Source organism: Rhea pennata, chromosome 1 (assembly GCF_028389875.1).
Source record: "Rhea pennata isolate bPtePen1 chromosome 1, bPtePen1.pri, whole genome shotgun sequence".
In the NCBI taxonomy this organism is placed as follows: Eukaryota; Metazoa; Chordata; class Aves; order Rheiformes; family Rheidae; genus Rhea; species Rhea pennata.
Genome location: NC_084663.1, coordinates 208,257,733 through 208,401,911, shown reverse-complemented (window position 1 = coordinate 208,401,911; position 144,179 = coordinate 208,257,733). Strand labels below are relative to the sequence as shown.

General features: G+C 42.6%; 2 protein-coding genes across 3 annotated transcripts; one reads left to right on the top strand and one right to left on the bottom strand.

The window, feature by feature from the left end:
* Positions 1-215: 215 nt before the first annotated feature.
* FAM181B (family with sequence similarity 181 member B) lies at positions 216-1,355 on the top strand. The gene has a single exon (XM_062578077.1). It carries the CDS (start codon positions 244-246, stop codon positions 1,333-1,335), a length of 1,092 nt encoding a protein of 363 aa, XP_062434061.1. The 5' UTR covers positions 216-243; the 3' UTR covers positions 1,336-1,355.
* A 22,531-nt stretch (positions 1,356-23,886) lies between these two features.
* ME3 (malic enzyme 3) lies at positions 23,887-123,135 on the bottom strand. 2 transcript variants are annotated; one of them, XM_062567357.1, is made up of 14 exons: positions 123,097-123,135; positions 81,190-81,323; positions 80,006-80,155; positions 62,811-62,886; positions 56,996-57,157; positions 54,195-54,298; positions 38,202-38,311; positions 29,187-29,284; positions 28,145-28,258; positions 27,368-27,473; positions 26,655-26,797; positions 25,557-25,730; positions 25,018-25,116; positions 23,887-24,157 (listed from the first exon to the last, which is right to left on the bottom strand). In XM_062567357.1, the coding sequence occupies exons 2-14, from the start codon at positions 81,318-81,320 to the stop codon at positions 23,996-23,998; spliced, it is 1,629 nt and encodes a 542-aa protein (XP_062423341.1). In that variant the 5' UTR covers positions 81,321-81,323; positions 123,097-123,135; the 3' UTR covers positions 23,887-23,995. The 2 variants fall into 2 exon arrangements, with proteins under 2 accessions (XP_062423341.1, XP_062423340.1); XM_062567356.1 differs by lacking the exon at positions 123,097-123,135 and adding an exon at positions 84,339-84,406.
* Between the last annotated feature and the right edge of the window lie 21,044 nt (positions 123,136-144,179).

Genomic DNA, 144,179 nt, shown 5'->3' with positions numbered 1-144,179 from the left:
TGCCCCCTCGCCCGCCCCCGGCCGGGCGCGGGGCAGCGGAGCGGCGGGGAGCGGAGGGCGTCACGCCACCCCCGATGCCCGGCGGGGAGGCGGAGAGGGCCGGGCCGGGCCGGGCCAGCCCCGCGCCTGAGCCCTCCTCCCTCCTCCTCCTCCTCCTCCTCCGCCCGCCGCCTTTTCCCCGCCGCCGCCGCGGCCCCGCGCAGCCCTGCGGAGCTCGGCGCGGGCGGCGCCGCGCCGCCGGCCATGGCCGCGCCAGCCGCGCTGCTGAGCCCCCACCACCTGCTCTCCCTCTGCTTCCCGGCCGGCGGCGGCCTCCTGGGCTACGCCGACCTGGAGAAGGGCTACGAGGGCGGCGGCGACGCGGCGGACTTGAAGGAGGCCGCCCGCGACCTCCTCAGCTTCATGGACTCGGCCTCCAGCAACATCAAGCTGGCGCTGGACAAGCCCGGGAAGTCCAAGCGGAAGGTGAACCACAGGAAGTACCTGCAGAAGCAGATCAAGCGCTGCACCGGCATCATCGCCGCGCCGCCCCCCGCCGCCGCCGCCGCCGCCGCCGCCGCCGCGGCGCCCGAGCCCGCCCGCGGCCGCCCGCCGCCCGCCGCGCCCTGCCCCGCCAAGGCGGCGGCGCGCCGGGAGGCCTCGCAGGCGGGCAGCAGCCTGCAGAGCCGCAGCCTCGCCGCGCTCTTCGACTCGCTGCACCAGGCGGGCGGCGGGGCGCGGCGGGGCGCGGCGGGCGGCGGCGCCGAGGGCGGCGGCGGCGGCGGGCGGAAGGTGCCGCTGCGGGACCGCAACCTGCCGCCCTCCTTCTTCACGGAGCCGGCGCTGCCCGCCGCCGCCCGCGCCCCGCCGCTGCCGCCGCCGCCGCCGCCGCCGGGCGCCAGGGAGGCGGAGAAGGGCGGCGGCGCCGAGGCGGCCGAGTTCCTGGAGCTGCTGGGCGCCGAGTACGGCGCGCTGCTGCCCGAGCACGGCGCCGCGCCCGACGCCGCCTTTGCCGGCCGTCTGCCCGCCGAGCTCGGCCTCGAGCCCGGCCTCTACGAGGCGGCGGCGGCGGCGCTGCCCGGCGCCCCGCAGGCGCTGCTCGGCGCGCTGCTCTACCCCGAGCCGCCCTGGAGCCCGCCCAAGAAGGCGCCGCCCGAGGCGCTGCGCCCGCTGCCCGCCGCCGCCGCGCCGCCGCTCTACGCGCCCGCCGAGCCGCCCCCCGCCGCCGCCGCCGCCGCCGAGGAGCCCGGCGGGCACCTGGCCGCCGCCTTCGGCCCCTTCTTCCCCGAGTGCCCGCTGCCGCCGCAGCTGCCCTACGACTACGGCTACCACCGCGCGGCCTACTCGGGCCTGTAGGGCCTGCGCGCGGCGGCGCCTCGGGCCGGGCCGGGCCGGGCCGGGCCCGCGCGGCTTCCCTGCCCGGCACCCGGCCGCGGGGGCAGCTCCCCGCCGCCCGCCGGAGGCGTCGAGGCAGCTGCTGCGGCGGCCCGCGGCGCCGGCGGGCTTCCAGCCGGGGACGCAAAACTGAGGGGAAAAAGGAAAAAAAATATGAAGTGGAGCAAAACTAAAAAAAAAAACCAACAAACACACACCCCGCTGCTACCAAATCCTGAAATTTAACAGTGTCTCGCAGGATGTTGCGAGCAGCAATTTACAGTGACAAATACGTTAATCGGCGGCGTTAAGTTCTGGACGAGGTGTGCTGTAGCAACTCCAGCAGTGCGATTCCTGCAGACTCTTGCTGGATTTCTTTCAGGAACGTGTCACAGCGTGGAAGGCGATGCGGCTCGGTGTCGTTGTGTACAGGAGATTATCTGATAATCATTTAAGTTATGTAAAAGAGTCTATGATAGGTCCTATAAAATAAAGCTACACAATAGATTCAAGCTCTGTGATGAGTGCTACTGTTGGACGGCAGTGTGCTAGCGTTTCCCCCCATGTCTTCATCCTCTGTAATCGTTTCTTGGCAGAAGTTAAGACAGGCCAGCGGTTATTGTCTTTTTGTTTTTTTCCCTAAATCTTTTCAGATGCTGTGTTTTACCCGTGATGGCCGGCTGTTCGTGTTTTCTTGCCTTCGTTTGTACTGGCTGTTTCTTTTACTTACTAGAAAGACGGGGCTGGTAATACGCTACAAAGGCAATGGATGAAAATGGTTACGTTTATGAAAACAGATCAAATTACTCCGAGGTTTCCTATTGAGACGCAAGGCTTAAAAGGCAATCCTGCACTCTGGCTTCCGGCCAATCCCAATTGGATTGTTTGTTTTTAAAACGGGATTCCCATATGGACAAGTGTTGAGCTTTTGCCTGTGGCGACAACAAATCCTTGTGCCTTCTATCGTTTAAAAGAAATGTAAGAAAGGAAACACTTTTTTTTTCCGTTGATGAACTCAGATTTAAGAAAGTTAGCGTCAAGAAATTGAGCTGTGTGGAGAGGGGATAAAAGGTATTTTGGAAATAAACCATGACATAATTCTTTCCGTGATTGGCTTAATTTTGCTCTTAGACAACAAAAGCTGTAGCTTACGCTGCATCTTTGCTCCCGAGGTTCCCCAGGCGCTCCACAAGCGGTACAGAAGGGAGCCACGACTGACAAACAGCCACAGTCGTCTAATAGCTGAACACTGCCGAGCTGTTATGTTGTTACGGAAATGCACTTTTGAAGTATAATTTTGCTGTCGTTTATTTAACTAAGCTTAAAGAGCTCATGTGTGAGGGACAATGGGCAGCGAGTCCAGCCAAGGTAGCTACAAATTAGGTTAATCCTGACCCACTGTTCATTTAGAGGACTGTACAATGTCCTACTTTGTGAACTCATTCCTGCGTTCCTCGCTTTGGCAAATCTCCCAGTGAATAGAGTGGGAGTTTTGCATTTGTAAGGAGTGTATTGCCAGGTCCAAGTGTAGTGTATGCCTAACTAAGTTTTAGATTATCTAGACAGGACGTGACTTCAGGATTATTTCAGTTGGTAAGTTTTTTTTCTTTTCTTTTGTCTAGTTACTGCTTCAAGCATGTGGATCTGCAGCACGTATTGACAGCTGCTCGGGGTATTTCAGATCGATGGTTTTGTGCTAAGGCATCTAGTGTAACGATACTTTATCACCCAGCTTTCTCACCTGAGCCATGCTCATGAAGGCTGCATGCTTTCAGCACTCTGAGCGACCAGGGTGGGGAGTTTATAATGCAAGAATAACGCAGGGGCAGGCTTTAATTTCTCAGTTAAGAGAAAAACAACCTGTTCTCACTGTTTTGCTGAGCAATTTGTTTCACAAGCTCAATATGCAATTTTATATTAACCTGGGATACAGTCTTGATTGCCGAGGTGACCTTGCTGTCGGTCAAGTGTCTCACTGACTTCAGTGTGATTTTGCCTGAAAAAAAGTCTAACAGGTCTCCAGGAAGAGACTCTGGAAAAGACTGTGTACCGTTAGCAACACTGAGCGGTTTGGTTCTGCACAGGCCAGACCCTTTTATTCAAAGCAGCTGTAATGTGCCACAAATCTGACCCAGTGCTGTTTTTCATTAGTGGGGTGCTCTGCTGCCTTGTAAAGGGTGATCCACCACCTTGTAAAGGTGTGCAGAAGCACAGAATGAGTCTTTTGGGACTGGAATTGCTCTCATATCGGTGGGAGAAGCAGTTTTGTGGAAGTCGGTGGAGTGGGGCTGGTATAAAAGCAGCATCACAGCTTGGTCCAGCCGCTGCCCAGGCTGGAAGGGGTCTTCTGCGGACATAACCAAAGCTGGGGCAGGCTCCTTGTGCCAGGAGTAAGGCTGAGTGAGGAAGGGCTGCAGATGTCTTGCTTCACCTCCAATTTAGTCTGTACTCTGGTGAAAGGTCCAAGGCCTTAAATGGGAATTTTTCATTTACAGGAGCTTACACAGAAAAAAAAGAAAAAAAACAAACCCATCAGTGTTCATTGAAGTACCACTATACTTCTGCGAGATGTATTTGAAGAGTACCTAGTAGGGACAGTCTGCTGACACTAGAGGCAAGCTCACAGAGGCTAGGTTCATCTAAACAGTTTTTCCCACAACGAGAGCCAACAAAGACCTTGTGTGCAACTTCTACAGAGTGCGGCGGGCCCTGCTGCACCCCCTGGGGAGGAGGCGATGGCTTCTTTTCCAGACCGAGGGATGCCACCTGCTGGAGCTGGAGCTTCCATGCTCTTCGTGTGCGGGGGGCTCTTTTTGTCGCTGGGGTTTTCCCCACTTTCATCATTTAGGCACATAAAATGTTGCGTAAAAGCCTCAGTCACAAATGTTCTTTGGAAAATCGCTTTCTCCAGTGCAACCCTGAAAGTGTCATCTTGAGCATCTGTAAGAATAAAAGATACTGTAACTGAACAGCATGTTTTGGTTTATCTGGTGCACTTTTATAAGGAGTTGGTCCATAAGAACTAAAGCTGAGCCTTTTAAACTTTTTTTTTTTTCCTTAAAAGAAGAAGTGAATGAAAGTGGGTTCTAGTTACTTCAATCAATGCCAGACTATCAAAATATTTAATTTAACAAAGTCTTCATCCAGTTCCCCAGATAAATTGTATTCCATTTTGTTGCTGGTGTATTTTACCCATATTATCTGATCTTATTGGAGTCTTTGGTGGAAAGACATATACAACTCTGTACAATATTTCATATGTAGTCAAAGATGATAAAGGACGTGTTGAAGAACAAGAAACCTTTGCTCTCTTTTCAGGTGAGGGAGTCTACCTTTCTTTAATGATGATGTACTGATGAGTAACAAAGGGTTCACAGCAAATAGCCACTACTACATTTCAGTATTCTGTGATTTAAACACTCTGGGCCTTTCCCAAAGCCTCTTCAGGGAAATAGAAAGATTCTCTCATTTTTTGGATGGGCTTTTGAAACTAACTTTTTAATGACCTGAGCTTGGGATTGCTCTAATAACAGTATCACCATCAGTGATAATGAGTCATCTTTGATGATCTGATGTAGTTGTACGAACAACATTAGTAAAAAGGATGCAGACATTCCTCACCTCTCCTTCTCTGAGATGGGGATCTCTATTAGATCTCCGTGACCCCTGAGAGGCAGCTGAAGCCACACTCTTTACTCTGCCCTCCCTCCATGTCCAACTCTCCCCTGACAGTGTTGGACCTGTGTGAAAATATGGATTGATTTGTGAAAAGAAAAGGAGAGTGAGATTCAAGCTTTATAGTACCATGCTCTGGTGCCCCTGCAAGTGCATGTTGTGTGTGTCAGGATGTCTCATACTGGTATTTTAAATGGTCATTCCCTGGTCTTAGTATGCAGCATTTAATTGCTACTCTGTTTTAGGGTTCTGATAAGTAATTTTGACAAATCCTGCTGAGGTAGATTAAGAGGTAACTGTCCCCGTTTGCCCGTTCTGCCTTAATTACTCCTGCCTGTGATCATAGCCCAAGTCCATCTTCAACTATAGTTTGGGGTGCACTACTACCAAACCAGTCTGTCCTAAGGCAATGAGATAACTAGCGTGCCATTTCTCATCCAGAAATTCGTATGGCTAGTCCACCTACTGCAACAAGTAACAGATCCCCTGCCTAAAACAGCACAGCAGTAGAAACTCTTACAAAAAATTATTCCCGTGACTCCCCACCAGGCTGGGGAGTGGTAATGGGAAGACTGACAGACTTTACCTCTCCCATTAGCAGTCAGGTAAACAACTTCTCTGCCATTTGCTCAGGGCATCCTGTAGGATACTGCACACCTTCAATTTGTGGCTGAGTGGGCATCTTCCACCAGTCACCTTCCTGAGCTGGCCCACCAGCACGCCACGCTGTTTGAACAAACGTGTTTATTTTAATGTGCTGCTGAGGAAGCCCTAGTATGAGGATGGGCAGTGTACAAAGACCTAGATATAAACAGTGAGTTAAACCTAGGATACTGGGTGACAACAATCTTTATGAGTTAGCCGCAGACAGGCAACACGGCTACTTTCTATTTCTTGAGTAGAAGCTCGGTGTAATCATTACTGATTCATTTTGTTCAGCTTTATAAAAGATACAGGCCCACTGCTCGAGCCCTCTATGTGCCTGCACAGTGGAGAAAACACAGTGAGTTATTTTTAATCTGATGTTGCCAAGACAGTCTTCAAATGTAAAGAATTCACATCTGAGACAGAAGTGTCTGGGCTCGAGTTAGCAGCACAGAAGAGACAGTGGCCAAGGCTTTGCCTCCTTCCTCATTTTCTTAACTGTCAAACATGAGATGGTCTCTGTTACACTATAAAATAAAGAAGGAATTTATGTGAACTGAATCCAATGCTGCCTACATCTGCTGGGTCAGCTCTTCTGCTGAGACCTTCCTAGGTAGAGCCAAAGCACAGGGATCTGTAGCAGACAGGGCATGAGTATGTTCAGGTGTCTACTCTGGGTTCAGGCTGAGACAACACTTCAGGGTGGCCTTGAGAGCTATCCTGAATCCTCTGTTACTGTGACATGCATAATAATATTTCCTTCTCTTCCTATGTCTCTTTGATCTGCTGAAACTATAAGTTATCTCTAGTGTTTCTTTAGGGATGCAGCTGCGTTAAGGCCTTCATGATAGTAGCTGTATGTAGTAAGATGTAGACTCAATTAAAACTGAGAGTGACATTTTCAAAAACTAGTGCCCACCTTGAAAAACACTCTTAAAAAAAAAAAAAAAAACAGTTAAAAGCAAGGTTCATACTGAACTAGTGAATTGCTTCTCAAGAGATTCCCAAAGCAAATCTATAGGGTTTACAGAAAATACAATTTACTCTTCTGATCACTGACTATATGATTTCGGGGTGACTCTGAGTTAAGATGGACTCAGGTAAATCTCTTTCTGAATGTTATCAGATAGTGTCTACAATTTTATAAATTTTTTTGTGGATAAAGTCCCTCCTGCTCCAGCAATCTCTTCCTTGTCAGTGGTTTGACAGCTGAATTCATTAGGTCCAAAGTAAACATGCCTATTGCTCTGAGTATACACAATGAAGGTATCAAATAGGTAAAACTGGGTGGAAATTCTAAACAAAAGGGAAATTCCATCTTCCTAACACCATTTTTTCATCAATGGATAACTAGTAAGTAATCGCTTTTTTGCATAGTTACATTTCACAGTGGAACTAGGCTTTAAAGATTAGCTGTAATTGCTTCTATGCACTCAAGTAATTGAATATAAATCAATTACTACATTTTAGGTATTTTAATGACCAAGCTGCTCTGTGAAGAAAATGAAAACCATTCCTTTCTGTTTAATAGCTAGACCTTTAGCTTCTTTTTTTATCCACCTATCTGGGACAAGTGATTCAAAGTCAGTCATTAGTTACTGATTTTACCAATATTTTCTTTTCAGGACTGAAAGGTCAAGCATATCCTTGAAGTGCTAGCAAAAGAAATGTCTCAGATTTGCACATTAAGTCAAGGCTTGTGACTAAGATGCCTCAGAAAATGGCTTAAAGGGTGGAGGTTTGATATGGGGTAGCTGTTTGCAAGAACATGCCCAGCAGGCACAAAGGTGATGGCTAGATAGCCTGAATCTCACCCAAAACTGTGCTTAATATGTCTTTTTGGCTAGATGGCTCTTAAGGTCTAGCATCAGCTGACAATAAACATGAGGCACAAGGGCTTAAGCAGAAGTTTGGGCAGATGAATATTGCCCTGACACATTTTTTACTGCTGTATTACTCAGAGACCCTGTGGTTATCAGATCCCCTTTGCTGAACGTCCAGTCTCGGTGAGTGTTGGCACTGCAAAGCTGGGGAACCGCTGGTGATGCAGCCCACTGTGGCGCAGGGTGCTCCAAACAAGACCCCAGCTTTGAGGTGAGATTGGCCTTCTCAAGCAAGGAAGACTGTGTTATCCTACGGGAAAAGCTCCTCTCCCTGACTAAATCCATACCAGCTGGAATTACAAATAAGATGCCATTTAGTTAAACAAGAGGAGAGGGATGACTAACTAAACACAAAGAAAAGTGAAGGTTTTTCCTATCAGTCAGTGCTAGGCTCAGTCTCCCATTAGGATGCCACAGTGATCCTTTCTGGGCTTGAAAGAGATATTAATATTGCCATATTAATATCTTTCCCTTGTATATTTATACTACTTTTATCACTAGTTTCAAATTGCCTCATGATTTTTTTAAAGGAAAGGATGAACTTAGGAGTAAAGGCCATTTTCTGTTCCAGAGGAAAAAAAATGGAGAGCAAAACAGAGAAATCCAATATCATCAGCTGTAGACATGAAGCTTATAAATACCCTCACTTCAAATTAGAACACAAAATACAAAATACACAGCAACTCAAAGTCCCACAATATTCAACTTGTGTTCTTCCTGAGATCTAATCTCTTTGACTTGTTAATGAGTCCCGTAGGGCAGCCACATAGCAATTTCAGATTTTGTTAAATTCTACACCTACAGGAGATTTTTCCTGTACAGGATTGAGCAATAAAAAATAATCCATGCCCTGTTTAAATCTCTGGCAAAATATGCTGTACCACTGACAGGACAGTCTTAGCCAGGCAAGTTCTACAGATGAAAGTCCTCTGGAGCCCTCAAGTGGTTCACTCTGAATCCTGCACACCGTCGGTTTACTGCAAATGTTCGAAATTTAGGTGGGAGCTCAGGTTTCTTTTGGGAAAAAGTGTGATTCAGTTGAGCGGCTTGCTTTCGTTATCTGGTAGTGAAAATCAAAATCTCATCCTTAACCTGCAATTTCTCTCTGTCCGTTGCAGTCCTCGCCAGAAACGATTTGCAACCTGTTACACCATGCAGGATGAATACTGTGATTTTTATGGTACTTGCTTCATATGATAAACAAACTAAGTCATACATGGACAAAAAGGCTCTGTTCTTGGACTGAAAAGCTGACAGGAACCACTGCACTAATCTATGAGACCACTTATGTAACACAAACCATTAGGTGCCTTGGTGGTGCTAATCACAAGCCTTGCATAAAATTTCCCAGTGATGAAGAATTTGCTGCAGCTCTTAGTCAGATGTTCCAAAGTTTATTTTTCTTTGCTGTTATAAAATGCACCTTGCTTCCATTTCCAAGCACTGATACCTTCTGTCCAGCAGATGTCAAGATTAGATTTTTGCTCTCCATACAAGTTTTTACGTACTGTAATTAATTAACTTTTCTGAAATTCACTGAAGGCATCGAATCAGAGGCTTCTGCATGTGCTGCTTCAGAGATCCTTGAACTGTTCACTTTAAGAGCAGTGCTGAGGCAAATTAGTTTATAATTACAAAATAAAACTTTTATTTTTCTGTGACTATTGCTTTATTAAGTAGATGGTAGGTATCTACTGTATAATTAGACCACCTGTTTTATCAGGTTGGAACTCTTTTGGGAAAGATAGTATACATGTATTTTTAAGGATGTGCTTAAATCCTGTTGATATATAAGCTTTCCTGCAGTACATGCTACTTAGCCTTTTGGAAGTGTGGACTAGATGAGTGGACGGTGAGGTGAGTTGAGAACTGGCTGAAAGGCAGACCTCAGAGGGTTGTGATCAGAGGTGCAGTCTAGTTGGAGGTCATGGCTTGAAGCTCCCTCCCCTGGACTCAGGCAACCTTGGTGTTCGGGGTCTGCCCTGGGGAGAGGGTTTGCCCATCCAGTTTGTGCTGCCTATGCTCTTTGCCTTCAATGAATTGCAAAAAGACTGCAAGAAAGGGAACTGCTGCCATTTCCGGCATGTGGGCTGTTCCACAAAGAGCATTTCTCAGAAGGAAGCTCCAAGGCCAGATCCATGCAAGCATGTGTCAGGGAGCAGATGTTGGCTGCAGAAGGCTGGAGTTGTTTTCTCCTTCTCTGTAACTGCAAAGGAACCTACTCACTGGTTCTGCAGAGAGCAGAGTTCAGGGTGTGGCAGCGGACTAGATTCCTCCCTCTCTTCTTTGGTGGGAGGCTCTGGATCTGGGTGCCTGAGCTTGGCCTAGGGAGGCTGGTGCTGCAACTGAGTGATAGGGCTCGGGCTTGTGGCATCCTCATGGGTCTGAGCACAGAGAAGAGATAAGAGGTAGTTCCTGCAGAGATGTGCCTTGTGCTACTGATGCAGCCAGCCAGGTGGTGAACGCAAGCCATGGGAGAAACTCCTCCTCTTGTGTGTTTGCAGGTTGTTGGCTCTGTGTGAGGGGATAGAGACCCCCTGCATAGGCAAGAACAGATTCAGAGATGGTGTAGCCTCCAAAACAGGGTCATGCTGGGGTTGATCCACAGAGAGCAAAGTCCTGGGTGCATCACAGCTCCAAATACTGTACAATGCAGAACTAAGACACAGGCCTGGCAGGGACCTGCAGATGCCCTCAAACATTGCCCTCCCCTTAGCTCCCCGCACACACAAAAAAAAAAAAAAAAAAAAAAAAAAAAAACCCACAAAAAACAGAGTGAACCCAAAGGAACTAGTTCAAGGAAGGTGCTGCATATGAGTGACACCACAGACTTGCTCAACAACAGGAAATATAGGAAATGTTGTGACTGGATGGTTTAAACTGCAGAGATAGTGTGTATGGGCATGATAGACTGGAGACCCACTGCGAGATGAAGTGAGGTAGTCCACAGGCTGTTAAAACAGGACAGATCACTGAAAGATGTGGACCCTGATCTGCAGCTTGCCTGTTGGATTGGCACCCCAGCTGGTGTTGGGGATGCCCTCACTCAAGGACTCCAGGGAAAACATGCTGGAAGGTGGCTCCATTGGGCAAAGGCGGTGAGTCACTCTCTGTGCCGAAATCTGCTATAACATTTGCTGTTCTAAGCTGAAGAGCCCTTTATAGCAATAAAGGAAGTTTGACTGTTCTGCAAGCTCATGTGTATGAATCCTCCTTCTGCTCAGGATCCAAAGAACTCATCTGACCCACCACAGGGAAGCTCCACAAAGAAGGGAGGAGAAGGGGAGCGCAAGCAGTCTTTGAAGGCCAGGCCCCAAACCGAACCCACAGTCTGTGAGGGTCCCAAGAGAGGAGAGGCTCAAGAAGGAAAGGGAGGAAGAGCCTATGTGGATGGAGTACCAGGCTTGGAGGGAAAGGAATGAGAGAGGGCGGGCCCAGGTAGGGCAAGCAGTTCGAAACAGCACAGACATTCAGCTTTACCTCACCCCAGGTGGGCTTCAGATGCACTGTGTTATCTTCACCAGAAATGCTCTCTGAGAGTTAAAGTTGCTCCATGTGCATCTCTTTTTGTACATGAAGAGGGAGGTCTTACCCTGCAAAGCCCAAAGCAGCAGAAGTATTCTTCCCCTTGGCTGCTGAGGCCATGGCCTGAAGCCCCCTTGAAGTGAAATACACTCGCCCAGGCTGTCTGGCCGTGGAGGAACAACAAACAGGGACAGTAGGCGGTGATGGTTGCTTATGAGCTGCACAGAGTGAGTGGTCGGGACATTTCTGTGTGGCCTGCTAAAAGCCAGCAGAGCATTTCCATTGAGAGCTCTTGCTGTGCACATGCTGGTCCCCTCCCTGGCTTGTGCTGCCAGCTGGGCTTGGGGTCTACTGTTGACTACAATGTTCTAGAATTTCTCTCATAAAATGATGAAGCTCCATTCCTGGTCAGTTTTGGTAACTTCCACTTTTGCTGCCCATCCCTGCTTCCATGTCTTGTATACCACCTTTTTTCCCGTGGAACTCTGCCAAGAATGACCTTTTTAACTAGCTGGACTCCAGAAACATTTGCTTGTCTTTCTTGGGTGCCAGGATGAATCATTCCTGTGCATGGAGGATGTTGTCCTTAAAGGAGCTGCCAGCCTCCTTAAACTCTTTGGGCCTTCAAAGCTGCTTCTTGTATGATCTCAGCTGTCTCTTCCCTGAACAAGCTGCTCTCTACTCACTTGAAATCCAGGGTCTGTGCTCCTTCCTCACTCCCTCAAGATCTTGAAGTCCATTATCTCATGGGCTGTACAGACAGGGGTGTCATTGATTATTGCATTCCCAACCAGTTCTTCATTGGTAGTGAACAGCAGATCCAGCTGTGTGTCACCCCTGATTGTCCAGTCCAGTACCTGACATACTCCAGAAATCTCCTTAACTGCTTCTGTCCCACAGTGTTTCTCTTTCAGCAGACATTGTGGAGGTTGAAGTCCCTGATGAAAAGGATAGCCTATGATTCAGAGACTTTCCTTAGTTGTTTAAAGATGTCCTTATCCACTACTAGTTGTGGTAAGAGCATGCCCGGGGAGTCCAGGCTCACTGTCCTGAAATCAGGCGCTTTGGTGAGGCAATGGTGCTGCTCTTCTGTGCATTCTCTTTTCTTGTTTTGGATTCACTTTTTTCCTCTGTTAGCTTGACCAGTAAGCTGCTCTCACAGCATAAAAGCTGCTTTTTGGAAGTCTCTTTTGTCTAACAGAAAAATGAGGGTTTACTCGCAAGCCAATGGCTGTGGAGGCATTCTTCCTGTTGGCTTCAAAGACTGAGAGCTGAAGCCCTTCCTGCTGACTTGCTTAGGAAAAAAAAAGACTGTTGGAAGGGGGGTCTGTCTTGAACATGACTAAACCCTGCTGTCATGCCTTCCATGCTCTTGAATGATAGCTCCTGTGTGAGAGCATCTCTATTGAAAGCACAAGCTGTGTTTTGCTTTGCCTGAAAAGCTGCAGCTACAGGTGATTATGCTGTCACCCTGATTCTTGCAGAAATGAAAAGTAAAACTGAGGAGAGCAGAGCAATTTCTGGAAGAGCCCTTTCGGAAAGAAAAAGCAACTTCATTGTCAAGGTTCAGTGGGTACCTTTCCAGAAGGCCATGGAACAGGCAGAGGAACCACAGCAATGGGGTGTCCTGCTCCTGCTCCGGATACCCGGGGATGTGAAACACACATTTCCAAGCTGTGTGTTTCTAGAGGGGCAGCAACTGGTGTTAGTCGGAAGCCATGGTTGGTTATGAGCTGTGGATGGGGTGAGTGGTTGGGACCCTTTGGTGTGACCTAGGTGGCACTTTGTAGAATCAGAGAATTCCATTAAGCTTTCCTGCTGTGCCCATGACAGTGCTTGTGCTGCCAGAAGTGATCTCAGAATGAGATGGATGGAATTTCAAGAAACAGAAATGCAATGAGCACATGCAATATGTGCATAGGATGTGTGTACGTGGCAGGCCCAAATAAGTCCTGAGACAGAGGAGCTGAGGGGCCTGTGCCTCCTGGTGTCCTCTGGGAGCAGCTTGGGCAACAGAACAGCTGGAGAGCATGCTGTCACCTCGTGGCCAGAGGAAGGCACTGCAAGGAGGGGGGGGCAGCTCCCCAAAACAGCTGGGGCAACCCCCAAAACAAGGATGCAGAGATTGACTGGGTTTGCGGCCCGGAAGGCTGCAGCCTCTCTTGTGACACATGGGAGCGGGTAACAGTGGGCTTGGCTGTGTCCTAGTGGCACCCCTGTTGCCTAGCCCCACTCCACTCACCTGCTCGTTCTTTGCTGCAAGGCCTTTGGGAACCATGTCATGGGGGCTGCCCTGGCAACTGCTTTGCTCTTGAGGAGCTACCTTGCAGGGAGGAGGCAGCAGCCTAAGAAGGGACAGCTGGTTAGTGAGAGGAGAGGAGGCTGTGAGCAAGATGGATGCCAAGAACGCTCCTCTCCTGTGGTCTGGCCGCCTCATGTTTCCAACACTTATGAACCTCACTGATGATGGTAAGGCCTTCAGGAGCTATCTGATGAGTGCTGTTAGATTACAGCCCTTAGCTATCACTGTCTTGGAGCCCAGAGCAGATGGTTGTGCAGTGGCTGAAATGAGGGAGCTGGCAGAGGGCACCTTATTGGCATGGGGATCAGCTTGGCAGCCAGGGCTCCTGTGTCCTGGTCACAGGATAGTGCAAGTTGGAAGGGACGCCAGTCCTAGACACTAGTCCAAAGTGCTGCTCAAAGCAGCTCAGCTGTGAGGCCACACCAGGGAGGCCAGGGCTTTATTCAGCTGGGGCTTGAAAACCTCTAATGACAAAAACTGCACAAACCCTCTGAGTAACCTGTTCTCCTAATCACTGCTCTCTTGGTGCTCAACATCTCAGCACAGATGTGAACTTGGAGGCACCTTCAACTGTGGAGTGTCAGATGGATGGATCCCTGTGTCCACACTACCTACAAGAGCTCTGTTTCAGTGCCCAACCTTCTCCAGGGTCACAGTGAGGCTTATGGTCTTATGTCAGTGGAAACCCCAGTTATGCAGCCTCTGCCAAGGATGTATTTATTCATGGGGGAGGGGTCTGGGGAGTGTTTGATGACCCTGGCACCTGCTATCTCACAGTTAGGAGTGTGCTGAACAGTTGTGAGTATGCTGACATGGAGTATGACCTACCTCTTCCTTGCTTTCCAGATGTTGAGAAAATCTGGGACAGTGTGTCTCATTACATCCTCCAGCAGTTTGCGTTGAACAAGGTGGGCCCAGCAGTCTCTTCATCCTCTCATCCTCTGGTGGTTTCAGTAGTTCTGGCCTCCCTCTCCATGCCACCGACTGCAGTGCATCTTCTCCTGTGCAGAAAAAAAACACCCCAGAAGTACCCAAGTGTCCTGGCCCTACTTCTCTGCAAATCTAGATGGCAAAGTTCAGCTCTAATACAAGATACTGATCAACAGTGTCTAGAGCTTGGGTGTCCCGCAGTGGAAGACTGGAAAGGCACACCTGACCCTTTTTCAGAGGGTGTCTCCCCTCTCTTGGAAACCCCTGGGATCTTGTCTAGCCAGGGGTCTTTGCTCTGCTTGTGCTTTGCCAACTCTGTTATAGAGGCAGAGGACGAAAAATCCTGGAACAGGAAAGCCTTCAGCAGAACTCTCCAAAGTGGATACCATCTGGACGCCTTTCCATCTGTAGTGGAAAGGTCACAAAGCTCCATCACTGACCTCTGCAGGTCCTGCTTGTGTGGGGCTTGTGTCCAGCTCTGCAATGCTTCTCCTTCTTCTTCTTTCTCTTGTGTTTTCAGGGTGTCAGAGTAATTGGACTGGGGATCTTTTGCCTTATTAAACATTATTTGCCTGGGAGAGGCTATGAACTCTTGCATGTCCTGAAGCCTGTTTTTCAAGTGTCTGAGAACTTTGCGCGGATTCATGGGTTCAGATACACTAAAGAAATTCTTCCTGGTAAGGAGCCTTGGCTTTCTCTTTGTACTGGTTTTGTGGCATTAGGGAATTGCTGGTCTGAGAGGACAATGGGAAGTGCACGGCTCCTTCCAAAGGTGCAGAGAACTGCTTAAGCTCATGGCTTAGAGATCTCCATATGCAGCAATTTTTGAGAAGATCATTTTGCAAGTATCTGGCCTGAATTAGACTTGCTCTCTCTGAGCTGGATGAATCCTCTTCACTGTTCTTCAGTGTTCTGGTGCCTACCATCTGATGGAAATTTAGTGGAGGTCTTTATTCAGCTTGGATTTGGTCACAGCTGAGATTCTCCTGCTGTGTTGCACCAGATCTCCTCAAAAGGAATGCCAGACATGAAGTCATGGTGACTCTGATAGCACCATTGTAGACCAAAGTGACATGCAATCAGCTGTAGGGAAACATTGCTACAGAGAGGGGAACTGGAGTTTAGACAAAAACAGACTCATGACCCCGCTGACTGGAGTCCCAAGTCAATGCTGCCATGGCTGTGGGTGTGGTAAATATCAGTGAGGCTGTGCTGTAGCATCAGTGATGCCTGTGGGGCACCAAGACCTTGGGGCTCTGTGTGTTGAAACATGCACTCCCTTCCAGTTAACCCCCTTGTGTCCTGGCCCTGATGCAAGGGGCTGCAGAATTGGCTGATGGATTTGAGGGGTGGTCAGAATAATGGTTATGGTGGCCTTGTGGTGGGATCTTGGCCATTTTCCCCTTGCATGCCCTGCAGCTCTCTCAATTTTCATCCTGTTTCTGGGCTGAGGTGTTTTTTCTCTTCCTATATAGAAGACATCCTTTGCTGTCTGCTTAGCAGACAATCAGCAGGGTGTTTTGACATGATGCCAGCAAAGACAGAAGCAAACATCTCCTGTGAACAGCTCCAGGGCATTCAGCTACACCTTGCCGGGCAGAGTCTTGCCTGAGGCTGTAGTGTTACTGAATCTGGACTGCCTAATTGACTTTGTGTCTCTATTTTTTTTCTAGGTGCTCCACCAATTGTCCTCCTGAACTATGTCCAGCTCTCACTGGACGCCAAGTTTCCTCGGGACACTGTGGAGGGCTGTGTACGAGAGAGCCTGCTTTTTTTATCTTGTACCATAGCCAGCAGGCATGATGTGGACTTTGTCTTCAAGGGCCTTGGCATTCTCGTTGTCCGAGGAAACAAAATCAAAATGCTGTTTTACAAGGACTTTCTGGAATCCCTGGATGGGACAGGACATCTGACAAAATCTCTCCTTCATGTGAGTTTTTCTTTCGTCCAGGGCTATCAAAGCCTTATGTGGAAATCTTCCCACCAAAAGACTGCTGAGCTGGCTTTGGTTGGTCTGCCAGGGCTGGGTTGGCCACTTGGGGTAGACATGCTCTACCTTCATGCAAGTGCTCTCTAGGTTGCTCCTTGAGAAGGGTCAGGGGTCTTGGTTCCATAGGAGAACAGAAGAGTAGCTGTCTGGTGTCAAAGCACAGTGCCCAGCATGGTGTCCCTGCACACTCAGGGAAAGGGTAGAAGGAGAAGTAGAGTGACAGTGGCGTTTCTGTTCTCTTACCTTTATGGCCTGACAGAACCCCATGGTTTAGTGATGCTTGATGTTTGGCCCTGTCAGTTCTTAGACAGCGTGCCAAGGGAAAACATGTTTCCTTGTTCCTGTATGCTTCAGATGCAGCTGGTTGAATATCAGGAAAGTCTTTGGGCACAAAACCCTAAGCATTATTTTTTCTCTGCTCATGAATGCACAGACAGAGAGACAAGTCCCAGTAGGCACAAAAGCTGGCTTCAGGAATGCCTTATTCCCTGCCTGCCTCTACCAACTTCTTCCTTAGCTGCAAAACCTCCTCCTGCTTGAGGCTATTGATTCGCGCCCTTGCAGAAAGCTAGGCAGCTTTCTTGCCCAGGATCACTTCTTCACTCTGCAGCTTCTGCTGGTCATAAGAAGGGGCCAATGTGCATGAAGGAGACCTTTGTCAAGGGCTTTGGCAAGGCCTCCTCTCTCTTTAGCAGTCAAATCAATTGCTCCCTTTCGTGGCAATGCGATCACTGACTTAGAATCATTTCATCTGCTCTATCCCTTTGCAGAGGCCATGGACCATGGATTCAGCCATATCAAGCAGAGCAAGTGCCATTTCCCAGACTCGCTCTGACAGCACCATTGTGTTTCCCAAGTGAGTAGGTTTGCTTCTGTAGCCCTTGGCTGGCCACGCTAACAGCTTCCCAGTGCCTCCCTGGCGCCGCTGAGATCTACTGCTTGAGAAGCTTGCTTGGAAATGAACAGCTCATGGTCACTCCAGACTTCCCCTTGCTCTTGTGGAAAGGGTGTGTCAAAGCCTAGGTGAACATGGAAAACCAATCATGTTTGACATGCCCAATCACTCCACTTCAGCAGAAATTACTGACCATTGGCAACATTTTCCATCCCTTTGCCTGCTCCCTCCCTTTCCCATGAGTGAAAGGGTGAAAAGATCAACCTGCAAGAGTGCTTCTCAGATAGGCATTGTGATGACTAGGCCATCTCCCAGCGCATGGAACAAAGACCAGATCCATCCATGTCCTGTGCTGCTGAAGTGTGATGCCCTTCACTCCAACTGGAGGCTTCTTCTTGGTTCCAGGATCAGGCTCCACATCCCACCTCCCATCAAATCCAGCAGAGAAGGAACTGAAAAACTCAGCCACCCAAAACAGCTGCCAAGGGAAAATGAGAGCACTAACAGCAAAGGTAATTGAAGCACCAGCTCCACACAGAAGCTTCCCTGATGCACTTCTGTCCTTACTGCAAAGAGATGAGAGCTCAGGTTGAAATGCCTGGTTCATGATGCAGCCCTTGCTGTGTTGCTATTTTCCTGGCATGGTAAATCTTGATTGACTCATTAGGCTCAAGGACTCTTCTGGGAGTTCCCTGGTGTCCCATGCAAACTGTTCTCTGCTTTTGTGAGTCAGCTGGGGCAGCAAGGGGTAGAAATGTAAGAAAATCACTGCGCAGTCTGTGTAAGAAAGTCTGCCTTCATTACCTGAGGAGGTATTGGAGAACCCGTTTCTTTTCCTGTGATGAGACCTTTGTCTTGTGATAACCGTGAAAAGGATTCTAAGTTGGGCCAAATGCAACTGCACTTTTAAGCAGCTTTGAACCCTGTCCCTTCATTGGTAAGTTCTTGTAAACTTCCCAATATTAGTGTCTTTGGCCTGGAAGTGCCTGGAGAGCACATCTGTGTGTCTAGGAAATGAATGCAGAGCTCATCTTCCCCTTTGCTGAAGTTACTTCCCTAGGCAGACTATTTAGATCACCAGCATCTCCCACCTGGTCCCTGTTCCCAGAATGCCCACTAGATGAAGCAGGGGAGAAATGCTGCACAGGAAATGCTACCGGGGAGGAAAGGCAGTAATTTGTGTGGCAGAAACAAAAAGGGGGAGAAGAGCTAGTGTCAGAAGGGATCTAACACTCCCTGGGGAGCGGGTGATTTTCTTAGCCCCTTTGTAGTCCTTTTCCAAACTGTCAGGCAGGGAGGCTCAGTCACTCCTTGGTCGACTTGTCACCCTCTTGTTGCCTCCTTGCAGGGACTTCTCCTGGCAAGTGCTACCTCCTCTCTGAAGAGGCTCTGTCTGCGAACAGGGTAACCACAGGGAAGACAGAGGGGGGCCTGGCGAAGATGGGCAAAGAACTGGAGCCTTCTGCCAGGTGAGACTCTTGGAGAAATGGAGGAAGGAAAGCCTAAGCTCTTGTTCTTGTGTGGTGAGTGGTCTCCTACTGACACAGTGTCTTTATGGACTCTGAAAGGCTTTTGATGTGTGTCACAAGGAGGAACTACATCCAAGTCTGGAGGGCAAGGGTATAATAGATGTTTGTGGACTCTTGTGTTGGCTTCGTTTTCTCCTGACTTGACTTCCAAGCTACACATCCTTTGGCAACTCGGAAGAAAGAATTAGTCCAGAAGGTGAGGGGGTTTTCCACATGCTCTTGTGACAGGCTGCTTGTTTTGGCTGCCTGCAGTGAAGCCTCTTTTCTAGGAAAATCTATTTTTGTGGCAGGAGAAGCACCAGAGAGATACCCACGGCAGGACTGTTCTGCACACTAGATTGCTGTCTCCTTCTTTTCCTCTGTTCCCCAGCAGGAACCCCCTTTATGAACCTACTGCAGTATTTTGGTCCTCCCAGCAGTCGCTTGTGTAACTCACAGTGCAGGGAGACTGTCATATGAAGCGTCAGTATTGCTCTCGCTGCCCCATGAGGAGAAGGTCTGCATGTGAGCACGCCAGATGTGATGCCACAGCTGAGAAGCACAGCTGAAGCTACCGCTTTCTGCCAAATATTGTTTTCCTGCAGCTTTGCCTTCGGGGCAGAAGGTGGCACCCAGGCAGTGAGCTGAAGGTGAGGACAAAACCTCTCCTGTTGTGTGTTTGCAGACTGCCGCTACTGTGGGAGGGGAGCTCCTGCAAGAAGGGAGAAGAAGGCAAGCTCAGGCGCCTTTCTAAAACCAGGACCCAAGCAGATGTCCCTGTCTGTGATGGTCATAAGAGAGCAGGACAGGTATTCTGTAGGCATCTGTGTCATTACTGTGCCATATTACTCTGCCGTTGCTAAAAAAACACAGCTCTAAGGTACTGACCCTTGAAAAGTCCTGTGACAAATATTCACATTGAATGGCTTTCTCTGGATGTTACTTGAAAATTTATGGTACCTTGTATCTTCTCTCTTACCTTCTACACCTCTGCTTTCTCATGTCAGCCAGAAGATGGTGTTGGCAGTGTGGTGGAAGGCAATATCCAAAGGAGCTGAGTTTCATGCTGCTGCTGTTGCTTTTATATGGCCTTGCAGGAAATCTGTTACCTCTGCATGCAACAAGAGCAAAGCAAGCTCCGGGCCCTCTTGGCTGAAGAAGCACGACACAGAGAAGAGGAGGAGGAGCGCCTCTGGACTGATTATCAGGCTCGGAGGGCAAAATCTGACAAGGAGCGGGCTCAGGTATGTACTTGAAAACATCCTCCAAAAGAGCTATTCTCTCCCGCAGGGCAGTCCAGGGTCACGGGTATTCAAGTCCCAGGGCTATCATTGCCTCCAAAGCCAAGAGGGACTGTTGTCTCTCTGGCTTGCCTTTTCCCTGTGAGGAGCAGGAAGCCCTCAGACAGACTTGGAGGACAAAAGGAGGCCTCTGCAGTGCTGAGGGCATGGCTCGACCCTCCCTTCCTTCCACTCAGGCAATCTTGGCATTTGGGGTCTGCCTGCTCTTGGGAGTGGATGCCAGGGGAGGGACAAGCTTGAACCAGCCATACCCAGACGTCCCTGAGGGGCCGAGGTCCATGAGGGTTCACTACTTGTGAGGCTAAGTTGAGCTCGAGCAGAACTGCTATGCTGAGGAATAAACTGTGTTTCTGCAATTTCTAATACCTGCAATGGAAGAATTAGGCCTCTGGAGCTCACAGACAAAGCACAGGCTTTTCTTGGGCTTCCTTGGCCAAGGGATGAAGCCTCTAATGCTTGCTGTTCTTGAAAAAGAAGACTCTTGGGGTGACTGTTGTGAGAAGGGCTGTGCACTCATAGATGCTTCCAGGCTATCCAAGGAAGTTTCCTCTGCTCATCCCTCCATCTAAAAGGTATTCCCTTCTTCTATCCTTGCCAAATAGCTGAGAAGTCAGGCACAGACCTCAAATACCCAGAAAGTTCAAGTGTTTAACCAGGCCATGGCAGAGGTGAAGAGGAAGGAGAAGAGTGAATAGACGAGAGGAAGCTGTGTAAGAACCTTTTTGAAAAGAAAGTCATTCCCACCCTGATACCTTGTAACAGGCAAAGAAACCTCAGGAATGGGGTCTCATGTTCAAGAAGGGGAAGCATTTTTTGGCTTCTCTCCTTGGATCTAAACCTTGACACTTTTTTTTTTTTTTTTTTTTTTTCCTGGCGTGAAGACACACATACAGGACCCACGTGAACGGTCCCTGCTTTCTGCAGGCCTGGCCAGGCCCAGGGCATGGCACCACCAAGTCCCCATGGAGGGCTGTGCACTGCCAGCGTTGGGGTCAGTGTTGCCCCCTTGCAGGAGTTGAACTTTCAGCAAAGATGAGATGTGTTTCCCAGTGCTAAAAGACACTTAAAGATGCTAAATAAAGATTGATGTTACCAGCTGGAGTAACCAATTGGGCCTTATAACATACTGGCCTTTGAGAACTGGGTAAGTGAAGAGCTGTTGGGATTCCCCTCTCTTATTTCACAGTTATGGGCAGTATCACCATAATCCCACTGTGACAGCGCTGAGGAGGCAGTGAGAAGTACTCAGGGCTATCTGAGGCCTCCGTGCGGCTGTGTGAAAAAGGGAGCCCTTCTGAGCGGGCCTTCGACTGGGTGCAGCACTTCCTTGGTAGTGTCCAGCAGAGAATGCAACAAGGCACGGAGCGTGTGCGTGGGGTGTCCGTACAAGGTGGGCGCCGGAGTGACCTGGGCTTCTGCTCGTGGGCCTGCACCCACTGCTGCTCCTGGGTCCTCTGGGAGCAGCTTGGGCAGCAGAACAGCTGAAGAATTCTTGTCCCCATGGGGAGAAAGGAGGTTCCATGGGCTTATTCTCAATTTGGGGTAATGGCAAAGCACCTGGCTCCCTGCCTGGCCCCTGTGCTTCCACGGTGCCTTTTGCCCGGGTACTGGTGATTACGCTGAGCACTTTTGCCTGCTGGCTGTAGGAGTGGTGCCTAGGACCTAGCGCTGTGGCCTTGGTGGAGGCTGGGCCACCCCAATTCCCCTTGGCAGGCAGTGCTGCTATTGAGGCTCCAGCTGCCAAGACTCGAGAAGCCACAAGGGTGAAATCCCATCACCTATGACATGTAGTGCAGGGATTTTTCATTCTTTTTGGCACACTGGAAGAATGAACTGGAGATGAATTTTAAAATAAAGCTGTATTGGCCTATTGAAACGTACCCTATGGAAGGCCATTGTTGCAATATGAAAACAGAGCTAGCAGCTCCACTGCCTTGCACTGATTTCATGACCAAGCAGTCATGAAATGCTCAGGCCATACAGCTGGTCCAGAAGCTGTGTGAACATTCCTAAGCCTCAGGGCAGCACAGGTGCAGATGGTGCTTGTGGAGTGGAAGCTGTGAGTCTGCACAGGGAAGAGCCACCACTTTGGAGCTCAGCTGGTCCCTGAACACCTGTGCTGTGGAGAGGGGAAGAAGGGTGGATGAGGCCTAAGGGGGTTCAGATGGCCTGTGTAGGTTGGCAGGAGGAGCTGGCTTTGCCCTTGGCCACCTTCAGTAGTGGAGCTCAGCAGACAGTTTCTGAGCATTGTCAAGCTGTTTGGGGTGGGATTGTAACTCCTTGTCTGTGAAGCATCTGCCAAGCAGGCCATGGGCAGGGCTGCTAATGAGCCCAGCTCTCGTGGGGCCATGGGCACACTTCTCACAGTGTCCATAGGTCCACAGGCAAAGAATGGCAAGTGTGCACAAGGGACTGTGAGATGCACACCACAGAGGCAGGCTCCGAGCTCCCGGCACATGCATGCCCCTGGGAGCAGGACACTTGGCTTCTGGGCCAGCCCCAGGTGTCTTCTCTTGAGACAGCAGAAAACAGCAGAGCTGAGAGTGAGGAAGTAAGGTTAAGCAGGCACCTCTTAAGCTGGGCTGAACTGCCTGTGGACTGCACAGGGGCTCCTATGCAGAATGCACCCATAAGGAGCCCAAGGACTGCTCAGGTGGCAACCTGGGCCTTAAGAACAACCACTTGCAGTGCTTGACTGGACACCTCCATCCCATCTAGCATGCAGCTTCTGGACAGCTTGGGCTGACAGCCAGGCCTCCAAGCCAGCCCAGACAGGACTGGGGTCTTTCAGTAAGCTAGGGACCTCTCTCCACTAGGATTCAAACTGTGGAAAAGTAGCAGGTTTGTTTGATTCTAACACTGGAAAAGGAAACAAAGGCTTTGAGCAGTGTGATTCAAGCCCCTGGCAAAGAAGCATTTTTGTGGGTGGTCAGTTCAGTGTAGCAGGAGTGCAAGGCAAGCTGTTAGCTGCTAAGGCCTTAGAGAGGATGCAGGATTGATATAGTCTAATTAACCAACACTGCCCTTCTTTCCCCTCCACCCCCTCTCCATCACAGCTACCCACAAGTGGAAACCCTACTATATTCCCTGAGAACATTCATGCTGTATTGGTACCAGGCAAGGAAGGGCTGTTGGAATAAGCCCGTGTATCCTGGGCTTGCCGTTTGAGTGTGATAGATACAAGAACAAGCCTTACAATCACAGATCGCTGTCACAGCCTCCAGGGGTTTCTCTAAAAGAAGTTTCTGTTTGAATTCCAGCTGTGTTCATGTTACTTTTCGAGGGATTTTGGTAGGGCTCTGGAAGTGTGAGGGGAGAGATAACTCAGCAGTAACTACAGCTGTGTGGAGGCTACTGTTGGTGTGGCAGGTTTTCAAGAGGATCCCCTGTTAAGATGCCAGTGGCTTCAGGAGTGGCAGATACTCCTGACTGATATGAGTGTTACTGACTAGGGACCAGAGTGCTAGAAAATACAACAATGCCATTTTAGACTCATGGTTTTGATAAGAAGTCATTGAGTCTCTTTTTTTTTTTTTTTTTGAGAAGATGATCCCTAGGAATATTTTCAGCTAGATGTCCATCTTTGCAGGACTCCTGTCACTTGTGAGGGCTCTCTGCCTCCCTCTCTACCTGCTTTTCTACACCCCAGAAGTCATGTTTTCAAATGAAGGACTGCAAAGGTGGCAACACCGTTTTAGGAGGCTACAGCACTTTATATGATGGCAAAGCCTGCATTGCAGCTGACTGTGTGAGGCTGCATTTATAGTTGCTCTTTCTCCTTACAGTACTGAGCGTCCAGTGTTGGCCCTGTTTTATTCCTTATTGATGTGCTCCCACAGAGAAAAGGCAGCAGAAAGTAAGAGAGAAAAAAAAAAGGACTTGGATTCAGTTACATTTATCATTTTGCAACCCTGGAGGTGCGTTTATGTCAGCAATGATATGAATGAGGGAACTGATGGAAAAAAGAGAAAACAGTTCTCACAAAAACTTATACATCTTGCGTTTGCATGGCTGCGGCGGGCCACCTGTAATTGTCGATAACAAACGAATCGTAATCAGGACTGTAAACGAGTCGTCTCACGAAGGCTTCCTTGTCTGCTGGCTCGGGGTACCAAGAAGCAAGATTATGCTTGTAGGCCCAGTCAACAACCTGCAAAAAGATACGCAAAATAAGGTGAGGAAATAATGCTGACATGTTTATTCTTGTGCCCAGTTGAAAATAACTGCAGTTCAGCCCTAGTCATACCTTCCCTCTTTTTTTTCCTTCAAAACTGTGGCCTGTTTTGCTCACTTCTCTTTGTGCAGTCCCCTGAGTCAGCTGTGCTTCATCCCTTCGGTGAAGGAATAAAAACTGCCTGTGGTTAGTTATTAGCTGCTTAGAAATGCACTCCCCTGCCCTAGTGAAATGGTTGCAGTGCACAATTAAAGGAGGTGAAGAGCCATTTAATCACCACCACTCATAGCCTTAGCTCCTCAGACACACTGTTCATCTCTCAGCAACTCCCATCAGGCCAATGTGATTTTCAGTGGGTGCTCTATCTGCTTGGAGCATGCTGCTTTTTTGGAAGCCTGAGCAGGAGTTAAGAATCAGGTGTATACCAGACAAAAATCCCCAAATTTGGCAAGCAAGCTCAGATCCAAAACCATATTTAGGTGCTTAAATTCCTATCAAATTCAAAAGGAGGACAGGTTTCACAACAATTTGGAGCCTAAAACCTTCTAGCAACTTACTCCGTATTTGATGTTAACCCTAAATCTGATTTCTGGAAGTCCTGAGCAACACAACTCCAAGTGATAAAGCACAGCTTTGTTAGACATCCAGAATCAGGAGGCATTTTTCAAATTTGGAGCTTAATGATAGGAAAAATGGAAGCAGCAATTCTGCCATGAATACTGGATTCCTGAGAATCATTGCTTTAGGCTACGGTATAAGCAGAAATAAAAATCACAAAACAAAATGGTAATTCCTCCCCTCTCTACCACAGAAAGTGGAAATAAATGAGTTCTTACTTTCACAGCGATTTTGAAGGACACTTCTCTGATACTATCCAAGGGGGGATATAGTCGTCCTTCTGCAAGGTTCTGCTCTGTGACCTCAGCTGCAATAGACTAGAAGAAGAAGGTCGTTACAGTGACAGTTTTAAGCATGTGCCACATTCACTAGGATTAAACACTGAAACCCCAGCAATGATGGAGAGACGAGTAACTCTCAGTGCCAAATGCTGAATTTTTCCAAACGCGTATGTGTAGGATTTCATTCCAGACTTAAAGCTGGAGCCAGGACAATGGAAGCGCTCTGCTTAGGCAGGTCCTGAACACAGGTATAAAGGATGGCAGTCATGTAGAACGAAGGAGCCCTGTCACACCTCCTGCAAGCACCTTTGTAGCCACAAGGGAAACACGAGACTTCCCTGAGACTGGAAAAAGCTACAGCCTTTTGCTGAGACTGTACATTTTTCACTCAACGGGTTCTAGAAAATACATCTAGTAGGTGCATGTGCACCTTATCATTTTTTTTTAGAAACAACAGTGAAATGCCACTTGCAAACCTCTGCTGTTGTGAGGAAGATATCGTCAGAGATGTGCCGGACCCCGCAAGCAATGACTCCCAGCGCCACTCCCGGGAAGACGTAGGCGTTGTTTCCCTGGCCAGGGAAGAAGGTCTGTCCGTTGGGCAGGGTCACCTTCGAGAATGGACTCCCGCTTGCAAATATTCCCCGGCCCTGATCAAAGAGAGAGAAAGAGACATCCAAATGTGGAAAAGATGTTTTACATTTCTGCTGCTCTCCACAATCTGTTCTCAGGGGACAAAGTGGCCAATTCTGCAGCCAGTCAGCAGGAAGTGTCTCCATCACAGCCAGGTCTAAGTGAGAGTCCTTTAGGGCCTGGTCACCAGAGCCATGCAGCCGTACCAAGCACTGAGCAGGTGTTTGCACTGCTCAACTGCAGGTGCTCTGAACCTGCTGAGAAGTTGTCTCTCTTCCTCCCTATTGACTGTCTTTGGAGTGCAGAGAGGCTCCTAAAGTGTGGGGTGAAGACCTGGGGGCAGTGTAACTGTCCCAGCCAGCGGCACTATAACAGGGAAGCAGGAAGTGAGAGCAAAGTGGAGAGTGAGCTAAGGCCTCCTCATTCCCCCAGGTCAATGCACATGGCAATAATTCTTGACTGACATTAGGTCTGAGTTGGGTGACAAAACTGTTACACAAATTACCAGGGTGAAAAAACATAGGGGCGAGTAACTTGGGAGGATGTGGTATCTCAAGCAGACAGCAGCAGGCAAGGCAAGCAACTGCTTTTTTCTATAGGATCACTAGGTAATTCAGGTCGGAAGAGACCATCAGGATGTTTCTAGTCTGAACTTTCGCACAAAGCACGGTCACCTCTGAGGTCAGACCAGGTTGCTCAGGGCTTTACCCAGTGGGGTACTGAAAGACTTCCAGGACAGCGGCTGCATAACCTCTCTGGGCCCCTGTTCCACTGTCAGACTGTCCTCAGAGTGTAAAGATTTTTCTTTATAACCAGTGTGAATCCTCATTTCAAAATATGCTCATTGTCTCTTGTCCTCCCACCATGCACCGCTGTGTTGTCCTTGGTATGGTCAAGGACATGCCATGCGCTCCCAGTTTCACTCTGTTGAGATCAAGTACCTCGGTGAGGCGATAGCACTGCTCCGCTGTGCACTCTGCTTTACTTGTGGGGTTGCTCAGGGCAAAAATGATGGGCCGCTCGTTGAACGCTGCCATGTCCTTTAAAATCCTCTCAGTGAAGGCACCTGTAATGGCTGCAACACCTAAAACAACAACAGCAGAGTGAGCAGGTGCTTTCTGACTCTCTGAGTTCACTGCATTGCACTTATCTCTCTTGAATGCTAACAGAACTGCAGGAGGGAAAAGACTCCATCTCTGAAGATGCTGGCAGGAATGTTACACTGTCATGTTACGGTGAGATTAAAAGTCCTATCTCAAAATAAAGCCCTCTGTTCCACCAGGCAGGATAGAGATCAGTTTTGGGGATAGTCTGGTTGCAGTGCCCTCCCAAAGACCTGCCTGTGGTACCTGCCATCAGCCTTGTCCTGGCTGGGCTGCCTGCACCTTGCTCAGTGCTGAGAGCCCCAGATTCTGCCTTGCCTTGACAACTTCCTCTGCAGCCCTGGCAGTAAGAGTTTCTACAGGTCCAACAAAAAGGAAGCCTGTGCCTCACAGTCTAAGAGAAAAGGATGTAGAGAATTCAGCTGACAAAATCGGGGCAGAAAAAGCTCAATGTGTGTTGATTGGGAGAACAAAAGGAGGCCCTGCAAGAAAGACAGAAATTCTACTAAGATCTGAACAGTGGTAGAAAGGTCACATTAAGGGAACGCCACCTATAATTGCTGTAGGCTTCACTTTCTGCACAACCTCCTCCAGTGTGTTCACAGTGGGGTGGTCCTGGGCAAACATCTCTTTCTCATGGTTCAGGTGGCTCCTCCCCTGTGAGGGAAAAGAAAGAGTCAAATTTAGGGCTGTTGACAAAAACTGGAGACACAACTAGTAACTCATCAGTTCATTCCTTCTCCCAGCCCTGTTCTTCAACCAGGCTCCTTAAAGCAGTCTCTCAGCACCAACCAGTCAGGCACTGAGTAGCTGACACAATGCCATGTGGGGTGGCCTCTGCTTCTATCACCCCCTTCAAAATGCATTGCTTGCATAGAGGAAGGATTTGGCTGGCATGGCAGAAGGTGTGCAAGTAACACAAGTCTCCTGGAGCCTAGGGAAGACAAGGGCAGAGGCCCTGAGGACCCAGGGAGTGCAGAGCGGAGCTGAGCCATGCTGGAAGACAAAGTAGGGCACAACATTGCTGTGCCTAATACTTCTGACACTGCTTGGTAACTAGGGCCATCTAGCATTACAAAGCTATTGAGACAGCTGAGTATCCTAATGCTTTACTAAGTGGCTGAGTCCAAAGCGCTGCCTTTAGGATAGTCAGTGGTATACTGTTGTACCCACAATGTGTACCCAGCCCTGCTGAGAGCAAGAACAGCCCTATCGACCCTGGTAGAACTACAGCCCTTACTGCAGGGCTGAGCATCTGCCTGCTCTGGCCTCACTCGAGGGTGTGGGAGGTGCAGGGGAGTGGAGCTCAGCATTAGAGACAGATCTACCTTGACAATCAGACCCTTTGAGTCCACCATCCAGATTTTTCTGATGGCATCCTCTCGTGAAATTCCTTCCTTTTCCATGGCCATGATGATGAGATGAGCTATGCCCATCGCAGCCTGGAACACAGAGGCAGTAAATAAACATCTCACTGGGGTAGCAATGTCTTTTGGAGAAAGTTTTTAAATAAGGGATGTGTTGGGCCACTCTGCACTGCAGAAAGCAGGGAGGCTTTTTGCTCTGTGGTTGTACAGACTCTTGGCATAAGACATATTTTAGCATTGCAGGTGCTACCATAAACCAAAAAGTAATAGTCCAGCAGAGCAGGCTGCCCATTTGAACAGGACTGGGCCAGCCTGAAGAGTAAGGGCTGACTTCCTCAAATGCAGTGGGTTTCTCCAAGTGGCTGAGGCTGCAGCAGTGGAGTTGGTACCTTGGCAGGAAAAGGCCATCTCTATCATTCATCTGGCTGCTGCAGGGGAGGGCAAGGGGCATACACCAAACATGAGGACATTAGTGATGATGCCAGCACAGAGGAGAAATGGAAGTGCTGCATCTGAAGGACTGCCAGTGGAAGAATCCACTTTTCTCTCACTCCTACCTGAAGGAAGAAGCAGTCCTGGACAGGCTTACAGTCCTTTGAGCCAAAATCATTTTGACTTTGTTGTTAGAGAAGTTCTGTTTTTCCCTCAATACCATCCCCGAGGTCCTGAAGCAGTATCCTTGAAGCTAATGCAGCACCCTGCCTCATAAGGGACTCTGCTCAAGTCATGTTAAAGCCCCACTGATATATGGGCAGCCTGATAACATCCAAGAGGCCTGCCCAGGACTCACAGGCCACAACATCACTGCGAGATAGCATCACTGATGCAACTTCTATGCATCAACCAGATCCAGCTGTGGGGCCCATTCCTGCCTGGTGACAATTGACCTGCTTCTGTGGTTTGTCTTCATGAAGCTAAGCCTTACAAAAAAATTCATGGTTAATTTTTTGCTAAATTTTGATTTTAGGTGATATTTAGGAACAAACTTCAAGAACATTCCTACCTCTCCAGCTCCCTGGAAAACAAACTTATGGTCAGAGAGCTTGTTCTTTGTGATCCTTAAGGCTGCAAAGATGCCAGCTACTGCAATGGATGCAGTGCCTGAAAAGAGAGAAACATTGTGAGATGATCTTCGTAGCAAAAAGACTGTCTACAATAGAAGTAGACAGTAACAGCGTACGGTACGCTGTTAGAAACCTTGTGGTAGGAACCCTTTTCTCAGGCCCTGTCACTACAGAATCTGAGTGTGTTCCCACTTCAAAATATTTATCCTCAGAAGATAACCCAAACTCTTTTAGGTTAAGAAGCCTCCAACATTTCCTATTTTCTTATCAGTCCATAGGAGCAGGGTTTTAATTAGCCAGCCTGGTGTGCTACCAGGCACCAGCAAACACATCAGCAAACTAAATAGGAGCAGTTAATGGCCAAAGCATGACCATGAACAGTGAAACCAGCAGATGGTGCTGCTACATATGTGAAGGATGTGGAAAATAAATGGGAGCTTTACCTGCTCCTGTAGTGCAAAAGCCAAAGCTAACCCAGAAACCTCTGGTATATCATGGCATCAGGGAATGATTTTCTCTCTTGCTATTTCCATAAACCTTACAGAAAACCTAGCATGAGCAGTTATTCTGGCAGAAAAGTACTGTTACTGAGATGGTTTATTTTGCTTAGGGAACTGATTGATATAAGCTACTCTGACAAAGAGAATGTTTATTGTTTAAAACAAAAATGACTGTCAGTACCATCACATCACCAAAGTTTTCCTCTTGTAACTCAGATTTGTTTAGTTCTGGTCTAACTCTCTAAATGAAAAACTAGTGCCACCTAACAGAGATTCTGGTTTAGCAGAAGTGCCAATGGCCACGCTCCTGCAGCAGACGTCAGTGCCTCAGCAATGCAACAGCATCATTTAACACTTTTGATGGCACCACAAACATCCGTGTTTTAGGTATAAAATGGACTAGACTAACAATTTAATATCACAGATTGTGGTTTCTTAGGCCTCTTTTTTGCAAGGAATCACTTGAGAGGCATACTTCAGTACTGAGGACAAACTCCCTTCACTGGCTCAGAAAACAGTTTGTATCAGTTTATTACCAGATACGGAACATCTGGGTTCAGTAAGTTTAAAAGGGAGCTTGGGCAGGGGAGAAAAACAGCTGTTGAGTGCTCTAATGCTTGAATATTAACATTTGTCAACTCAGACAACTGAAGGATATATGTGAAGAATTTCCTCTTGTTTCTTCTGTACGAAATCTATCTTTTTAAGCCACATTTATAGTATATTTACCTCGCAAAAGGCCATGCCATCTGACTGAAAGATAATGAACATCCAAGGAATTTATAGGAACCTCAGAAAATTTCATACTTTTTAGATTTTGCTTTTTACACATGTCACATACCTATTTCATGCTCACTCTCCTCACTTCAGTAAGTCTATAATCAGCAGGACCGCTTGGTTTGCTGCCATACCAGATCCTAAAGACAGGACTCCTCTGAACAAACATGTATGATTCTGCTCATCCTAAAGCAGACATCTGAATTAGGTCACGTGAAATGCGTACTACAAGTGTCTCTTTACCACCATCATTCTTTAAGTGAGCTAAAATAACTGGCTGACATGTAGCCACTTACACTGCAGGTATATAAAGTTTGGAGAGAGGGATCCCACTCTAGCAGGCTGAACTGCAAAGAAGTAGGGAGAGATCAAACTCCTACAGTCGTCAGCAATGCCACACTTGTGGCATGCAGTGGAAAGACTGTGAACACCTACACATATGCACACACGCACGGTGGGGAACTATCTCCCCCTGCTTACTGCAGCTGTGTCCACATCCCTGTGTGGGTGGGACCGGGTGGCTGATCAGAGGAAAAAATCTGAAAGTGGAACAACTGCAGCAGGACAGTGTTAGTCTTGAGACAGGTCATAGCATTAGTGGCAATATATGTCTGGGAAATATTTAAAAGAAGAAATGTAACTGGTGAAGTATCTTGTTTCTCTTGGTTCTCTCCCAGGCAAAATTGCTTTCTACCCTGCGATTGCTGAGGCATCTGATGGGACAAATGCTGGTTTCTGTCTGGGTCTGCAAATCCATTTAAACAAGTGAAAAACGTCTGTGGAACATTCTGCAGAGGGACTCTGAGTCCTTTCAAACATGTTGTGAGCAAGCATGTGGGGAGTGGGGTGTAGGGGAAGAAAGGGTCTGCAACGCGATGCGCGTTTCGCTTAGCGGAAGCCGGGGACAGGGTGTGCCCTTACTCGGCTCCCTGAGCTCGCATTACAGATCTGACGCAGTAACAGCAGGACTCTGCTCAGCTCTGCCATTCCTAATAACGCTCCTCTCGCTCACCAGCGAGTTTCTCGTCCTTCCATGTCTCCCAAACTGCATCTCAACCCCCCATTACTCAAGCAACAAAGTTACTGTACCTTGGCCTCAGCTCAGTATTTTTCTTTAATAATTAAAACTTCAGAGCATGGAACATTAGAGCATCTCTATGGAGGAGGGTTCACAGCTGGTTTGTATAAGGAATTGGCTAATCAGTGTGCCTCAATTCTAAAAAGACCATAAAATGAGATGGAGGAACAAAAGCTGTCACCATGAGTTTTGGCAAGAAAAGAACAACTATCCTTCAACAAGTTAATCTCTCTGTTTTTTCAAAGAGACTGAATGCCAATATTGCAGATAACTACTTCCTTAAGTAATTAGCAAGAGCCAGCTTGGCTGGTCTGTATCTGAGGTGGGGAGGAGATTCGGAGGGTCACAGAGAGAAGAAAGGAAAATACTCAGAAATCATCTCATTCTTTCAAGACTCGAAGTGAATGCTCAAGATAATATCACAAAATAGCAAGTAGATCTCAGGGTCATCTCCAGGGAGTCCACAGTAACTGGGCTAGCAAAGAAAAGAGCTATTTAAAATTAAAGTACATTCTGGAAAAATGGCAATCCCAGCAAGAATTAATCTGCAAGACTCAGGCACATTGAGAATAATGTGAACGTTAAGGAAAAAAAAAAACCTGAAACTGATTTTCCAGGTACACTAGTGTAAGTCAGAACAAGCCCCATAGATGTCAGTGGAGCTGCACTGGAGCAAAACCAAGAAGAAAGGCTCTGCTTCACCGCTTCAAGATGGGGCACAAATGGTAAAGCCTCCTGCTCAGCTGACCCATATCTGAGGACTGCTATCCTACTTTCAGAGTGGGGAGAGCAGACAGAGAGATGAATGGTCTCACATACCGAGTCAGAGGCAGTGCTGGCACGAACACTGCAGGGGAAGTCCAGCCCAGTGCTGATGTCAAGGTTGTATGTATGTATGTATGTTGTACCAGATATGAAAGCACCCAGTGGCTAAGCGGACATGAGTGGAAACAAGGACACTGGGCACGTTTGGGAACCAGATTTCCCCCCCTTGCTATGTGCTGGTGCTGCCCTGGCCCTGTTGACCCATATCCTGTCTCAGTGGAGCAGAGTATCTGCCATAGCATGGTGGCAAGAGAGCTGTGTGGCATGGGAGAGCAAGAGGAGAACTTCCGAGCAGCTGTGAATTGTTCAGAGCCCAGAACTAGCATCTGGGCTGAGCCAATTCTTTCCGATAGCAGCAGCGATGGGAGCATGCACCCACACAGATGCCCATTTCTTTATACAACGCCCACGCAGGTGATTCTGCCTGCAACACAGCATACTGGAGGAAAGGATGGCCAAATTCAACTTCACCTTCTAATTTTTACCCTTGCCCCTCCTCCTTACACATTACCCCATCAAAACCATGCCAAAGTTAGGGCCCAAGGAATAGCAAACATCCGTTTAACAGCTCCAGGAAAGTGTAGCCAAGAAAATATATCTAAATTTATGGATGCAGAGCAAGCACAGAGCTTTTCCAAATCCTGGTTCACATTAATTCCCTGAAGCAGTTGCCATTCAGCGTTACTGGAAAGTGAGGTGGACCTTGTCCAGATGCACTCCAAATACATCATCAAAAGTTAAATACAACAAAGTTGAAGCAAAGAGTTGCTTAAGTGTTTGCAGATCAAGGTCTTCACCTCCATGGCTTTTGGTTATTGTTAGCCTTCCCCCAAGGGGCCTCAGAAAGACATTAAGAAAGCAAATCTAGAAATAGTGCAGACCATGTGAACGAAAGTAGTAGTGACAAGCAAGGCATCAATGCTCAGAGAAGGAATTCACTTTTTCCAGCAACAGGTTTAGGAACACAGGTGACTCAGAAGATGTTCTCTGGAGGTGGAGGTGTGATGTCTGACAGCAGAGATGCAGATCTCAACCTAAAGTAGATGCCTAACGAAGATCAAATGAAAGTCATCTCTAAATGCCTATTTTTCTCTTTGGACTGTAAAGTGCTTGGACTGTAAACTGCACTGCCTTAAAATTATGCTACAACCTTGATCAGTAGTATTACCTTCAAATGGAGGTACAGCCATTCTGTACCTCCATTCTGTGCAGTCTGCCAGACAGCACATATGGTGACTGTGGGTTTGCAACACGCTGCGCTGTTCCAACAAACTAAATGCACATGTTCATAAAGGCAGATGATACCAGGCAGCTTCTCAAGAAAGCATCCCCTACCCCACCACAGCAGTGGAGGCTCTGTTATCGCTTTATGGCAACCACATAATCCAGAAGCTCAAAGCACAGACTTACTATGTTCCATTTTGCCTCCTTATCCTAGACTTCACCTAAAGATTACAGAAATCTTTATGCAGATGTATTTTATGGTGTTCTTTACTGCAAAGAAGCTTGCAATGGCATTTAGTGAACAAGGAAACAGTGAACAAGAAAAGCAGGAGGGGAAAGGGGACCAAATGTAACAGTCCTGAACTGACAGAACACATGGATCAGATCTTTCTGGCCCTGCTCCAATAAACCCAAAGACAGTGAGGCTGGGCTGTTCTGACACGGCTTGTTTAGCAGTCAATGATTGATTCAGATATGAGTCTAGGAGCTGGCCCTTAAATAGTTAACTGAAATATCAAGGAAAAATGCAGAAGCTTTTTCTGCTGCTGGGCACAACAGGTCCAAAAGGGTCTTGTAATGGTGAATCCCTATAGGAGAGAGAACATCTATCTTCAGCCAGGGTAAACCCCACATGGAAAGTGTGCTGTTCAGGAGCTGCCTGGCAGGACATAGCCTGCTTTGTTCTGCAGCACGGTATCTTCCAGTGCTCCCTTCCTATTGTGCTCCTCTCCCTCCCCTATCCCCTCTTAGTTTCCTGTGATAATTACTGATGCATTTTCCACGCCAGCTGAAACAACAAACTAAGATACTGTACCATTTTAATCCGCTGAAATTACTCAATGTGTTGCCAAAAACTAGGCTTGCTCCTCAAAGCATATGGAAACGTGTCTGCAAAATGGGCCACGTTTGCATAGGATTGCTTTCCAACCGCCCAAATGTTTGAAGCCATTCGGATTGTAGTTCTGGAGTCTGGCTGTTCTTAACCCTACTAAGACCTGGGAGCAGTACTCTTCCAGGCTAAGACACTGTTTCCTAAAGTGTCCTGGAAGGGTTATCTTTATCTGTTAGATAATGATAAGGGTGCTTGATGGTTCCAGAGACATTATGAGACTATGAAGTAGTCAAGAAACCAACAAAAAAGAGGAACCATTGCCTTAAGGACTGTGAGAAGACTCAAGAGAGGTTCTGTGGAAAGGAATCATCCCTGTGCATAGTCCATAGCCCATAGTGGAGAGACTATGGAAATACAAAGGTCTGAGCATTTTAAAAGTAGCTAGTGATTAAGGTTTCCCATCTTGAGGTGCCCTAAAAAAGTCTCATTTGTAGGATGCAGCTGTTTTGCCTATTTTAGAAATCAAGTCTCTTCACAGAATTTCAAGCTAGATATGGAGAAATCTAAAACACTCAAAATCAGTGGTAAAAGCTGTCAATGCATTAAATCTAGTTCTAAGAGACCGCCAAGATGCCTGGAGTCAGGAGATACCAGGGTTTATGCTTCTGTGCACTATTCTTTCTGCCCTGCCCATATGTGTGAAAGGCTTTTGAATGATATGATCAGACAGAATTAAATAACACATAAGAGATTTCTTTTCTCCATTTTCCTGAGTTAGCCTGTAGAACAGCTTCTGCTCAGCCCAGGAACAGACTCCTACTGATTCTTCTGGGCATGCCTTACACATGTTGCAAGGCTGAGCTAGAATTGGATGACTAGATAAAGAAAAATGTTACATCCAACTAAAACTTCAAGAAGGGCCAGAAGGAGGAACCAGGGAATCACAGACCAGTCAGCCTAATCACAGTCCCTGGGAAGATCACGAAGCAAATCCTACTGGATGGTATGTCTCAGCACATGAAGTACAAGAACATGACTGAGAACAGCATGGATTTCCTAAGGCAAATCATGAGATAACTGGCTATGCAGACAAAGGTAAGATGGTTGGTGTTGCTTACCTTGACCTGTGCAAGACCTCTGAAGTGATCTTCCATAGCAAACTTGCTGCCAAATTGAAGAGATACAAACTGAGTAAGTGGACTGTAAGGTGGGTGAAAAACTGGCTAAACTGCTGGGCTCAGTGGGTTGTGGTGAGTGGTATAAAGTGCAAATACAAGAGTTCCTCAGAGGTCAATACTGAGGTCGATACCATTCATCTATTAATAACCTGGATGACAAAACAGAGTGCATTCAGGCAAGCTCATGGATGGTAACAAATTGGGGATAATGGTTGAAACGGCTGTCACTCTAGAGTGAGTTCAGATGAGGGCCATCAACATTCTTAGAGTGGGAGGATACAGGATATATGTGGTGGGTTGAGGGACCTGGGTTTGATACAGCTGAGAAGGCTAAGAGGACATCTAATTGCTGTCTACAATTACTGGAACCAAAGGAGAGTCACTTCGTGACTTAAGACTTTATTCTGATGATTGCAGAGAAGACGGTGCCAGATTCTTCTCAGAGGTGTATGTCGAAAGGATGCGGGCAACGTAGGGAAATTCCAATTAGATATTAGGAAAAAAATCACAAGGAAGATGAGCAAACATTGAAACAGGAAGCCAAAAGAGGTTGTCGTTCTCCAGTCTTGGAGATATTCAAAATTACTTGGCTGGACAAAGGCCCCAGAGAACCTGATTTAAGTTGAAAGTTGAATGTAAGTTTGAAATTAGCTCTACTTTGAGTGAGGAGGTTTGACCAGCTGGTCCAGAGGTCCCTTCCAACATAACTTCTTTCTGCTTGTATGAACTTTCTTGCATGAAACAGGAATCCAAGGATGTCCGTGTCAAGGGTTCATAAGAGTTTACACCTTTGGAAGATCTTTTAGTTGTATACTTTCTTTTCATCACCGTGTATAGTTAAGCGAGCAAAATTATAGGAGGAAGAGCAGAATCAAAGGAATTCTCATATCCCTCCAATTTCACATTTGCTGCACTGCCCTGGTACTTTACTGGGAAAGAGGGAGAAGTGACAATCAATTTTCTCTCTTATAGCTGAAACTGTAGCTCTTGCCCGTTGCATGAACCCAGACAGAGCTGGGAAAGGAGTGATGTCATTGCCCCATAGAGGAAGGAGAAGCACTCCCTTAATGGGGAACTCCCACATGGCCAGTGCTGGGAGCCAGTTCCTGCTAGCTCCCAGGCTAATGAGCTTCCTAATAAGAGCAATCGCCTCATGCCGGTTCGGTTCGTGGTACCTGGCAGGCTTCCCGCGCAGCATCAGCAGGCTGGCTGCAACCAGAAGGGGTCTGAGTAATTTTAAGTCTGCTGGGGTAGGACAGCTTTGGCTATACAGTGATTTGTGCGACAAAAGAAAGGAGGCATTAATATTTAAAAGTGCTCTCTGTTTGTGTAGGCGCTGGGGCAGCAAGAGGGAGGCCTAAGGGAGATTAAGTGGAGCATTTTATACTTCCTTCCCCCATCTCCTTTTGTGTGTGCGTGTGTGTGTGTGCGTGCGTGCATGTGTTAGGCCAGGCTGGGCTGTCTCGTATTCAGTCCTGCTAAGCAACGGGCAATAAGTTTAAACGAATACAACTCAGGCCTGACCTAACTTGCACTGTTTGTGCCTAGGATGTGTTTTTAAACCAATATTCTTAAATCAATACCAGCTCATATATCTCACCTTCTCTGAAATGCCTTAAGTTCTTCTGCTTCTAAAACCTCTTCATGAAAGTGTCTTCAAGCAGGATCATGCATCTCATCACACCAACTGTATTCCCACAAGTTAGAGTCCTGTTTTGGGCCACGACAGCTACGAATGATCTGTTACACAACACTGCCAAACATTGCTAGATGGGCAATAGATACAGAAACACTGCTGGAAAGACTGCCCACAAGAGCCAGCACTGTGTGAAAAATGACATTGGCATTTCTTTCAGCCTCTTTCAAGTACAAGTGAGGATGAGTCCAACTGACTTGCATACAATTAGAACAACAAATCTCTGAAATTTCTGCACATGCCAAGCAGGACTAGAAAAAAGAAGAAAAGATGAAAAAAATAGTAGGAAAAGCATGGGTTATTTTTAAGGAGTTGGGAAGATCCTGTCCCTAATGGATAGGCAAACTTTGCTTCCAGTGGTTTAAAGCAAAGTCAATGCCAAGATCAGGGTGTTTTCAATATAAAGTTTGCTTAATCTGCTTTACCTTATAATTTTTCCATGTAATAGGGAGGATAACAATAGAGGGGCATTGCCAGGATCAGCTAATGACCATATGGGTCAGGAAAACCTTGCACAACTGTTAAAAGTCAGCATTGTTCAGCATTGTCTTAACTATATATAGAAAATTAACGGAACTCTCTAAATTACCTTAATAATTTAAAGGACATGATCCATTTTCTCTCTTGAACAACACTGCTGCAATGAACAGTTAAATTACTGGAAACAGAGACTGACTTTTTGACTTAAGACTGCTGTGTTTTTGTTTATATTTTTAAATGCTTATGTATAAACTCTAAAGTTCATCAGCCATTGAGAACTGTATAATAAACAGTCTTGTGATCTTAATCACCTTTCTTCATGAGAAGGTAAAGGTGAAGTTTGCATTTTTCTAAATGTACTTACCCTGAATATCATCATTAAATGTACAGTATTTGTTGCGGTATTTATTGAGGAGACGAAAAGCATTAGCATTGGCAAAATCTTCAAATTGGATTAGACAATTCATGCCATACCTGCAAGTCAAAGGGTAATTAAAAATTGATAAAAATATTTCCACAACATAGGATAATATGTACATCTTTTGTTAGGACTTTAAGCGTAATAGTTAGGAGTAGGTTTTGTTAGGATTAGCATAATAGTATCGTAAACAGATTTGCATCACAGTAGCACCAAACAAGAACATGCATTTCTCAAGGTTCATACACTCAAAAATGTGGAATCTCTAAATAAGAGTAAATTATATTCACAATTCATCTATTCAGGGAGCACAAAGGGAGATGAATATATACACCTATGTACCTACATATAGGTATACATTTTTCGGACTATTGATAAGAGAAATTTTCAGAGTGGTATTTACTGATGAGCATCTCAAACTGAAGTATATATTTTGCGATCAGTATTGCAACTGTCATGTCACACCACAGCAGATCTAACTGCAAAGGAAACCTCAGCTAAAGGGACACCATCAAGTGTCTGTTTCAGCCTCAGGTGACTGAAAGATGAGTAGAGAAACTGCTTGTACGATCACATGGACTTGACTGCTTCCACATGCGATTTCACAGCTACATTTCTGTGCTTTGGAAACACACTTCTCTCCACCAAGCTGCTTTGCAGGAGATGAGCAACAGCTGCTAGTAACAAGTATTGAGGAAAGGCAGGAAATAACTGCAGCCTTTCCCTAATTATCCAGTATTAGTCAGGGCAAATATGTAGTTTTCCTCAAACTGGGTAATTTACAGATTGATCCACATCTGTCCACTTTCAGCACTTGTCTGATTCGAGGCTGCGTTAGAGTTTTGCTAATAAAATCTGAAAGAGCCATGAATACTCTTTTACATTAACATGATGAACACTGGGAGAAGTACAGGGAATGAGTAATGCAATTATTAGCAATGTCTAAATAGTTGCACTGTAATGAAGACATGAGCCTCCCTGGGACTGCAAGCAGTGCAAAGGCAGCATCGCCTTACATACGTCACATTCAGCCTTCCCTCCTTCGCCACTGAAATGTGAGGTAGGGGACACCCATGCTTTAATCTAGCAATTGATACTAGATAAAACATGCTCCATTTAAGAACCGTAGTTCCAGTCATGAAAAGCTCTTTTCATGGCACTCGTAGTGTGGGCAGTCAGCTCTCCTGGCAAGGCCTAGAACTTTTTTCATATTATTTTTCATTTCGGGGACATCTGTCAGCAAGGAGACAATGATAAGCACGTGCATTGTGCTCCTTTATTCATCCGTCATGAGAAACTCATGCTTTATAAACCCTCTGGCCTCGAAAAGGGAAAAGGGTTGGCTTTTATACTTTCTTCATATTCCCTGTGTTTGCCCCTCGGAAAAGTGCCACAATGATTTTAGAGTTGTATCTGATTCTAAAAGTGATTCAGATTCAAAAGAGTAGTGACTAAGACTGCAGAGAGGGTGACATATTCCCCCACTTACTATACAGCAGCAGTGTCCATACTTATTCTCAGCACAGGGACCCAGCTCAGCGTTCCCAGGAAGCTGAGAGGGGAAACTCCACACAGAACGTGGTGCTGTATCCATCCTTGCTCCTGAGGACCTTCTGGATCTCTTCAGCTTCTCTGATGACTTTGGTGACTTGGTGGCACATCCACACGGGAGAACCCAACATGGCAGGTCCAATGACTGAAGGCAACTTCTCTCATCTCATGTGCAGTCGTGATGTCCCCAAACAGCCTCCTCCCTCTCACACATATGTAACTGTCACCTCCTGGTTCATGCTAAGGTGTGTGTGTGCAGGGGGACTTATCATATACAGAAAATGCTTTTTTTGTCAGGCCCTCCAGTCACTCCCTTCCTACAGATTTTAAACTCAGAAAGAATTTTAAACCACCTAATCTGACCTGTTTAGTATCATAAGCCATAATGTTTCCTTTTGTTAATCATGTGCTAGAATAGTTTGTGCTTGCTAATCCACAGTTCCTGGGAGGCTTCTCAGGTTTGATGCAAAGACATGAAGAGATAAAGACTGTCACCTCATGTGGTAGTTTCTTCCATTAGTTACTCAGCCTCACTGCTCAGGGTCCGTGTCTCACCTGTAAACAGCATGTACCTGTAACCACTACCACCTGTTTTCTTGTTCTACTTTTCTGCTTTACTGGTGCCTACATACCAGATAATTCTGTTTATGACGATATTTATGTGCGGCAATCAAGTTATTTCTCAGCTTTCTTCTGGGGATGATACAAGAGACTAAGATAAGTCTTTCTGTGTAAGAAGCATTTTTTTAGCCCTTAGATTTTAGGCAACTGGTCTGATTTTTTAACATCTCTTAGAAATGGAGATGTCTAGAAAACACACATAATTGGTTTAATCAGCACGGAAGAAGCACAAAGATAAAAATCATGCCCCTCTTCCTCCTCCTCATCTGCTCTGAAACATCTCCCTGGGACTTCATGTTCAGTTGATTATTCACTAAGCCCCCTAATGCCAGTCTGGGAACCATTTCTGCTATTTGGGTAACATCAGAGAAGGATCACCATGCCAAGTCCCCACAGTATTCAGCTATTCCCTCTCTCCTGAAGGAGAACAAGGGGTGTGAAGGGGTGTATTTAAAAATTGCTTTCAGTATTAGGCTATTTTTATTGTAGGTCATCTGATAGCTCCTACTTTATGAAGTATACTTACCTCATGCTTTGCAATATCAGATTTCAGCGAGCCCTCTCTAGGCAGACATATGCAAATATGAGTGGTCATGCTGGCCAGCAAGGCAGCAACTTCTCATTTTGTTTACTGTGCTGTAAGGAGCAACAGCACTGTGCAACAACGCTGTCACAGTTACACTACCCTCACCCAGGACATGAAGGTTTAGGCATTGATTTTCCAGAGCACCAACAGGCTTTGTAATTCAGCAGGTTCTGGATACTGAGATGGGGGAAACAGCTTGTCATACTGTAGAGGGAAGAAACTAAGCTTCATATCATTCAGAAAGACGACAAATTATTTCCTTCACCTTATATGGCAGGACATGTACAAGGCTAAACAGCAAGTGGCTTCTATTGAAATTCCTCACCAGTTTTTATAAGATGCTCTTAAATTGTGATCAGCCTGCTGCTAATTATTTACAAGGTACACAGAGTCTTTCAGGGAAAGATCGCTTATGCACCTTAACTCTCCCCATTGCAGATCCTGGCAGCTATTAAGGAGACATTGAGTATCAAATTGCTTCTGAAATGCTGAGGAAGACTCTGAAAAGCAATATATGAAGATTCCTAGGCCTCCTTCTCTTTGTAAAGCCTTGGAACTCAAAAGAAATACTTTGGATTTCCATGGGATATGTGTAAAGAAAGAATACAAAAAGTATTGGGGAAAATCAGTTTTACAGTGGATAATTCTCTTATGATTTTCAGTGTGTAAGGAAAACAAGACTATGCGGGAGATTATACACCATTCCTAACACCTGCTAATATCTTGCAGAAAAGAATTAGAAAAGAATCTTTGAATAACTTTAGTTGCTGTAGAAACTGTTTCTCTAACAGTAGTCTTATTATTTATTGTTATCATTGAGGAAGTAAAATTATTGTCTTTCTTAATAAAATCAATGATCCCAGCCAGCATTAATGTGTGTGAGATAAGCACTTCAAATAGCATAAAGGTTGAGTGGATTTCCTTGACTACAGAGTAAAATTTGCAAGAGTATTAATTAACCTGAACATTTTTTTTTCTGTTTTCAGCAGATAATTCTCACCTTATTGTATACACCTTGTCTTCAGGTGATGAGACAGTGCACAGCTACTTCTATTTTTGTCCTTGATCATTTTGTATTGAGCAGAGTACAAGTGAAGTCTGGTGGCCCATAAACACTTCTTTTTTCATTGCGCTCCTCAGTATAACAGGACATTGATGAAATGAAAAATACTTTCACTGAGATATTTTTCAAGGATTATTTTCTTTTACTCTGCCATATGGCCTCTGAGCCTGTTAAAGTATGAGCAAGTCATGTTTTCGAGTTTTACTTTGCAAAGCTGAGAATTAAAGCTTTATCAATAAAGATTCCAAGTTGGTCATGACAAAAGCCTAAGATGCTATGCTTTAGATGAAAGAACAAAATATTCAGGAGTCGGTAAAATTTCATGTGGGAATCTTGGGATCATGTTCAAGATTCTAGTCCTCAAGGACTACCCATTTTACTGAGGTTCTGAGAAAATTTTAAAGAACTTGTATAGCTCAAATTCGTGCAAACTAAACAGGAATTAGGCAGCTGACTTACTGAGCCCTTTCTTGGAAATCCATCCATTAATTCTTATTGCTCTTTCCTGACAGCAGGCTGGTGGTTGTGTGCAATCAGTCTATTGTAGTATGACGTGGTCAGCCTCAGAATGAACTTAGCAGGAGTATGAACAAAACAACTGCTGGGGCCATTTGCAGTAACATCCTTGTGAGTATCAACATGATGAGTCAGTTCTGCTGTCCTTTTTCCACAACACAGTAACTCAAGATTTGTGTAACCTGTTTCATCCCAAAGGAATTCAGAGCACTCTACAAAAAGTATTTGAGTAGCATCCAAAAGAAAAATGTAGCCAACTTGGGACTTGAACATAGAAGTGCTTTAATATGCAACAATGCTAAAAAAATCCATCTTAGGACAGAAAGTGGAGAATACTTATTAATGCAAAGGGGAGGATTGGTCAGAGTGCCTCTACATGGAATTCAGCCAACAAAAAGCAGCATGGAATGGGATTCCTTTCACTACCTTTACAAATCTAAAAATTGTCTATCTGATGCTGAACTACACAATTCTGCCTGCCTTCTCAGGCACTGGAGAGAAAGAGGCACGTCTGGTGGTCAGTTCTTTGAGCCAGTCTACATGGAAAATGGAAGTAGGTAACATCCCTAGAGGTGCCTCTTTCTCTACAGTTGCTGTGAAAACAGACTAAGATGACTAATTTAGATTTAGATGTCTAACTTTAGACAACTATTTTTGGAGAGAGAATCCCCACCTCTCATATTATCTAATTACCACAGCTGTCCAGAAAGATCTTAAGTTTGTGATATGTGCCCTAAATCACAGGCTTATCACCCTCTCAACTGCAATGTTATGCTTTCCTTCAAAATCTAGGTTTCTTTTTTGATCTCTACAGAATTTGCCCTGCTCTGTCCCATGTGTAAGTTATCCAAGTGCTTCTCAATGACAGTACATGGACATATTCCAGAATGGAGTGAAATACATTGTCCAGTTTCCTCCCATGGTCAATTTTCAAAAATAACAACTAGATTTTGATGAAATTAGTTTTGTAAAATTATCAGGTTTAATTGGAAAATGGTGTTTCTATTAAGAAACCATAAATAATGATTTTTTTTGTTGGAGGAATTATTTTTAGTAGCGTGTGCATTTGTCTAACCAGCAAATAAGAAATTTTGCTCTGTTTAACTTGTGAGATCTGACATGAATGCAGCCCCAGCTCGTACCTACCTAAGCGTTTACAATATGCTTAATGTTTACAGAAGCAGGATGCCTCTTTATAGAAAAAGTGACTGCAAAGTAAGTATTTAAATACAGATTACTGAAGATCCACTTCACCACATTTCAGTATCTTTAAATTTGTAGCAACCATTGAGGGTGGCCATGCAGAGATCTTGCAAGCTTCTCTGGCAGGAAGAAGCTCCTGAGGTCAGCCTGCTTGGCATGTTGCCCAGTTCTCATGAGCTCTTCTATGCTTCTATCAATCCATGTGACTCATCGCCTAGCTTCCAGCTCTGAAGCCAGCAGCAGCAGGTCACATCAGGACTGAATGTTTTCCAGTCCACGAAAGGCATGACCAGCTAGGATTGGCTCCTTCCAGTAATCTCACCCTGATTCTCAGTGACTCGTCTTTAGAGCTTACTTTCCTTCTATTGGCATTCAGGACATGAACACCCAGGCTTTATCCGAAAGCAAAACTCCAATATAGACTACTGGGATATTAGAATGACAAGGTAGCTTGAAAGGCAAAGGCCAACCTCCACTTTGCTTTCTCCCATCCCCCATGTTTCCCCTCTTCCAGACGATGAAGATTTGTTTTTTGACCATCTAATTTTGGATTCAGATGTGTTCCTCCTTCTCTTGGGCACACTGAAGTGAGCGTTACTTGGGATCTCTGCAGACTAATGTCTCCTTGTGAAAATGGGTATTTCCAGTGAGCATGAGGAATTCTTATGTTTGCTAGCTGTGGAAAAGGAAGCTTGGACAGTTAATTTCTGCTCCTGTCACACAGCACAGAGGTGGTTTTGAAGGAATTCACACACGCTAGATAGAAATGGAGAGAAAATATAAAAGCAAAATGTTTTATAGAGGCTAAATATTATCCAAGTTAATTTCTTAACTCCTCTCCACTACATATACACACTTTTCAGCAAAAGTGAGACCTTTTGGAGTTACAACCCAAACTATGCTGTACCTGCTGCAGAGCCTTTGCTCAAGGTTATGTGTGTTTTTTCAGCTCTAACATTCAGTCTAATTTCTCTAAAAACAGTACCTCACTTATGTCCTCACTCTATCACAAATACATTAGCATTAATACTGAAATTTGTAATTGGTGACACTACAAGAGTTATGATTTAATACAATTACCATTTCTCCTGGTTCACTGTTGGCTTCTAGACCACAATCTGGGGACACCTGTTCTCTACCACCTCCGAATTTGTTTAGCCATTTTTTAGAACTGGAAACAAACATTTTAAATAAACTGTCTCAATTATTTTTCTTCACGAAAAAATCACATGTCTTTCAAGGTAGGAATTATGTTGCTGTCTTGTTACTCTGCATCAGCACCTTTCTGGGTTCTGTGCCATAAATAACTATGACTCAAGTTCTGACATTCTTTCTCATACCTTGCAGTAACATTCCAGCACAAATAGCCTTCAGTGACACCATGGTTTATAGAATGGTTTCATACACTCACTTTAGCGTATAATCTCTGAGCCTCACTAGGTCATTTGTGCATAAACAGGACTTTTTGTGAAATAATACACCATTCAGCACAATAATAGCGTAAGACTGTCATCATAATGAAGGATGAATCTAGAAGCTAAATACGTAAAATAGTACAAGTCTGTTGTAGAAATTACTGACTAAAAAGCTTTATCAGGAAGTTATTCCGTTTCTTGGAAAACAAGCAAGGATTCATGCTTTGTTTATCAATGTACAGTTGTCTTGTTACAGCTATGATTAACCTAGAGCTACACTGAATATCTCCACTAAACTTACAAGAAAGATGCTGTTAGTAAAGTCTGTATCCTCTGCAGAGGATATATCTCTCTTGGATGAGTACAAAGTGAGGAATAAAAGATGCCTGAATCCCAGCAGTGGGAGGCAGATATTCTCCTGATGACACTGCTTTTAGCCTCAACATTCAAGGCACTTCTTAATTGCCTGAACAATCTGATTATGCAACGTGATGCTTTCATTCTCATTTGTACGTACCTCTGCAAATTCATCCAGCTTCATTATAAGTCAGGAGGTCACAGAGGAAAAAATTTGTGAGGCAGCAGTTAGAATTTGAGAAGCATCTGACTGAATAGCCTAAGTTAGAACTTCAAGGGTGGCCTGGGGACCTGTGCAAAGCCTTTGCTGACCAATACTAAAAAGGCATTTTTGTTTACTGTGAATAGGGGCTATAAAGCATTCCTACGTGTATGGAAAAAATTATTTTTGGAAGAAAGTCCAATAGACCTCTTTTTTTATGGAAAGAGTCACAGGATGGGAGTTCCAAACCCTCTATGAATTTACTATTTTATAGAGCTTTTTCCACGCATTCATGATGCAAGGAATCTGCTTTGATGTGCTGCTACTCCTACTCACAGTCTTTAGTTAAACTAGGCAAAGAGTAAAAACATCTTTGTCTTTGTCCTTGACATTTTCTAATTGCTGCTTGATAAACTGGGAATCAAAGTTCTGATTTTCAGTATTACAGTAAAGGAGCTTGTACTCAGAAAAAATAATGCTTGGCAAGTGATCAGCACTCAGGACCGGAAAACCAAAGACTATGATGTCCACTATAGCAAATTAAAGAAACCTAGCACCTGAGTCTGGGCACTGTCCTGAGATCGTTCTTACCATAAAATTGTTAGTGTGACTCTTGGTGTGCTTTTGGCCAGGCCACCTAGTACTTTGCCATAGAATTCCTGACGACACTTTCAGGATCACTGTGGATCAAGCACCTCCTCAAGAGATAGTTTGCTGATGGCTTTAGAGTCGTAAGAGAGCTAAGCAGTATGGGTACGGGCAGCAACAACCATGGCATTTGGCCTTAGGACCAGAAAACAGGATCTGACCTCTCTTGCTTACCAGGACAGATGTAGCTAGAAAAGAAATAACCTAGAAGTGGGCAAAGCACTGCCCACATGACTCCTCATTCAGCTCTGGCCAGGCTCTAGCTTTGCCACTGGAAGGTAGTGACTTAAAAAATCTGCATTTTCCTTGGGTATGAAAGGCAAAGTGCCCCTGCGCCTCAGCAACATTATGAAGGCATGGCTGAGTATGTCCCAGGCTGGCAGAAAAGGAGACTAGATTCAGCTGGGACATTCTGAGAGAGAAAAGGCAGGTTTTTGCAAACTGAGTCTTCACAAACAAAGGTGAATAAAACTAGAATATTGAGCCATCTCATAGCACAGTTGACTCAACACACAAAACAAGATATTCTTTTATCTGCATTAGAAATAGTGCCAGAGACAACAATCCAAAATAAGCAAACACTGGGGCCAAGAGGTAAAAACCAGCATTGTTCATCCCATGTAAACAGGGCGCAATGCCGAGGCTCATTTTTGCTACTGGAGATCCAGTTCCTTCTCACCTCTAATTCTGCTGGAAGTCCCTTAAGTGGCAGCTCTCATGTGGTTGTTGGGCTCTTCGTAATAGGCAGGGTTATACAGACAGGATCAGCCAAATGCTTAGGCATTTCCCAGAACGCTAAGCTTTTCCTATTCTCATTTATGTTTGGGAAATACCACTTGAGGATCGCAGTGTCTGCATATTTGTATGTGTTTCCGGCCAACAAGAGGAAACCAAGATATGTAGAGTCAAAAGAGAGACAAGTTTACTACCTGGAGGGCAGGGGGCCAGGCAAATGTACTATTGTTTGCAGAGAGAGCTTGCAACATTTGTTTGTTTATAGGCTGCAGACAGATGTTAACATCAGAAAAAGCCTTTAATTGTTACGACTTTCACATAGCTGAGAGGCAGGCAGGCGTTCCCTTAAAAACTGACAATGAGAACTAAAATTTTGGTAAATTCAATACAAAATATTTCATTTCAATGTCAATGTCAATGTCAATTTCAATTTCAATTTCAATACAGAATATTGGTAAACTCAGTACGAAGATGTGATTCAATGGCACTATTTATATCACCAATTAAAGAGTCTAACAGTGATAAAAGGAGAGATGAAGAGATAAGCCAGACAATATGACCATACCCGTTAATTTCTTTTGAAACAGTGATGACGTGAGTCAGGGTTGTAGACTGATAGGACCCAAGGATCCACATTAGAAGTCACGACTGTTACAGCAGATGTAGCAGTTATGACAGTGGTCATGAGTGAAACAAAAATGCAGTTGTTCATGCTAGAATGTGAGCTTGTGAGCCAACAGAAGGGAGCTTTCTACAACCAGAATATCAGTTGCAGCCAACCTAAAATTTATTGCTCTAAGTCCCAGAATTTAGAAATCACATGCCAAGGAGCTGTGTCATGAACCCAACAGGAACTGCTGCCTGTCTCACCATCTTCTTGGGCTGTAGATTATTTCTAACACTGGGTAGGAATATGGCTATCTATGTTCATGCCAACACAAACACAACCACCATGCTCTGAGGCATAAAGCCTGCTGCAGATTCAGTGCAAGCTAAATCAATGAAAGTGACCCCCTGAAGCACAAAGATAGCAGGAAATCCCTGAATCTCAAATTACTGGAAGCTGGGGTGTATGCCAAGGAAGTATTATTGCATGCATTCCTGTTCTTAGTTGTATCCCTGGGCACCTGTTACTGGCTACTGTTAGCGACAGGATACAAGACTGAGCCAAGATTAATCATAAAGTTCTTGGGGAAAAAATGTTGAAAAATTATAATCAGCCTTCATTGTAGTTCTTAGAGACACAAAAAACAGCCCTCTTGCACAACCTCTCATGAGTTCTGCGCACTAAGTCTAGCACTAAGGGCTGACATGGCTATTGTGTTTTTATGCAGAGTGATTTCATCCTTCTTGCACTGTGTCTGAGAAAGGCTGTAGTTGGACAAACAAGGCTTCCTGGGAGTAGGGTACAAGCAGGGGATACAACCGTGTTAGTGCTAACCCTCAGCTGCAGCCCTGAGCTACCCTCTGACAGACAAGAAATGGAGCCTCACCATCTGCTTCTATCCAAGCAGATCTTCTCCAGCTACATCCTCCTAGGTCAACTGTAGTAAATGTAGCTTAGGTGGAAAACCACAGACAGGAAGCCTGAGGCAGAGGGCTTCTCAGCATCTGTAACATGGCTGTATCCCAAAGGAGAGACATTTATAGGGAAGGTATGAAAGTCCATTACCACAGGGATCTTGTAGCAGCACATCTGGAGCTTAGTCATTCATCAGTAGCAGAAAGTCGGGATAATAAAGCCTAAATACTGTCCTTTAACATTAAATATCATCTGCTGGTTAAAAGTAGATCCCAGGAGCTGGCTGATGAGCTCAGATCTTTCACTGTATCACACAAACCACACAAAGAAGGTCACTGGGGAGCTGACAGATGCTCTTCTGTTTCAGGTACCACCGCATCTTTTCCTGCTCTCAGTCATTAATTACAAAGTGTCATTTTAGACAGCACAGGTTTGCAGGTTTTCTAAACTTCTTCACCCCTGCTTGAGATTGGCAAGAGGTGCATCTAGTTTTTGGCCCCATGGAAAGAGAAACGGAGAATCAATAAGTAGTTTTCTTGGTAAACTTTGTTAATAGAAATGGAAATTAAGTGAAGCCAACCTCTGTTCAGAGTCTTACTGCCAACATCAAATGTAGACTGAATTACTACACAAGGTCCACGTCATGGTCGCAAATATTTTTGCCAACTAAATGTCTTAACAACATGGGTAGTGGTGGGTACTACAACCCGTCAGTGCAACTATGCCAGTAACCACCACCCTTGACACTTATGGCTTCTTGTTCTGTGCCAGGTGGCAAAACACTTGGAAATGGCTGGCGCTGCTGCTCAGAAACTTAGAGCCTTATGTTGGGGGAAAGGTAGAGACATATCCATCTTTCTCAGGATCAGGAGGAGACACCTGTCTCCTAGAGTTAGGCACCTGAAGCCTATAAATTAAAAGGTAAGAAAAAAAATTTAAAAATCTTATTTTTTAAAGATTGTGAGAAGATGAAGGAAAACATGCTGCTGTTTGCCCCAGTATTGTGGCTTAGTGGGGAGAGCACTCCAGAGGGCTGGGGGAACCTAGGTTCTTGCTCCAAAAGGAAGTTCTTGTATGAAACCAGAGCAGTCTCCAACAAGGTGGAACAGGGAGACCATCTCCACAGAGCAACTCAGAGACAACTGATTGGAGCTGAGAGAGAAGCTGCAAGAGCAGCAAACTGGAATATTGGACAGAAGGGATGGCTCTTCCCACCCCCATCATTTCTCCCTTCTAGAGGTGTCAGAGTCCCTCTGGATGAGGTGATTAGCAGAGGTGGGCAAGGAGAATATCCATCTTGTATACCCATGAAGACTGATGTGGGTCTAAACCACCAGCAGTTGAGCCCCGTCAGCACACTAGCGAGTGTGTGCAGGCCTACTCACAGACACACAGATGCTGAGGGACTTTAGATGTCAGCAGGATTATGCAAGGGCTTTGGATGCCGGTGATGTCTAGACACTTAAGTCTAGCCTTTCTGGATCAATTTACTAGTTAACTTGAATAGCATCTGAATAAATAACACCGGGTGCAACTGTACTGGTGATTTTGTTTCAGAAACGTGCTGCTGAATTTGTGAGCCACACCATCAGTGAACTGCTGAAACAGAGGTGGCTTACTGGGGAACAGGCTCTGCTTGTTGGAGAGCACAAGGAACCTGATCTGCAGCTGCTTGGTATGTTTGTGGGTATATCACTGGGAAGGGATTAGGCAAACAGAAAACAGGTATAAAACAAACACAAGAAAAAAACTCAGTAGGCCTACGTTCCCACTTCTACTATTTTGAAAAATCAAGCTTTGATCTCCTGTTGTTTTCTGTGCTCTGCCATATGGCCCAGGCTGATAAAAGAGAAAATTTCTGTTTCTCCAGTCACCTTGTTAATAAGCAGTGATGGGAGAGGAATTGGAGGTGAAATTATGACAGCCTGATTAGGCTGCTGCGATACGGTTTGCTGGAGTGCAGAAGGGCTTCTCCCGGAGTCTGAGGCTGCGTGCTCAGCATCTGTCAGCAGATGAACGAGGCCAGCGTTCAAAACGGAGGCTGGAGCTCTGGGACAAGCCATCCGTCAACACCTCTGGCCATTTGGAGCCAGTGAGCTGCACCGTTACTGTATGACGAAGCCACAGGAGTGAACAGAGTGAGATCGAGGATCTTACATAAATAACCGGTCCAGTTGTTTATACGGTTATATATAATATAACTCCAATACTAGTTTAGGAGAAAGAGAGAAGGAAGAAAGAAACCTGCAGTGGAAGTTTGCCTTGAAAGAGTCTGAGGATTAAAGAACATTGTTACTGTAGAGACTGGGCCTCATCACAGTGTCAGAGGTCTGAGTGCCCAGAGAACATACGCCAATACCACAGCATCTCCTGTGGCTCTTTTGATTTCAACATTAATTTTCTCCTTTATGCAGGTTCTAGAAATTCTGTGGGTTATTCTAATGTGATTCTTGGACTCACTTTAGGGGAGTATTCCAGCCTACAAAAGTATACCAATTCGAGAACAAAACTGGCTGATTTGCCTTTCACCCCTTTAAACTGGAAAAGGAAAAATATGAGAATTGCATTTTTCCATCACAAAATGTATTGCTCATTGTGAGAAAACAGCAATTTGCCCGGCTTCTTCATTCTGTCATAAGCTAAGCTGAATGGGCCAATGTGGTTCCCTCCCAAGAGGAGCGAAGTGCAGGATTTGGAACTCTTGTTAGGAAGTCATTTTATATATTTCAGGTGAAAGAGTAATGAATGGAGGTTTAAGCACCATGAAAATGCAGATATTTCATCCAGATGTTCCAGGAAGGGCTTTCTTTAATTATTTGACCTAAAAGTGCCCAGAAGTCACACTTTATTTCTAAATACTTTAAGTATTAGTATTCTGAAGCCTTTGATGCACTCCTAGTTCCATTATCAGGTGGCTATTATGGGACCAGGAGCTCTTTCCATTGACTGCAGGGGTTTCTTGCTATAGAAATTTGACATCTGCTTGATATTATTATTCCATTAGAACTGTAAATCTTCACTCTACTGGTTTTCCTGTGGGCTCTGACACATTCCAATTTAGTGACAAATGTCCCTAGAGCCAGCAGTTATTTGACAGGCTGGGAGGTGCTCCTGCAAAGGAACTGACAAATGCTTTCCATAAGAAAGTGAAGTACCTTCAAGAAGTAGGCAGAATTTCTGCATGAACATCCAGCTGAAAAAGAACCCCCCAAATTCCAAGAGATTTGTGACTATCCAGAAGTTTCCTCCACAGATACATAAACTCCCACGTGATGTTATACATTTGCATGAGAAATCAGAGTAGATCACATCATTTCACACTCACAGGCTTCCTCAAACAAGGAAGCAGGCTACAATAAAGTAGTGTGGTCTTGCCCTTCTGAACCATCACTGCTTCCTTTTGTAACAGAAGTGGGGATTCCTACTGGGCTGCATCCAGTCATTCCACTGGAAATTTGAGACCAAACGAATCTGCTCCACGTAAGTTAACCAAACCCAGGCTGATAGCAGAAATAGTCCCCAGTCCAGAGCTACTACAGGATCATATTTCAACAACTCTTAAAAAGCATGCTGATGGTCATGATAATCATACAGGGTAATAGCTCCTTTCACTCAAGGATCTCCAAACACTTCACATATGTGAATGGAATATGTGAATGGAGAACTACAAAGGCGAATTTTACAAAGTGGGATTACAGTGAAAAGTGGAATGCCCTCACTTTGTAGAGAACTTTTCTGGGCCTTACTGTGTTCAAGTAATTCATCCTGGCTGTGAGAAATACAAAAACATGGACAGAGACCCCTGGGAACTTGACTCCCAGTACTTGGATTAAAGCATTAGACATGACATCACCTCCTCACGAGATAGGAGCTCCTTGTTTGGTGGCTGAGTGCCTTCCCCCTTCAGTGTGGAGATTAGCTCATGTAAACTAAACATAGGAAAATTCCTAACAGCCAATCTTTTCCCTCCAGCAGCAAGTACAGAAAAGGTAAATTGTCCTTCTAGGTGTCACTGACATCACAGGAGTAGTGGGTGCAACGAACTCTGCATTTTACACTGCAAACATACATCCCAGAGCCAAATTTATGACAACTGAGACCATGATCCAGGTTCTCATTCCGTATCTATCATCATTACTGACACTGTGTTCATGTTTAGAGATACAGCAGTTACAACACTGACTGAAAACAAGTACCTTTGTGCAGTAGATGGGAAACTGCAGCTTGAAGGGTACTGACCTACGTCATATGGGGCATGTCTACATCATGCTGCTGAACAGCAAAAGACAGACTCCGGCCCTACAAGCAGCATTGTATACGCACAGTGTGCTGTACAAAGCTGCAGATACACCGCATCAACAGATGTCGAAGCTCTCCAAGATGTCCTCACCTCTCTCAAAACTTGGTTCATCAGTTATGATCGAATGGTCCTCAGCATTTCTGCCCTTACTTCCTACATCCCTCCACACATAGTCAGCTGGGTAGTCAGGCCAAACATAAAGATAAGCTTCTCAGCGGAAGGCTAGGTGTTGCCATCAGCCAGGGGACATTACGTCTCCTACCTCAAGGGAGACATAATGAACTGGTTGCTGATGACACACATACCACCTATACCCTCCCATTTCTGCATAAACACATACAGACACAGACACACACAGACCATTAGGGATAGAAAAAAAGAGGAATGATCAAGCACAGCTCCTTCAGCTGCAAAGAACAGACCCTACAACATACAGACATGCAGCAGCCATTAATCAGGCACAGACTGCAGCTCTCTGCCATTCCCAATCCATATTATCTTTTGCTTCAGAAAAGGCAGAAAATGCTGCTTTTTTTCCACATGGAGGAAATAAATGCAGTACAAGAAGTGCGCAGACAGCACTGAGATGCAATTCCCAGCTCTGTCTGTAGCAAGACTCCCTGGTACATCAGAAATCATCTGTCTCAGCCAGCCAGTGAGAATGGGAATATGTGCTCAGTCTGTCCCGTGATTAAAAAGATGATGGTTGTAATCCTGGCCTCCTCATTCCACAGGCTTCAATGTCAGCAGGGAAGCTTGCATTTTTACAGAGTAAGTGAGACAGAAGCTTTCTGCAGACTCAGGCAGACAACATTACGCTATTTCCATTTAGATTTCCTTTACAATAGTGAATGATAAAAACTTCCTTTACAAAATGTAAACTAATTAAAGTTTAGATTCTGCCTATGCTGAGTGAGTCCTGTAAATGCATGATGGAGGCCAGATACAGCCTACAGGGCATATGCTTGACACCTCTGGCCTGTATGGACAGGAAATGGATATAAATAGTTAGCCCCATTTTGGTCCCCTGAAGATATAAATAATCTTGACGTACGAGTGCTCAAGCACAAAGAGTCATTTGTAGACCACCCAGGAGACTTGCATTTAAATGACCTTTCTTTGCTTGGACAATCAATTAGACTGATGTTTATTTCAAGAGTTGCAACATTTGTTCTTAAATAGAAGCAGCTCAGAGGAGGCATGTACACAATCCCACTTACTTGTTGGTAACTGCCTCCATAAACTCATCAATCAGTTCGTCGTATTGTTTCCCACGAACCCTCTTGTGTTTCAGTCCAATATAGAGTGGATCATTCAGGAGAGCCTAGGACACAAAGGAATTCTGTTGACAGTGTCTCTTCCATGGCTGGAGGGAGATTTATGTCCTAGCCTCCCAAAACATTTGTCTCTCTCAGTCATACTAGTTTCAGTCATTATGCATTTACACAGCTCTTCCAGATCCATGACAAGTTAACTCGTGCTATGGACCATCTTTTTGTGAAGACACAGTCAGAGGAACTTAGTGTTTGTTGGACTACAATAGGAAATGGAGCTCTGCATCCCCAGAACAGAAATAGTCTACCACGACACTCTACTAAGGGGTCTCTCTCACTGCTACTGAATAAAGATGACCTTGCATAGGGACTGTTTGCTGCTCAATCAGTTCTTGATTTCTTACTGAAGAGTGTTGATGAAACACTGCTTTGAGCACTGAGGTTTGCCTGCAGTAACCTGAAATGACCCATCATTTAGGCTTTTAGGAGCTATCCCAGAGCTGAGCAGAACCAGTAATCAGTTGCTAGAAAGTTCCCATGCCCTTTAGCTAGCACTCTGAAATAGTTATCTGCAGTTGTCACAGCAGAGTATTTTCTTACCACAGACCAGTTTATTTTTTAGCTCCTGCTGTGAATATAAAAAAGGGCCAGGTGTTAAGTTAGGATCCGTATGTCAAAGGGCTGGCTCAGCATGGAAACAGCAATAGCTCGGGGAAAATCACAGGACAGACAGTGGCAGGAGATAGGTGGGCCAACACCTCAGTGAGTCACTACAAAGGAACTAGAATTCCTTCCTGATTTCAGGAACTGAAATCATCAATATAAGAAGAGGACAACCCACCACCAGTCTACTGTCCTGCAGCCATATGGGCTCAAAATGTTGGCAGAACTAAAATTAGATCTGTTTTTCTAGCCACAGCTGTTTTCCTTTAGCAAGAAAGATGAAAGAGGTTTTCATTTGTGTTTGATACACTAATTCTTTAGGTGCATGAAACAGAAAGCAGACTCATTTGTATTAATTCACTAGTTGTTCACATAGGTCTAAGTGCTCTGGGGCCTGTTCATGGAGTATAAAATTCTCTCATAGGTGAGCTTGGAAATGCCAAGCTCTGAAAAAAAGACATTTTTGCTGAAAGAATACGTGAAAGTATTCTAGTCTGTCAGAAAGACGAGGTGGGAAATGTTGTTAAAAATATAATAAAACTGCTATATTTAGTCCAGTCTATCTGAGTTGCCCATACTAGCAGCAGTCACCATAGGCTCACCGTATATTAACAGGGAGAGATGAATAGGATAAATGTCTATCGGAAATCTCTTTCTGCACCGACAAAATGACGACGTTAGAATGAGCTCACATCCAGGTCAGAATGCTTCTAGGGTGTGCTTAGGGTTGGGTGAGGCTGGATTTATGCACATGAGAAAGTCATTAAATTAATTAATTAATTAATTAATTGTATTATGAGGGAGACTTATGCTCAAAACGCAGGTCTGGAAACTGTGTTACTCTTATATCTTAATCCCAGTTCTGGAAACTGCTTCTACAGAAAAGCCTCAAGACACATGAACTACATGGGAGCTTGGACACGATGAAAGCATCCAAACCTCGGAGACTGATCTTGGAAGCCCCTGCCTCTGATACCAGCAACCCTTGAGGATACCTAAAAACCACCCAGTGTGCTGCTCTGGATTGCAGTGTCCCTCTGCATACTGAGGTAGAAACAGATGGTCATGCATGTTCAGCAGTGGATGGGGAAGCACCTGTACCCAGGTCCTCCATGGACTGGCCACTGTACCAAAAGGATACAAGAATTCTGGGACCAGAGACAGAAGAAATGATTGGGAATCTCATACTAGATGTCATCTACAACCACTGATTTTGCTTGCTTTCTTTTCAAGTGTCTAGTATGAGAGACCTGGGGTTTGAGTGAAAGAGGTGCTGAAAATTCAGCTCTCAAATGAGTGTCTGAGAATGTCAGGCACTCATGGAAGCATATATCTTCATACACAAGTTTAAAGCTTTTATACCCCAGATTTGTCATTTCTCTGAAGAAATATGTTTGATTTACTTAGGATCAAGTGAGACAGAAGTACATTTTACAGCTGTGGACAAGCCCTGGTCATCACAAGTAACTATAGGATATTAAAAAAAAAAAAAAAAAAAAAGACATCCTCACAGATGTCCATTCTGGCATTGTTAAAAGGCTGCATTTCAGCCTTTTGGAGACAGAGTCATAAGGCAAAAATCTGCAAACAGATGGAGTCCTCCTGTCTGTTTATCATGTGCAGTAAAGTGTGCAATCTGACAAAACACTGAAATTAATCATCCACAAACTACCCACCAGGGATTCTCCGTTTGCTGGAATACCATCACCTCCACACAGGCACGGGCATCTGTCTGTTTCCTCACAATTACCACAGGAAGAATAAATCTGGATCTTCCTGGCTGAAATCTTTTAACTTAACCTCGCCACGCTGAAAGATAGAGCTGACCCATCAGCTCCAACTAGTAATGCTCTGAGTCTTCTCACCAGTGGACTAGGAGGCTACTCAGTGTTTATTTCAGCTCTCCATAAGAAAAGCTTCTTGATCATTAAACAGGAATGCAACTTGGCCACTTCCCTGTAGTGCTGGTCTAGCCATTGATCTTGGACGTCTCTGGCTTTGCCTCCACATTTAAGGACCTGGCCTTAAGCATCAATCTCAACAATTCCTCCACCATCAGATTCATGAAAAACTGTAAGTCTTACCTCATTGTCTGTACCAACATCCAGCAGGACAGGGAGACACTGTTGTGGGTGAACTCCTCCACAAGCCGTGTACAAAGCAAGCTTCCCCACTGGGATACCCATGCCATAACTTCCTAGATCGCCTAATCCGAGAATCCTCTCTCCATCTGTCACCACGATAGCCTAGGAGGATTAAAAGACACTACTGTATGGTGTTACCAAGGCTCCAGTAGCAAAACCAGCTCCACTGTCTTCATACTAATGCTATTTTCCAGTTACATTGTGCAATGCGTATTTGTTCCTTTTACAAGATGCCATGCTAATTAGCTATTGATGATACAGGGCTGTTCATTTTGGGGGAGACAACGTGACCAATAGGTAAGCTGCACTCAGTGTGGGAGTACAGCAGTTCTGCTCACCAACATTACAATTGTGTTGCAGCAGAACCCAACAAGCATGGCTCTTTGTGCACTCCCAGCTGTACAGTCAGAAGCTGCATAGAAGAGATCTGAGTCTGATTTTTCCTCTTTTGTCACTGGACTACTAGAAAAAGAGCTCTGTGCAAAACCACCTTTGATCATGAACTGCTTTTATGGAAGAAATCAGCTCATGTCTTCACACTGTTTAACTGTGAAGTGGCCAACATCAGAAAATTAAAGCAAAGCAGGGTCCTCTTGCCTCTGGTGTCTCACCGAGTACGCAAGAGACATGACCCAAAATGGGGAGAGGAATAAGGAAAGAAGAGAGACATTCAGAGGGACAGAAGAAAGGAATAGAAGCAAAAAGAGTAGAAGGGGAATTGGTCAATGGTTACTTAGCAGATGTCTTGTGATTGCAAGGCAAGCAGAAAGAAGTCATTTGCACTGTTAGCAGCATGGGCTGCAAAGGGGCCGTACTAACCCACTGGAGGCATATGTCCACACACTCTCCTCTCATCTAGACAAGTTCATTTAAACCCTCTTAAGAGTTAGGACTCTTCTCACCAGAGTCATTTACGCTGCAAGTGTCTTCATCTGAGCAAGTAATCCTGCACTCCCTTTACAATCAGTAGAGAAAAGGAGAAACTATTAAGGCACAACTCCACTCATCTCTATGTTGAGATGAAACCTAAACCTAAACAGACCTAAAACAGATCAGATTCACCCTGACTCAGAAGTATCTGTTTCACTCTATTGACTATAAAGGGGGCTAAGGGAACCTTGTTCACCTGAAGGGGCCATAGATATCTCCAGTTAGTGGGGAGATCTCCTACACTACATATTTAATATTAAACTTTAATATTAAACTTTTTCCCCACCTAACTGGGAGTTAAACAATTGTCATTTAACTCTGTACAATTGGCCTTCTGCATTTCAGCAATTGCTACCACACCCAAATCTCTGTTCTATATCTTTCTGCTTTTGTCTTTACTGTATCTTTTCCTTGTGACAAGAAATAAAAGCCTGCTTAACAGTGTTCAAATTAGAAGTCCAAAGTTGAGCTATGCAACCTACACTTCACATCATCCAGACTTTAGAAGGAACAAGAAGCTCTGACTAAGGTTCACATATTTTAGGTTAACTACTATGTATGTCAGTTTTGTCCCCAGGGTCAGGCACTCTTGTGGGCAGCTCTGCAACCCAGTAAGAACAGGAAGATATCAGAGCCCACTCCCACTGGGGGAGAAAAGCTGTAAATACAATAACAAACCTCAACTTTCAATGCTGTCACAGCACTTCAGAGAACAGAGCGCTCACATCAAATGGATTACTGGACTGCGGGTGACTCAAAAGCACAGTCTAGCTTGGATTTCAAAGGAAAAGACAGTGGAAAAGTTCTTTATTTGCTCATCTGCAAAGTTAACGCCAAACTTAGGATACACACATGCATAGATGTGCTTCAGTAGGAAATAAAGAGAATGAGGGATTAGAAGCTCACGAGCACATTTCACCAGATGTACTTTTTTTTTGTGGGAGACAATAAAGACAGGTCATTTTATTGGTAGGATGGAGAACCATTTCCTTGTTTAGAAATGGGTTTTCTCCAGGAACTTCTCCATTTTCCTATTTCAGTGTCCTTTCCTGCCTATTTCAGATGATTAAAGGGAGAAACCGTGAAAGGACTTAAACTTTTGCACTATGGCTTCATGATCAACAGTCAGATGCTTTTATTCAACATAAACTATACACATCTCCAATATATCTCCCAAGGACATTTTATGCCTTAATTTAATCTATTGTTTGTAATGAGAGAAAAGAGTTACATTACATTACACTACATTAGCTAGTTCAGGATTAAGCCTGAGGAGAAATAAAAGATACACATGGCACATGTGCACTTATTTTTCCTTTTACATCTATTTTGCCTTTTAGCAAAAAACAACAAAAAAAAAAACCTCTGGTAGTTTTAGGGCAGGAATGTATATGATATATTCCAGGCTTGTAATGCACATAATAATAGTGACAATCTATATGTAACAGGGATTATTTTGAAACAGTCCTGCTCTATTTAGAGTATTTGTTGTTGTACTGTTGCCAGTTTCTTGTCTCTAGGAGTTAGAATTGCCTCAAAGTGAACCTTCAATGAAAAACCTGTTTAAACTAAAAGGACTATACACTTATGCTTAGGCTAGAAGCCCTTCTGGGGGAGATTCATAACCAGGACAGTAATACTCTTTCTTTCACTTTGGGACACTTTCTGATTTGTTTTTCCTTCTGAGTCAATGAGAAGTATTAGTCAGTGATGGGAAAGTCTCTTTTTTTGAGTGGACTCCATCTGTTTCTGGGTGTGCCCTCACTTCTTTTCCACACCCAGAGGATGCAATTGGGACTGGAAGGCAATAATTGGAATATGGAAAATAGTGAGTGCATACACTGAGACTGGTCTATCCTGACGTTGATACAAAAAAGTCAAAATTCTAACTATGTAGAGGATATTTTTGGAAAAAAAGAGTTAAGTACAGCTTGAAAACTTCTCAACAGGACTTGTAAACCCATCAGAGAAAGTACCTTTCTTCAGTCTTAAAAAGTGTTGTGCTGTATAGGTACCAAAGCTCTTCAAGGTACAGGACACTTAAAAAATACAGGAAATCAGAAAATACAGCAAGAAAGACATTTGCTACTGTGTGTATTGGAGGGAGGAAGTTCGATTAATATTTGTTTATAGTTCTTTGGATTCAAAAAATAAAAAGTCAAGTTTTGGTGACTGGCAAGCACATTAAAATAACATTTTTAATCAATTACCACTACATGATCAACACTCAACAAACAGGACATTGTTGTGAAGGACACACAGGGTGGAAGCAGTTGCCTTGGTACGAGTGGCTGCTGAAGAGCAGGCAACCTGAGGCCTGCATGCAAGGGAAGCTCTGTCTGAGGAGAGAAATCTTTCTAACTGAACCACTGGTTTAACAGTTAGGAACCTGTTTACCTCCTTCAGTACTACAAACTTTCTTGACTCTGGTCAAGTCTTTGCCTAAAAGTTAGGTTTGTAGTTTAAGCCAATTATCTAGATAATTTCTAAACTTCTTTGATAGTTGATGGGGAGGGATGGAAATCTCCATAGATTGTCTTCTTCATCCAACACCTGTTTTGGTAAGGGATGAAAGATGTTAGTTCTCTTTGAAGATGCTCATCTTCCTCTTTACTGATCATTACAGCAGCATTAACAAGATGAGATTAGGCATTGAGTCTTTAGACAGCTAACATAAACTGAGATGAATCTGGACCATAGGCTGTCTTCAGCCACATGCTGTAGGTGAGCAGCTCAGTATTGCAATGCCTAAGGAGCAGCCATCTAGACCAGCAGAGTGATCCAGCACCCTAAGCTCATCTCCAAGCTCCCTGGGCAATGAAGAGAGGTGAGTACCTTTGTTATAATCCCCATGTCTCTATATTGATCATACGAGGTCAAGCTTTCTAGGAGGAACTGAGGCTCTGCCTTGAGCTCACCAACAGAAAACAGTATGTTCAAGGACAAGTCTGAATATCTCTATCTGCCTGAGATTCAAAATACTGCATGCACTTCTCAGGATAAGCATCCTATTGAGAGAGGGAGGGTAGGCAGGCCCATTCCATGGCCTGCAGTGTAGCATACTTGTCGATGAACCAGAGATACAGCTTCTGGACTCCCACCAGCTTGAGGTGTTTTGAACCCACAGCTCCCATTCCCCAGGACAATGCCGCACCACAAAGCTATCCTGCGTGAACCCCTGTGTCCCTCCTGCGGTAGATGGGTCACAACATAGAAAAAAGAAAAAGATTGAGGAATGAGAGAGAAAATAAGCAAGATTAGGACTGTGTGCATTTTATCCAGTGTCTCTTCATGGCAAGATTCATTAGCAACCTTGGAATAGAAACACAAAAACAGGCTGCCACATGAATAAGATCAGAAATGGCCTCCTCCTAGCTTATTCTATTTCTAGCACTGTGATTCTTTCAGAGCGGTCAGATCAGAGCTTGGCTGAGGCTTTGCTAACTTCAGCAGAGCACTCTTCCAGCCCTCCCAGGAATAGGATCCAAGCCTCTGACACAGGTTTCCCACTTCCATGGCAGGTGCTGTTGCCATGAGGCAAAATGTGGTGCAGCATCTCCACGTATTTCTCCACTGCCTTTAACAGAATACTGCTGTTAGAGGTCCATGTGTTCTGAGCCTGCCTGAAAAACTAAGGTCCTCTTAGGTGCAGTTCAGGGTGCCTCCCTACTTATCTCAAAATCACAACAGTGCTCAAGTGCTACCAGTTCAGACAAGGAGAATTCTGTGTACAAACATATATGGAAACATGCAGTTCAAAACAGAAATACTGATGGAATTAGTTGCCTCTGTGGTCTGGCAGATTAGGAAAGTAGATAGTCTGAATCTCTTCCACGGATCACTGCACTTCCTATCGTCTGTTTTGGATGCCAGAGGGGGCTGTCTCAATAAGCGCTTAACCTTCCTGTGCCAGCTCCCCTAACTGTAAAACCATCTCTCTCACCATGAAGAGTTGTGCTAACAATCCTGAGCCAGAAAGAACCAGAAATACTGAGATCTTTGGACAGAGTAAGGACAAAATATCTAGTCTGCATTCGTTCTCCCCAGTTCCAAAGGCAAGGTTATAGGAATATGATTACTTTTTCTGGAAACACGTTAAATACTGTTTCTTTTTCTTAGAAATGGAAAACGTTTGGAAGGTTTGCTCAGCTTTGTTTCTGGGAGAAACAGACGATGGATATGAGATTGAAGTTCTGTCCACAGTCAAGGGAATCCCAAGCACCCATATTTTCAAATTGAGGAAGGAGGTGTTTGGCATGACCTGTCTTTACTGTTGACTTTATTTCATGCCATGGACTTGCCTGCCCCTGAGCTCTAGTGAAAAACACTTCAAAAGATTGCTTTTTGGGTGGAGAGTAAGTAGCTTTTTCGGCTGCTATCAAACATTATCTGGAAAGTTGACGGTGTTCTGGAGGCTGCATGACTCATTGGATTTGGGAATGAATCCCACAAGCAAGTTAACTACGCAGATACCTTAAGAGGTTTAGTATATTTTAAAAAGTTAGATAGTGGCAAATAGCCACAGAATTCTTCAATATCCATATTTCAAGTCTTGGCCAGGGCCCCGTCCTGCAAAAATGTGTTACAATGCACACTCTTCTTATGCACCAAGGTCCTGCTACTTTTGATAAAGATTTTTTCAGTGGATCCATGTTAGAGTCTCTGGGGTGCAATTGCTGGCCTGGAAACTTTTTGAGGGAGGAAATGTTTATATCTTGTCCTTTTAAACAGCAATTCTGTAATAATGCCAAGCAGTTCTATTTAATATCCCATTTTGCACCCAACTCCCTATAGTTTCCCCATCCACAGAGGACATGATACATACCTTAATATTTTCTTCAGGCCAAGAATTTAGCATTGTTGCAATATGTCCTTTGTCATGAATGGTGATAAACAACCCCCTAAGAAAGAAAAAGAAATCTTGTAATAAAATCAGCAACTCTAAGATAAAATAAAACAAGTAAAACTTGAAAATGCAGAGAAATAAGCTACTGAGCAGAAACACAGGCTATTCACTGGCATGTAAATGAGGCATCTGGGGATAGCTAATACAAGTTCAATTTTCGTTTCACAACACTAAGCCTCAAGTTTCTTCGGCAGCTTCATTCAACAGTCAGGTATTGCACATTCCACCTTTGTGAAATTTCTTTGTTTTGGGGAGCAAGCTTAGACTTATCCCCAAAGAACTTTCTTGTTAAAATAATTCTGCTAAATGTAGAGGACGACGATGATTTTACTTAAAATCTCCTTATAGCTCTTTCACAAAAAGCTTATTGCTGGTAGCTCAAACAATGAATGTGTGATTCTTCTCATCCAGGTAATGATGTTAACCATAAAGACAGCTACTTCTGAACTAGTCATCCCTCTCTAGTCAAAAGAACTTTGAATGTTTCTAAGCCCTTCAGAGAGTTCAGAGGTCTACTCAGAATGAGATTAATTATGTTCCAGAAACAAATTACACAGTGATTCTAGACAACTTCTTTTGATATTAACAACTACACTTTAGAGAGCTAAAGTTAGATACAACCTGAGCAGGTTCCTGATGATGTAGAGTAGTCCCATGAGCAAGGACACCAGTCTGGGTCTGAGGAGGGTGGAGTCTTTGTAAAGTCTTTGCCATCTATGCCAGCTGATCTCAGAGAAGACTGTTTTGCTCCTTGAAACTGTCTCTTCTCTTGCTCTTTGTCTCTAGGAACTATAAACATTTCAAGGGAAGCCTGTCTCCCTCTGTTCATCTAGTCTGGGCTCTACAAGTAGCTGTGGCCTTATGGCTACAGATATGGAGACACTGGCTGCTCGTCATATGGGCTTGATATGTGTATACAACTTCATTCAGTAACTCCATGCACCTCACTTGGCATTAAAATCAGTGATGACTACTGCAAAGCATTCCCCATGTGTGCCCCTTGTAATATAAGCACTTGGATCAATATTTGCTATTGCATTTGCCTTGACCATTCAAAACTTGCCTTTAAAACACTCTTTTCTACCTGATTATCTGACCCCAGATTTTTAACACCTGCATTCACCTAATGAAAAACACCCAGAAATATAAAAAGCAAAACAGAAAATTAAATGTTTGGATGAAACTTCAGCGTCAGGTATTTGCAGCAACAACAGTGTACCTGATCACATTAAGGTTAAACTCTTCTCAAATCAAAGGTTATCACTGTTTAAAGAAATGCCATCTTTTTAATAAAATTAGGATCTGGAAGACAGTATACTTGGAATGTGTTTTAGACCAGCAGCTTATTTTCTCCTCTTCGCTGTTATAATCCAAAATAGCATCCTTACCATAGATACTTCCAATTCCAGGATAATATTACTTACATTGATTAATTTCTGCTTAGATATTTTGGCATTTTAAGCTCCATTTTAGCAGGGTTGACCCCAAAGCAGCAGTCTCTTCCATATGTGTTTCATATTAAACTGTTTATGCTGTTTATAGTATCCTCTAATCAGCACAAATCAAAGACTAACTTGACTCCTCCTGGGAGGCTGAGGCACTCATTTTCCTTGCCTTGTTATCTGATCAGAAATTCCGCAGTTATGCAGGAGCTACACCAATGACTACTATTGTGTCAGAAAGCAGCTGGAACACCAGAGAAATACGTGTTTGATGCTTACATGTCCCTATTGTTGCTCAGCTCCAGTAAGTTCAGATCTGGTCATGGTTGAGGGTTCTAATGTGAAATGTTAGCTAGAAAAAAGCTCATTTTTAGAGGCGTTTGAGAACAACTTCCATTGTAAGTCCATACTAGTAATGAATAAGTCAACAAAATCTAGTTTCGCTCTCCGGTGAGGACATCCCTCATATGACTCTTCTAGGAGGGCAAATATCTTCCCACAGTCAACTGTGGGATCTTAATGAAAAAGCCCAACTTTGAAAACAAGAAAAATAAAACAGTGATGGCTTCTACACTAACCAAGTCTCAATCACATAGAAAGATCAGAACTGCAAGAAAAGGAAAGTACTGGTCCATTTATTCAGTGTAATTTTTTAAAACTGTGTCCAGTAACCAACAAGTTAATCACACACACATGACCTACCTCAAAGGCATTATTCATAGTCATTAATCTCCATAAAAAGGAATTATTGTACTCCTGCCTTCTACCTTCAGAAATAACTCAATAAGCAGGGATTAAAAGCATAAATTATTAATATCATTGCAGGTATTTCAAGTTACAACATGTTTATAAAAAGAATGTTACCACTTTAATGTAGTATTTTCTGAATATAATAGAGATGCTTATTACTCGAGAGTCTAAAAACATGCTTCATCTACTCAGATGTCTTTAGTGCTGAGAGGAACCCATGAGCTATTTAACCTGTGAGAGACATCCAGTGCTTGCAGCAGAAACTGAAATCCAGCTCTGCACCCATCACCTGTCCTGTAGCTTGGTGAATATCTAGTTGTTTCATATAAACAAGAAAGGATGAATACCCACTCTGTCAAAAGAGCTCCTGGCTCCGAGTGCTGTCTTGGGAGGGCAGTGGGCTGCTTTCCAAACCCTGCTCCAGATGTCTGAGAAGAGAGATTTCAGCCTGGGTCTTCTAAAATCTGACAACAGCTCTCATTATGTTGCTTGGGAAAAGGACACTTACTACTACTACCACTATAGGTTTTGCCTGAGAACAGACTGGCTTGGGTTAAAATAGCCAAATTCATGTTGACAGCTGATAAATAAGCCAAAAGAGACATCCCTCACTGATTTTTTTATACCTTTAACATTATTTTTATCCGATATTAATTTAATATTAGTTTACTTGATGTTTATCTCCCGTTGAATAAGGTAATTTCTGTGGATCCTTTTCTGAAAAGAGAATGGCTATGGACACACATCCGCTCTCTGATCAAGCCATGCCATGGACAAGGTCCCCAGTCCTAGCACCTTATCTCTACCGTCACACATATGGAGGAATTTAGATGGAAAACAGTTCCCTACTTTACTCCAGGCAAAAGCAGGTGGCTTAATTCACAGAATCACAGGATGGTTGAGGTTGGAGGGGACCTCTGGAGATCATCTCGTCCAACTTCCCTGATCAAGCAGATGAACATTTCAGATGAACAAGTAACACTCTAATGGCACAACCAGATTTGGCAATTGTGTATCTTTACTCCTCACAAAGAAGAATCTGCGTTCACAGTTAGCTGTAACAAACACACAAACAAAGGCATAAAAATACTCACCAGAAATAGAGCTTAGTAAAAATTAACTACCCTACCAATGTCAAGCCAGGATGTACAAACCGTGCCACCACTTCTGGCTAAACAATAACCTTGAGAGCTGTTATTTTGCAGGTGGTAACACGGAGGGGGGAGTGCTCCAACCTGCACTCATCAGGGGTTTCAGAGCTTCGGCCTCCTATCCATCCCTTTAAAATCACTGGTTTCATTACAGACTTCTTCAGTTATGGTGGAAGTTAGACTAGATTTTTATGTGCCAGTTAGCATGTCTATAAGGATCCAGGGAATTTCAAGGAGTGTTAAAGCTTCTTAGTTTGTCACTGGCCCAGGATTTCTGTGTGGATTTCAGCAATTCAGTCAGTCTGTCTGAAATGGACTGCAGGATCTGGCAGATTGCAATCATGACTGCAGAATCTGCCAAAGGGGTTGGATATGTTCACTTAGACCCCACGAGACTGTTTCCCATCCCTAAGCCAGGGCCATTTTCTTTTTCTTTCTGGTTTTGTTCCAGTCGAATTCATGGAAGTGTTCCAGGAATAAGTTACCAAGCTACACAACTTATCATGTGAACCACTGGAAAAATCCTGTGTTTGTGCTCAGTACCTGATAAATCTTGACCATGCTGATGGCATTATAAAAGATTCAAAATGAAGACAATCCCAGAACTGCAACACTCATATTAGAAAGAATCCAGAGACAAGGGAGGCTGAGGCGGAGATCCCCAGAGTGGGAAATGACAGATGATGGCAATGGCTTTTAGGAATAATGTTCGTTTCTTGCCAGCAATTGCGAAGGAACAAGTCTTAACACGTCTCAGTTGTTAGCAAACAAAAATATTCTTGTATTCTTTCATTCAATGAGAAGCTGCTTCTCCAAAAAGCTGAAGTAGTGTTCCCCTTTCTGATCTCCGTGGTTAGCAATGCTGCCTTGTGAACTACTTCCATTAGAAGAAACAATGTATGATGGATGCAAGTATCTCTAGAGCACTGGTGTTCATTTACTGGGAATGTGTAAAACCTCATCTCCCCAAACACACAGGGGAACAAGGAAAGATTATGCAATTTCATTCCTCACAGCCCCAATTTCTTGTCACTTCCTTCCTAAACAAAAGTCTCTCTCTCGCTAACAGCTTCTCCTTGGTGTCACAATTACCAGGACTTCTGTGGCTGTGTTTGCAACTCTCCTTGGTGCTGTTTCTACCCACTTTCCTAGCCTGCTGTTTCTTCTGGCATACAACCAAACAGGAATCCAATGCAAACAATGCCTTAGCCTCTACGTTTGCTTTATCAGGCTCCAAGAAAACTTCTTTGACCACAGTGCTGCGGTCTTTTTACAGTCTTCCTTTGTGCTATAGTTTGTGGTAGCAAACCCCAAACTTCAGTTGCCTAGTTACATCCAGACACCTCTCTACACTTACCAGGCGCGAATGACAGGCGACAGCACGTATATCCACCAGCTTTACCAACCTGGCTGATAGCCACAGAAGAGCGAAACAGAAGACAGCACTCGTCCACTGATTTGAACACTAGCATGAAGACAAAGGACTCTAGTCCTTGCTCCATACGAATTTCCCTTAGTGGATCATAAGTTGTCAGGTGTTGAAAAGCACAACAAACACTCACCCAACCCAGTTTCACTTTTCTTCCCCTCCCTCACTCCTCTGTGAGGACTACTCCCAGAAGACAAAGATGCTTGTTCAGTGAAGAAAGGAGGTATTTGTATGGTATTATCCAATATTTGCATATATTGTAGCGGTCAGTCTTGCTCAGGCTTTGGTATCTAGCATGAAGAACACAAAAATTCAGCTGAAAATTCCATGTGCTTTATGCACAGAAATCAGTCCATCAGCCTAGGTTACTGCACTTCAAAAAAGATATTTCAAAGATATTTTAATTGCCTACCAGCCTTCATCTTATACAGCAACTTGTTCCCGTGTACAGGGAATGACAAAGGGAAGTAGATGAAAATGGCAGCTGAGGTCCCTGATGCTCTAAATACTTTCTCATTGCTTGCCATCCAGGACAGGAGAGAGCCCCTTGCAATCAGCCTGGCTCCATGTGTGTGTGCTACCTTACCCGTCTGCAATGATTTGCAAGACTAAATCAGGAATACAACAACAAAAATCAGGCTTTTGTTTTCTTTCCATTCCCTAACTTCTAGTCTGCGTGCTATGAGAACTTGCTCTACAGGTGAGGAGAGGACAGAGTACCGGGTAGGATAGCATTAAGGAAAATGAACGTACTTACACTACTGTGTCTTAAATCAAATTGGCGGGCATTATAATTCAATGCTTCTGTCCATATAGGAAAGGCTCATTCTCAGAACAAAAATGTTCAGCAGTAAAGGTTAAGCATCTCAACTCAAAACCTGAGCATGACGAAATCCTGTCCACATTTAAGTTCCTAGTTCTTTTGACTTAATAGGGCCAGGACTTTGCTCAGAATGTGTAGGAAATCCATGGGACGTCATTACTTAAAAACAAAAAAACAAAAACAAACCAAAATGATGAGTCAGATCTTAGCCAACATCTGAGCCTGCAGAGGGTTGCTGCTGAGCACTCTGAAAAAGCTGTGAGACAGTGGTCAGAAACCTACACTGAGATACCAAGTGCAGCAAAGGGCAGGACTTTGACGGGTACAGTGCAAGCTGACCTTCTGCACTGATCACAAACGTTGCTTTACCTAAAGGCTTGGTTTTGCTGTTAAGAGCAAGATTGTCTCAGAGTAATGTCGAAGTTCACCTGATAAATTATCTTTACACTCAGAATGAAAAAGACAAGTTGACTTGTCACTGCAAAAGGATGCTGATTGCTGATGCCAGTCACTCTGTGCTCTTTTGAGTCTGGTAAAAATATGTCCCAGTCCAGCTGACCCGTAGGCTGCCCATAGCTGCAAAGAGGACATGCATTAGCTAGGGATCTGCTGATGGCCCCAGCTTTTGTTATATGCTGTGAAAAATTGTCACTGTTTTGCCAGAAATATGCTGGAGGACTCAGCACTGTGGATGCAAGGCTGGTTCGTGCCACAGACACAGTAAAAAGAGGTTTCAGCAAAGCCCCACATTTGTTTATTTATTTTCACTTTCAACATGTGTACACAAAACTGACAGGTTGAGCAACATGAGCCTCTAGAGACATTTCCACCAGCTGCACGCATATTGTTGATTTTTTGGGTTCTGATCTCTGCCAAAACTGGATAAGAGGCTTCGAAGTAACAAAACAAACTTTAAAAATCGTTTGGCTCTTTTAGAGAGTGTGAGCTTCTAAATGCCTGTGGGCTATAGCCTTTGGAGAGAAAGTATGTCCTAGCATGCACTGATTTGTCTAAATACAGTACAATTAATCATCACATTGGACAAGATCACTGGGTTGATTCATCCACTGTATTTACAGATTTGTTTATAATAAAAGCCAAGAACTTTTTGTTGTGTTATATAATTTTCTTTGTAAATTGTAGGACACTGAACAGTTCTCCGAGGTACTGATGAAAAAGTAACAGAAATCAAGCACAGTCATCAACTAACGAAATCTATACAGAGATTTTTAAGACAGAAATTACAGAATCCTGTAATTTCAGTATAGTATAAGGTTTAATTTAAAATAATCTATGAGATGAATGATTGCTTTAATAGCACAAATGTTCTCAAGACTGTCATAATATATTTTAGCCAAGAAAACCAAAATTCAATGAGGAAGACAGAAGACGCAGGTTTGAAGGCATGATAACAAAAAATTCACCATATGAAACACTCAAACTCACACAGTGTAATCTCCACGATCATAAGGGACTCAACACAGCAAAGCTGTAGAAAACTGCCAAAGATCAGGAACAGAGTGATTGCTCTTGTGGCCAAGAAAGCCAATGGTCTCCTGGGGCGCATTGGGAAGAGTGTTGCCAACAGCTGGAGGGAGGTGATCCTGCCCCTCTACGCAGCCCTCCTGACGCCTCATCTTGAGTCCTGTGTCCAGTTCTGGGCTCCCCAGGACAAGACACACATGGAGCTACTGGAGAGAGTCCAGTGTAGGGCTACAAAGATGCTCAGATGGCTGGAGCACCTGCCCTATGAGGAACGGCTGCGAGAGCTGGGCCTCTTCAGCTTGGGCAAGAGAAGCCTGAGGGGGGATCTTATCAATGTGTACAAGTACCTGAAGGGAGGGTGTCAAGGGGACGGCGACAAACTCTTTTCAGTTGTCCCCTGCGACAGGACAAGAGGCAATGGGCAGAAATTGAAGCACAGGCAGTTCTGCCTGACCGTGAGGGGGAATTTCTTCCCTGTGAGAGTGACGGAGCCCTGAACCAGGTTGCCCAGAGGTTGTGGAGTCTCCTTCTCTGGAGATCTTCAAGGCCCGCGTGGATGCAACCCTAACATGCTGTAGGTGCCCCTGCTGAGCAGGGAGGTTGGACTAGATGATCTCCAGAGGTCCCTTCCAACCTTACTGATTCTATGATTCTATGATTGCTTCCAAACTCAGAGACCAACATGTGCAGATTGCAGGGGCAGCTGCAGCCCTCCAATCTCTTTGGCATATTCCAGACCCTGCCACAGTAGGAAAGGCCAGATCAGAGCCTAAAGCAAAGCTTTCAGATCTGCGTCCTACTCTGCCCTATTATTAACACTCAGGACTATTTTTAGCTGTTTTTCTAAGAAAGGAGAGATCAATTTGATCTTTCTGTCTCTGTTTCTCCTCTTACCTGCTAGATGATTCCTATTAAATTTATCAAAAAGGCAAAGGTCTCAAAGATGTTTGCTTCTACACCTTTTTTTTGAAACTCACTGTTTGGATAAAGGGAAAATTCATGTTCCCACAACCTTGTTGAGGGGCATGCAGTCTTTCCTCTGACAATTAACTAGCTTCTGGTCATCCACAGCATGTGCTGCTTCATACCTCGTTCCTTCCGAGTCCTCTCTAGCCCAGCCTAGCAAAAATGCTATTGGGCTAAACAGAAGACAGAGAAAAGGAGAAAAAAGTCTGATTGTAAGGGAAACCAAATGAAAAAGTGAAAGGGTCTCAGTATTAAAAAAGTCCAGACAGGAAACTTGAGAGGACAGTGAGCAGATCACCCAAAGCTGAGCCTGCTGCTCCCCAAGGAAGAAGGAAGGGGAGAGGCAGGATCTGGTGAGAATAACTACCATGGATTCCTTTCCTACTGGAAAGGAATGAGGGACATGAGAGGGAACAGCAGGTTTTACAGAGAAGAGGTGTTAGGGAAAGGTGGACAGAAATAAGTAGGAATCATGAATTCATTAGTTCTTCTAGTCAGGAGCACTCTGAAAAATACATGGCCCTTGTCAGTGGGCATGGAAGGAGAAAGACCAGCACAGTAACTGCTGATATGCAACAATGTGAGAAAGCAGAGGGGTGGCAGGGGGTCCCCAACAGATCTCTGAGATCCATAGTCTGTAATTAGGGGAAGAGGTGAGCATACACATTGCTTTTGGCTTGTGATTTGCTGCTTGTACCTCCTGGACTCTCAGGACAGGCTGTTTTTAAGCATTCCTAGGGTAACTCAGAAGGGTGTAACCAGACAACTGTCATGTCATAGCATAATTCAACATTTAACTGTATTTCAAAACTCTGGAAAACAATTTCTTTCCATTGTTCATTTTCAGCAGTGGTGTTTCCACAGTGGTATTTATGAAGAGCTCTGAGGATGTCTACATAAGGATGTAGTCACTGAGCTCCCACTGGAGTCAATGGCTGGGAAACAGCCAAGTAGTTCTGCAGCATGGGATCTGAATCTTGCTCACCCTCAGCACCTAGAGCTCCGTTCTTGCAGAGGAGCAGGGAGAGGAGAAATCAGGCTGTTCATCTGCTATCCATACATAAATTTATAGATGCATATGGATAAAGACCAGTCTTTGAAATGAGACATAGGATGCCACCACTCAGGGATCACATCAACCAGTGAGTGTTGGCATTTCTCAAATTCAGTACTGTTTGCTGCACTTGAGCCCATCACACTCAAGCGGCTCAAACTCCCCAGTTCCAGAATAGCTTCAAGTATGGAGCTGATTGCTTCTTTTTCTCTGCCTTTCTGGAGCCTGAGTCCTAACTCAACCTGCCTGATGGAAGCCTGGTAGTATTTCAGTAACTGGAAAATTACAGAGTTGCAAGGAGAAACACGTCAAGATGAGCAATCAGTGCTGTTGCCCAGTGATGTTGACCAAGGAGCCCTTGTCTGCTTTAACTGGTAAGCACATACTGTACTTTATTTCACTTGATAATACAGAGGTCATGGTGGGATAAAGACTCCCTAGGAAGTTAAATTAAATCCTAGCCTGATTATATTTCCTTCCTGTGTTGAGAAAATTCCTCCAAGACCCACACCTTCACTTTTAAAGTGCACTGCAGGGAGCCCTGAGAATGAACACAGAATTAGGACAAAGTTTGACATAGAAAAGAAATATTATTTTGACTATATTAGAGCAATCTGTTTTCAGATAAATTAATCTGAACTGGCATATTCTATCTTGGGGAATCAACCTTGTAAAAGTACTGCCCTTCTACAGCAACATGAAATGGCATCTCACAGTTATCTTGCAGCATCACATAAAATAATAGGTCATTATAAATTTTATCATTTACTTTGCAATATAAATAATCTGTAAAGTAAACAGTTGAAAAACAGTTGAAAAGCTCCTCTTGAAAAAGTTCCCAAATCATAAGGCATAGTCTATCAGACACTGTTTCACAGCCCAATGGATATTGCTGTCCAAGGTTTACATGATGGTCAGTGTTATTTCCCCTCCAGTTTACATCCTGGTATTCATTATTCCAAATAATTCTCCTCCCCCCTCCCTGCCTTTGACATTTGTTGTTTAAGGTGGGGTTGTTCCTTGTGGCAGAAGCATAGATTTATGCTAGATTAAATGTGAACATGTCCCCTTGAATTTCCTACTCCAGGTCAACCTGTTTCTTTTGGCCAGCTTCACCTCTTCCTTTGAGCTTCTCTTGGTAAATTAGGGGATTTCAAAAGATGGAAGTTCAAACCATCTCTGACAGCAGAGGAAAGTCTGACCTACATAAACTACCATGAGACTTTGTTGTTAACTTCATGGGCCTGGGATTTTATTTCTTGTGTATGGAAGTTTCCCTAGAGTTTCAGAGCTATTGAACATACCTTTTGATCAAGAAAAACAAGGGAGAAAGAGAGAGAAGACTGGAGATTGAAGAGAAGCACAGACTGTTTCTCTAAAGAAAAAATGGATTTTAGTCCTTTTTCACTCCAACCCCGTGTAATAATCCTGGTAGATCCTCATGATCCCAACAATATCCACCCTACTACCCATATGTCAAGGGATAGCTCAGATCTCCGTTCCCCTGAAGTGAATGGTGAACAAAGTAGCATGTTGAAAAGACTATGCCTAGAAAAAGTGGGGTCAGTACAGAGGGAGAAAGTGCTGTGGGAACCCCCGAACCACTCTGCTATCTCTCAGTAGAGGTTTCTAGACAGGTTGAGCAGTTAACAGTGGGACCTGCTTCCTCCTTACCTCCTCTAGCTAGGGTCCTCTCATTGTTGCTCCATAACTTGACCCCATAGCTGAGACTGTTTCTCAGCTGTATTCCCTGCTAACCTCTCAGGGCTTCCTGGCTACTCATGGTCCCCACAACACTTTCCACAGATCCCTCCCTTCAGCCTGTAATAAGACCAGCCTGCTCATGGTGATATTATATAAACATGGATGATTTAGTACATTCATTTTCTGTTACAATGACTTCAGCTCTTTCTGGAAGAAGTCTGAATTTTGCTGGTGGCAACAAGATGTTATGACAACTAGTGTTATTGCAAGAAGTAAAGATCACTTAAAAATGTCCTTGGAGTTCAACACACCAGTTTCAGCATAACTATTCAAAACCTAGTCTTCCCACTGCTTACTCATTCTTGCTTTTCACTGTCTTATAGAAAAGTGAGCACTGACAATTCAGTGGTTAGGGACAGGTCCATGGGATTTAGACCTCTGTTCTAACTTACACTTGGTTTGGCTTTGAAGTGTCTAGATATGGCAGGTAATTTTCTCTCCTGCTGCTCAGACTGTGTAACACAATTACGAAAACACTCAGCAGAGCTGGATCTGTTGACAAGACAATTCTGTGAACTGACTGATGTTTCACTTGCTCATTTTTCATAAGAGACAAAGATCAGTATTCTGTCAGACTTAATTTTGGCACCATCTGCATCCTGTTAGCTTTCATTCTCCGGGTTCAGCTTCATCCCAACATATTTCTCATTGTTCTGCAGTCAGACCTCAAGAATGTTTATATCTCCAGAAACGGAGAGTGAACTTGAGTAAGGTTTTTCGTCTGTCCCCACAGCTCTCCTCTGAAGGTAACACTAGCCTCTTCCAGTCCTACCTGCAATCTCTCAGAGGATGCCAGAAACTTTTGCAGAGCAGTTTACTGGTCTTTTAAAGCAGACTACTTTATATCTTCAAAGGTTAGCATGCTCATGAATTATCCAGTGTCCCAAAGTTTGTAAGATTATATCACTATAATAAACTACTGCTTACTATTATACAATCCTGGTCCTGTGCCCTGAGAGCAGTTCCCTTCTCTGCTTTCTTTTTGTAGAAGGTATGGAGTCACTGTATGTTTTCAAAGATAGTCACAATTTAAAGAGATCCTCCAGTTCAAAGGATACCTTTCAATCTGCATTGTACATGCTCAGTCCTGTGCTGCATTAAGACTCTCATAGTAAGTTCTGAAATAAATTTTACACTAAAATACAAAGAAAAAGTAAAAAAAGGAAAAATGTTCATAATACTACTATGGACTTCTTTGCTTTGCAATCACAGGAGATTTTGTATCTTCAAAGCAGAAAAGACTCTCAATCAGTATTTCAAAGCTTTTAGGGAAAGTGGAAGCATTTTCTAGAATAACAGTGACTTTCTACTACTAAGATCAAAGAACTACGATTCCTCCTTCCTTTCCTCTTCCAGTGTCTCAGAAAGGTGCTAGCCCTGCTTTGTTACATTTCAGCTCCCACTGCTCCAACTTCTGATGAGTATAAGGAATCCCCAGCTTTGAAAACCAAATACTTCCAAGACCCACCTTCCTTAGCACCTAATACAATCCCTCCCTTGCATTCTGCAGATCTGACAGAGACCCAATTCATCACCACTGCAGCCAGTAAACCTGCAAGTGTGGTCACAGAGCAGTTGGAGGTTGCCCCAAAGCATGCAGGGTGCCAGGGTTACGGCATGGTTTCACTTGCAGCCACAGAAAGGCAGCACTGTCCTCAGCAGCTTCATCCTGCTTCTGTGCATGCCTTTCCTCATGCCAGCACAACTCTCCTTGAAGCTGATGATGAACTGGATATCTGGATTACCACCAGTCTGGCTTGAAAAAACTTGGCTTGACCTAAGTTTACCCCTGAACTAAATCATTTCACAGCTGCATGGACACATGGGCAGGCACACGGGTGGCAGAAGAGAGGAAGGAACAACCTGAGACAGATTAGGTGGGACTGCAGCTTTCAGGGTCTGTGCCAGTTTCATGTGGTTGTGGAATGACAGGGCTGGCATGCTGGTGGGCAGCGATGGGTGCCACTGGGCCCCCCTGCTCTGGAGATCTGGGGAGGCTGCCCTGTGCACAAAGCATGTGAGCACCATAGAAGACAGACTACAAAGTTGCTCTTGCAGCCCCCTCTCAAAGGTCATGTATGTGCAGCTGCAGCATCTGAACCTATACTGCTCAGCAAGACTATCTCCCTTAAAGCTGGATCACCCTGAACATCTGGAATTACTCCTATACCTGATATACCTTGGGACATAACTTATAACAATGTGCTTTGGGCTTGAAACTGTAAACACCTGAGAGTCATCTCTATTTTTCCAAAACCAAACTACAACCAAGACAAAAGTCTTTTTGAAGACAAAAGTGCAAGCAGTATTTCATAACAAAACTCCAAGACCCGGACACATAAACTGATGAGGAGCAAAATCTCAGAAGCACCCAAGGAAGTGAGCATATTTGCCTATACCATATATTTTATTATTTTATACTATTCCTGAGGCACCCACTAGTGGCCACTGGGGCAGACAGGATCAGAGGCTGGGAGGACTTCTGATTTTGACATAGTTGCTCTTCTCAGGGCTTGCTTACAATAGTCTCATTTGGCACTGAAGAGAGATTTTGACAGAGTCCTTACCATAACTGTGACATAGGTGCTACTGCTTGGCACTTCATCCCATATTTATTGATTATTAATAGTTTGTATTAAAATATATAAAGTAAATTATAAAAACATACTGTAGGTTGGCATGATGATTTTAATGATTATTGCATGACTTAGAATAAATGAATATTGGTAACTCAGGAGGGTGCTGTCTGGAAAACTAGATAGGAAAAATGTGACTCAGGATAGACACATTCCAGCAAAAACTTCAGAGTTTTTAGCAGATAGTGCCAGAATGTTGTTTTTAATATTTTGATGGTTCTATCTCTCCTCCAACCATTCTAAAAACCTGAGTTTTCACCACATAGGAAGAAGCCTGAGGCCACACGAAAATAAAAGCCTGTTTGGAAAAATTAAACTGACTCTTTTTGAAAACAAAGGCAATAGGAGTTTGGGGAGGATAGACAGAGACAGCAACTAGTTGGGGCATCTAAAGACAGGAGCTTTGCCTAGCATATCAGCAAAACAAGATGAGACTACGGGCGTCATAGGTAACAATGCAAAGAGCTGGATGTTTGCTAGTGCTTTTTCCCCTAGCTGCTCTTTTCTACTGCTTAACAAACAAAACCTATGTTTTTAAACTACTGTCTGACAGCATTTTCTAATGAAAGAACGGCAGGTGCCTGATTCCATTTGGAGCAGCTGAGTCCATTACCACAGAAGATGCTGGAGCCCTGATCCAGCAGGAGAACTCCCAAACTCCAGACCCACAGAAGTGAAGGTGCAACATCTATGCTTAAGAGTTTACATGCACTAGGAAAGGTAAAAGAGGCACTGAGCCCCACAGTTATGACAGCATTATCTGGCAAACAAAATCTGCAGCCATACAAACACTGATACATGTATTCTCATTTGAGAAGCCCCGCAGGACCTTATAGGAGTAATTTCAGATGCTCTTGTACAAGTTTGACTTATGCAAAACAAAATTCCAAGAAGAAATTCCAGAATTTCCAGGGATAAATTATAAGCAGAGTTATGAAGAGAGAGAGATCTGGTGGGGTAATTATATCAAAGACAAGAAGAGAAGATTCAAGGGGAGAAGAAGACAATGCAAGCTGTAGCAACCAGTCACAGAGTGTTAACTCGGCTGAGTGATAAAGCTGTGAAAGACGAGGGCACGCCGGGACGTGTCAGCAAAAGCTAACAGGTAACTGCTCCTCTTTCCTCAGCACTGCCAGATCCTCCATGTGGAAAACAGTGCCCACTTTTCCATGCTGCATTTCAAGAGAGATGTGGCCAAACAGGAGAATCCAGAGTAGAACAAGGAGAACAGAACAGCACCAATTACAGGCAAGAAAACCACAATACTGAACATGGTAACTGTTTTCTACTGTGAAAAGGCTATTGTAGAGAGGATTAAATTTGCAAAAAACAGTTAGGTTACATATTGGGGAAGAAGACTTTCTACTTATATGATAGTTAAGTATGGGAATGGGTTACATAGTGCAACTGTACTGCAGATTTAAAATAATGTAATCAGTTAATGAACAGGATTATATGATACAGTCTCTTGTATCACCAAAGTGCAACTGAATGGCTTGGAAATCCTCTCTAGCAATAGGTGTTATGTTCTCCTTAAAATAACATTGAAATATTTCAGAATATAATATTTACCTGGCCATCATTATGTTTTAAAGCCCTTTAGATACACATACACACACAGAAAAAAGTTCAGAAGAATCACCTTTTCCGACTATCAGTCAGTGAAGCTTAGGATAACAAACATGGAAAGAGCTAGAATTTGAAAGCTATATCTTAATTTCAGAGCTCCCCAGATTTGTAGGTCCCAACGTTTTTAGCAGAAAGCACTGGCATCCTACTCTGAACTAAGCGTCTTGCAAGCCAGCTCCTGAAGTACATATTATGCGCCAGGAGAGAAAATATTTATTGAAAGACAATAAGAGTCAGATTTAAAAAAAAAAGACAAGTATGAATGCTTCTCATTTTAATTTCATCACTTTAGATGATATAATAGCTCCTCATTTTTTGGAACAAAAAAGCTATTTTGCTAAAACAACTTTGATTAAAATCAAACTTGAGGCTAGGTCAAAATTCACTATACCTCTTCACAGAAACAAACTCCCTGGCAAAGGAAATTCAGTGTGCTAAGGAGCATGACAGTTTGCCCTTTTCTGCGGAAGCCATGGGCTGGAATCCAGAACAGTTCCAAGTCCAGGTTTAGCAGCAAAACTGCCAGGCTATGAGAACATCCTAATCTAAGTTTCAAAAATAAGAAAGAAATGAATTACAGGAAGAGGACTTCTCCAACAGAAACAACTGTAGAAGGAGTCCAGCATCAGGAAAGATGACCAGAAACTAAATGAAGCAAAATTCCCCAGAACTGTTTGAACTTGTGTTGCAAGGTAAAAGCAGACTTGAGGCAGAGGTGCAGTGGCTGTGCATGGGGCTATGGGTCAGGAGCTGCCAGGTATGACTCTTGATGAGCGCTCTTCCCTGCTATACACCACTCACAAATCGACACACGGGGACAGTCAGAAATCTCTTATCCTTGCTACTCTTTCCCTCCACCCAGAGTAAGAAAGCATTCTCCCCTTGTAAAGGAGGCAATTCTTTTTCTGGTTTCCCCAAATACAGGACACAGTGATTTGAGATAGACACACACAGAAAAACAACCCTGAAGACTCGCTCTATGAGAGAGCAGCAATTCAGCAACATGAAGGAAAACAGGGGCTTTACTGGAAACTTCGATGGTAAGTAGGCTGCACAAGATAATTGTATCCATAATATGTTGTTTGTCATTATCTGCATATGGAGGCCTGACATCTGCAAGGTCTGCCTCACAATCCCCACTGTGACCTTGAGTGACTTGCTGGAACTTGCCTCAGTTTCCTCACCTCTCATATTATTTCTCTCAGCTGAACTGCAGTTAAGCCTCATACTTTTCAAACATAGTATTATTGCACTCCTTCAGTATGGGTATTTCTATAGCAAATGCTAAAGTATTTATCTGCCTCCTAAACACTTCCAGGACAAAAAATAAAAAGCTTGCTAAGACAATCTCAAACTTACTATTGAATTTTCAGGATAAGCCTAAAAATCCTACTTCAGAATGGTAATGAGCAGCTTATTTAAACATAATTCATTTAAAGGAATTATGCATAATAGGGCTTTCCAAAATGGTACACAGGACTTATTTAATGTTGCATCAATTTACTCTATGTTTCAAGCACAGAGGAAGGCACTGATGCAGAGGATCATCTCCAAAGAAAATGCTTTTTACAGGGTAGTTTGTGGAAATGCATACAAAAGTTTCAAATTAGCACAATGCATCCAAAATCCAAATATTACTCAAAGGCCAGCACAGCACAAAGAACTTGAGCGCTCTGGAGACAGCAGATGGGGAGTGGTGCAACCACAAGTTCAGAGAGAAATTGGGAGCTAAGTTGCAGACTGCACAGTCCTGTTTAAATACAAAACCACTCTGTTCACTGTTTACAGGAAGAAGGCAGAGTTGTTCTCAGCTCGCCAGCTCATCACTAAATGTACGCATATCAAGTTGCTTGATGATAGACTATTTTTTGATCAAGAATCAAGATTTAGATGTTTTGGGCCACCTACAGAAAGACAGACTTTGAAATCAAAAGAAACATACACATCAAATTAAGAAAAGGGGCAAGAACGTTCACTTCACTCACCGTGGCCTCCTGAAAGTCAACCCATACTGCTGACAAGCCAGGCCGACTGTTGGGGTGTAAACGATGGGCATGAATCTCTCAATGTCAGAGGTCAGCACTCGGTAAAAAAGCTTCTCATTCCTGTCTTGTAATGTCATAAGGACTATGTACCTTAAAAGTAAAATGAAACACGTACACATAAGTATTTTTACATGTTGGCAATTTCATTAAAAGCAGTACTCAGTTCACTCAGTACTTAGTCAATCCTTTCAATCTTTAATACTCCAAAGTGCTAGCCTGTGAACAGACACTTTGAGCAAGATTTCCCAGAGGACCTGAATATCCAGCTTCACCATCCTCAGTGACAGCTTACGAAGACTCAGTAGAACTGAAAATCAGACCCATTATGTATCCTTAGATTTTCTGAATGTACATCAGAAACAAATGCAATGGAAAGGTCAAATGTAGTCTTCAGGGCCAGAACAGGACATCATCTGTAGTATCTAAATCTATTAAATAATCTGTAGGGTTATATATACATATATGCAAGTATTAATAAGCAATTTTCAAAGCATTGTCTTTCCTAAGATATTTCTACAAAACCTCTCTCTCCTTTATCCTGCAGTCTCAACTAATCACTAAACACTTTAACAAGTATTTAGCTATACTATATTTGAAAGAGCAATACTTAAAACATTATTTTAGAAAAAAAAAACATTAAATCAACTGTGCACTCTTAGTGTCATCCAGATTTCCATGTGCATCGCTGGCTTTATGTGATCACTCAGTAATTTAGACTGTCACATTTGCACAAAGGGTTTTCCTTCTCTTTGTCAAATTGCAGACAGAAAAATTAAAAACTCAGCAGGTTATGAAAGACTGGGAATGATTTTCTGCCTGAGGAACCTGTGTAGATGCAATGAAGAACATGCAAACAGGGTATAGTGAACTGCCACACAAATACGAGAGCTTTCCAGCAACATGGTAGTACAAAAAGCAATACCGCTATGCTGGGACTGGGATGGCACGTAACTGATGTGCCAGCAGACTGTCCAGCATAGATACTCTTGGTGCTGCAGAGTATTGACAAGTGGAAAAAAGTGACCCTGAAGGAAATCTGTGGGTCTTGAAATAGGATCCTCAAATCTTCCTGAAGGCTTTAAAGAACTGGAAAAAAAGGATGGGGTAAGACTTTTTGGACGTACTTGTCTAGATCATTAGATTTGTTCTCGTAGTTTTTCATGACACGGAGAACTTGGACATCTTGGCTCAAGAAGCAAGGAGGAAGTAGGCCATGAATTCCCAGCTGCAGCCGCTCTTCAAGTGTAAAAGCCATTCCCTAGGAAGAAAAGAGGAAGGCACGTTCAAATGGCAAAATATGCACTACCATGAGCACCTGCCTTCAAAAACCCGCAAGGATGAGCCAGATGTGCCCTAACACTACAAAAAAGTCTACTAGCAAATATTGAATATTCTGCCATTTGCACATGTATTATGGCCAATGTCAGGTTTGTTCCTCTTGACGGAGATTTGCTGGGTTTTTTTAATCAGCCTTATTGAGTTACCCTCTACATTAAACCAGCTTAAAATGAACATGTTACAAACGTATTCTGATAAATCCATGATTATAATGCCATGATTATAAGAAGCTATCTGAGAGCAAAGCAATCAGCAACCACAGATTCCTGCTGCACTGGCCCATCCCTGGCTGTCCCTGAGGGCCCTGAGGTTGTCCTTGTCCACAGGGAGGGATGGGCTCGGACTACACACCCCCCTCAGGTGTGCTGCCCAGTGACATGCAACCTCTTGATGAACAAACCTGACACCAGTGGGGCTATGATGGTGCTCAGTTTTGCCTTCTGAATTTTGTCTGTTTATAGGAAGTATCAGGATATATATAAGGACGTTTAAGGATATACATAAGAACATATAAGGATATACACAAGAATGTATAAGACGATTCTCCTTAAGGTTCTTCTCAGTTCACACTCTTACTGTATTACTTAGCTCATGCCTACTAGTTTCAGTGGCCTTCCTGAAGACTAATTGTCACAGTCCTTTAGAAGTCACATATCATCATGTTTAGATTTAAATATTGAATAGCCATCTTCACAAACTCAGCAACTTCAGTTGGTTTCTGGGTCTCTAGGTCTTCTCTTAATGCATACCAATGGCATATTAATAGTACAGGAGACAGACTTGACATGTAGGATGCTTTCTCAGCACCAACCTTACTGCCCACCAGTCCACCTTCTGTGGTGGATACTGATATTGGCCCGTAGCTGAAACTCCAATGTTAGACCACACAGGATATTCCCGCTCTTACAGGACAATTTGATCCACCACAGGCAGAAGCCTGAGTGTGTCCCTTTGTGTGTTGTGGCTGATGTTCCAGATGACCAACAACATCCCGCTTTGCACTCAGCCCTGCGAGCAGCAATGGTAAATGCATTCTGCAGGTTGGGGAGCAGATTATAAAAGGTCCTTAATTAATGAGATTTCTGCTTTGCTGATACCAGATTAGACAGCAGGATAGAAGGAAACATTTTGAAAAGTGACTAAGGAGCTTAAATCCTAATGAAAACTTCACCCAAAACTAACCAGCTGATTCATACCTTGATGAACAGCTGGCAGGAAAATATTCAAACTTGGTAATTATTGGACTACATTTACTCAAGCAATCAGACAAATGTTTGAAAAAATCGTAATGAGCAGCTTTATGATTACCTAGCTGTTAAATTGGCATTTTATTCCATGGATCTAGTGTTACACAATGACAAATAACTATTACTAATGTTGCACAAGGAAAACCCAGGACATATCTCAATGAACTTGCTTTTGGCAGCCCTCTATTCCCTCCTGTTGCTTGTTCCTGTCCCTGTGCCATCTTGTCAGTGGTGCCAGAGCAAGCATTTGTGCAGTCACATGGTTAATCAGAGAGTGGAAGTACTTGAATTAAAAACAACTAGGTCATTTAAGCTCAGAGAAGATCCTCAGGCTGATACATCTTGGATGGTTTTACAGGCACTGACAAGCATGGACACATCCAAAGGAGATACACAGTGGTGGGAATGAGTGACTGGAAAGGCCACTCACTTTTAAGTGTTGTGGCTGCTGATAAAACTATTTGTCAGACCACAGCCAGAGACACAGAAATGTCAAGTGACCTGTAAAAGATTACACAGTGATAGAGGATTGAAGCTGATTCTCTTGTTTTCCAGATCCATGCCTTATTCATAGCGTGATACATTTTTTAGTTCAAAACTGCACATTCAAGCAGAAGAAAAAAAACTTCATATAGTTCAGAAAAGACATTCAGCCTCCGGGAGAGGAAAAAGATACAAGCATTTTCTCATTTCTTTTCTTCTGTCTCAGGAAAAAACAAATACTTCCCAAACCTTGTTGCAAGGACAAAGCAAAGAGAAATCAATCCTCTTCCAGCCAGCAGGCCAGTAGTCAGCAGTTGCTGTGAGGTAGGAGGATTCTGCTAATAAATCCAGAAACTGCATTAAGGTCTCTACTGCCCTTGGTGAATGTTTTACCCACGACACAACCAGTTCCCCTAAAGGGCCTGACATTTTGACCCAAAATTCCTTCCTGGACCTGAGAAGCCTTTCCCAAAAAAAGTTTCCCAGCAGAACTGGTCCATTCCCACAAAACAAAGTTTCAGTTTTTGTGAGTCATCATTTTCTAACTGAAAAGAAAACCAACATTCTCATCAGAAAAGTTGCAATCATCTGCATTCCCCTCACTGGAGACTTCTGAAATACTAGACTAAAATCAACATTGGACACCAATTCTAAATCAGTATTTGGCTTTACAGTGACAATGTTGTATCACAGCAGGGAAAACACAGCTACTGCAAATGTCAAAGTTTATCTGCAGTGAATGGCAAAGAAAAAGAAAAAATCACAATTTCAAACCATTTACTTCCTGCAACCTTTGAACATGGAGGGCAGATAACATATTTGGCCCTAAATATTTGGCACTAAAAGATCCGTTTGCTTTCGAGAGATAGTCGCATCACATGTTGGCTGCTCAGGGTCACAGACCTGACCCTGGCTCTTCCCGTGGAACAGAAAGGAAGCTCAGCAAAATAGTAAACCAGTGGCTGTTACTCTTCTGAAACAGAAAGGGATAGAAAAAGCAGAAATAGAACATCCTAGATATTGCTGTCCCCAACTGCTAAAAATCTGCTTGTGCATTTTTTTCAATAGGAAAAAAAAAGTGTTTCTGTTATTCTCCACCCACTAAAATAGTTAAAAAAAATCAGTATTTCATCAAATGACCACACTTGCAATAGAAGAAAATTTTCTGGTTCAATCCAGCACTTTCCAGTCAAAGGAATACTTACAGAAACTGTGGTTTCCATGCCTTCTAGTACCCTTGTTTTTGCAGTTGGTTGGGCACTACCTGACTGACTTCTACTACTGAGCACAGCCCGAAGCGTTCAGCTTCCCTTTACCCAGAGGCAGGGCGAGAGCTGTACAGCTGCCAAGGAGCACTTGCATGGGGCACTCGCTCTTCAGTCCTGCTGGAGCTTTTTTCTTTTTTTGGTGGAGAATTCACCAGGTTGCCGCTCTGCTTCAAGTTTTGATTGCAATGACCCCTCTACCTCCCTGATTTATTGCTCTCCTCAGAGACACACAGGCTGGAAAGCATCAGCAGAGTGCTGTGAAACCTCCTGAAGTGAAGCTGGGAATTAATATAGTATTAATAATAAACAGAAGCAAAAGGGGGTGCTGGAACAATTTGTCTACACAGCTTTGGCAGGACATTCACACAAACCTAGGACATGATTCCGCCCAGTACTTGAATTCTGGCTAGTTTTCTTGCCTATCTCCAGTCAAGACTCTGGTCTTCACTGCTGACCTACTATTTCAAAGACAGGGACAACTCAGTTGCTGAACTTGAATTTTGAGTAAGTTGGATGCAAGTTGTTTGAAGGCACTTTCTGGATTATGAGAGCCAAGAAACTGTTTGTTTAAAAACAACCACAGTTGTGCTGTTAACAGTTCAAGGACAAGCACGGTCACACTAATACAGGACAACTCTAGCTTACTGCACTTGGCTGCCTCAGCACAAGCTATACCAGTACAAGCATCTTCATCCCGGAGCAACTGCAACCATGTGTGATGAGGGAGCTGCTGCCTTCACTAGCAGTTAAATCTCCAGAAGACTTAAATGCGGAGCTGGCCCATCATACTGTGGCTGTGTGGCAGGGCAGGGAGGAGAGCAGAAATCGTCTGTCCTAACGTTGTATTCTGAGGTTTAGCGGAAGGTCTAGGAGTAAGATCCTTGGGTGAAGTGGTTATATTCACTGAAACAGCACAGCGTGAAATGAATTTGGAAACACATTCTGCCTCAGATCAAAAGCTGGTATTCACTGAGGTATTGCTATGTTTAACATTAAAGCGTTTGGGGTTAGATTTTTCTTTTCTTTTTCTTCTTCTTCTTCTTTTTTTTTTTTTAAGACTGCTGAAAGCCATATTGTACCATTCCTTTTTCTGGTCTTGAAAGGTCTAATGATTAGATGGTTAGCCCTAGCCCTGCAGAGCGAAAGCCAGGTGCTCCAATTCATTTTTAAATGTGTGGGGAATGAGTTGTCATGGAGAGGGCGGATGTTATGTCACTGACAGAAAACAAAGGCGAAAATATCAGCTGCCCACAAGGCTTCATGCTATGTAGATGCTAAGGTTTTGTGCTGAGAAAGTCGTGCTGTAAAGTATCCCAAATTCTTACATTTTCTTATCTGTGACAGCACCAATCTGTGGCAGCTCTCTGTTTGCAGCTAAAGCCCATAAATGCCACCTATTTCGGGAAATGAATAGGGAAGCCACTTTGCAGATAAAGATTACTTTTATCACTGCTTGCAATCATAGAATCATAGAATGGTAAGGTTGGAAGGGTCCTCTGGAGATCATCTAGTCCAACCCTCAGCGTAGCCCCGTACAGTGACTGAACCCACGACCTCGGCATTAGCAGCCCCACGCTCTAACCAACCGAGCTAAACCTGCCCCAATCCCCCACCATGAGAAAGGAGTGTTTCACTCAGAGATGAAGACAGGCAGGAAGGAGGCAAATACGACTTAGCCTTGTAATTTATTTGTTATAGTTCATACTTCCAGCCCTTAGCTGTGGAATAAAGATACAAAATGGTACTTATTAGGGTGACGGGCAACCACAGTTAAGGCAATGGAGGTTTAATCAAGGGCTGAAATGTAGACCTAGAGCAAGCTGCAAGAACAGGCATGGCTAATCCACATCTCCTCTGGGATGAGTAAATTAAGAGCCATGCTGATGGAGAAGTCCTAGTACTCATAAACAGGGAATTTAATAAGCTTCTTCATATGTTATTCCCTATAGATTTTTCTTGTAACATCTTCTCCACAGATATTTGCACCTATACTGTTTTACAGCAGAGACGTACTTTGACTATCTGCTGGAAAAAGTTCCTCCCACAAGAGGTACGTGCCAGAAGGTAAGTTAATATCCACTGAGACTGCATTCAGTCAGCAGCTGGAGAGCAGAGGGCAACAGTAGAAAACAAATTTTCTACACTGTACAGGATTTTTCTATAAAGGTCAGATCCTCCTCTGCACCAAGTGACTTCAAAATCCACTTCACAACATCCCAAAGGAGCAGTACAGAGTCAGCACTGCTCCTTCTCCTGCAAAGCCCTGCTGGTATGGCGAGGCTGCTGCTGCTCCTGGCCTGCACAGCATCCCTACTCTGGAAAACCTATTTTGAAAATATTATTTTCATAAAAAAATGAAAGGAGGCACACCGGAGAGATAATCTTTTTTTTCATTATTCTATATGTCTTACAGTATCTTATTGTCTTTGACGTGTATGTGTATTTAAGTTTGAAAAAAAAAACAAACAAAGCATGGTGCTTTGGGGTATTAAAAAGGCATAATTCAGTATGCCTCCTCTGAAACCCGGAAAAAAAACCTCGCAGTGCTTCTCAGCAGCTGCTGCCGAGCAAACCTTTTGTTGACCGTGATTTACAAACTCTTCTTATTGTGTTTGTGCTTCTCTCAGGGTTCAAAGTCACTAGTTTAAAATCCCACACTCTTGGCCATTTCTTTTGTTTAAAAGTAGTATACTCATCAATTCCTAATTCTTTCATACAGTTGCTCCTCCCTCTCCCACAGAGACTTAGAGAGCTAAAAAAAAAAAAATCCAACACAAGGATAATTAAGCAACTCAATTTCATGTTTGCTTCAGCATACAGTATTGGAGCCTGGGGAACCATCTTTAATGAGGTCCACTAGCTCAATTACAACATAAATTGTCCTAGCTATTAACAGGGTTTTACCAGTAATTGATTTGCTTTGTGTGAGTGACTTCCTTTCACTGGATTAGTGGGAAATATTTCCATTACTATTCTCATTTATACCTTGTCTTGCAAAAGACAATCTACATCCATCTAAGAGTGAGCAGAACTGGAATATAACCATATCTCTGTGCCACAATACTTACTGACCAAGGACCTGAACCTGCACCATTTATCTCACAAAAGTAAGTGCTTTCACGATCAACACACCCCCATGATAGGCAAGATGTGACAGGCAAGAAGCAGCAAAGCTATGGTGTTCCCATATGTTACTGGAGGTTTGCCTCAGTAAACAAACTTCATAAAGCAAGTATTTTCAGGGTTTTATTTACTAATCCATAGGAACAACTTCATTGCTAAGCTCCTCAAGCCTTCTCTATATTGCAGACTGCAGGGGTAGAATTGAACACCAAAACTAGCAAAGAATTCATTACTGTTTCCCACAGTTTACCAGCCTCCAGGGCACTAATTTTTCTTGCAAAGAAAACAGAACAAATCCTTATGTTAGAAATTAGAAGTGTTTTGTCTGCAAACAAGATTATATTACACAGAGAAAAACATTTAAAAACTGAGCCAGGCCAAATTGTTCAAAGAATAGCAGGTTTGGCAGAATAGTTTTGTGAAGGATCTATCAGTTTCATGGGCAGTTAAAAATACCCTCAATTTCTCAATTAATGGGAAAGGTGGAAATAGGTAATTAATGCCCAGTAACAGGTGATAAGGTACAGCCGTTGTTTTTTTTAAGAAATTCGGATTTAGGGCTAAATTCAACGTCTTGTTTCCTCCCACAAAGGTAACATTTAAGATCCTTACAGAATGCTATTCAAATCAGTGGAAATGCTTTTTTGACTTTTGTGACAATAAGCTGACTTTTTGTTGTTGTTATAGTTAGCAGATTCACAAATGTCTTTACAGGCATTAAGTGAATAAGCCTCATTGTCTTTTGGTAAAGAAGAGTAAAATCGCTGCGCAGAGACTAGGAACACTGCTGCAAAAACATTGTGTTGGGAACTGAAAGAACAGAGGAATCCTGGTTAGTTATTTAATAGAGCAGCACTGCCTGCCAAAAGAGATTAGGACATATGTTTCATACCTACGCACAAACAACGGTGTCGAAGACTGTTCCCGCCTAGCTGAGCCTAAAATATGAAGTGCTCAATGGTTCCCTCTTCTTCTATAACAAAATAAATGACAGAGAGGAATGATGGAGAGAATAGTAACAAGGACATCAGCTTTTGTGCTACAGCCAGGTACACAGACAGATTCCTAAGGCAAATCCAGAATACCCAACTGCCTACCAAAAAAGTCCAAAATGTCTTGGCACTTAGTGCCCTGGCCTTCTCAACTCCCATAAAAATGTAAACTCCCCAGTAAGGACTACATGATTCCCAGACTTCTTGCACAACCCCTCATCTGTTCTACAAACACCTTTGGTATTGTCACACCTGTCACATTTTTTTTGTGCCAATTAGCTAGCAAAATGACCTTGTTCCAGAAAAGCTCGTAAGCCATACAGCTATCTCCAGGGTACATTTCCTTCACCTCAAGGAGAGAGGGAGCAAGGTAAAGTAAGTTTTCTTAAGGGTTTCTCCAAGTAGATAGAACAGTATTTCTGTTAGAGTATGGCAGTTTCTGTGATGCTGCAAACACACATTTCTCCCAAATATGATGTTTTTTCCCTAGACAGGAAGATTTCTAAATAAATTACAACACTTGCATTCCTAAGTATATGAAAAACAGTCTTCATCTTCAATTCTGACAAGCAAACAAGTCTGAGAACAAAGATCAAGGCAATTTCAAGGTTTAAATGTGATCCAAAACATTAGGAGAATAGTTTTAAAAGCCAATTTTACAGTGTCTGGAAACTTCTTGCATTGTACAGACAGCTGCTCATACGAGTAGTCGTTGCGTATAATATGAGTTCAGTGCTATAAAGAACACTGATTTCCTTTTGAGGTTCCAGCAAGTTACACAAAATGAGAATTAAACATTTACTGCTCGCACGCAAACTGTATTATGGTGTAGTTTTGGAGGACAGGAATCTATCTATCTCCAATTCGCATCTCATTTGCTATTGCAACTCCAAGCCTACAAGGTTGCAGTAACTAGGTTACAGCTCATTCTATGATTTCTATGATTGCTGGTGGCTGCCCTCAGTCAAACACCACTGAAAACCATGATCTAAGCCATACAGCTAGCTGTTACCATGAGCAGAGCACTTGGATGGGAGCTTAATCTGAATGACATCAAGAGTAGCTTTCTTACTGACATTACCAGTGCTGATCTCTCCACTGAACCATTCCCAAGTCCTTATATGCTCCTACCAAAGTCTTAAGCTTTGGAGAAAGAACTCGCTGGCAGTGGCTTGTCCAGCAGTACTGGATGGTCTCTGTTCATTCCCATCTAGCCTAGGACAAGTGGGCTGGGCTTCTGAACCTCGGCTTTGGCAGTTGTTTAATGCGATGTAATATATGCCTGCACTACAGAGCATTGTGGGCCAAGCAAGATGTTTATCACGCATTCTCGTATCCCTCAGAGGAAAGATTCTAGAGAAAGGCAGATAATCTAAAAATTAGGGATGTGAGAAATAAAAAAGGTTCTAAATAAGAAATCTGTCATCTCATTACTACAAATGCAGTGGAAAATAACACCACTGAGCTGTCCTCCTATTATTTAGCCACCACTTGAAGATAACTAGAAATGAAGGCAAACATAGATCATCCTGCTGAAAATTTGTGCTGTCGTTTTTTGACAGCTCCCTCCTCCTCACTTCTCAGGCTTCCTCAGCTTTCCACAGACTCAGCCCTCTGATGGTATTTTATTTTCTTCTCTCAAAGCATTAAGCATCTTGCCTCCCTCCCTCTGTCCTTAGTCCAGCATTTCTCTAACTGTGTTTCACAAAAGTCATTTTTAACATTGATGGATAGCTAAACTATCTCTATGCATATATTATATACATATATGTAGCACAAAGGTATGCGTGCATGATCTTTTCCAATTATGCCTCCAGTCAGCTCTGTGATGATCTCTGTGCTGACCTCATGGGGTGCTGTTTTGCCAAGAACATGTTTTCCTCAAATGCTGAGATCAGTTATCCAACTGTCCAAATGACTTTTGGCATCACTATGGAGAGTAGCCAGCCTACCATGACCACCCTCTGACTTGGCCCCTCAACCTGGTCTTTGTTTGAATACTTGGAACTTTTTCTTCTTCTAATACAAAGAGGAAAAAGGAAAATGCATGAAATGCTCCATATGTGTGATCTGACCTTTTGTGTCTACAGCTCTTGTCACCTTTGCATGCACTCTCCCTGCTGTCTTGGTATATTGTCAACCTCATTAAATGCATCTCTAAATAATATGCAATCGATGGCACAGCACTCAGCATGTTTGGCCCTGATTCTAGAGCATCTGGACAGCAATTTGTACAATAATACGAGTACAAAATGATACATCCTTTCTATCAAACTTTCCCCCCAGGACCTATAAATATTCCTCCAGTGATATTGTTTCAAAAGCTTACAACTTTTATTTCCACTTCCTTTGCTTTTCAAAACTTTAGCTCTATTTTCTCCATATGGTGTGAGCAGAACTATGTCCAAGTATTCCAGGTGAGAAAAATACCACTAATTTCATACAAGTGTGCTTTCACTTTTATCACTTTCTTATCACTGAGCTTAATCATTTCCAATTTCAAAAGCACCCGTAGCATAGAAAGATATTTACACTAGACTATAAATCAAATAACTAATAAAGTCCCTGAGATTTTTTCCAAAAAAGTTTTAAAAATGTAAACTCCCATCTTCCTCTTCCAACTGTTTTTAATCAAGGAGAGTATGAAATAATATGTTTTCTAAGTTCAGAGTGGGGGAAAAGATACAATTACTTTGAGATGAAACTGAAGATTAAAAGTCTTTTGATTCCATGAGCTGTCCGACAAACATTTCTATGGAACAGGAACTGTAATAAGATATTATAAAATATTTATGTCAATTTGCAACATGCGTGACCACATGTTTGTCAAGACAGCAGAACTGCTCATTACAACTAGGAAGCAGTAAATTGTCCCTTTGGCAAACCTTCAAATGAATTTAGAAAAAAAAAAATCAGTTCTTGTTTCCATTAGATACTATACGTTAAAATGCAAATAATATTGTTCTTGGCAATCCTGCTGCCTGTCCACCTCAGCACAGTTACTCCAGCCTCTCCTAGTTAGATGAATATTGGCTGAGGCCAATGCAGCAGCTTTCTTCCTACCGCGGAATATCTACTATTCTATAACTGAACCAATTAGGGTGACTGATGCAAAGATGAACTGTGACTGTGGTAAGGGTAACATAGTCCTGACTCCTTGAATATACACTCTTATCCCAAAGTAACTGGACTGCTATGTGGATGATCAGAAAAAGGCAATGACTAACGCATCAATTTAACTCATTCACCTTGTGTCTATTAGGAGACACCAGCCTGAAAACTCACCACTCAGAGCTGGGCTTCCTTTGAGTAAGTCCTGTCTTGCTCAAAGAGCATGGTACAGTGTGGGGAACACTGCAGGCAGATCTACTAGGGTCTAGAAAGACTGAGAACATTGAAGAAATTTTCACTTGCGACCTGCTGTGAAAGAGCTGTATGCAGGATGGCAGCATGGCCACCAGTTTTGATTCCTTCAAAAACAGCTGCTGATGCTGCGCACATCCTTATGTACCAGACCCCTAAAACTCAACAATCAGTTCAAGGTTTTGATTCTCCTCTGCCTTGCCCAAAGTCATGCAGTATCAACAAAGTAAAGCAAATTTAAAATTTGAAATAATTGAAGAGAATGAAGAATTAGGCCCTGGATATTCAGAACCAAAAAGGTAATTGTATATCCTGGGAAAAACAAAAACAATGCTACATTTTGGCATTAATATGATTCTGTCAGTTCCCAATAGCTATTTGATGCATTATTAGACACAACAGCCTTTATCCATGGGGTTGAAACTCAAATATAAGTAGCTATCACAATATCCATAACACCTGGGTGAAGGAGCTCCTGAAGTTGCTTGGTTACTAGTTTTTCTGGTATTGAAAAGTTAGAAATGAACACTCTGCTTTATCATCTTTTACACATTTAACTAATGCATGGTTGTCAGAGTATATATATGTGTCTTTGGTGTATATGAAAAAGCTTTGCTTCCTGTTCTCCCTAGGACGTATCGACCTTACCAGGCAGTCTTTAAACAACATAATTTACTTTCTGGCCATGTTTCTGCCTTCTTGCTATATGACAGTGCCCTTTCCCAATCAAGGAGAAAAGGTCAGTGATTGCAACAGACTGATCCAACACTGATCTAGATAAACTACAGGATCTTCTTACAGGGAAGACTTGAAGCTGGATGGCATCCAGGGGAGAAAGCAGCTATTTAAAGATGCTTGTACAATTGCATCAACAACTCCTTCAATGAAAACCATGTCCAGGACAAAGGTCTGGGATTTCTAGAAGCAGGATCCTGTATAAGCAACCTGACAGCATTTTTAAGTGGTTGGAAGAGAAAATTCATATCAGCAATTTAAAAAGAATGGCATAGTTTTTTCCTTGTGCCTTCATGCCACTAAAATCATTTCAGTAGTATCTCAATGATGCGGTATTCTTGTGTCTGAAAACTTGTCTAAGAGGAATTCAGAGTAGCTGATAAAGCCCAGATGATCTGTACCCAGTGAAACAGTAATCCCTACACCAGGGTGCTAGTTCAGTCCCTGAGGACCCAGGGCTCTAGTACAACATTAAGGATCTGTAAATCAGGAGGGCTTCTCCTTCACTGAGCTGAACAGATTGGTTTGGGACCTGATAGCACAGCAGTGTGTTTGAGGAAAATGTTTTCTGATGGAAAGCACTGATCAGAGCAGCAAAGCAAGTACCTGAATTTAAGGTCTCTTGCAGTTTTTAATACCATTGTGTCTTACACACAGGGCCAAATCCAGCAGCTCTGAAAGGCTATAACAACAACAGAAATATTATATTAACCATGTGCTGAGTGGGGCCAGCAAGTTGGTTAAGAAAACAGCTTGACACACTTTCCAGACCTTTCTGTCAAAAACTATGTGACAAAGAAAGCAGCATGGATGAGCAAAGCAAAAATGAGTAAGTTAATGGTTTAAAACTGTGTATATCTGTAACACCATGAAATGAGCAGGAAGAAGCCATTAGGATAATCCAGCCCCTATGGCAGTGCCTTGAGAGCTTACTGAGACACTATTTCTTCAGTACCAAAGGGGATTCACATAAAGTCTCCTAGGCTCCAGCACTCACAGATTCACTTGGAATTTCATTCCTAAAGCAATGTCTGTTATTTTATTCTAAGAAAGCTAGAGCTTGCTCATTCAGTTTCAGGCATCTTTCTCATCTTTCACAGAAAATACGAAGTCCAGTGGCAGAGCTGATAGTGTCAGATTATGGATATATCAGTTCCAGAGCTAATATCTGGAGCTTCCAAGAAGACTAGAGAACATTCTGTATGGGGTGCAGCAGTCACATACTGTCAGTAGACTTCCTCTGATGATTTTCTGAAGGGACGTTTTCGGGTTTTCTAGCAAGCACTAGTGTCAGAACCAAAGGAAACAAATACTATTAATGCTAAATCTGCAAGATGAACACTACTACAACTTTGTCGCAAAGTAAATGAAACTTGACACAACAATTTGGTTATTTCCATGGTTATGGAAGCTTCATTGTTTCTACGAAAACTTTGTGTGCTAATAGTGGTAATAAATACATAGGAATCCTTCAGACATATACTTAGCGACAGTTCCCACGCATTTGCTGCTCTAGGCTGTGTTAGGCAATTCACTGCACACAGCACAGATCTGAAGATCACAAAAAAGCTCCAGCTGGCACAGTGCGGCCATCTACTTTCTTTGGGATGGAGGCTGTTATGAGTCCATCAGCCTTGAGTTCAAGTTTGTCCACTAGCTTCCATACAGTTTCTGATGCAATGCTAAATTTTGGAGTTTACTTTTGTAAAGAAATGAATGGTTTGAGTCCTTGGCTACACAGACGATATTCTGATACATATTTTGATCTCAGAATGACTGAAGTAACCAATCTTCTGAGACAAGATGGATACCACATTCCAGAGTAAAGAGTGTGCAAGTGGGGTACAGGCTGTCAAGGACATCTAGCTCTGAAAGAAACTTTTAGGAGAAAATCAATTGGATCCGGAGTATGAATTTCTGGAAATGACCAAAAGCCTTCTGTTCAGCAACACTTTTCCACTCTACTCATCACAATTCAAAACAACCTTTTATTCCTAAAGCTCTAACAACTCAAAATTTCCAAAACACAGAGCGCAAAGAAAGAGCCTGTCTACAGTCAGGACTCTCCAAAGGAAGAAGGGCAGCATCTGACAGTGGCTGAGTTCTGGGGTGATAGTCAATGATACAAAGCCTGAAGATGAGCAAATCGGAGGGTCTACAGCTCAAAGGGCTTAGCTAAATCTTCTGCTAGAATAAAACTTCCAACATGAAAACTTTAAGACCAACTTTATAAGTTTATCCAAAAACTATCCCTTCCTCCTAAGACTGGCGTTTTGTTCTGAGCTTGATGCAGGTCTTGTTTAGCAATGGGCTAGGGTGAAAATTATGAATTTGGCATGCAAGCCATGCAAAACCACACCCTGTATGAAAGGAAAAGCAGTGGACTTTCTTTGTTCCTTGGCCAGAGGGTTTGGCTTAGCAATCAGTCTGGCTCATCTTTCCAGCTTAAGACAAATTGGATTCCAATGGTAAAATCATGTCTCCAGAAAATTAAGTGGCAAAGCTCCTGTAGATTCCAAAACAGATCAGATACGATAGGATTTGTTTGCTAGACAAAAAATTAAATGCAAATAATAATGAATATTTCATTATCATTTGAAAATAAAACTTCCTTTATGGGAAATGTGAAATGTTGGCAAGACATAGCAGGCATAACCATTTTATAGAATTAAGTTTTGTTAAATTAACATAATTTTTGGAACAAAATAAATGTTCCATCATTAAGCTCTCCTTGCTGGAAGCAAAATTGATGCTCTTTAATATGCAAAGAATCAACAGAGTCAAATTCTAGTATCAAGCACAGTATTGAAGAAACACATATTACTTTCAGCTTTTGTATTTCCAGAGGTATACAGATAATTGTAGATGCAGAAATATATCCAGTGTGATTATCAAGGATATATTAACAGGATGGGTGTCTAATTTGCATTATGTTCAGATCCAATAGATTTAATCTAGCAGTGTCTAAACACCTTCACAATTCTGATCAGAAAAGTTAACAGAAAATACATATTCTCTAGTGGCTGTTAATAGTTTAGTTATATACATTTGCACTTCTGAGTAAAACAAGATTATTCTAAGAGGTCTTGGCTACACAAAAAACTCATTTAAAACTGTTTTCAAAGGGAGTTCTAATTTCTTGCCAAATATCGCTAATATAAAATCAGATTAAAGGCACCTGGAAATGGAAAAAAGAAGAATGTGTACAAATGAATCTAGGCAAGTTATCTGACTGCTGACGTAAAAGCAAAGCTGTGAGGCTTCCTCCTGATAATAAGAACTTGCTTACAGACAAACACATACATAAGGATTGCCAGACAAGGAAAAAGAACTGTTAAGAAAACAAAGAACGCATCCAAAATTAGGGCTTCCTGCTTCTTAATTTAGGCCAGTCCATCCCACCCCAGCGAGCCAGCACTTCCCTCCAGATAATCTGCTCCAGCTGCAAGCTGTTCGTGCACCACTGGGTCACGATCAGTTGGTTGCTCTTATGAGGAGGTGGCTTCACCTTATTACTCAGCATGGGCTAGGTGAGCTCTACAGATAAGCGATTTCTCAGACATACCAAGTTCTTCACCTTCCAAATTGGAGATTTCCTCTACAATCTCCAAGGCTTAAAGAACTCCAGCATATTAAGAGGATGTGCATGTGTTTGGCACTTAATTGTTTTGCTAATGAGAGAGTCCAGAATCACTAATTAGGGAGTTAGTGCCCCTAGCAGAAGCTCTTGAGATAAAATGGCATTCTGGGAAAGCCTCTATCAGTTGATTTAACTTATTTAAGAATGACAGAAAAAAAATAAAATAAAAGCAAATATACAGCACCCCTTTCACATGGAACCATGTAAATGTGTATTTGCTGTTGATTTTTTTTTTTTTTTTTTGGTTTAGAGGAATAGGAAACAATAACATGCAGGTATTAAACTGTAACCGTGGAGACAGACAAATTCTTTTATCGTGGTTTTGTCCCCAAGTATTTGATTACTTTGAGCTTTGTTGGAGCCTGGAGCAGAGCCAGGTGGTGCTTACTGATGGCACTGAAAGCAGAAAAATGCACTGCAGGTCAATCACTAGAAGAGACCTTTCTGCTTCCACTTTGCCAAGTTATTTGGAGAGGTGGCTGATGAAAACAGCTTCTTTTCATCAGTTACAATGCAATTCTTTCAGGCTCTTTCTCATCTTGGACTTATTGTCAGTACTGTACACAGGCTGGTGCTGAGGTCTGGAATGAAGGCACCATAGAAATTACAAGACAACTCCCAACCACATTTCCTTGCCTTGACATAAATTTGAGCTCACTTATTATGGCATCTCTGGCTCAATAATTGCATTTTGGGAGACACTCAAACAGTTGATGCTTCAAATGGAACCTTTTCCAAGGGTCACATCCTGTCCCTATTGTAGCCTATGGGAATTTCGCCATCAGACTTCTACGAGACAACAATTTAGCCATTAATCCACAAAAATTTGCTACTGTAGTTCATGCTGCACATCCATTTAGGATAATGTTATTCAATTCACTCTGAACCAGCCTGTTTTCATTTTAAAGAGAACTGCACAGACTATAGAGGAATTCAAACATCAACATCGCCAAACGCAGGCCTTAGTGGTATTAACTATGTGACTGCTGGATGAACACTGCCAAACCCAGCTCTACGATATTCTCAAAGCTGTTAACAGTTGCTAAGATAATGAAAACACTAAAGAAAAATCTATTCTATCCATCTATTTCAGCAAAAAGAAAGCAAAAAAGTCCATAAAGAAGACGTTTCTATGGTGCCCAGTCTAGGACCACAAACGTCTTTTATTTTTAAAAACAGGAGCTGATTCTTTATATGATGTAATATTAAGGATTAAATTCTGTTCTTGCTGTCCACTGGGGCACTCAGTGTTGGGACTGTATCTCAGGGCAGGCCTTTCCAGTTGCCACTTGCTCATCTTGGCTGACTTCATGAAGCTATGATAATGAGTTGCATTCATAATCAGATATATCCCTACAGTCACTGACTTCCAATCTTGTTTGATTTGCATATCTCTGAAACTTTTCCAAGGAGATGCAGATGATTACAGAAATGTCACATACATGGCTTGCTGTTCAGCTTACATGAGCTTAATCATCCTTCAGAGATACATCTAGAAGTGATTCACAGACTGCCAGTTCCCAGGTTAAACACCAGTAGCATAGACGATACAAGAGATTTTCAGAGGCAATCAAGGCCATCTTAACATCTCAAGATGTTAAGTTTGTTAGCTGACTTTTCCAATCCTGGCAATAACTCCTAGCTCTCCTTCATAGCTAATACTGTTACACTCTTGGACTTCATACCTAAAACATTTTGCAGCACCTGGAGAAAATACCTTTTTAAATACAATGGCAGATTTCTCTGCATAGAAGGGAGTAAATAGGATGACATCCAGGTTTTTGCGTCTCTTGTTAATAAAACACAACATTTCTCTCCTTCTTCTCATCATTCCTGTTTAAGTGATCCAACACACTCTAAATATGTACAAGAGCTCTATTGTGTACACACACTAGGTACAGCAGGTTTCACTGGACTGTAACTGATTTGTTTCAGATGAAGGGATGCTGTTAACCACCCCTGTGAATATAATTGCTCAGCTGCTTTCCACATTCATGCCATTGTTGGCCTGTCTACTGCAAGGACAAGCTGGTGAGGAATTCCTTAATGCTGGTTAGAAAAAAAAAAAAAAAAAAAAAAAAAGAAGTCTTCAAGTCAAAGTAGGAGTTCATTCGGGTGTGCCTGCACCTGGGGGACAAACAGCAATGTGAACGGCCCTTTTCACCATTTCACCACTTGTCACACACTTCATTGACACCACAGCCAACTCCAGGAAGAGAAACTTCCAGGCGAAGAGGGAAAGCGAACTTCACAGATGGTCGCAACACCGAGCTGCCACCTCCAAGCAAGCCCTGGGATGTACAACATGCGATTCCTTTTATCATATGTGGCAGGGAGCTCAGAAGGCTTTAGTACCCAGTGGGCCTTCCCTAGAGAGCCTGCCACTCACAGCCCTTCCTTGCACAAAGCACAGTTCTGTCCCTGATGTGTCACCTCTGTAGTATGTCTAATAATATTAAATTTGTGAAAATTCCACAATTCCAACTGAATTCCAACTCAAATCAGAGCTGCACGCTCCCAACTAGACATAGGTAATTCATCAGATGGGAACTTGTGAGATCTGGATTTAGTTCCCTCTTCTGTCCCAAACTCCTTGGTTGAAGCAGTATATTTCCAGCTTGGATGCTGGAAGCACCCAGAGTCGCCAGCAAAGACTGAGGCCCTCCCATGCTAGGCATAACATATACACAGGACACACATATTCTCATTTAAAGCTTGCTGAGCACTGTAGCATTAAGAGCAAGAAAGTTACGGGGAAAATTTTTGCAAGTGTATAATTGGATGAGTCTGATAGTCTTTGGGAGCTGGGTATCCAGGTAACCTTAGTGTCTCTGCTCTTTCAAACTCCATTTCTATTCTGGATTTTTTACTTTTCCTTTCTAAGTGGCAGGAAAGACTTCTTCTATTGTCTTCATCATTGCACTGGAGTCTTCTCCTTTGCTGCCATTTCATCCCTCTCATGGAAAACTCCTCTACACGTTTCCTCCTTCAACTTCATTCTTTTCCAAACACCAGAAATGAAGACCTTCCAAATTTTTGCCAGGCTTTTCTTTAATTTGAGATGTAATGCTACGTGTACCTGTATGTCTTTAGAGAATGAGAGTCCTCAGCTTTCTTTTAACTCCTCACTCCCTTTGTTTTAATGATCAAAGCAGATTATTTAAATCTACTTTGAAAATACTACGGTCTAAAGCATTTTGAACATTTTGCTTGTTTAAAACAACTAATCAACATAACTTCTGCTTCTGAAAAGAATCAGTGGTATGATGTAGTCCTTTATAAAAACAGTTTCACCACATTTTACATACAAGACTACACTTATGAGCAGCCTTTAACAGCAGTACAGAAAAATATGCTTGATGCATTCCAGCTATTAGGAGAGGACTGTCAGTTGTGGACAGAATGAAAGAATGGGAGCATATTTCTTCTCAATAAATACTAACATTTTCTTCTAGGCTACGAACAAGCCCTCAAAAATAATTGTATTAGAATAGCTCCTGTGATGCATCACAGCTCCAGGGTCCAAAGCACACTGTTGAAAAAGATCAAAACAAACCAATAAGAAAAGATAAGCTCCATCCCAAGAGCCAGCTGGAAAGGAGAGGCAGAAGAAATTGGAGTAGCAGTATTGATTAGCACAACAAGCTGTGTCCTCAGCATAAGCCTTGCAGTACTTGCAGCATGCCAGCAGCCCCGTCAGTAAGTCAGCTCCAAAATACTGTTATGTTAAAGTAATACTTCTGTGCAAGTAGTTTTTTTTGAGGATGGCATGCCTCTCAGAGGTAAAACACAGAGGATCTCTATGATTCTACGATCTTTGCCTGAATTCTTATTATGAGTGACATGGAGAAAACTCCCTCGCGATAGGACACTGATTTATTGCCTACGGCTCCATTGAAATGTCTGTACAGAAAATCAGTGCTGCTCCTAACGGGCTGCATAATACCCAGCTGAGCATGTGGTGCAAATTAGAGAAGTTCACACTGCCAGGTTTGGCAATAACTGAGCCTGCTGGGGAAAGAGTGGCTAAGCAGGAAAATCATGCAATAGCATAGCAGACAGCCAAGGAATGTTTCCGCAGAGGAAATGTGTATCTATCGAACAGACACTATGGATCTGCACAGTAGAGGGGAAAAGAGAGCATGTTGTTCTCTGTAAAAACAAGAATCACCAAGCAAGAGACACTCCAATTTCTGCCTTGTTTCACGTAACTGGGCTACACTACCAGCCACAGGAGGTACACAGTCAGAATAATTTAGTTGATCACTAGCTACCTAATATGCCACAGTTGCCCTCAGGATTACTCAGGTGAACCACAAAAAGCAAAATAGAGAATTAAAAATGACTCTGTATTAGATTTTTCCTTTTTATATTTGTATTACTCACCTAATGGCAACAGCAGTAGACCAGCCTTAACTGCTCCCCAATATTCTAATCAAACTTATCCTAGGAAAATTCAGAAGGAAAAGACCACAAAAAATAATTGTGCAAGGCCAATGACTTTCCATGCTCAGACTCCAAGAACTGAATCACACCATTGATTGGTGTTATTAGGGGAAGATTCTCAGGGGAAAATTCTGGGGCTAGAAACAGCTTGTATTTCTTTAACGGAGATGTGATCATGTGCCTAGAAAGTAATTTCATGGCATTTACCTGGAATGGGCCTCCTTCCACAGAATATTGCTATGTATGTTTTTGCTGACAAGATCTACTTAGTTATAACACTATAGATCACAGAATGGTTGAGGTTGGAAGGGACCTTTAGAGGTCATCTAGTCCAAGCACTCTGCTCAGACAGGATCACCTAGAAAACATGGTCCAGCACCCTGCCCAGATAGCTTAAATCATGATGCTATAAATCATCTATTTGTACTGGGAGGCAGTAGAAATAAAATAAAGACATTAAAAAACAACAGGATAAGCAAATTTTAAAACAGTTAATGTTCCATGCATAGCATACTTAAATCCTCAGAAACGAGATATCTGAATCCCTAAAGACATTACTTTTATCAATTATGTACCTCTAAAGTAAACAACATGGACAACCTACGCATTGCTATGATGTGGTGACTCTTCTTAGATGACCTCAAAAAAGCCCTAAATTCTTCCTGTCCTGTAGAATTTGTGTAAAGCACTACTTAATCAAAGACACTCTTCATAAAAGAGAGATTCTTTCCCTATATTCTTCTTGTCTGGTGGCTAAGGCTCAGCCCGCATTAATGTCTCACATGCCTCCACACACAGGATGCTCCATCAGGGTTAAGACTCATGTGTCACCAGAGAGCTCCTAACAGGTATCTAAGTAAAGCTAAGGTTTGGGAACAGCAATATCATTTCTCACAACTGGAAAAAAAAGGCTAACAGAGGCAATACTCTGATGTATCTCAAATTCAGATTTTCCAATTAGCTCGGACGGTTGTACCTCATAGGTGCTTATTTATTCCCAGTGATTACACGATAAGGCTGGAGAACTACCTCTAGTGTAATGTCTCCACTGCAGAGGAACCCCAGTAAGGTGTCTGCCAACACTCTTACCACACTGTGTATCCTGTTTGTCTCTCCCCTTCACCTGATGTAGCTGCACTGTCTGAAATACTCTATGTATCAAACAGAGACTGAGGATAACATGGTTCAGAAAGGTTTAAGGAGATGTTTAGGGATGGCACTATACTAAAGGGTGTAAAGGGCTTAAACTGATATTCCATCTTCAGGGAGGCTGCGCTCCAGTCTTATTACATTCATTCATAAATTCTGTGAATACATACCAATCCTATGACTCTAACATGTTGTAAATCCATGTAAATAGATCTGAATTCCCCCAATAGCTCACTTTCCATATGCATTTTACTGTGAACACTAAGACATTTCAGCTTTCCAACACCACTGCCATGCAAAGTTCACAAGTTCAATTTATTGGTCTGCGGCTGAAGCATGCAATGGGTTTTCCGTTTTACTGCATCAAAAGGAAGTTTTTCCAGACTGCAGAAGAACTACAGCCAAACATGGATGTTTAGTTTCAGCATTACAGGAAGAGCTAAGAAGCACACGCTAAGCGTGCTCCTGCCAGCGCAGTTCTTTAGGGAGATCACAGACTACAGTTTTACTGCATTTCCCCTAAAAATGAGAAAGGAATTAATTCATTGTTTTCATCTTTGACAAAAGGTTAAAGAAAGACTCCGAAAGGCCAGGGCTCAGAGGTAAGTAGATGTGGTCTACCAAATACTCTGCAAACTTCATTTTTTTTGGGGGGAGTAAGAATAGTATCCCAGAATGTCTCACCTGCTGAGCTCCGGAGCTGTTGTCCTCTAGGTGGTAATAACAGACCAATTATCTGCCCTAAATAGCTTATAAAGCCTAAGAAGTGCCAACTGGTACAGGCAAGCACGGCAGCACAAATATGTTGCTGCAAGACAAGTGGTGATTTTGATGTATCAGTAGTTTAACTTGGTACGGTAGTTGTTTCTGAAAAGCTGATATTGTAGTAGATTTGGCCTTATTCAAATGGAAGTTCTTTCCAATATGGGGAGGAATCCAGACATAAAACAGAAAACGTAACAAAAGAACGATGGAGTGTCATGTTGCAGGCTGCTTTGAAGTGGGAGTCAACAACCTGACAATAACTAAAAGCAGCCATGCAGCTAGGATTGCCTGTGCAGGGCTCTTACAGCACAAAGATCTTAGGTTTGGTCTACTACAAAAGAGGGCAGAAAGAAAAGCAACAGTAGGAAAGGCTGGTAACAAGGCAGAGCTGCTTCACCTTAAGCCAGAGAAAAGTAATTGGGATACAGAATAACAAAAGCCTAGATGAAACTTTAGACCATACATTAGAGATGTCAAGCAAAACGCCAACCGACAAGCAAACATACTGACTGCAATCCTTACAGAGATCCAGGTTATGAGTTAAGCACCAGGAAGGTTGCTGGTGCATACAATGGTCCAGAAGAGACATGGGGGGAACAAAAGGTGAAGCTCTCCATCCCAGGTACACACAGATTGTGCTAGTATATACATATCCCTGATGAGATATAAGGTAAGACTGTATCTGAATTACGCCAGAATTACAGTCTGGAGAGAAAGGGAGACATTCCAGTGTGGAGAAATACAACTCTAGAATATATACATAGAGACAGTAGTTGTATTTGTAGTTACGGTTAAGAGCTCTCAAAGATTAAAGAAAAAGAAGGAGAAAGGACAAATGACAGAAGATCTCCCATCAAGAAGATCCTCCAGCCAAGAAAAGGGAAAATGGGATGAGAAGGAGGAGTAGAAAGGAATATCCATAGAAGGAAAAGGATGTCAGGTTTTCAATTAACTGCTGAAATGACTGACAATGGGATAGGAAGAAGTGTATAAAATACTGGTTTCGAGCTTTTCCTAAGGAAAGGTCACTAGAAACGCTGTTTTCAGCAAGAGTAAACAGCATGCGTCCCAGAGTTATTTAGAGCAAAGAGAAATGCTGCATCTGAACTTTCATTAAAGAACTTTTATTAAAGAAGAAATTCTCACATAACCAGTAACTGGTCCACTACCTTAAATTTCTGATGTCACAGCCATGTCCTTTGAAACAAACAAACAAACAAAAACCCCCAAAAAACTGTGATGCAAAGAATTTATGGCTTTCCTAAGGGCAAAGTTCAGCTGCAAATGGGAGAAAGAGAGAAACACGTATCCAAACACAGTAAAACCACAGAAAGGGTAAAATAGAGCCAATGGAACGAAAACACCCTGGGAGTTCCCAGCCCCTCTCCCATGGAATCAGGCTGAACATTTGATGTGAAGAGCTTTTATTAGCCTTAAAACAACCACAAGGTACAAGGTCTTGCTCACTCACTTTTTCTCTCAAGTTCTTCTGCTCCTTTAAAATAAATAAGATTCCTAGCTTTTGAAAACCCTGCTGAGGAGCTGCTAGTAGATGCCTGGAGGCTGAGGAACTTAAAATTACTAGTTTATGCTTCTAACCCATATGATCAAAGACCAGACGCTTGTTTCATTCCCCAAACATCTCCTTGGCATCTACCCTTCCATGGAAGGAGGCAGGCAGCTTGCCCCAGGACAGCACCCCCGCTCCTCTAGCACGGGCAGGGAGCTGTGGCTGCGGAAGCAGCAGAAAGCAAGCAGGAAGAGATCAGCCTTATGACACTCCTTGCACACACACAGGAAAGCTGATGGTTAGGGAGCACTGTCCTCCTCGAGGGGAGACATTAGGGTTAGGCTCAGCTTCCCTGTTTGTGAACAGAGAAAGGTATCTGCTCTCCACATCTGAAGCTAAGGATTTATGCAGGCGGCAACTGACTTAGGCGGTATGAAAGGATTTGGTTCACCCTGGTCCCACCCTCTGCTAGTGAACGGCCCTCAGGACAGATATAGTGAGAGTTGCAATAATCCAAGCTAGGTCACTCCATCCTGCCAACATCCTGCCTCTCCCTACCCCAGTTGGTCTGCTATGCTCAAAAACTACAGCTCCCTGTACCGGCCTCCACATGCAGCTTACAAATGAAGCAACATCTATATTAGCAGCAGTACCGCAATGCTCCTATGGGAACTGGACCAAGGTCGTAAGTTGTGCCACCATCCTCATTCAGCTAACATCACGGCAGTAGACAGAGTGACGGCCATCAAGGGAAGAGATTGCCTGGACTTCTGGGAGCTCATCATTGCAATTTCTTAGATTCAGGCCAAAATAATAGGAAAGTTCGTAACATGCAAGTTATTGAACGCTTTCCCCTAAAGCACCTATCTCTGTTCATAGATCCCTTGACTAACGTAGGCCCTTCTCAATTCAGAACCTGAAGGACTGCATATTTTAAAAGGGTATTCATCCTTTATTAAAAAAAGTATGCCTTAACTACAGCCAGATGTCCACTGAGCTCTGCAAAGAGCTTTTCGTACCAGTGCCACTTGGTTTACTCTTACATCTGTTGCGTAGCTCAGGAATTAATAGAATGTAAAATGTTTTATGAATTCCCTCCACTCTCAACCAGTGTTAATATATTCAACATGTTTCTTAAAACCACATGCAGGCGCACACAGGCATGTTTTTTCCTATTTCTTTTAATTTATTTGCATAACTTAACTCCCAATGCTAACCTGGAAAATTCACAGAAAGTGGATACGAATTCCATCCACCCTTATAAAACCTCAGTCTATTTCTAGTCATATGAAGGATCATTTCCAAAGGATGATATCTGACCTTACTGAAGCTGGCAGCAAAACTTTGAGGGGCTTCAATAAAAGCAAGTTTAGCGCTAAAAAAAATGCCAGGACTCTTCCCTCATCAATTTTGTTTATAATTAAGGCACATTATCCACTTCATACGAACATGTCTGAATTAATTTAGGGCTTTAAAGCTTCTTGGACTGTGCTTAAGCCTATACATACTGCAAAGGCATCATGTTGGAACTATTAGTAACTTTTTTTTCCTAGATATTTCTTTGTTTTTGTTTGAGACTGAGCTTTCTGATATTATTTTGCTCCTTCAATCCTAGTAAGTCAGTGCAGCTGTCAAATCTACCAAAATAAATCCCATAACATCTTGGTCTTTTATTTTTCTGGAAATAGAAGTGACAGAGAAATAACAAAGTGCATTTACTGTCTTACTCTGTACAGTGCAAACCCAAATAGCTGCATTTTCTAAATAAATAGTGATTTTGTTCGTTAAAATAAACTCTCGCCCAATTTGAAATTTCTCCTCGGTTAAAAACCTTGTTTGTTGCATGAAAGGAGGGATAAAGCACATGCCCAGAGCTGCTTACACAGCACAGGTAGTAGATTTAACAAGAAAGATTTTGAAAATAAATTAATGGGAGTTTGCTGTTCTGGGTGCTGCATTTACATCATTCTCATCTCAGAGTTTGCTTGCAGAAGGAAACACAAATCCACAGACAATAGCAGCCTCTGTAGATCTTGTACTTCCAACTGAACTTGCTACCTGAATGAAACTGAATTCCCTTTGCAAATTTTTACCCCAGCTGAATGCTTCAAGTGCAAAACCAGCTCCTCTCTCCCTGTCAGTGCCCTGCTAGCATAGCACACATGATGTCTTCATGTGTTGGCACAAAGTAGGAAATATATTTGGATGGAGATCTTTGCACCATTTTGCAACCATGTGCAAAATTTTTTTGCCTAAGGCTGCTTGTCCCTATGAGTTCTTCTTCTAGGGTGGGGAGAAAGAAATGCACAGATTGTTGGTCTAGTTGAAGAGGTCACAGTCCCCATCAAGTGACCCTGGGGAGGATTCATTTCCTTCCCACTCACTCAAGTCTCCATCGAAATATCCCATACTGAACTTACTCTTTGGGCTCAGCTAGAAAGTTATTCCTTCGATCCCCAAATCAGAGAAAAAAAGTTTTGTAACAGGCATGAAAGGGGCATTTAGTTCATCCCCCTACCAAAAGGCAAGAGCTACACCTAAGTCTCTCCTGACATCTCCAGGCCTAGTAATTTCCCATGTTAAGAGATTCCACATTGCCTGTGTTCAGTTACTTTGGGAAGACCTTCCTTTTGTCTGACCCTCACTGTAACGAAGCTCACTGCATTGAGAGCTGCATGTCTCTCACAGCTTCACGTTTCTCACAGCTACGGAGAGCTACTGTTATCTCTCCACATTGCTACTACATTTTATACATTTGAAAACTACTGTCACGGCACCCTCTGAACCTCTAGCCAGTAGGTCCTTATCATTTTGGAAGCACAGTGCTCCGGTTGCGGCATGACGTCCAGCTCATCTAAACAGGTCAAGCAGAGGAGTTTTACTTAACACATCTTGAAAACAACACTCCAGTTTATACATCCTAGTACGACAACTCCCTTTTTTTCACAGCAGTATGACATTGCTATCTTGTGTATGGTTTGAGATTCATCCCCTCCACCCCCTCCAAATCCTTTCGTGCAGAACTGCTGGGTTTCTCCCCCCATCCTCTGTTTGCAGTGTTGATTACTGTAAATCAACCTTGCATGTAGGCTTTTTTCATGTCACTTCTCTGGTTTGTGCAGATCATTCTGAATTCTAGTTCTGTCCTCCAGGGTTCCTGCCAGCCCTCCAGCTTGCTGTCATCTGCAAGTGTAATGAGCAAATGTCGTGTTTAGTTGCTTAAATTTTCTTTGAAGTCACTGCCAAATCAGAGCCTACAATATTCAGAAAGCAGTAAAGAACACAGAAGGAGAGAGACTTCTTTTATATCACTTCTGGCATTCAAATCTCTAACAGCCAGCTTAGAGGAGTGATTTCTAAATTTCTGTCTTTTAAAACAGCAAAGTGCATGAGAGCATGCTGGGACAAACTTTTACTTTTACTCTAAATTCTGGAAGGAGGAACCATTGCCTTAAGTGCCAACAGCATTCACCTGACTGCAAGCAGCAGCAGCCATCAGTGTCTAACACACGCAAACTACTTAAACTTCCCCAGCTCATGAGCTCTTGGAGACAGAAGCACTCAGTGGGAATGGGGAGATAACACACCAATGGAGTCATTTTATCCAACTATTTCTTCATATTCTCTCTAGAACATGCAAAGCGCAAGTTGTTCAAATGAACAAAAAGTAGCTACTACAGCTGCCGCTGCCAGATGTGTTTGCTAACCCTCACGGTTCAGGAGCCCTGAAATGATACCGGATGATTCAAATAGCAGCAGGTTCCCATCAGAATGAGATTTAGCTCAGAAGCTATTGTCAGAGCACCTCTGCACTGTTTCTCGGGGGGAATAAGGCCGGATTAGAAAATGGAAATGAAACAAGTCATTTGTCTTATATTTTGGGCCATGGCCAATATAAATTGCAGAAATTAGGTGTAAAAAATGCCTCTAAAACCATAAAACAATGCAAAAACGAATTAAGGGAACACAGTGTATTTCTTCCTCTGTCCTCAGATTTGACCCTACTTTTCTCCCCATTTTTTTTAACTTGAGGCATAGCTGTTACTACGTTGCAGTAACACCACTCTTGAATTATTATTTCTTCACACTGCACCTACACCACAGCTTTGTGTAAGGTGTCCAGGTAGTTCGCTTTTGTCTTACACTACTTTTCTTCTCCAAACGCATTTCTCATCTGTTGCTGAAATAAGCCAGGGCAGCTCAGGCTTGCAGGCAAAAGTGCATGCCATCCCACGTTTGGAGCCAGCTGACGCCTAGCCCAGCCTTCAGCACAAGCTAGCATGGTCACTTCAGTCAGCTAAAGGAGCTTTTTTCTCATTGCAAAGTCTCAGCAGCTCCATGACTTTCAGAGTTCTCCTGCAAATCCCCTGTACTGAAGTGGAAAGGAAAAGAGATATACAGGGCCTGAGTGCAAGCTTCCCTCCCCATCAATAAAGCCTTTTATATCAGCTTTACCTGACTGGTTCTCAGGCTTTTTATGACACTGCAGCAGCCGACCTACAACCCAATATCAAGCAGAGTATCCTCATATTCATGATTTGCTATAGGGGAGGTGTATATTTTTCCTCATCTTCTAATCTACAGTCAGGGAGGAAAAACACCACAATTCACGCTAGGGAAGGTCTCTCCTCTTCCAGACTTGGGCAATAACCTAGTGGTAAACAGGGAGAAGAGAGATAACCAGGAAGATTTCTTCTGCTTCCCCACAGGACTTGAAAAAGAAAAAAAAAAAAGTTTAGTTGTATTTTTCTTTTACTCCTAGCTTCTCCAAAAGGAAAGAGAACAGCAAACAGACACGTGAGACAAATGATCCAGCTGCATTATCCCTAACTATTTGCATGAGCTTCAATAAGCAAGCCACGGAGCTTGGAGCAGGTTGGTGCAAAGGGCCTTTACTCGTCATCCCCTGCAGCCACAGGAATGGTCCAGCAGCAGCCAGAGGAGACCATCTCTGCTGAGCTCTTCCCCAGGCAGGTGAGCGCTCCCCAGGGCAAAGCCAGGCATCCGCCTCCCGTTTCTGAAGAGCTGAGCAAGGTAGCAGATGGGGATGTCTCCTACAGGAGCTGAGGAAAAGGCAAGAAGTATGGGTAGGAAGGTGATGAGCTGGCAGCTGGGCAGGCGCAGCTGCACAGGAGGGACAGGGACAGTGTCAATTCAGGGACCCGTCCAACCTGGCTTCTCGGCTCTGACGACGGCCAGCAGCAGCTATTTGAAAAAATGGGCAAGACTGAAATACCCTTTGCATCCAGAGAGTCTCCTGGGGTTTATCTGCATCTACATGTGTACTAGCTGAGGCTTCAACGGACTCAGCATATGGAAATGGAAAAGAAGGATCTCCGTCTGTTGTTATTCTGCAGTGCCCTAAGTCACTCAATAGCCAATGGGAAAATCAAGGGAACTAATGCAGGTCTCTTACATCCCTAAACCACCGCAATGCCCCATCAGTTGTTCCCACTCTTTCTGTAACCAAATCTCACTTGAGAAAATGGATGATGTTCCTCACCTCATCTCCTCTCCACCTCTACCTCTGTCCCAGGGCTGCTGTTGTTGCCTCCTCAGTGGTTGGCTCTAGCACAGCGAGGAAAGCCCTGGGATAGACCATGATTCAAGCAGAGTATTATACCTCCTCCTGGAATGCAGGTTTGTAACCCTCGAGCTTTCCAACCACATCTCACATAACCGTAAATATTATTTTAACCCTTGTATTAAATGTTGGCTTCAATATCCAACAATATCATGGGTTTTTAATTCAACAGTATGTTTTGCAATCAAACTTCTGAAACTGTGATGTGCTGGGAAAAAAAAAGTCAGAAATAAATACCTTTAGAAACTTCTTATTATGATGAGGCACAAGAAGATTTTTAATCAATCAGCGTGAGATATGGGCTACAAAGTTTGAATACTAGATTTCTGTGCACAGTGGAGTAGGAAAAAATTTGCAAACTGATCAGGTACCTTACTAAACAAAGGACAGAAATGGGTCAGGGCAGGTCAAAGAGCTAAATCAGCTTTTCTGACCAAACTGATCTGAATTCAAATCAGTGATGTCCAATTCTGTAATTTACAGCTTAGTAGCATCTCCCCTGGAATGTCAAAGTAGCAAGTCAATGCATAGTCCAGTGCTTTCACATTTCCCTAATGGAGCCATTCACATGGTGTACAAAGCCTGAAAGGAGCCGGGGGGGGGGGGGGGGAAGTATGAATCTCACTAAATATTCAGCATTTAAAATGCAGGTTGGAGGATACAATTGAGTTTAATTAGAAAAATAGAATGGAATCCTGCATGTTAATATAGGATCACTACTTGGGTTCATTTCAAAGTGTTCCCATTTGATTGTCCCTGGAGACATTTGTGTTTGTATCTAACAAAGAAGATAAAAAATGACGGGAAATGTTTGTTCTGGGTGTATCTGTGCAAATCTGCTTGCAAAGACGTTATTGCAGCTCTCCATTATAGCAGTGAGTTCACGAAACAAGAACGGCTGGACGCTCAGTTATGCATGAACACTCTTTAAAGGAAAAGCCCTTACCAACCTGCATACGTAGCAGATCAGCAGCTTCCAATGTGCTGGCTTTTGGCTTTAACAACTCCAGAAAACGGTGGCAAGAATTAGAGCTGTAATCTAGATCTGTGTCACAACCTGCCTGGAAAGGATCATTTTTTAAGTGCCTGTGGGCCACATCTCAGCTGTAGTGAAAGGAGGCACTGTTGAATTATGCAGAAGCAATGATGGTAGATTTAAAAATTAAATCTTTACACTCCTTTTATGGTTGGTTATAAGTCATAATGCTTTTTGAAATCCTTCCATGAAATACTGAAGGTAAAAAATCCTAAGCGTGTGAATTCTAATCACTGTGCGGCTGATAAACTACTCCTGGTTATGCTGCTTTAAAATGACTATAGAGAAACAGGTTGAGTAGCATTCCTTTAATTACATTTTTAAAACCATCTAGAGCTCTTGATCTCCTTTTTAGAAGTTGTCACATGGTGTAAAACAGCAATATCTATAGCAGGCTATAATACATTTTATGTAATCAGTAGATAAGGACATGTGGTGGTTATGTATCCTTCAGTTTATGGTTTTTATGGAAAGAACATGAGACAGAAATCAAAGCTGAATTAAACACTCAGAAATGTTATCAAAATAAATGCTTAGGCCATTCCAGGCAAAGACTGACCTGAGGAAAAGATACTATAGGGTTATTCCTAGTGCCACAATGAGGAACTCATGAAAGACTGTCCCCTCTGCCCTTGCATATCTATGGGCACAAGGAAAAAAATGAAAGCATGACTTTAGGTACACATCACCTGCATATGTTTGCAACAGTCCTGAAACAATAGCCTAACAGGAATGGTCTGCTTTATTTATCTCAATATTGAAAGTTGTCATCTTCTTGTGAGGAGTCAGCACGCGGTAAGTGCTCATGGCAGAACATGTCTTAAAGTACTCTTCTACTATACCAGACACGGACACAAAGAACAAGTTTGGGCAACAAAGAAAAATCAAACAAAAACCAGTCTCACTTGATTTTTTTTTTTAAATATGTAGGGTACAAGGTCTAGAGAATTTTATAAAACCTAAAAACCTATAGAAATTTGTCCACTCCTGAAAGTTCCAGTGTGTTGGGGGGGGGGGAGTCTGAGTGTTTTCACACTACTCCAATTTTCTCGTTGCTTGTATAGTTCAAAGGCTTCGATGTTAAACTAGTGCACTAGTTCTCACATTTTCCATATAGAAATCTCCCTTTTCCCTTGCAGAGACCTCTCCTGGCTGTCTCCTGCCCTCTTGGCTAGAAGATCCTAGTTATTCGCACGGCACAGGAAGGGACTGAGGGCTGTAATCCCAGTGCTGGGGCACGCGAGCAAGACACTGAACTGGAATAAAAACAGATTATGAACAAAGGATTGACTACTGTAGCTGCTTGTTATTTCAGCTGAGTAAAATGCAAATATGCCAAGCGACAGCAAATACACACACACATGCAAAAACTAAGCTCATTAGCACGAATATAAGAAATATATCAGACTTTTTAAAAAACAGTCCCACTTTAAAGCATTATCCACACATACAGACATGAAAAAGTAAATACATAATCCACAGGAACATAATGGGGTGAAGATCAGGAAGAATATCCTCTGATATTCCTCATGGATGTATTCAGGCCTCTCAGCCTGAAGAGCCAGCACAAGACTGGAATATGGACATAGGATTGTCTCCTTTCATGCAACACCCACTCATAATGGGTCCATGGACCACGAAAGTACTTCAGCCTGGAAGAAGTTAGACCGAGGTGGGGAATTTACTGAAACAACTGACTCCCCAGCTCAATGCAGCCTGTCAACAGCAGTGAGTAGCTCATTCTCCCCCAGGTGACCCAGCTCCACAAGATAGTCCCAAGTGATTGGAAAGATGGTCTGCTGCTCACCAGTGTCCTACCCATGATCAGTATATTTTGCAACAAGCACCAGGGACCTTGCTGAGTTTTAATCTCAGAGGATGAGCTTGTCCTAAAGGCTGGTTTGCTGCAGCAGAGAAACAAAAAGCAGCAAAAGGCTTTCCCGTATCGGGAATTCCCTCCCCACAGAGACGCAGCACACTCACAACCAGTCTCAAGGAGGATACAGCATATTATGCCTGCTGAGTGTCTACCTGAGAGGGACTAGCAGAGTTGGAGGGTCCCTCTGGGCACCCTCATGAGCACACACTGCTCACCAGAAAGGCCAATCCAAACCTGAAAATAGTGTTGACCATCTCATTTGAGCTGACCCTCAAACCTAGGGTTGAGGCCCAAAGAGAGTCAAAATCTGTTTTGATGTTCCTCCTTCCTTATTTATGACTCAGGATTTTATTTGGCTTGCAGATGCCTGCGTGCCTGTCCTCTGTGCAGATGAGTGGCATTCCCCCCCTTGCCCTTATCGAAGTACTCCTGGAATTCAAGACAGATTTCACTCACCGGCAGCACAGCAGGAATTTGGGAGCTGTATTTTTCTTTCCCAAACAGGAGACAAAAGCTACCAAGCATTTCGGCTGCTTTGAACCTCACAGACAAATTGACAAAAAAATCTCATTACTTGGGACATATTTTACCTCCTGCAAAGGGTGAAATAGGCCAAGTGCAGAGATGGTTAAAAAAACAAAAACCCCAGCTCCCTCCCAAGCCTGCAAACCCACTCAGGCCTAAAGTATTACTAAAGATCTCCCACTGTGGGGAGCTACAGACCACAGTGCCCTCAACTCACCCAGCCAGAAAGAAAACTAAGGGGCTTTAAATCAGGTATGAATTGAACAAACACAATTGAACATTGTGTTTCACAAATATTGTCGGGAACAAGGAGTCAAAGAGATGCATGCCTACAAGCCAGAGCCAAAATGGTCCCGGATCAAACTGCTGCTGGCATGTCTGTCACAGCAACCGCAGGTAGCTGATGTCTCAGAGGAACGTGAATGCTCCCCTCCTTCCGAAACGCTCCTAGCTCTTTGCGTGCAGCTCCTGATAGAAGAAATCCCATTGCAACCCCCAAACAGGCAATCAGTTTAGGCATGTGCGCTGACAGCCTGCTATTCCAGCCAAAACAGTCTTTCTTAAATCTTTCACATTGACATCAGGTCATGAGCAACCTCTAAGGAAAAAATACGTTTGTTTTAAACTACTGCACTAGTTGGAAAGCTTATAGCTATGAACAAATGACCATGTCTCACCTAGCAGAGAGCAATGGGAAAAATTAAATAACTGTCAGAAGAACATTGAATGAAATGAGGCTAACTAGCATAAGGATTTCAACTCAAACTAGATGCCTAACCGTTGAAAGCAGACTCAAATGCAGGAGTCTCAAAAAAAGCGCTTGCAAAAATGAAAGATGGTGCAACAAGGAAAGCCACAGAGAAGCAGCAGCAAGTCAACCACAAGCTGAAGAAAAGATGCTGCTCCTTAAATTAGCTCCAAGGCTAAGCTGTATTTGAAGATTTAGCTAGACCATCCGTTCACCTATGAGACTCTGGGGTGCAGGAAGACACTGACCTCTCAAAAGGTCAAATTCTTAATAAGCAGCAGAGTGAAGAAAGCACAAGAAGCAGCCTGTTTCTCAAATTCCAGGCAGGACAAAACCAGCCCCATCGGTAGTAGAGCTGTGTTCTCCTGTGCCAAATTCTGCCCTGGTTGAATCTGACCTAGGGGGTTCTAAAGAAAGTTGTTTTTGTTCTTCCCTCCAAAAAGCTGCTACTATTTTTTCATCCTTTAGTCCAATAATAAAAAAACCCAAAGATCTGGTACAAAGAATGTAGGCCAGACAAACTGCAGTTGTTTCATATGCAATTACTAATAAGGAAGGCCTTGCTTTCTGGACAGGAAGGTGGAATTGAGTTCACTCACAAGGCTGTTTAAGTTTAAATTTATTTGTTTAGATTCAGAGTAGAGGCCATGAAGCATTCGAAGATACAGCAGGGAAAGCATTATGGTTCGTACAGCTTATCAGGATGAATAAGCAAGTACCTTTTGGCAGAAGGTTATATAAAATCTTTCTTTCCTGTATTTTCACTGTATCTGCTGCATCTCTTTTGGCAAGAGCTGTTAAGGACAACAGGAAGGGCTTCTTCAAATACATCAGCAGCAAGAGGAAGACTCGGGAAAATGTGGTCCCGCTCCTGAATGGGGTGGAGGCCCTGGTGACAAGGGATACGGAGAAGGCAGAATTACTGAATGCCTTCTGTGCCTCAGCCTTCACTGCTAAGGGCAGCCCCCAGGAATCCTGCAGCCTGGACGTGAGGGAGAAAGTCTAGAGAAGGGAAGACTTTCCTTTGGTTGAGGAGGATAGGATTAGAGACCTTCTGGGCAGGCTAGACATCCACAAATCCATGGGCCCAGATGGGATGCACCCATGGGTACTGAGGGAGCTGGTAGGTGTTGCTGCCAGGCCGCCCTCCATCATCTTTGAAAGGTCCTGGAGAACTGGAGAGGTGCCTGAGGACAGGAAGAAAGCCAGCCGTCACTCCAGTCTTCAAGAAGGGCAAGAAGGAGGACTGAGGCAACTCTAGGCTGGTCAGCCTCACCTCCATCCCTGCAAAGGGGATGGAACAGCTCATTCTGGATCTCATCTCCAGACATATGGAGGAAAAGAAGGTGATCAGGAGTAGCCAGCAGGGATTTACCAAGGGGAAATCTTGCTTAACCAACCTGACAGCCTTCTCGGATGGAATGACTGGCTGGGTAGATGAGGGGAGAGCAGTGGACGTTGTGTAGTACCTTGACTTCAGCAAGGCTTTTGACACTGTCTCCCATCACATCCTCCTAGAGAAGCTCAGGAAGTGTGGGTTAGATGAGTAGACACTGAGGTGCATTGAGAACTGGCTGAAAGGCAGAGCTCAGAGGATTGTCATCAGTGGCACAGAGTCTAGTTGGAGGTCTGTGGCTAGTGGCATCCCACAGGGCTCAGTACTGGGTCCCATCCTGTTCAACTTCTTCATCAATGACCCGGATGAGGGGAGAGAGTGCCTCCTCACAAGTTTGCTGATGATGCCAAGCCGGGAGGAGTGGCTGACACACCCGAGGGCTGTGCTGCCATTCAGAGAGACCTGGAGAGGGTGGAGAGCTGGGCGGAGAGGAACCTCCTGAGGTTCAGCAAGGGCAAGTGCAGAGTCCTGCACCTAGGGAGAAATAACCCCAGGCACCAGCACAAGCTGATGTCTGCCCTTGTGGAGAGCAGCTCTGCAGAGAAAGACCTGGGCGTGCTGGTGGATGACAAGTTGAGCATGAGGCAGCAATGTGCACTTGTGGCCAAGAAAGCCAATGGTCTCCTGGGCTGCATTAGGAAGAGTGTTGCCAGCAGGTTGAGGGAGGTGATCCTGCCCCTCTCCTCAATCCTGGGGAGGCCTCGAGTTCTGTGTCTGGGTTTGGGCTCCCCAGGACAAGAGAGACATGGAGCTACTGGAGAGAGTCCAGCACAGGGCTACAAAGATGATCAGAGGGCTGGAGCATCTGCCCTGTGAGGAACAGCTGCGAGAGCTGGGCCTCTTCAGCCTGGGGAAGAGAAGACTGAAGGGGGATCTTATCAATGTGTACAAGTACCTGAAGGGAGGGTGTCAAGGGGATGGCGACAAACTCTTTTCAGTTGCCCTGTGTGACAGGACAAGAGGCAATGGGCAGAAATTGAAGCACAGGAAGTTCCACCTGAACGTGAGGGGGAATTTCTTCCCTGTGAGAGCGACGGAGCACTGGCACAGGTTGCCCAGAGAGGTTGTGGCATCTCCTTCTCTGGAGATCTTCAAGGCCCACCTGGATGCAACCCTGTCTAACATGCTCTAGGTGCCCCTCCGGAGCAGGGAGGTTGGACTAGATGATCTCCAGAGGTCCCTTCCAACCTTACTGATTCTATGATTCTACAAAACCACAGACAAGACTTAGTATAGATATTAGAGTGACAGTGTGAAAATGGCTAGATTTTAAAGTTCTGTACAAGAACTGCCTTCCTGGAGATTTTGAGTGCCACTGTATTACAAAAATAACATTCATAGTGCGTACTGAGATTCTGTATTTTCTTCCTCAAAGGAAAAAGAATTGTGGAGTTGGCAGAACACGATCTTTTTATGCCTTAAGGAGAGTACATTCAGATGCAATAAAGCAATCCATGGTTGCTGTAATAGCAAAATCCACAAACTAACAAAAAAAGGAAGGTAGGTAGATGGGGAGAGTAATTTAGGAAAACACTTGATGCCAAATCTGTCTTCTACATTACTACATTGTGTGCAAAGTGTGAAATGTTTGCAGCAAGCTCCACAGGATAAACCCAGAGGCATGTGTGCATTTAAACATCCTGCGTCTTACGAAAGCTGTAAACAGGAAAAATCAGCTTAAAGCCAGAAAAGATATGCTAATGCTAATGGATGATCTCCAGAGGTCCCTTCCAACCTCAACCATTCTGTTTTTCTGTAACTGAGGAACACAGTGGGGAATACAATAAATTACAAAAGGTTGGCAAGGGTGGGAGAAGTCCAGTCTAGAAGTCATGTGGAGGAGCAGTGTCCCGCATTTGTAAATTAGAGCCCAGAGCCCAGATGCAAAGGGAGGAAAAGAGAGACATTCTGGAGATGCATTTAATGCAAATCCTAATGTAGAAATATTGGGGAAAAAAAAAAAAAAAAAAAAAAAAAAGAAGCCTAAAAGATGGAGAGAGAAAGGAGGAAACCTCAATCCAGCTAAAGAAGGCAAAGTCTCGCTCAGAGAGGCTGCAGGTTACTGCAGCTATCTCGGACTATGGAAAGAAGAGAGGTTGCTCTTCAGCAAACCAGTCTTTGGTGGGCTGGAAAGTCAGCTGCTGTAAGCCGAGACACTGATGGAAAAAAAAAAAAAATGATGTTTGTTAAATACTGTCTAGAATTGCATTTTCTTATGCTTTTCATTTTTTTGTGTGTGTTCGAAGTATTACAATCGTAAGTTTATTCCATCAAGATAATGACCAAGCCTAATTCTTACCCTTAGATTTTGCCTGGTAATAAAGCAATTTCCCAGTGACTTGATAGTTGCAGGGCAGCCTTTGGGAACAGCAATTCATTAAACAGCATGAGGTGAGAAATATTCTCAAACATAAGCTGGGTAGTTCTCTGAAGCTGGAGACCAGTTTTATATCTTCCTGCAAACACTCCTTCCTGGCTTGAGGACTGATGGGACAACAGACAAACTTTTTCAGGTTTCCTTAGCTGATGATAAACCATTGCCTGAAGGCAAAGAGCAGGAGTGTATACCAGCCACTGACCCTGAAAATACTGTCTCATTCCATCATTCCAAAATTAGTATCAATAAACTAAATGTCCTGGGAAGAAGTCAGTCATTCAAAGGACAGATTTTAACAAGGTTTGGGCATTCAGAACTGTGAGCTGGATTTTGAACTATTTCCTGGGCATCTTGTGAAAATATCCATTCCTGTATTATTCAGTCTGAAAGCATGGTATGTGCTGCAGAGATCCAAGTCTATCAAAGAGTCTTTACTTGTATCTTAATTACAAACACACTGCCCTGGGGGAAGACAAACATTTCTTTGTCAAATATGAGTAACCTTCCCATTCTGATGGTTGAAAATTTTTGTTTTAGCTGGTTTTCATGGTCCTTAAACACAACCATTTGCAACTACTCCACTATCTAGCTCAGCATTTCAATATATACATCAAAATCCATTAGTTAAGTTCCAGATCTTGCCTAACAGCATTTCCTGTTCAGTGATTCAAAAGAACATGGGCTGGTCCATATCTGAATGCCTGAAATCTTTAATTGTATCACACATGAACGCAGTAAGATTTTGTGTTTGTGACAGTGATTTAATGCCCACTCCCATTTAATGAAGTAAGCCCTTTAGGTGATCCACAGAGAAGAAGTTAACAGCCCTAACACTTTGGCCCATATGACTTACAGGAATCCCTTTGATCAGCATAAATCCCAATATTTCTGCAAAAATTCTTCTTGTAAATAAATGTCAGCAGCAGCTGAGTTTGGTTGGAAATGAGTGCTGCTCTCCTTCTGGCAACAGTTAAGGGAACAGTCTTCCCTTGCCAGTGGGCCTGCTTCTCATTATCGGGTCTCGTTCTCATATCACTTATCAGCAGTATCTGGGGCAACTCCACTGAAATAAATAACATAACAACAGAGTAAAATAAGGCTAAGTGAAAATAAGGATTCAGAATCAGCTGTTATAAAGGTTTTGTATCTTTATATCAGATCCAGGTTGGTTAGTTGATCTAAATCTCACGTGCATTTATGGAAAACAAATATGTACAATGCAGGAGGGGAACAATGTAAACTTGAAAGAGAGTGCATGTTGAAGCATTTTTGGCTGCTTCTAATCTTTTGATTGCTTATTTATCCACTGAATGAAAATCATTTTAAATATTTTTTTCCCCCCAATACAAATAAACTTGAAAATGCCTTTCCTCACTTAAGCATTTCCTTCTGTTCTGGCAGATTTATTATATCCTTTAGAAGACTACAAGTGATCTATAGGCTGTACTGTGTGTCTGCATGAAAGAGCACAAACCTGCTCCTCCCATGCTCCAGTCTAGATGAATCCAAGTCTGCTCCACTCTGGAAACTAAGCAGTAAGCCACTTAATAAATGACTATGGCTTCAGACTTCCAGTCTGGAGCTACATTATTTCTGGCCAGTTTTCTAGCACAGGCAGGTAAATTCAAGTTCACCTGGATCTATTTGTTTAGATACAATGTGTATAAAAAGAACTAATATCCAGATGTTCAGCTGGTGAAAGCATTGAATCAGAAGCTCTGGAGAGCAAGGTCTTCCTGAACATTATCTGTGGCAGCAACAGGGTAAGCCTTTTGTCACTGCTCGGAAACACCTCTTAACTCTTCCATCAGGCTTTTGACATGCTCCAGTTTGCCATTCTGGTTTTGGAGCAGTACTCAGGAGGTCTGAGTTCAGTTTACTAGCTATGACATCAAAATCCTTACCACACATTTAGATCACATATTTCGAAAACTGTCAGTAATTCTGAGTGCTCATTTTTAAATGTTTTATGTCTGATTTTTAGATACCTGGAGCAAACATGAATTCAGCTAAAGGTGGAGATGACCAGGACTTAAAAAAAACCAAAATGGAAACAAAACCTTAAACACCAAAATCAAGCAAATAAACCCACCGCATCCCAAGTTTGGGTCCTAAAAATTAAGGTAATAAGGAACTTGATAAAGAATGAACAACTGTAATAGCAAACTTGTGATATACTCATCACTTGTTTTACTTTTCCCCACCCTCCAGGTGATAATCCAGGAAAATGACTTTCTACATTTCATACGTGCTGGGAAAATAAAAGTCATCTTCATCCTTCTTTTCTATACCACTAATGATTTTCGAAATTGAAGAGTCCTAATATGGTCCAATGTTCCTTACATGGAAACAATTCCTCACTTTTGATCATCCCTGCTGCCCTTTTCTGGACCTATTCCAGGGTGTCCCTTTTTTCAGGTCCCTTATGAACAAGCTGAACAGGCTCGATGTCAGAACAGACCTCTCTGGAACTTCACTGACAACTTTCCACCACTCACTCCAACCTTTTATTTCTTTTATTTTAACTAATGATATAGCCATGCCAGGATTTTCCCTCTTATATCACTGCTGCTCTATTTCCTAAAAACCCTTTGGGGAGGGCTACATGAAAAGCTTTTCAAAATCTGAATAAACTATATCAACCAAACCACATTACCCACATATTTGTTGATCCCTTCAGAGATTTACAAACCAAAGGGTTTATGGAAGCTTTTACGGAAGCCACACAGATTCTTCCCAAGCAGATTTTATTTATCAAAACATCTACTCATTCCATTCTTGATTATATAGTCTCTGCTAATTTGCCAGTGCAGATGTTTCAGGCCTGTAGTTCCCCATATTCCCGTGGAATCTTTCTTAACTTAAGGTTGGCCTCCATTGCCTAGTGTTCAGCTGTGGACAAAGCTTTAAGTGGAGATACGCACTGCTGTAATGCAGCTACTTCATCCATGAGCTCCCCTAGAGCACACCATCAAGTCCTTGGTCCGTGAACATTTATTGTGTTTATTTGGATCATAACTTCTTCCACAGTTACTTCAACTTTAGACACATTCTGTCCTGAGTTCACTCCAAAAAGCTTTTTGGCAGTCTCACAAATTTCTTCCACAGTGCTTACCAATGCAAATAATTAATTTGGCTTCTCTGCAATGAGGTGCCTGTCATCTCTGATTGCTCTTTCTAAACTGTGATCATCAACTGATCCTACAGACTTTCTGGCCGGCTTGATGTATTTGAAAGACTTAGCGTTAGTTTTGAGTCTTTTAGCTAGTTGCTCCTGCTTTTTGACCTGCTAAATTATATTTTATATTTCATCTATCAAAGATTAGGACTCATTCATCCTTTGAATGCATTTTCAGCTTTTTGAAAACTGCCTTCCCAGCTTTTAAAGAATTGATTTACTTTGCTGTTTACTGATACCTGTTCCCTTTAAAGGTTTTCCAAACTTTTCCTGAAAGCTGACACATATGAAGTGTATGTATAAGCTTCTAAGTGAGGTAGTGCTGAGAGTCTCTGCATCTCCTGTAAGGATTTAATCCTCTTAAAAGTCCCTTTCGACCTGTATCAAAGTTCCTCATTTTTACATAGTTAACCTTTCAGCAGCTGAGCCCAGCTGTGGTAGATGTTTGGCCTTTGCAATATCTATAGGGCTGCTATATTCGCAGTCACTGAGTGGCACTTAAAACTGCAAAGTTTTCAGTCAGATCTGGCCCATTACTTAGTACCAAGTCAAGGATTGCATTTTCTTTTGTGCAGCACATTGGTCAAATGCTGAATGAAACAACTACTAATAGTGCGTCCAAGTTGCATCTGTGGGCAAATGTTTCACAAGATGTCAAAGAACCAATATGTTGGTAACTGGGTTCTCCATGTACAATTGTATTTTTTGCCCTTCTGATCTCATTTTATGCAGTCAGAGTCACAGTCCTGGTAGAAAAAACAATTATAAGGAGTCAATACTATATTCCTCATATTTAGACTTGAAATTGCAATCCAGATTGTACAGAATCCATCAGAACTCCAGCTACATGACTTGATCTCTAAGCTACTGACTTGGGGGGTTTTGAGTGAGCTCAGGCACCACAAATTGATATCCAGACTTGCACCTTACCATGAATTAAGCCTTTGCAGATGGCAGGTGATCTCTAAATACTGGAAGTCCAGTTCTTTTTTCTCTTTCCTATCTCTAAAATATGCTGACAGGTCTTCCTAATGGCCTTTTAGAGAAACAAGGAAATCACCTACATATGAATCATTTTAAAATAAATGAGTCTGAAAAAATGTTGCAAAAAATGGACGCAATTTAATGTAAAAGTGCTATCTGTAAGCACTTTAACTCAGTGCCTGTGAGAAATGAAATAGCAGTCGCTATCTGTCTGTCTGGCTTTAACATAAACAAAACAGTATCAAGAGATGCTATTCTCAGAATTCATTTTTCACATCCCTATAGTGCTATACCAAGAACATAGACTCTGATCTTGAGCAATGGCCCAAATATTTCTAGTGGAAAACAGGTCAAGCACTGGCTTCAAGTTTTAAATGAATCACAGACCTGTGTGAAAACAAACTGTTAAAACACCTCTTGCAGCTCAAGAATGGGTTATCTGTGAAGACCTAGCTAAAAAGAGTGATGTCCTTGCTTCTCAAGGCTTCAGAGATGCTCTGTAGATGCAGAGATTTTTTAATTTTGAAAGCCCTGCACTTAGGAATAAGGAAGGAAAAATGAAACAACAGTTCTGCTTGGCACAGATAAAAAATAAATACACCTTCTGCCAAAAGTTATAGTTTAATTTTGGTCTCATTTGAAAAATAAACATTATAGAACATCAAAATCCTAAATTTTATATCCCTTAAACATCAGGAAAGTATCAACTAATGCTGAGCTAAATAAAAAGAAACAAACCAATTTGTTTTTAATAGCCAGATTTAAAATAGTCTTTAGACTCTCGAGCTCACAGCTTGAAGCACAACGACAAAGCTGTTCCACTAGGTGTCCAGAGCAGAAGTAGAGGTAAAACCTCCAAATACTGTAATATGGTTTACTGAAGCAGATTCTCCCACAGTTAAATGAGTATGTCATAGAATAACAGACTAATTTAGGTTTTGGAATGGACCTCTGGAGCTCATCTAGTCCAAATCTCTACTCAAAGCAGGTCTAATTATGTCAGCTTGCTCATGATTCTGTCTTTTCAGTAGCTGATGAGAGGCAGGTTTGACAGAGCAAAGAGAAAAATGTGATTGAAATGCAACCTGTTATCTCATAATTTAGATAGCTTCACTTAACAGAATGAAAGGGATGAATTATTTAAGTAAGGTGAACGTATTTTACAGACACCCCTAGCAAACCAAGGTTTTATAACAAAATGACCAAGAAGATACATAAATAAAATAGTTATTGTTGCCTAGATCCAGCAAGATGTGCAAGCTGACCTGAGCCAGGCAAGCCAGATATTCTGATCCTGCTGAAGTTCTGCATCGACACTGACGGACTGACGCTCTGTGTTGTTGTTCCTCTGCCTGAAAGAACCAAGGCCAAGCACCTCATGATCTTGCATCTGTTATCTGCATCTTTCCCTTTCATATCTCCTGCTTCTCTCCCCTGGCAGTGCTAGGAAGTAGGCATGGTGTCTCTCACTATGTGGATTAACAACAGCTAGCACAATGGGACCCCAGGTCACGTAGGCAGCACGGCTCTAGATAATATATTTGCAGAGTATACTTAAGAAATTCTCCTTTTCCATATTCCCCTTTTGCCCCACACAGATCATAAAAAAAGCCCCATCTGGCTTGTTCAGTGAGTTCATCTCTGGTCCTTCATCCCCCTGAGGACTTTTATCTCCTCCTCTCTCATCCCCCTTTGTGAAAAAAAAATGTTGATTCCCTCATCCTCCCACATTTTAATCTTCCTTTTCATTATTCTAGCTTAAGTGTGAGCAACTTAAAAAAACCCTGCAATGTGGCAAAGGGAAGAGGAGCAAAAAGCAGCAGGTATCCTTTTATTGTATTTAGTGACAAAAAGCAAAACATTTCTTTTTTAAAAAAATGAGTAAGTGAAATAAGACCTTGACAGGTTGAATAGCTCACTTTAACCAAAAGCTGAATACTTGGAACAAAAGTCTTCCACTGAAAATTTCTGAAAAGAGATTTTTGTAAAGAAATTTGTTTTAAACAATAAAAGTAAATAAATAAATGAAACCCCAAATTAAATTATCAGCTTAAAACTTCTGGTATCTCTAGCTGTTTGCACTCACAAAGATATCAGGATTGCTTGTCTAACACTATCAGCCCTACTGTAGGAAAAGATGATTAACAATTCTCACTGGAAATTTTAAAGTAGGCTTCAGCACAAAACAACTCACCTCCTTGCACTCAGACCTGAATCGAGAGAGACCTACAAAAAGAATTGCAAGTCATATTCCCTAAGCGCAAGCGTGGTGAATAATGACAACCATAAAACAGGTGATAATTGCAGTCCAAAAAAAAAAAAAAACAGAACAAGAAAAAAGCCAATCTTTGTGGCAACTAGACAAGACAGATGAAACATCATGGAGCTAGAGGTTTTCTTGGAGGAAGAAGCTTGCAAGCACACTCTAGGAGGACTGCTTAGGCATCAGGGGTGTAACCAGATTAAAGTAACAAATGATGCAGAGAACTCACACGAGAAATGCATTTTAGATTCAAAGCTGAAGAACATGGTACCAGGGCTACATCTCTCTGGGCAGCAGATGAACACTGCTGGTGTAGATGAGCACTTTCCTTCATAGGTGTCTCCACAGACACACTGTCACTGCCAGGACAGTACTGAAAGTTGCTCGGTCTCATCTTCTGCCCTTAGGTCATCTCTGTATTTAAATTCCAGCATCTGAGTGGCAGAAACCTCCCCAAAATCTTGAATGAAGGCATCTTCCCCATATTTTGCTGAATGGCAGAACTTTTCCATCAGTTCTCATTTTCAATTTTTTCTTTCACATCCTCTGCAGAACTGGAGCTGGCAGCCAATGTGACAGGACTCAGTGAACCCAGACAGGCAGGAAAGGAGAGCCCAGTAATATAAAGTACATGGACTGGGAGCACAAATGAGCTTTCAGGACTGCTCCTGCAGCTCTGCAGGTGTAACGTCCGACGGGAGCATCAGCCGAAGCTGCTAGGGTGAACCTGCTGGTTTTACATTCATTCCCTTACCAGCTAACAACGAATCCTCTGAGCCCACTGTGAAGTAGATGACTTCAAAATGTGTGGAAACTTCAAGTCCAGAGTGGCTGCACGGCTATTTATTTTAAATTAAAACTAGGCTCAGGATACATTATTACAGAAAACAGACAGGGACTCTTTTTTAAGAAAAAATGTGTTTTACATAGTTTTCTATGTTTTTTTTTAATAAAAAACTGTAAAAACAGCTGTAAAGACCCTTAAGGCTTATCTCTACAGCTCTGTACATGGTATTGTTTACTCTCTTAAATAGACACCTATTTCTATTGAAACTCAATCATATCAATTTGTTATTAAATATATTTAGAAGCTGTAGATTATGTGCTTATGTGATTCCCTTGAAACTATGGCTTCAGTTTCTGTAATGTAATTTTCACTGTAGAGTTGTGGTATAGATGTGACTTTTGAACTCCTACTTTATTATGAAATAGGAAAATTGACTTTATAAAACTGTACTTTTCAAATTCGTTTTCTAGCTTTACTTCACCACATTAAAGCTTTTCACCATCAAGTCTCCATTCTCCCTACTGTCAACTTTTCCACTGATTTCCCTTAAGAATTTAAGCAATTATCTAAGAACCAATTCCTTTAAAAAATTGATTAACTTTAGGTTAGCCGGTATTGGTGATCACCATCTCCCTCTCCTTTCTTTTTTCTTTTTTTTCCCTCAGTGTAACTCAAAACTAGTATCTACTTCAAAGAGAATTCATATCTCCTGAATCTTAGTCCTGTTCTCTCCCACGACACACTGGAAAAAATAGTTTTTGAGATGCAGGAACATCTTGAGTTTTGAGATGTTTGTGCACATATGAGCATCATTTGACTATTAGCCAGAAATGTGCCCTTGTGGCCAAGAAGGCCAATGGTCTCCTGGGGTGCATTAGGAAGAGTGTTGCCAGCAGGTGGAGGTGATCCTGCCCCTCTATGCAGCCCTCCTGAGGCCTCATCTTGAGTCCTGTGTCCAGTTCTGGGCTCCCCAGGACAAGACACACATGGAGCTACTGGAGAGAGTCCAGCATAGGGCTACAAAGATGCTCAGAGGGCTGGAGCACCTGCCCTATGAGGAACGGCTGCGAGAGCTGGGCCTTTTCAGCCTGGGGAAGAGAAGCCTGAGGGGGGATCTTATCAATGTGTACAAGTACCTGAAGGGAGGGTGTCAAGGGGATGGCGACAAACTCTTTTCAGTTGTCCCATGTGACAGGACAAGAGGCAATGGGCAGAAATTGAAGCACAGGAAGTTCCGCCTGAGCGTGAGGGGGAATTTCTTCCCTGTGAGAGTGACGGAGCCCTGGACCAGGTTGCCCAGAGAGGCTGTGGAGTCTCCTTCTCTGGAGATCTTCAAGGCCCGCCTGGATGCAACCCTGTCTAACATGCTCTAGGTGCCCCTGCTGAGCAGGGAGGTAGGACAAGATGATCTCCAGAGGTCCCTTCCAACCTTACTGACTCTATGATTCTATGATCATTCACGTAATTCACAATGCAGAAAACTTGACAATAAAGAAAGGATCTCCATACTATCTAGTTAGACAGTTAATCGGTTTCTAAATGTGAGAAAATCAATTAGATTAGCACACATGGTCCCTACTGCAGAGAGTCCACCACGATCAGATCTCTGAGGGCCTATCCCATCGTTCTAAGTGGTGAGATTCTCTGTCTCTTTTAAGTTGTTGCTGTAAATCTTGTTTCTCCTAATGTGACAGAGAAATCTGTGGTTATGCACAGTCTTTGCTAATACAAGAATTAGGAGGCATCAAACAATGCCATCAAACTGCAGGTTCAAACTGAAAAAAAGATTTGTCTTTATACAACATTCACTCTTCTTAAAGAGCCTTGAATGCTACTTCATTAATATGTAGTTCAAAAGCATTTAAATAAAGAGAGAAAAAAATATTTCGGTGGCTATTAAATACAGTGAAATCACCTTTAAGCGAGGAGGTCCCTAAGCCACGAACTGCTGGAGACAGGAAGCACTGTTTGGAATTGCTTGCTTGCCTAGTCCCATTTTCCCCCGAGCCTCTGGTATAGTATCTGCTATATAAGCATCTGTAAGAATATGACAGTTGAATAAAAGATCTGGTCTAATTCAAGCCACAAAGACATATCCAAGGAGTAAAAGTAACAAGCTACCCGAAGGACAAGAGAAGGCAGAATAATACAAAGACACCTCAAGTCCGTTCAAATGTCTCTCTCTTTTTATTTTTATTATTTTTTTTATTTTTATACATATATATACATATATATATATATATATATACACTGTGTGGGTTCTCCAAAGGCATATTTTGCATATACTCTCCCAGGCCATTTCATTGCAGATCTGGGGCATGTGCCAGGGGTCCTACCACATAGTTTGTACAGAAACTGCAATTCACCAACTACTGAGCAGTGGCTTGCAACAAGATCCTCTAAAAAGGCAGAAGTATGTTCTAGTAGTTTATAAAGCACGGAAATAACATCAAGAATGTGTCAAGCAGCTGCACATCATGACTTGATTCTAACACCAATATCACATTGCACCTTCTCTACAATATAAACTTTGCACTGAGGTGGTTATTATCTGGGGGAAGGGGGGGTGGATTTCCTAATGGCAGAGAACTGGGAACGAAGTAGTGGAATTTCTGAGATTTCTTCACTTTCAGATTTTTTCTTTCCAAGCTATGGAACAGGGGAAAACAAATCAGAGGGTGGATGGAGGGAGGATACAATAGAGTCAGCTTGACCAGCCAAATCCTACTGACAGAGCCAAATGACATTTAACATGAGTTTGGCTGAAAACCCCTACATGAACTACAGTGTGTTCTGTAAATGAGAGATGATGCAATCCCAGCCACAATAGCTACACAGAAATGCTGAAATAAGCTTATACATGGTACTGGTAGTGCTATGGAAACACTTAACACAGTGAAACGTGTATGAAGGGCTTTAGATGTACAGGCCATAACATAATACCAGAAAGAGTAGTTTTGCAATTTGAACTGATGGATACAAGAACACTGTTAATGCAAGGCTAATCAGAAGGAAATTTTACTGTATAGAAAGCAAGATCAAAAAGCAGCTGCATCTTCCAGAGGTTTCTTCTATAAACATACACACACAGGGAAGAGCTAAATGTACCAGGACATGTTGCAAACTTCTGCTAGTGGAGAAACTCCGTGGCCACAGAAGGTTTTTACAGAAAAGAGGCTGACTATCTCAAGAGTCACTGAAAAGACTAGCAAGACCCAACACCATTTAATCAGAATTGGCAACAAGAGCCCATCCTTTAAAAAACAGCATAATCCCCATCAAACATCCTACTCTGCTCTCATATTTACGTGCAGCCAGCTAACAACACTTAAAGGATTTAAATATACGTTTCCCACAAGTGAACATCAAGACAAAACTGGTGTTTTGTAAACCTAGGAAGCTAGAAACTAAAATGTACTGCCTCTTGAAAAACACTTAATACATCTAAGAAGAATTGAGTGCCCTTCTGAAGTGTTAAATTACAGCACAGGAAAGTGTGCATCATGCAATTAGATACCACCCCCGAGGCAGATCTGTTAGCAACACTGTACAAACAGCAATGATGCTTCTCAGCTGAGTCTTGCTGAGTATAAAGGCAGCAGGCTTTTTTTGGTAATCTAATGAATGTGAGACCTGCCTCAAAAAAAAAAAAAAAAAAAAAAAAAAAAAAAAAAAAAAAATCCCTATCCCCAAGCATTTTCTCCTTCTATACAGAGACAAATCTTGTATTTGTAGAAAGGAGAGTTGACAAAGTCAGGCTCCTTCAGGGCTCACAGATGTAGCAAACTCTTCCAAAATTCAAACGCTCTCAAAAAGGAGGTTGTACTGCAACTCAGAAAAGGGCCATGTCAGGACCTGTCAACTGACGCTGTGGTAAAGCTTTATTTTCAAGTGTAAGCATTTGCTTTAAGATGGAATGTGTGCCACAAGGCCCTGAAGATAAATGCTGGTGGGTTTAGCTGCTGCTATTTAAGATGTTACAGACCCTGATAGTTTAACGTGATCTTCCAGCCTCGCTAAAGTTTATTGGCTCTGCAGGTTTGCAAGGTTAGCAAAAGTCCACAGTATCCACACAGACTGCAAGTCGACAAAATTAAATCACTAATGAAGTCATTACTTCTTACAGAGTTGACAAAGCACTATTTTTTGGAGGTCCGCCAGACTATGTGTCCTGTACCTGGGACCTCTTCCACCCAGATGTCTCTGCGGACACCTTTTGCAGGTACCTTTCAATCATACATACTTTAGAGGTGCTTCAGGTAAGAAGGCATTTTCCATCATCTTTTTCGATCAAAAAAGAAGTGTACTGACAACCACTAAAAGTTAAGGAGTTCTCTGCAGGACCTCATTAATTGGCTTTAGCTTTTTTCCCTTCTGAAATCGTTGCACACTTTAGATGAGCAGAAGCAAGCAACATACTGCAAACTGTAACTTGTTAGAGTAAATGCATTATGAACCCAAGAATTAAAGACATAATTAGGGCATGAAATAAAGTAATAAAATTTGAAAACTAAAAAGATAATATAATTGAATAAAGTTATCTGCAATTACTTTCTTAGCTTTCATACTAATAAGCATTGAGAAAGACCAGTCCACAGGAAAAGTATCCATTTAGCAACCATCAGCAGAACACACTTTCTGGATTAAGCATTTGTGTTGCCAGTTCTCAGCATCAGAATTACCAGCTCCTGGTATATGCCAGTCATTCTGACTGTAATTTTCTAGAAGTCAAGTTAAAGAACACCATTACTTTGTAACTTCATCTGGAAGCTTGCTTCCTCAGGAAGCATAAAAAACAGTAAAAAAAGAAGACTTATGAATATTTCCTGAAAATGTGTTTCTTCAGTCATTACCCACAAGCTTTTCGAGGCCATCAGAATAGTGGGAGCAGCAAAGATGAGCATCCAATTCTACTGCAAAGTCCTGAATTGACACACTGTCTACAAGGGTTAGTTACCTTATTTTTTTTGCTTAAACTGCTCCTTCCCTAGTGGCATAATCAATTTCTTAAAAAAAAAAAAAAAAAATGCATACTTCAGGTTTTGACCGATGAAGATAGCAAAGAAAACTGTGCAAAGCCAATTGATATAGTCAGAAAAAAGAATGGAGAAGCATTCCGGCACACAAAATGTTCTTCACATACTGGAAATTTTTGTTTTCTCTAGATCATTTAACCAAGCTGTAATTTGTGGGCTTAGTTCCTCATGATTCACCACTGTTGAGGTAGCCCACAAGAAATACAGTTTTTAAAGAATTCCTTAAAAATACGTGGGTGGGAAATCCCTGTTTCTGCAAACTCATAATCATTTGTTTCTGATATAATTATTCATTGTGTTCAAAAAAGGTCAAGCTGTAAATATGTGTCAGACACAAATAATGTTGGTGGCCTAAAACCAAGGACAGCGAAAAGGTGTCAGGCACAGAGGTTTGAGGCAGTGGAGTTGTACTGACACTCAAAAGGGTCAATGTACTTTTTTGTACTTTCTAAGCTTTCAGTCACCACTTCCTAAGCATTGCTACAGCAAAATACTGGAACAAAAAAAAGAAGAAGAAAAAGGAAAGGTAAGTCATTCTTAATTTAATTTGTACTTCCTATTGCAAAGCAACAGAAATAGACATAACAGCACAACAGAGGTACATCACCAGAGACAGTATGGCAATGTGAGGCATACTTTGTATTTTAAGAACAGAACTGGATATAGGTTCTGCTCCACAAAAAAATTCTACTTTTATCCTGATGCAGTTCATACTGGGTTTCAGGCACAAGTCCTTAATTAGAAAATGTGTCACAAAAGAAATGAGAATCTGAGTTCTGATTTTAACAAATGCAGAATATAAAGAAGGATCTAAAAGAACCTTGTGAATGGAGTAAAAAGTTTCCCAGCTGAAAAATGGAAACACTAGGCAAAGTGAAAGACTACAGGCAAGTAGTTAGCTAGTAGCAGAACTAAAACCCTAGTCTGCATTTTGGAATTTATAGAAAACTTTGTTAATGAGAACTGAACTGTACTTTTATTAATAATGCACATAAACTGCAGCTTTCCTACTAACTGATATTAAAGGAAACAGTAGGGAAATAACTAAATACATACAGAACGGCTGATGATTATTAAAAGCTGTAATTACCACTACAATATTTTAACAGCAAGCCCATGATCTCTCCCAGTAAGAGCAACAATCAACATTCTGCAGAAGTGAATCCTATTTATTTATCTGGCAATTCTTCGGCACAATTTGGAAGTTACCATGGATCATGGACAATACCCAGTAAGCAAACACACTATTTTGTTAAGAGTTTAGTAATATGTATGCAGACCTTGCCAGCTGGACTCAGTGGCAAAGAATGGTCTTGGATTTATTAGTCCAGATACTTGCCTGCATGTCTGATGCATTTCCTTTGGAGTTTCTTGAAGTTTTTACATAGGCAGGAATCCAATGCAATGCAACACTCAAAGCAGCCCCATTAACACAGTGTGTTGACTAAAGTGTTATCATGAGACAGGAATGAACTTGTGCTATAAAGCCTGTATTAAGAGACTGTAACTAGATTCTAATACAAACAATTAGGTCATTGAAGCTACTTCACACAGCAAATCAACTCATCAGCTGCGGTTGTAAATGACTGTCAGGGTGTAGTTGTCGATTAATTTTCCAAAGAAAGCTGCTAGTGATCACAAAACAGTTCAGATCTGAGCAGTTCTTAACTTTGAATGGGTAATACGCTATATTTGATTTTGATTCTAAAGGCCAAACTACAACCTTCCTGGATATCTCAAACACAAACCTCTAGCTGCCTTCAAAAAGCATATGACTACTATTTCTCCAAGAGCCTACATGTTACTAGCTACAATGCCTACTCTTTATATTAAAAGTTTACAAACAGCTCTTTTAATACAATCGTGCCACCAAAACTTGATGCCTGATGAATCAACAGTGAAGACAGAGAACTGTTTCTATGGGAAAATCCTGAATTCAAATCAGGAGATTTCCCCAAGTCTTTCTGATAATTCATCTACAAAGTTCAGGAAGTTATGAGTAATTCAAATGGTCAACTGCTCAAAGGAAATTAATTTGTGTGGATAAATGTTTGGATTAAAAAAGAGTTTCTTTCTTCTTCCCTTGGAAGCTAAACCGGTTGTTAGATGAATGGAAAATTTAGAAAATCCTAAACTTGAATATAACTTTCCACATTTTAAGCTATTGAAGGGCAAGAACAGTCTGGTAAGAGCCACTATTGCCAGCATTTCAATGAGATGAAGCTCTCATTTGAAATTTCAGTTCTTAACACCAAGTCATTACCACTTCAATCCCCTCCAGAGTCATCTTGTATCAAATCTGCCATGTGACAGAGATTCTGGAATGACAGTTCCAGTTACATTTAATTGATTATTTAGCATTTGGTGATTCAAGTCAAGTTAGTTTTAACCAGGAGGATAGAAATCAGAACACTCTTAATATTAGCAGGCAAACTCCTATATTAGATTGAAAGAGATAGTTGTGCTGGTTCTCGTGAATCCATCAGATACTACTGACTGATGTGTTAGTCAATATTTAGATAATACATTTATTTAAATGCCGGAAGGTAGCACTCAACAATTACGTACTTGCCCTCAGAGTAGCTAAACTTCAACTCTACCTCCGAAATATTTTCTAGAGACAAGAAAAAAATATGATTGGATAACAGAAAGTGTGAGTTTTGGTCTTATTTTACATGTAGTGAAGATGGCTCACTATTAATGGTGAGAATGATCAAAACAGCTGGAAGGAAAGGGAAGAAATAATCCTAAGGAATGAGAAAAATGACACGTCCTGTTTAGCAATGTATTTATCTATATGTTTATGTTCTTAAACATTTAGGATAGGCTTAGCTATAAGCAGAAATTTAGAACAAAACAATTATTTCAACAGTAAAATCACACAGAAGTCCATATGTATTCATTCTTCCTTTGCTCTCCAGAGGTACACCAGTGAAGTTTAAGAGAACAATCCTCTCTTGATTTTGGGATGGCACAAGATACCCATCTGTACTAACTCACTGCAAACTAAAAGAGGAGCTACTGACACAAAGTGGGACGACCTAAACAGATGATGTTTGAACAACCAGAGTACACTGTACTGCAGAGTACTGTACACCTGAAAACTACGCGGACTTCACTTCCTTCCCACTATAGACCACCAATTTTGCTCTTCATTATTTTGAAGGGTTTATTTTTGCTAAAAGGTGTAGAGCAGTAAACTCCAGAAGCAGAATATATTATATACAAGATTTCAGGAACAGAAATACCATCTACTTCTACAATTTAAGTGCAGCTATAAAGCCAGGCTTGAGGCCTGATTTTGCTCAGTGTCCATCCTGCTTCCCCTCAAAAGCACTCTACAACGCATTTCTGGAGTGACCAAGCTGCTATGACTGAGGAAAGGGCCCAAGCACCTTCTGTACTGTACAGTAAACTCAAGCCTTTGTCTATCTGCAGTATAGTGGAGTAGCAGATCACTGTGAGATTCAGACGTCTCTACATCTCATACATTTTTGCAGAAATGGTCCTTTCCTGACTTTGGGATGGCATAAGATAGACATCTGTATTAATTCACTGTATTTTTTGTGGAAGCATAATGCCAACAGACAAGACTGCAGATTGTTCTTGCTGAAAGGGCCTTCTCAAGGGTTTTGAATCCTTGAGATTCAAATCCTTGAATCCCTGAATCACAGATAATCTGAAATTAGGCTCCTTATCAGGAAAAATGGACAACATAACCGGGCCTTGAGAGCACTTCAAGCCAATCCAAGCACAGTACAGATACGGCACTACACAAAGCTGCTTTTGGTATCACAGTCTTCATTTAACTTTAGGACAGATTTTGCTTCTCATTTCCCTATTGTGTATGCCTGATGGTAACAAACTCCTACAGGTATCTCAAAATCCCCTTTTGACATGCATCTTGTATTTGAAATAAGGTTATATTAGTAGCATAAAATGTTTCACACTTCTCAAAAATGCTGCAGATTAGCTGCAGAAAGTAGCTGCAGCCTTGAAACTATACATGCATTTCCCAAACTTCTCATTGATGAATGAATCCAACACTATTAAAAGGAGTGCTCTGTAAAAAAGATGGCTTTTGCAATCACATCCAGAATATACTATTCAAAATTCAGCATCTGAAAGCTTCATAGAGATGTCTTTAATTGCAAAATATATTAGTGAACAAAGTAATGGGTTAAAAAATAGTAGATCAACATGTCATTTTCCCACCAGACTACAAGAACTGAAGCATGGATGAATGGCTGATCAGAAATACTGCTGAACAAATTGGTTTATGAAGAGATATATTCAGCCTCTTAAGTTCACTGTGCAACAAAAGATAAGGATACGCCTTTGAACATTCTTTAAAGGTCATCATGCACTGAGAGGCCCCAGTGATTTTAGCATCATATAAAAGATGTTGATGTTTTGCAGATGGCAGTAGCAATGCTTCTTCCTGCAGGAGAATCAGAAGGTTTCAATTTCAGGGAGCAGCAGGGGTTTGTATTGGGACTAAGGAAAAAGAGGCCGGATTCTGTCAAAAATCACAGTCTAGACCCATGTATGTGCTTGTTTATGGAAAAAGCAGTTTCAGATAAATTTCTTTTAAAGTTTTACTTTGATGATTATCCAAATTATACTACAATTGTTCAAATCCTATGCTGTTGGAGTCATACATTTTGTACTTATCAAAAAAAACTTACTGCAGATTAAAATGCCAGAAGTGTAGAGGAGTGCCATTGCATCTATCTTAAATTAGCTTTCTGTTAAATGATAAATATAGAATCAGGCACCTCCCTGTTCATCACGCTGGACTTCATCAAAATTCTTGCATAAAAGTTGTCCTGATGCTTCTCCAGGTTTTTTTCCCCACCAAAGAAAGCAGTTCTGCTGTACTTGAGGTCACTTGGATAAAATAACCTAAGTCATGAAAAATTAGTTTTTTTCCAAAAGCCACCAACTTCTAAACTACGTTTGTCTTGGAAGAGCATTGCTGAGACTCAGCATGAAGTAAACGTTCTGGGTTTATTTTTTCTTCACTGAAAATCCGTGCCTTTGAGTATTTTTACACTGTTAGGTCAACCGCATTCACATTATTCACAGATCTCTCTACCACTGAATTTTCCCACCAGATCTCAGAAGAATTTGCAATCTGCACTTCTGCACTGCAACCACTGCACTGAATGACCTACAACATTAAGCCTTTTAAACAGAAAATAGTTTACACAATTTTGTTGATCTCAGCTTTCTTTTCAAGAAATATACAGCCTTTTTGCTTGTGAAGGGCCTCATACGTAGAAAAAGAGACAAAGTTTGCCATGGCTGTGTTTTCGGGATTTTTTTTCCCCTTTTGCTGTGAATTACAGTCAATCCTCACCACACTCTTTACTACCATCCTTTGCTTGCTTCCTTTAACTTCCCAAACCTAGGAGCAAGGGAGATGGGAATGGGAATCGTGAACCACAGTAGCAAATGCATGAGTATATTAACTTTTGTACTAAAACAAGGTAAACTAAAATATAACATCCAATATTTGTGGCTTGTTGCACTCTTCAATTAACTGTCAAGTTAACAGTAGGAAATTTATATCAGTCATAAGTTTTAATAATTGTTTTTCTTCTGTTTGGTGCTCAGTAATACACATATTTTTTATCATCTCGTCTCTCTGAAAGCAGAGCAGAAGTGCATCAAAATTTGTTTACAATTCAGCAGTGCTCCCACTCCTCTGCTAGGCTTTGGCCAGACGACACTCAAATACACAGTCTTATAGCACAGGACAGTAAATCAGAGATCGATGGCCCAATTCAGAAAAGCACTTGTTTAAATGATATGAAGCCAATAAGGCCATATCTTTTAATATTTCACTGCTAAGGGCTGTAATGAGTCATTTTTTCCCCCAACAAAATAAATTTGCTCTGGATCTAGTCCTAGATATTTGCTGGAAGGTATCACTAAATAAAATGAGAGGAAAATTAGCCAATGATCTCCTGATTTCTAAGAAATCACTGGCTGTACCATGTAGCTAATCAGATACTTGGCAGCAATAAGGAGACCACAAATCACATCCAGAATTCTGTCTCATGAGATTTAAAGGTAAGCTTTTACCTAGCTTTGCTTCTCTCTTTGAATTATTCCTTTAATAATGTAGACAAGGCAATTACTTGAAGTTTACAGAATCTGTAATCTGTACACAATGGCATCTGTAATCCATACACAGTGTGACAGGAAATTTGGCACTGTGACAGAATGAAGACAGAAATTTTAAGTGATTAACTAAATATATTAATGTAAAAAAAAATGAAGCAAGTTGTAGTAATCAGAATAAAACACCTTCCTAGAACAGCTGTTTCTCAGTGCTCGCTTACTTTGCATGTAACTTTCGAGCAGAGTTTCACAAAGCGCTTTTCACTTCATAGAATGATGTAAATTTGATGGCAGGTATGGAAAACAGTAGCTAATATACTACATGTTTCTCTAACAGGCTGCAGGCAAGATCATTATTCGCAGAGATAAAAGATGCTATGCTAAGACAACTGAGCAAACAGGAACGCTGGCTGAGTGATTAAGGAATTAATTCTGAGGGACATATTCATTTATTTGGTCTGCCACAAACTTCCTTTAGTGCTTTGGGCAAGCTAAACTGAGTTCCCCACTTAAGTGGGAATAATTGCATATCCCTGGCTTAGAAGGGTGCTCCAAAACTAAAATATGAAATATAAGGTATTACGCTAACGTGATGCATGATGCCCATGGCTGCTTGATCATTTTATCACATGCATACCAGACTAATTCAGAAACTGCCCTTCATAACTATTTGATAAGAAGCACAACAGAGCTAGAAAGCATACATACTGCAGCTGATCTTCCAGAACTACAGTAGCTTAAAATTTAATGCCTGAATGAATCACATTAGAGAGAAACAGAAGCTCAGTGATACACGCCTTAAAAGTTGTATTATGCGCTGAATGACTCCAAGATTAGGAATTAGAAATAATACACCACAAGCATTTCTCCCATTCATATTGCTTTCATTTTTTCCCCTAGTTTTCATAGTTTTCAAACTCAGTATTTCCTATATTTTGCCACAATCTGGCAACTACAGCCAGGGGATGTGTCTAACCACAGTCTCACTGGAGATTACAAGTATTCTGTGTCTCTACCTCAGCTCAAACTGCAGCAAATTACATATAGGTGGTGCATTCTAAATACTAGTGTTAGAAGTTTTAGAGTTATTTATTTACTGCTTCACAAATTAAAACTAGTATCGTTTCCCTATCACCTAATATTTTTCAGGTAAATTACCAAACATCTTGAAATTTCCTCTCTAAAGAATGAACTTTTGAGGTCCAGCCTCTCACATACTGCTGTTTTAAGGTATGCTGTTTTACTCTCTATGCCCATCTGGCTATTTTCTTCAAGAAAAATCTGAGGACTTTGGCCATTTCCCTAGATTTCCAAAAGTCCAGAAGCCTGGTCTGAGCTACAGTCTTAGGCGATAAAAGTTAATCTGCAAGTGCACTGTAAATCCAATGCATACAGAAAAGCTGACCACCTTTTGAAGAAGTACAGATCATGTGCAAAGCAGAGGCTGGATGTCCAGCACTCCCAGATATACTGCTACAGTACAAGTGTGAATCAACTTCCATAGTTGATTTCCCAATGCAAATTAGTCTCAGGATCAGAACATGTCAGACCTATAGAAATGTACTGTCCAGAAACAGCATTAAGGGTAAATATGCAAAGGCACGGTAAACCCAGCATACTCTTGGCACATCAGTCCCACAATGAAGGTGCTTTGTGTTTCTTCTCTTCTGACCACGAACACAGGAACCTGGGCAATAAATACAAACTCTTGATAGAATGTAAGCTTTTGCCTTACAGTATACTTGAGTATTTATCTTCCTTCAGAGGTAATAGCTTTTCAGTTTCCAGCTTTCCAGTTTAAACCTTAAATTTAAATCTTAAATTATGCATACACTTTGCTTCCTGGTTTAATCAGTAAAGTTGAAAGTATCCTATAGAGGCATCTGGTGTCTCTCTTTTCTGCTTGCACAGTATCTATTACCGAGATGCACATGTGGCACTCTGAGAAATTAATGCCATGCAAATAGGTGGTATTTTTAATCTTCTCTGAATGTGAAGCCAGGTACACTGTTAAGTGCTAAAATTGTTTGCATGAAGGTGGTGTCATTAAGTTGGCAGCATTTTGAAAATAAGCTTTGACCTAAGAAGCCTGCATATCTCAGGAAAAGGCTATACAAAAAAAAGCAGCATTAATAGCTTGTCAACAGATCACTCTTCATTTTCTTCAGCCTTTCCAGCGCCATCTTGCATTGCAGAACTAGAGTCCTGTCTTCTCCTCTCGGTGCGATAAAGCTCTTGATACGTAACCTGCATTAATGCAAGAATAGAGATTTAAGCAATATTCTCAGGCATAAACTGTGCCTGAAACACTGCCACTGTAATAAAGTAAGCTACTGTATGGAATAGCTGCTGCTGGTGACAAATGGAGCCTGAGCAACTCTAGGTCCCGAGTTCAACAGCTTCAGATGCAAGAGGAAGCATGGGCAGAAAAATGAAATGAGAGAAGAATTTGTAAAGCAGTTTGTTCTATTAAAAGTCAGACTGTAGCTGATTAGTAATCAGAGACTGGGGAGTATGAGAGCAGCTGGATGTATGTAATCGAGGCTGTCAAAGGTGCATGATAAAGATGTGAAACTCATACACAGGAGCATACATATCTCGATATCCTACATTTCAGGCTAGCAGAATTTGTTCTGTCACCCACTCCCTTGTTTTAGGAGCAAAGCTTTTTTAAGAAATTGTTTCTATATTTCATCTCACTTTGCACTCTGGTCATATTTTCAGGGATTTGTTGCAACACCAGTTTTGAAATGTTTGCAAATTCAGGAAGACAAAAATTCTAGAAGGTACGATTTGTCTTACACATCCCACATTAGTAGACAAACTGAAACCTAAACCGTTTCAGATTTGTAGATCCTACTTTCAGAAAACATGCTTGCTGCATTCCAAACCCCAAAGTGCCCAGGTTAGTTCCCTGATCCTCTATTGCATCTCCCACTATTTCCTAAGTGCTGTGATACAGTAAGCAAAGGTTTACTAAGGAAAAGCCCATTGCAACAACATGAAATCAGTTCAATTCAGCAGGAGCAACCAACAGCATCACTTGACACCAAACCATAAAGAATTTTCATTTACCTGAAACTGATACCGAATTTCTAATCTGTCAGCATGCTGAAAAAATCAGGGACTTTAGCACACATCAGATCGAGGAATACATGCAGGACCCATCTGCATTAAATACTTCAAATATGTACATGTAAACACAGTCTTTAAAATCCATTTGAACAGTTATAATTTGTCTATTTAAAACAAACATACATACATATTTACACTAAACAGAAGGGGAGCTATAACAGGTGTTTCAGATTTGAGAGAGAGAGTTTTGCTGTACCTTTGGACAATAGTTAGTTCAGGCCTAAAACCAGCTTAGATTAAACTCCCTATCTGCTGGACCAAACTTCAGGAGATATGGAGCAGCTGCGAAGGCTCAGTACCTGAACTAGATTCAGGATCTCCTGTGCAGAGCCACAAGCTGCCAAGGTTTTCCGTACACTCATGCTCTGATGAAGAACAGCAACTCTTAAAGTCTGTATCTTTCTTTATACAACATGCAGGGCAGGGAAGATTCTTCAATCCCTGAGAAAAATTGAATAAATTTCAGAATAAGACATTGGGTGAAGCAATGGAAATCAGCCTAGCTATGACTCTGAGAACAGTTTTGTAACATGAACGGAAATTAAAACCAACAGTGAACTGACCAAGTGACTTTTTAATTAATGAGCCTGAGATATGCCTCCCACAAGCTCATTTGATCCTGCACTATAGTTCACAGATTAAATTATGATCATGTCAACCAACTACATTGAGAAAGACATGTGAAAAGGTTTCAGCTGTTTTTTGCTTCTAGCAGAGCTGCAGCAACATTCACTGCCCTCTCTTTCCCTACTTCAACACTGTGCAACATTTTAAGTCCTGTGACTGCTTTATTAATCCCCCGACAAAAATAAAAATTAAAAGCACCCACTTTACTGAACTTGCTGTGCTTCAGGAAATACTAATTGAAAACTTCTTGCTATATGTTACAAATTGTAATGCAAATATTATGATTCTGCAAGTCAAACAAGATTAATATCCCTTCTCCACTCCAGGAAATCTTAGTAAATGCTACAAGGGTTTTCAGCTTTGCAGGAAGTCAAACTGCTGGACTCCTATATACTTTTACTTTTGGCTTCACTGGGAAATTCATTTTGCAACTCAACCAAGTATCAGTTACATTCCTACAAGCAAAGCTGTCCAGCTGCCAGTCAATAGAACATTTGACCTTGCACAGAAACCTGAAAGGCACTTGTACAAAACAAGATCTGGTTACGGTTGCATTCTCACTGCCAAAACCATTAAAGCTTATTTTTAAAATGCAATTTACTTTTAGTAGGTGGCTAACACCAAATGTATTTTAAAGTAGTAGCCAAAGTCTTACTGTTGCTTTCCAGTATCTTTGCATATTTCTTTCCTATTTATCTGAGAAACTATTTAATTAACTGTATTTGAAGTTATGAGATAACATGTTAAATCCACAACAACAACTTGCCTTTAAGGAGAGTAGCCCAGTTTCAGCAACCATCAGTCATGCATTCATTCTGGTTTCACAGGCCTAGTTACCCTTGACCGATGGACATTTGGAAGGTCATAATTCAAAGGCACTTTTGTAAGGTTTATTAAGCTTACAAGAACTTTCCTGGGAAGCCTCAAGCTCTCTGTGGTATCACAGCACCCTAGTTTTACCTTCAGTGACTCTTGCGAAGAAGACTGTATCTTCTTGCCTGAATGCCAGAGGGCTGTTTTCAGCATTGAAAAAAGTGTCCCTTATAGTTGGCTGCCCCCAAGTTCCTAAGGAAGATGAATGTGCTTGAATAGATGAGGTTAAGATACAGTATCACACAGTATATTTGATTTTGGGGGCATTCAGATATGGAAGTGGCTGGAGCCTTCATGTGATTCAGTATCAGTAAAAACTGTTAATAATGACAAACTCCATTTTTGCTTTGAGACTTTGGCTTAAAAAAAATTAATGAGCACAGATTTTCACATTGCCATTTTAATGGCCAGAGCACAATGGTGAAATTTCACACTCTATCTTTAACCTTAGCCTTTCATGATCAAACGATCTCCTATCCTGAACAGTGCAGTTGGTTGTTCCCAAATTCAGACAAGGTCCGATTCAAAGTTGGTTGAAATCAATGAAAAGCCTCCTCGTGGCTTAAGCCTGTGTTGCCTTTTAGAAGCCAAAAAATAATGCTCAGGGAGACCTCTGTGCTGTAGCAAGTGACTTTTTTCCCCACACATCAGCCAGTAAAAGCTGCTAGCATCAGCACATAAAGTGAAAGGCATGTCACACATGTCTCCTTCTAACAAATACTGCTGCTGTAAATGGATCATAGCACATCACAACCAGGCAATTTATCAAACTTACGGGGAATCTGTTGCATGTGCGCAATGAGAAACAAGTCTCACTGGTATGTATGCTGAAAGTCCTCTAAACGTGAGGGGAAAAAAATTCCCCTATAGCCTTTGAGCAACGGAGTTTGTATTTGAACATTATTTACTTGACAGGCTTTTAAGTCGCCAATGTGAGTAAGTTCTTCAGCGAGTAGAAAGTAGCAGATGCTGCAGAACGCGAGCCATTCGGTGTTTCCATCAGCATGAATTTACATTTGGAAAATTTTCTGCAGATGCACCAACCTTGAGCACGTGCTTCAATTTAGAGCTGGTTTCCATTGCTTTCACCTATCAAGCCAAGCCATCTGCGAGTCACTGGGTGGGGGAGAGAAGAATCTTCAATTATTCTTCCAAACACCCTTATCATTTCAAACCCTTTCACATCTTCTTGCACAGTCCCCTCTCATGCAATATTTTTTCTCCTAAAATATTCTGGTACAGCTATGAATGTCTTTCATGCTTCCACAAGCATTTCACAATTCCCTACAAGGGGGTCTGTTGGAAGTCCAATCCTGTGTACATTGCACTAGCAAAAACAGTTTGCTCTCTCAGCTGTGTATTTTTACAGGGTCTGTTTAAAAAAAATAATAATGGGAGACATGGTTCATCTTTACATTATATTTATTTAGGCTTTCCACAGTATTCAGACTCAGGACTCGAACATTTTTTGTTGTTATTTCTGGCTCATTTTATGGCTAGATTTAAAAACCTTTACATAATATGAGGAGAGAGAAGGGTCTTATTCTTTCAGTAACTGTGATCAGGGGATTCGATTTGCAAGAGGAGTAGTTTTTGGGTCAGCAATTAGCTATAGATACAAAAGACTGCATGAAGACTTCTAATTATCTGTGAGGCAGGTAACAGCTTATAGGGAGAGTTTTTTTTTTTTTTTTTTTTTTTTCCCTTCCCCATTGGACAACTGATCTAGTTGGGGGTAAGAAAAACACTAAGTTGCTAGAAAAAGGGCTGTGAAGATAAAAATTCCTCTAGTTTTACCTTTTTCATTTTTTTCTTCCATCTAAATCAGTTGATCTAATAAAATAGATTCTCTCTCCCTCTAGTCCCTGCCTTGTTTATATGCTTAAACTGCCCTGACAAAATGAACTCTAATAAGCCTGACACTTCCAAAAATGACAGGATTTAGCACACATAATACATTCGCTCATTTGCAACCAATCACAACTAAAATTACCTATGGGTTCAACATCAAACCCTAAACTGAAGATTAAACAGAGCTTAATAGTTTCCGCAATTAAATTAATCACTGGGGGAAGTCACAAATTCTTTAGTCAAGCCAAAGAGTTGAAGTCCAAGATGCCTTGTCTAGGAGAACATAACACTGCTGCATTTGAAATAACTAATTCCTCCCTGTGTTGAGAAACACAGTAAAGCCTTAAGTATATGTTTTATGAGGCTGAGCAGAGTTAATCCATATGGACACATTACAAAACAGACTTGTCAGGTCATAAGCTAGACAGAGAAGAAAAAACACCACGGTATGAAGCCGATCTTCTATATAAAATACAGAAATTTATTGAAAATATGTTTTGATTCCATACCACACATTGAAAAAAAATATCTAAGTAAAACAGAAAGTTGCAAAGTGAAGTGAAGCAGAGAATGTTGATATGCACAACACTTTTGTGTTGGCTTATTTTCTTTGTCAGAACCATAGTCTGCTTAGTTTATGTCTGAATTTTATGTTTGGCAGCTGCAGAACTACAAAAAGCCTTGTCATTTAAAACAATTTTAAGAGGAAGATATTGTATTAGGCTGACAATGCATAAGCTATCTATCAAAATGTCATGTTGTTTGGGGAGACAGAGAAAGACAGCAAGTATCACCCCTGGGCCCCAAAAACGACATTAAAAATTAAAAACATGCTCATCTTCTCTACTGGAGCACATCATAAGCTGAAACTAGTCCAGTCTGCTGTTGTGCTAAGTCCTCTATTGAGACAGAGCAAGAGAGAGGGAAAATTACAGGACAGCGTTTATTCTCCCCCAAGCCTCAAAGCATGCCTGACCTATTCACAGCAGCTCTAAAGTTAAGTCTGTCCCAAAATAACTTATTTGGGCAAAAGACACAATAGGATGTTCAAGATTTGATAACAGGTCTGATCATTTGTTATGAGAAGAAGGCAGGAAAATAAGTAGCATTTGGAGGGAAAACAAAAGAAAATAGTTTTTCAGCCTGAGTCATCTTCCAGCTTTTGCATGTATTACCATATTCCGTGATCCAGAGACCCCAGGATAGTTAAAGCACCCATCTGACTTTTAGCTCGCTCTTCCCACGACACTGACCCAAAGCAGGAGAACCGGTACTCCTGCACGTCTCTTCACCCAGACACTGGCAGGCAAGGCCTCTCCTGGGCAGGGCAGGCCCCAGCTCGGCCCAAGCCTTGTCAGCTCCGACAGCAAGTCCTGGGCACCAAATCTGCACAGGGCTTGGTGCTGGAGACACCTGTGCGCTGTCTGCACTCGAGCACACACTGCTGGCGGTACCCTTGGAACTGAAGAATGAGCAAAACGCTGAAACCGCTGGAGAGGTGCCAACTGCAGAGTTTTGCACAGCACCTTTCATCAACCGGGCATGTCCTAAAGCACCAGGGTTCAGGAAGACAGATCAGCATCACTTACAGGAAGCCTGAAAAAGATAAAACCTATCCAAAAGCTCTGGAGGATCCTAAGTGTTATG

What these genes read in the sequence shown, in the direction of transcription:
- FAM181B (XM_062578077.1), top strand. Translation starts at nt 244, where the DNA reads ATGGCCGCGCCAGCCGCGCTGCTGAGCCCCCACCACCTGCTCTCCCTC.
- ME3 (XM_062567356.1), bottom strand. An exon ending in ATGGAGGCAGTTACCAACAA is followed by an intron (nt 38,312 to 54,194) that starts GTAAGTGGGATT and finishes TTTGACTTGCAG; the next exon opens with GTATGGCATGAATTGTCTAA. An exon ending in ATTTAATGATGATATTCAGG is followed by an intron (nt 29,285 to 38,201) that starts GTAAGTACATTT and finishes CTCTCTTTTCAG; the next exon opens with GCACTGCATCCATTGCAGTA.